The 128,672-nt window shown below is 39.7% G+C and overlaps 4 protein-coding genes across 6 annotated transcripts; 1 reads left to right on the top strand and 3 right to left on the bottom strand.

Annotated features, from left to right (window-relative positions):
- Positions 1 to 21,606: 21,606 nt before the first annotated feature.
- On the bottom strand, positions 21,607 to 33,750 carry LOC103471983 (uncharacterized). Its single transcript, XM_008421317.3, has 7 exons — positions 32,500 to 33,750; positions 26,227 to 26,313; positions 24,613 to 25,985; positions 23,966 to 24,119; positions 23,718 to 23,831; positions 23,044 to 23,118; positions 21,607 to 22,948 (listed from the first exon to the last, which is right to left on the bottom strand). The coding sequence occupies exons 3-7, from the start codon at positions 24,839 to 24,841 to the stop codon at positions 22,861 to 22,863; spliced, it is 660 nt and encodes a 219-aa protein (XP_008419539.3). The 5' UTR covers positions 24,842 to 25,985; positions 26,227 to 26,313; positions 32,500 to 33,750; the 3' UTR covers positions 21,607 to 22,860.
- An 88-nt stretch (positions 33,751 to 33,838) lies between these two features.
- Positions 33,839 to 66,854, bottom strand: hivep3a (HIVEP zinc finger 3a). Of its 2 annotated transcripts, none has more exons than XM_008421527.3 (7): positions 66,759 to 66,854; positions 43,152 to 47,339; positions 42,221 to 42,399; positions 38,103 to 38,239; positions 37,958 to 38,023; positions 36,930 to 37,474; positions 33,839 to 35,037 (listed from the first exon to the last, which is right to left on the bottom strand). In XM_008421527.3, exons 2-7 carry the CDS (start codon positions 47,001 to 47,003, stop codon positions 34,627 to 34,629), a joined length of 5,190 nt encoding a protein of 1,729 aa, XP_008419749.2. In that variant the 5' UTR covers positions 47,004 to 47,339; positions 66,759 to 66,854; the 3' UTR covers positions 33,839 to 34,626. The 2 variants fall into 2 exon arrangements, with proteins under 2 accessions (XP_008419749.2, XP_017163067.2); XM_017307578.2 differs by lacking the exon at positions 66,759 to 66,854 and adding an exon at positions 51,596 to 53,094.
- A 3,318-nt stretch (positions 66,855 to 70,172) lies between these two features.
- On the bottom strand, positions 70,173 to 77,202 carry LOC103471981 (serine incorporator 1-like). Its single transcript, XM_008421316.3, has 10 exons — positions 77,045 to 77,202; positions 75,452 to 75,613; positions 75,164 to 75,336; positions 73,990 to 74,069; positions 73,771 to 73,908; positions 73,517 to 73,686; positions 72,403 to 72,493; positions 72,155 to 72,314; positions 71,644 to 71,862; positions 70,173 to 71,572 (listed from the first exon to the last, which is right to left on the bottom strand). The coding sequence occupies exons 1-10, from the start codon at positions 77,081 to 77,083 to the stop codon at positions 71,434 to 71,436; spliced, it is 1,371 nt and encodes a 456-aa protein (XP_008419538.1). The 5' UTR covers positions 77,084 to 77,202; the 3' UTR covers positions 70,173 to 71,433.
- Positions 77,203 to 79,120: 1,918 nt separating this feature from the next.
- Positions 79,121 to 112,561, top strand: pkib (protein kinase (cAMP-dependent, catalytic) inhibitor beta). Of its 2 annotated transcripts, none has more exons than XM_008421314.3 (3): positions 79,121 to 79,352; positions 109,352 to 109,503; positions 110,401 to 112,561. In XM_008421314.3, exons 2-3 carry the CDS (start codon positions 109,362 to 109,364, stop codon positions 110,481 to 110,483), a joined length of 225 nt encoding a protein of 74 aa, XP_008419536.1. In that variant the 5' UTR covers positions 79,121 to 79,352; positions 109,352 to 109,361; the 3' UTR covers positions 110,484 to 112,561. The 2 variants fall into 2 exon arrangements, with proteins under 2 accessions (XP_008419536.1, XP_008419535.1); XM_008421313.3 differs by lacking the exon at positions 79,121 to 79,352 and adding an exon at positions 95,455 to 95,591.
- The last annotated feature ends 16,111 nt before the right edge of the window (positions 112,562 to 128,672 follow it).

Raw genomic sequence — 128,672 nt, 5'->3', positions numbered from 1 at the left:
GTGGAACAAAACAAAGACAGTTTTTGTTTGTTTGTTTTTTTGTTTTTAAAAAAAATAATATTCAAGTAATAATTTTTTTAAAATGTGGAGGGTTGACTCAGCCAGCATACCTAGGTGGGCCCCATATGGGATAAATGTGGGCAACAAGATAGGTCCCACATGGTTTTGTCTGTGGTTTCCATGGTGACCCTGCATGGGTGTGCCCAGATAGAAAATCTGTCTGGGCATGTTGGGCCACGACGGAAATGCAGACAAAACCATGTAGGACCCATACTGTTTTCCACATTTGTCCCAAATGGGGCCCACCTAGGTATGCAGCTGCACAGCTGCAAGTCTTTTGGGATATTGTGCCAGCTTGTCAATGTAGGGATTAGCATGTTTAACTATCCTCTTTTTTATTTTATTTTTGCACATTATCTCAGGATGACTCATCAATGATTGTCAATTGTTCAAGTTTTGTACCAGATCATATTACATTTAATTAAATTTAGGTCTGGACATTGAACTTTCGTGCAATGAAATGAAATGTTGTTTTTATTGTTTGTTTACTGTGTTGTGTTATTATCATGTAAAACACTTTGAAATGCCTGTGCTAAATAAACTTGATTTGACCGGGCCATTCCCGCTAAAAGGTCAACCTGTGCACCAATTTCACCAGTTTCGTTTCCCACATCTTGGTGCTTCCAAGATTGTTCTGTATTAATCTATTTTTTTCACTAACAGGTCTTCAAGACGTACAATGAGCCTCAGCTAAGTGGTTCCAAAAGTGGCTGAATGATAACAAATCCCATGTCATGTTGTGACCATCACAAAGCCCTGACCTCAAGTGGGAGAACATCTGAAAAAGTGCGACGAATGGGTGGTCCAGCAAAAATATTTTAAGAAGCTTGAGGAAGAAAACTGAAAATATTTGACCCAAATAATGAAGTTCAAAAGCAATTTCAAACACTGAATGTAAATTCCTGATATTGAAATGATCAAAAATGAATCTCAGACATATTGTTTTTCTTCTTATTGTGGAATTTAGCATATAGAAGTAATTTAGGTGATTCTTTCTGACGTAAAACTAGAGAAGTTTGGTCTGATTTAATTTCAGACAGTGAGGACACAAAAGGTAGACGTGTCAATTTATTTGGTGTATGAAGACTTCTGGTTTCAACTATGGAGGCTGGAAAGCGTAAATGTGACCTCCACTGAGATCAGCACCTTTCAACTCATATAAACTACCGTCAAAATAACATAACACAGCTTGAGCAATTCTGCAAAAAAGAATGGGCAAAAAATTGTAATTTAATTTAAGGAAATACAACATTAAAGACTTGCAGATTGTAGTGAGAGCGGTCGAGACAAAGTACTGAAAAGGTAATGTGGATGCAAAGACTAAATAGGGAAATGGGGAGATAAAAGTTTTTTGATTCTTTGTAAACTTATTCCCCCAACCCCTCCCAGTTCATACACATTTTAATGTCAGATAAAAATTGTTTAAGAAAATATAACATGCAGTTTGGAAATTCTGATTATTAAATGGTGACATTTAATAATGCAGGTAAAGTCCCACTTTTTAAGCAGAAATAAACCTTTTGACATAGAGCCGTAATACTCCACTTGTGAAAGTAAATCTTTTGGTTTTCTAGCACTCAGAGAACTGTTCTGAGTGCAACACAGGAAGCATAAAGAGGGGGGAAAGATCCACTTTTGACAATGCACCACTTCAGTGTACTACGTGTGAAAGAAAAAGGAGTGACTTCATGTTTTGAAAAGTATGCAGATTTTAAAATTAAACTGCTGTATAACATTTCTCATCATTAGATAAGATCTACTAAATAAGATAAGAGCTACCATTGCTGTTAAATGTTTTGGATTGGAGTTCAGTTTTCTTAAAATGCTCCATCCAGGTCAGTTTGACCTTCAACTACGTAAAACCTTATGCTACGTATTTATAATTACAACTCCTTTTGTTTTGGACTGAAACACACACAAAAGTTGAACAACTCTGACCTCTTCTGGCCATTCCTACAACTACAGCATCTTAGCAGGACCGCTGTTCATCCCTTTGAACGCTACGTACCTCATGTCAGTGTGATAGTCTGCCACCTAGCGGTCATACTCAGGTCATGCTGCTGATTTACAGGGTAAGGGTCGTTATTGGAGATCAAGGGCACACCATCCAGCAGTTTTGTAGCTCTGAAATAATCATACTGTACTCTAAAATAAGAGCAGAGATGTCTTACTAAATTATCCTCTCTTTGGATTCAAACAACATGGATTTAAATTATCTTGATTAAATTCTTTCCCTCCATTCTTCTTCATTAACCAAAGAACAAGGTATCAAGGTTAGAACTGATAAAGAAAGGTGTGTGTCCTTTGTTTTTCGTCTGTAAACACAAACAGTACTGCTGTAAGCGGTGGGAAATGCAATTGCAGTCATTCCCAGTTTGCAGTTGTTTTGTTTTTTAGTCTGCAAACTCTTGTGAACAGCTGTCTGTGGGAGTCTCTGCTGCTTATGAAGGAACAGTCAGAAGAAAGCGTGCCTGCCTGTGACCTTTCCACTGACCCAGACGTTCAGAGGTCCAGACAGTGTTTCCCACCCTGTTACTGGAGCTATTTATAGGATGACTTTTTTTTTTTAGCTGACCTTACTGGTTTTGGGCAAAAGTGTGGAAATACATTTTATTGTTAAAGGAGGGAGATATTATGATTCAAGGAAAATGGGAAACTTTTTATAGCTACATTGTTCAATTCTATCTGTCAACAGCTGGTTATTTTTTATTTTTCTTTTCATCAGTGGCCTTGGATAAACCAAAGACTTCATGAAATTTTTAAAATTACATTGCATGTAAATAGGTTTTTGGTGGTTGGAGTTGATCACATGCCTAATATATAAATCATTACCCAACTGTACCTACATTGTTGAACTTTCTTATTAGAGGCTGTTTTCATCCAATATTGTATTATGCTCATGTTTATGTTTATTGAGATTCCCCATTAGCATTAGCAGCATGACAAAGTCAGTTCACATAAAAGACAGATAACATTCACAGAAAAAAATACTGACTTTCTGTGATACAAATGAAGTAATAAAATATAGATGACTAAAATAATGTTGCATTTTATATAACTTTTAAAGATAGTTAAGAAAGGAAAATATATATTTTCAGTTATTCACCATAATGTTCTACTGATGGAATTTCTGGCTCTTTCTCAAGGGAACCGAATGATCTGTTCAATTCAAAGAGCCATTCAAGTCAATAATTTTTGAAATTGTATGTAATTTTAATCAAGAACAAGCCATCGTATTCCTAATCTGGCTTCATATTCATTTAGAGAAACCTGGCATGTTTGGGTGAAATTCACAAAAAAGTGTCAAATAATCTGCATTAAATAAACTTCCGAAAAAACAGTGAGCAATGGGCCTGCCCTGTGTATTCTGATACCATAATTTCAAATTAAATATGAATATCTACTGCAGAGCATTACAAACAAGTAAAGTAGCAAAAAACAAAGAGCGGCTCTCATAGCTGAGACTCGAGTCCTATGGTTCAGGGTAAAGAGTCATTCAAAAGAATCGGATCATTAGTGAACTTCTTTGCTCCTTGGAACAGCTATGACAACATTCACTACCTTGGATGAGAAGTGATGCAACACAAAGATCTAGTCTTCAGGCACAGCACAGGGCTCATGGTAACCCGCTTTGGTATCCAAACAATCAGAAGATGATTTATCTAACAAATGCTGCCTCTGTCTTACACTGGGTTGTTACACATAGGATGTGTCAATGCTTTTGATTGACATTCTGCAATAACTTTCCAAGTGCAAGATAGTCTCTCTTGGGTTCCTGAAGGTGTTGATTCAGAGTGTATCATACAAACTTTTACACCACAAAAATGTGTTAAATCTACAGGTCCTTCTCAAAAGATTAGCATATTGTGATAAAGTTCATTATTTTCCATAATGTAATGATAAAAATTAAACTGTCATATATTTTAGATTCATTGCACACCAACTGAAATATTTCAGGTCTTTTATTGTTTTAATACTGATGATTTTGGCATACAGCTCATGAAAACCCAAAATCCCTGTCTCAAAAAATTAGCATATCATGAAAAGGTTCTCTGAATGAGCAGTTAACCTCATCATCTGAATCAACAAAGTAACTCTAAACACCTGCAAAAGATTCCTGAGGCTTTTAAAAACTCCCAGCCTGGTTCATTACTCAAAACCGCAATCATGGGTAAGACTGCTGACCTGACTGCTGTCCAGAAGGTCATCATTGACACCCTCAAGCAAGAGGGTAAGACACAGAAAGACATTTCTGAACGAATAGGCTGTTCCCAGAGTGCTGAATCAAGGCACCTCAGTGGGAAGTTTGTGGGAAGGAAAAAGTGTGGCAGAAAACGCTGCACAACGAGAAGAGGTGACCGGACCCTGAGGAAGATTGTGGAGAAGGGCCGATTCCAGACCTTGGGGGACCTGCGGAAGCAGTGGACTGAGTCTGGAGTAGAAACATCCAGAGCCACTGTGCACAGGCGTGTGCAGGAAATGGGCTACAGGTGCTGCATTCCCCAGGTCAAAGGTCAAGGCATTTTTGAACCAGAAACAGCGGCAGAAGCGCCTGACCTGGGCTACAGAGAAGCAGTACTGAACTGTTGCTCGGTGGTCCAAAGTACTTTTTTCAGATGAAAGCAAATGTTGCATGTCATTTAGAAATCAAGTTGCCAGAGTCTGGAGGAAGACTGGGGAGAAGGAAATGCCAAAATGCCAGAAGTCCAGTGTCAAGTACCCACAGTCAGTGATGGTCTGGGGAGCCATGTCAGCTGCTGGTGTTGGTCCACTGTGTTTTATCAAGGGCAGGTCAATGCAGCAGCTATCAGGAGGTTTTGGAGCACTTCATGCTTCCATCTGCTGAAAAGCTTTATGGAGATGAAGATTTCATTTTTCAACACAACCTGGCACCTGCTCACAGTGCCAAAACCACTGGTATTACTGACCATGGTATTACTGTGCTCAATTGGTCAGCCAACTCTCCTGACCTGAACCCCAAAGAGAATCTGTGGGATATTGTGAAGAGAAAGTTGGGAGACGCATGAACTATGCTAATTTTATGAGACAGGGATTTTGGGTTTTTATGAGCTGTATGCCAAAATCCTCAGTATTAAAACAATAAAAGACCTGAATATTTCAGTTGGTGTGCAATGAATCTAAAATATGACAGTTTAATTTTTATCATTACATTATGGAAAATAATTAACTTTATCACAATATGCTAATTTTTTGAGAAGGACCTATATATATATCTGTCTATAATCTAATATATGGTCCATTGGTCATTGGGCAAGAGGCAGACAACTCACCAGTCCACACAGAAACAAATCCCAAATCACAGACATACCCCACCCCAGTTGTGCAGTCCATAGAGGGGTCCACTGGGACAAAAAGAGTTCCGGTTCATATACGTCACACTTTGAGTACATAACGTCTAAAGAGAATTTCCCAGTCTGCATTGTGATCCGACAATGATCTCCTTTATCTTAAATTTGGAACCAGTGAACAAAAAAAGGAAACCAGACCCGGTGCACGCTCTAAAAGTACTGACTACAAACATGCTGGATGGCACCAGACTGGCAAATGTAAGACCAGCACAATGCAGGAGCTGTTTGACCCGTCCCACCCACTTCTTTAAGGTTATTTTTAGTTAGCTCAATTATTTTTGACTGCTTTGTTCGATGTTGAGTTCCTCTAAAATCCTCCGTAAAGTCAAGGGAGAAACAGAGAGAGAGAGAGAGAGAGAGAGAGAGAGAGAGAGAGAGAGAGAGAGAGAGAGAGAAGCCGCTGACCAGCTGTGACTGTTTCAACCATCAATAAAGAGTCAGGCAGAGCAATTCTGGATTCAGTCTTACTTTAGTTAACTTTAGTTACCTTTATAATTCTTTCTGTACTGGATTATCAAGAGGTAATAGCTCTTTACTTGACAGAAACCTTTAAATAGGACACTGTTCTGTTCAGTTTGTTGTTGGTTCAGCGTGTTAAACTGGCAGGTGTTAATTTAAAAAAAAAACCTAGTAACTTTTATTTGACAATAATGAGGGTGTTCCTGGTGAACTTTGAATACAGAGGTTAATATATTACTACCATATTAGTTAATATATACATAGCTTGTTTTCATCAGAGAACCTGTTTCGTTATGTCATATCTATCCCCGATTGTTCCGCCATCAGGGATTAACTTGTATCTATCAATCATTTTATTTCTCTCTCTCTTTTTTTAAATAAAAAACACATTTTCAATCAATCTTGTGAGAAAAAACCCCTTCCATTCTACTGCTAAAATGTTTACTTTTGGGACTCAGTTAAAATTTTTAACCAAGTTAATAATCACATTTTAGTTGAAAACCACACATCAACAAAAAGAGCATCGTTGTTGATACAGTTTTAATTCAAAACCCCTTTTTGAAGCTAAATTAATCGACAAACAACAAGAACCATATTTATTGTTCTAAATATGTTTTTAGACTCTTCAGCTATCAGATTAGTGAAAAGTCTAATGTCTTCAGTGTTGGAGAATTTGTACTTTACTTGAGTATAGCCACTAAGTTTTGGACCCTGCTGCAAAAAGTGCAGAAGGATTTGGATGTTCCCCAACAGGAAGGACAGACCTCGGTGGCAGTGACAGCCCATCTCTTCACAGCAGGACAGTTCAAGTGGCATTATTTGTTTAGAAAACCAAGTTGTTTCACAAAAAGAAAATGACCTCAAGAATGTCAACTAATTACTCAGTGACCTAATCTTGTACTGGAAAAAGTGAAACAGCAACAGATATGGCGGTTGTTTTAGGTTGCTAGGGTGAAACTACAAGCATGATAATAGACCTGCCTCCACTTTCATTGTGCCACCCTGCAGGAAGCAGGCAGGAAAACAATACACTCATCACTGAGGTTGATTACGCACTGCGCTATCACGGTATCTTCCAAACACTAGATAAGACAATGCCAAGCAATCATATAAAGGAAACTATGAATGACTCAGAACAATAGCTGACCTTGTTAATGACATTCTGAAACCTGCAACCATCAAAGATGACAGTGACTCTAAATTCCTGTTCAAACTGTTCATTTTGTAAAACTGTCTAATAGTGATGGAATACTAGGGCCACCTTAAGAAGATGTAAAAAATAAAATGACAAGAATAAAGTCGTAATGTTGCAATTTTACTCTCAAAATATGGCTTTATTCTCATAGGATTTATTTTTGTAATATGAATTCATTCTTGTATTTCTATAACTTTATTCACATATTCTTTCTTATTATGACCGTAATAATCTCCTGTAATCTTACTGAGCCTTTGCACATGATGTCATGTTCTTCAGGAAGCTGCTCACACTGCCATTTCTGACTTCAAATAATTTTTGATGTAATAATTTCTATGGATTACTGCATGTTTTTTCTTAGTGCTACAGTCTTCATGATTCAATTTGTTTTAGCCCAAAACAAAAACGTTGAAGTTCCCTTTTTCCCTTTTTTTTTTTGCTAAGGGAGCATGTGAGAAAAGAAAAACCCAGACAACACAGTTTCACTTCAAACTGTTTAAAATTTAAAGCAACTCTTTGACTTTTATTGCCTGACTTCTCAAACAGCAGGACGGTGCAAAGTAAACACGGCAAAAACAGCCCAGGAAGTCAAAAAAGAGTAAAGGAAAAGTACAACCAGTTGCTGTTTTTTTTTGTGACGCCTCAAGTTGGAGTTAACAGGTAGAATTTATTGGCAGTACTTTGATGACTCTGTCGATGGTGACACATTGTCTGATCTTGGACTGAAACTCACAGGGTCGCAGTGTTTGTGCTGGACAAACAGCAAAAAAATGTTTATATGATGATCAGTCAGAAAACATGGACACGTTCATTCTGAACTGTAGTTACTGTCAACATGAAAGCAACGCAGTCCAGACTTTACACTTAGGTAAGTTTGCTTTAAACCTGACATGACGCAGCTCACAATGGAAAGAGCCAGAGTTTTGGAGAATTTTGGTTTAATTTGGACACATTATGGTTCATGATGGCGAGATCACAGTTTTATTATCAACTGAAGTGAAGGAAACAACACAAAACCCTCTGAACGCAACTTCTTCCTTCACAAAAAATATAAACTAAAATGGATTTTAGCAGTTATAGGATTTGTCTTTTGTCCTTGGTAAAAGACCATGAGTCACTTCTCCCACTAGCACCAGACTACCATTTGTTTAGGTTGTAATTACCCAAAATGCATTTCACTGTAGTCCACTTCCTGCTTGTGGAGCGTTCTCTGGTCCACTTTCATCCACATGTGCATTCGAACCACACCAGAGTTCAATTTTTCTTTTTATTTGGCAAAAAAATCACCAAAAAAATCACGAAATCCTGGAGGAACTGAAAAGATGTTCAGTATTATTTAATTTTAAGGACTTATTTATATGTTGACGGTTTAACTGATTTTATCAATACATACTAGCACAACTGGCCCTTTAAGAACATTCATGATCTTGATTTGGCCCAAAAGGAAAATGAGTTTGATTCCCATGCCCCAAAGGATAAACCATCAAAAACATTGGTTAGTTTATTCTGGCAGCTGAGCCTAAAAAACGATGTTCATAAAGAGAATCAGATAAGAAATGGAGTCGAGTTGCATTCTCTACAAAAGCTCATTGTTTGTTGTTGTAAGTGTTGGGTTCACAGGGTCACTGCCTCAAAACACAAAGAAGACTTAAAAGATTTATTAAGACAGACAGTCACTTTTTCTCCAGACGGGAGCCTCGCGCTCTGTATTGTGTGGCACAATGTTAGAGACTCAAAACCTGACCCACCCTTCCTACTGTGACCTTCTCCTGTGTCATCATGAATAAAGGTCATCACAATGGGCGTCCCAGGTTGTTAAACGTGAGCATCTGAGCGTGGGCATCATGGAAATAAAACGACTGTTTGTGGCACATGTCTATAATTAGCTGCCCAAAGATCTGCAGAGGGTCCAACAGGCGTCACCGAAACAAAAGCATCTGAACTTGTGGAACTTGTGACAGCGCAGATTGATAGGATGGAGGTTCTGGCCCAGTCGTTGTTTAAAAGATGATAAACGTTCCCAGAAGGAAATTAGATCACCCTGCACCCCCCCTGAGCTGTGTTATGATATGTTAGGGATGAAATTTACCTGCTTAAATTTACATTCCTTTGTGAACACAGTGGTTGTGATTTGTGATGGTTTCATAGTCCATAGTTTAGGTCAGTGTTTTGTTAGTGGAAAAACCCAATGAAGAGACAAAGCAAAAAGAAAAAGGAGGAGCTTTTTTTTTGACCAGATTTATTTTAACCAGATCAGACCAGTTGAGTCTCACTGAAATGTGACATTTTGAACCTTTGGCAGATGTTTTTACTCTATATTTTTCTGTCCTCTGGTCTTAGATGCCATTTGGCCATCATACAGAGGTTGCAGCTATGGGGTGATGTTGACCTATTGACCTCTGCAAACAACAACTGGTATTTGAAGGGGTGTGCATAAGACTGACATGACACTGTCAAAAACATGACATTAACACCTGCCATAAACATAAAGAAGTCTTTATGAATGTTTGACAGTTGTCATGAAGTGTCATTTGGTAAATAATGACACTTTTAATGCAAAGTTGCTTTAAAGGTTGCATTGAAAGTCCATTAAAATGCCAACTTTGCATTAAATTATCATAATTTACAAAATTATGCAAAGTTGGCACTTTTAATGAACTTTTAATGCAACTTTTAGAACAACTTTGCATAAAAAGTGACATTATTTACCGAATGACTCTTCATGACAACCATCATAAACATTCATAAAGACTTCTTTATGTTCATGACAGATGTTATGTCATGTTTTTGACAGTGTCATGTCAGTCTTATGCACACCCCTTCAAATAAAGTGATACCGAAAGTCCAAGCTGATAAGGGTTATGAAATGATAACCACAATGCCAACATTATTTGATGGACTTTGCTTTACAAAATCAATCAAACACATTATTAGTGCTCTGATAGATGGACATCCAGTGTTCATGGGAGTGGCTCACTCTGCTTATGTTCCTTAGTGTTTTCAGTCAGGTTCTTCAGATGTATTGAGCCATCTGTTAATAACACAGCATTTGTTTTCAGATTAATTTGGCAACATAAAAACAGAGCAGCTGTAGTCCAAGCCTTATGCCTAACCGACACATCTCAATGGCCCAATTTCAAGGCATTAAAATACAAAGTAAAAATTTTTTTATGTCATGTTTGATTTATACAGCATTTTTAATTTAATATAGTGAGTTGATAGTACTATAAAAAAAGCACTATGGGCCTAGAAAACACATAATACTGACCATTTAATATTTCTTGTGGTATTGCACATCTCTGTTGTTTGCACAGATTGATATTCATACATTATAAGAGAGCATTTCTTTTTAATGCACAAATATTCATGTACATTTTGTACATTTCTTTTTTAAAAGGATCTTAGTTTAACATTCCTCAGATCAAAGTATGCTATTTTTGATTAACTGAACATTATTTTATGTTTTAATTTTACCCTTACTGTATAGCATATTATTTTTAATTTTGTTTTTCTATCTTATTTATTTATATGTATATGTACTAATCATATGTACTAATCATTTTTTAATCTTTGTGAGAACTGACATGCCTTGACATCCTGTCATTTTACTACTATTACACCTAAAGGGTATTTCTATTCTATTCTATTCTATTCTATTCTATTCTATTCTATTCTATTCTATTCTATTCTATACACTTTTGTTTGCAGCAGCTTTTTGAATCCTGTCTGGACACGTTTAAAAGAAAGTAAAACTTAGGAGGAAAAGACAAAGCCTTCTTGTTTTTGTTTTGGCTTGTAGAGATTTCCTAGATAAGAGTTTCAAAATGTTCCCCAGAAGCTCATAACAAATGTGAATATTGATCCAACCAGATGCACATGGTTCAGATTACAGTGATAGAGTTCTAAATTGTTGTTGTTTTTACTCTCACACGACAATATACTAGTTTTTTTTAAAGACAAATTGTAATTAATTATCTGGTAAATGTGCTGGTCATCAAAATCTAATAATGTCATGATGATGTAAATATGTACGTTTTTAACAAAAGTTTGAAAAAGAAAAAAACAGTTTTGGAATTTGAAATAGTCATTCTGTAACAACATGTCAGAGGGTGAAAAGAACAGGTGGACTGAATAACACTAACGATGGCTGCATTCCATTCCGTACAGCCAGCTCCACGGGGCCACCGCTGCCTCAATGATTTAATATGGGACACCTCATGGAACAAAACTATTTTTCATCCCAACGCTTCGGAACATTCAAACAGAGAAAAGGCCTCACATCATATAAGAGAAGAACCCTGTCTGCACTACTAAATACAACTGAAGAAAGTTAAAGTTTATGGATTAAACTCAGGCTTAGAGATCTACATTTTTCTGAATCTGTACACCTCAGAGGCCGGGCAGTAGGTATCGACATAAAACACTAACGTGAGCAGATGACACTCAGTGTGATTCATCCTGGCTCAGGTGTTACTGTGTGCTGCTGTTCAACATGCTGATTCTCATACTACCACTATAAAAACTATACAGTTCTGACTCATGAGCTCTAGCAACACGCTAGTCATGTTTTAAAATAATATAAATATTTAGAAGGTTGATGTGAATAAAGTTATTTATATACAATACAAAATGTGTGACCCAATTTACCAATATTTGTATTATCATTTATCCATTACAGTTTGGTGATCGTATTGCATTACTACACAATACTTTTTATTTGTTCCATCCTAGCCTTTTACACAAACATAATTTCTTTCACTGCCTCAACCATTTGAACCATTATTGTTAAATAGTCTGATTTAATCCAAGAGTCTATTTCAGCTAAGAATTTCTTCATCCATCACAATCAATTTCTCTTACATGATCTCCATTCTACTCATGTTTCCTTCTAGCACCACCTGGCTGGACCTCTGTTGAATTAGGTCATTCACTAAAATATTTTATGTTAAATATTTTTATTAGTCATTAATTTGTATGAATTGGTTTTCACTTTGACATAAAATGTTTTTGGTTTTTTTATAATTATTTTTGTCAGAAAGCCAAATCTTGTTGATCATGATTGATTTGTAAAAACAATATTAGACTAAAAAGATATCCAAGACTTTTTATGTTCTGTACACAGAAAGCATTTCTAGATGCTTTCCTCCTGTTTGGACTTGTCAGAATCTCTCACACCTGTATTTTGGAGTGAGGCCAGTCTTTGTCTCTTCCCATTTAGAGCGTTTTAGATTATCTTAGATCACTTGCTCTTAAATGTGACAGTTTGTTAAACTATCTAACATCTTCATCAGAACGTCTGTGCAATCACCTGTTAGGAATGACTTCACCATTTTTATCACATTTCAGAAGGTCCACAGATAATGGTGATACACCTGGATTTATCCATGGAAAATCCCTGTTTCATTTGTTTTGTTTTTTTAAGACCTCCAGCATCACTGCAGGTGATATGAATCGTTCTAAGAGCTTATCTGAAACAGAAGGAATTCTTGTCAAACCTTCTCTGACTGGCGTTATTGTTTTTACCCGTCACGTTCGGAGGACAAGGTGGTTTTTTGGATTTACTGTAAGTGTCAGATGCCACGCATCACAGCGCCTGGGGAGAAAGGGAAGAGAAACTATTTGGACAAACAATGTTTCAGTGTGATGAGGTGTGACCCTTTAGTCTTAGAGTTCAGTGAATAACTCACGTGTAAAGTCCTGTTTAGAGTACATCTCAGACAGATGCGGTGCCTTATAAGCGTTTTCAAACCCATCAAGTTTTTTCTTGTTTTGCCGCAATACAAGTCTACAGGCCAACGCAAAGAACCAATAGAAAAATGCATATGTTTCAACATTTTTTACAAATTTATACAGTGGATTAATTCCACACAGACTGATGTTTCTAAGCCATTTTTTTCTGTTAATTATGATAACTACATCCTCACTGACAGAGTGGAAAAATGTGTGGGGCTGTGTGAAGCATTTTGTCGTTTGTCATTGACATTGGGGTTCCTCAAGGATGTATTTTTGGGTCACTTTTGTTCAATGTCTATGTTCCCCCCCGGCTCAAAATATTATCGTCTCTTTCGATGCACATCTGGACATAATCAGTTGGTACCCGTTTGTTAATGACCGGAAAACCTGCAATGGTCACCAAAATAACTTTAAACTGGCAAAAGTAATAATGAATAAAAATTAACTGAAACTCAACCAGTGAAAATCATACATTGCTTTTTAAATTGTGATTAAAATTTAATACAAAATCTTTTTAAAGAACTAAACTAGTAAAACCGGCTTGGACGACAAAAATGGTACTGCCTATTTATAGAGTGAAAAGTACTCACTGTGCTAGTCGGTGATGTGGTGTGAGCAGAGGGAACATCAATCATTACTCTGCTTAAAGTGAATAAAAAATATAACATTTAACATTAGAATTTTATATTAAGCAAATAAAAAGAAAATTTTAGTTAAGAAATTATGGCTTAATGAAGAGTTTGTGTAATATCTACTTTAAACTTTCCATAACTTCAGTCCTGAATGTGCCGCTGTGTTAACTGATTTTTACGATGCCACTCGCCCACCATTGTTCTCTAATAAAGCTACTTTGTTTTCACAGAGTAGCCATAATCATCTAATTAAAGTGTGCTCTGTTCACTAATTTGCTGACTTCCCAATGCAATAGTTTGCTCTGGATTTGATTTAGGGTGAACATATTTCCAAGTATTGTTTCTCACCTAGAAATAAAAGGAGTAACACATAAACTCCTAATGAAATGCTTTAAATGTTGTGATGCATGAACACTCCAAAGCACTTGCACAACATTTTTCTTGGATTTGTAAGATTTTCCACCAAACATCCACATTTAGAACATCAGAGAGGTGAGGAAGCTCCTCTCATGCCAGTAAATTACAGCTGTGGGAGGAATGGATGCAGGAATTCTCCACGCCTGACTTCCTGGCGTTCACCCCGAGAAGCAGGTGCTCACTTCCATTTTTGGAGAGTCTTTGTCAGGGACAGCAATGACAACATAACCAAGACATGAATCAAGCATTGCTCTTTAGTTTTGCACGCTGCACACTGAAGCATGATGTCATTTGTGTGAAGTATCAAACATTAAGCCACAGTACACACATTAATGCAGGTCATGCCTGCTTGCTGCGTCTTGAGGTTTTGTCTGAGATTTAAGGAGAACTGATGTCACTGAATAATAAATACTGAGTTACAGGCAGGTGGATCATTTATCAGCTCAGATTTAGTCTTTGTGACCTTGTTTGGCTGAGAGCAGCTGTGGTGACACTTTCTGTTTCCTCTGACGTTAGCAGGGGAAACTGCACATCAGGGGGTCTGTGGCAGCATCCAATCATGCATCAAATGTGTTTGTAGATCATTGTTAGTCATTCAGTTGGTCTGCTGAGTGAATGTTCTCACCAATTACACAAAACTATGGCAAGAGGGAAAGACTTTTCTATACATGGTGTGAAATGCGTGAGACCAGAAATGATGACATGTTTTTGACTCAGGTGACCGTCCGCTCCTCCTTTCTGCATTTTACTTTTACAGGAAGCTAAACATGGGTAGGTAGAAGAAGCAGACAGAAAACATGAGAGTGAGAAGGACTAAGAGAAGCTTTTCAAAATGGTTGAAAGACATAAGTGAGTTATGTCAGTGCATCAAGAGGAGGACTGTAAATATTCAGGTTGTTACAAAAATTACAGATCAATAGCTGCATTTCCAATGAACATAGAATTGTATAGTTTGACATTTCAAAAATAAATTTGCTTTTCAGCAATTTCGAAAAGACAAATGTTTTGATGAAAAGTTTTACCACTAAGATGAAGTGTGTGTTTTTGTTTTGTTTTTTTTTGGGGGGGGGGGCATATTAAAATGGGTTTATTTCACAAACTGCATTGCAAACACTTTTTCTGCATCACACGAGTCACATGATCAACAACCAGATGTTGCTACTTGTAAAATCCACGAAGAAGAAGATGACAGGAAGTAGTTGGAGGATGTTGGCGTGATGTGTTTTTTGATGACTTCTCGTGTTAACAAAGTTGTTCACGTGTAATTTTCATTGAGTTTCTTATTTAATGTAAACACAGCAACTGCAAAATTCTGTTTTTTCTACATTAGTGGAATAACAACAAGGTTTTGCGTACATTTATATTGGAAAAGCAGCTACTGTTTTCCTGTGACTATGAGCTGTTTTTAAAATAATATAATATATCATGAGAAGAAAAATAAAACAACATATTTGTGGATATTTTGTTGTTCAGACAGTAATTATTTGTTTAATTAGACGGTGAATCATAAAACAGATAAATTATAGAACTTGGAAAGGCAACAGGTCAGTCTAATATTAGATGGACAAGGTGTAGGAAAAGACACTTTTTAAAATATTTACTTTTCAAAAGTGGTGGCTACAATGTGTCTGGATACAAAGTGTGTTGTTGCACCCATAAGAGCTTTACCTGCTTTAGCTATGAGTAGTAACACATGATCTGTTGCCTTGTTATTTGTCATAGTAAAAGTATGAACTAGTTTCTGTTTATCACAGCCGTTTGTAACGTAAGCATCAGATGGAATCACGCTTTGTGTAACCTGGTTGATTCGATCTAAACCAGTAGATGGAAACACGGCTAATCCACATTTTCTCTCTTTTTTTTTTGCTATATTTTAAAAGTAGGCACAAAATCTGCATGCCAATTGTTTGGAAACATAGTTATTGTGGCACAGAAGCACTTTATATAAAATTACATATATATATATATATATATATATATATATATACATATATATATATATATATATATATATATATATATATATATATATATATATATATATATATATATATATATATATATATAGAAAATAGTGATAAAAAAAGATAACTGTGTTTTTAGGAACATCTTGAATGATGCAGCCCACTAGTAGAGTAAAGCTCTGATACGAGGCGGCTCCGATACGCAGTTTAAAGGTGACGAGTTACTTAAAACATGTCCATGTGGTACCAGTGGACGTGCCTGTCAGGACCGTGTCCCTGGCTTTGTTCACACTGTCCGTCCCTCACGTCTTCACATGTCCTGTGTTTTCTTTCTGAAGTCAGAAGATGGACATCGCCAGGTGCCACAAAAGGAAATCAGAGATTTCCATCAGCAGTGTTGCACCGAGGACAGTGAGTGTTTACAGAGCAGTAAAGATTGTTTACACTGTTACAATGTGAGAAAACGATGCCCGTTTAGTGGCTATCGCCTCATCTAGCCTACGTGTGCCCACACACAGCAGAAGAAATAGCAATCTCTACCATCAAGTGAAAAATGTCGTCCAGTGCAGGCCTGCTGAAAATCTTACATTAAGAGAATTAAGATGGATCTTCTCCTTAAGCAGACAGGAATGTCTGGGACTATTACTGGAAGAAACAATGCTGACAGTTCCTTTAGGAAACACTGTCTATATTCATTTTGCTCTGCTAAACATCTCTGTCTTTGAGTGATCACGTCGCTTAATGGATGTCACCTCTGAACTCAACGAGAAAGCATCCAGGAATGCCTGCTATTCCAAACAGCTCAGTGACTGTTTATTCTTGACGCTTAAAGGAAGTTCTCTGAAGTCATGACTCCTGTTCTGGAGCGACTGGAAAGTTCCTCTTCCATGCAGCGAGATGACCATTTTAACTCGCTGTCACTATCTGAGGATGCTTTCCTTCCTGCTGGTCGGAGGCCAGACTTTATGTTTTGGTACCAGTGGTGTTTGGGCCGCCAGTGAAGATGGATCAGTCTGTTCCGCAAGCTAACCGGGTTGACTCAGAAACAAACCCAGGAAGAGAAAGAATGTACCGACAGGCACTAGGTGTGATCACAGTCGGACTTGGACTGGAACTGAGCTGGAAACACGAAAACAGATGAGGTGGCATGATGTTTCTGAGTACAGACAGACTCAAGGGATGTTTTCACACTTCTAACCTGTGCAGAGGCTTTCAAGGTGCCACAGGTTCTTGGATAGTAATGTGCATCAGAAGGGTTTTCAAAGACTTTAGCTTTATGAGTCTTGATCTCCAGAAATTACATGGATCTCAATCAACTTGAAAACTGAAATGCAATTACCTTTGTTGTTGCTAATGAATTCAAGTCCCCGGAAGAAAGGGAATTATTTTCTACTACTTTTATTTTAAAAATCAAACTCTTCTCATTTCTTAATCCCTCTTGACTTGAGAATCCTTGAATCTTAGCTTCACATTATAAAGTGCAGTACAGAACAACATTTTCTGTTGTTTTACCTGGAGTGAGAGACACAGCATATCTACAACTTAACTTGGCAGATCATGTGGAGATGAAGCCATTTTTACTTCCAAAGAAGATACAAAGGTAATGCTGCAAGTGTGTAAACTTGCATGCTGTATACAACATGTAGAGAACCACTTATACAGTTTGCAGCAACAAAGGGAGGTCATTGGTGAAGTTTTTTTTTTAACCTCTCTTGTTTTCAGCTCTTCTTTGCTCTACAAGGTAGATGTAAAGCTTTAGCGTGAATACAGTTCTGGGTAAGGGTAGGGCTAGGAACAGACAAGGCATTCTTGGGTTAGGCATAAATACAGTCACTAAAATTAATGGAAGTCAATACAATGCAATATGTTTGGATACATGTACAAGGATACTTTTGAAAGTTCGTCTTAAAACTCATCTATTTTACTTGGCTTTTAACACCAGCGGGATCTAGTTTTAAATTGTGTGTTTTTGTTTATAAACTGTAAGTTTTAATTTTTTTTATTATGTTGTGTTTTAATGTACAGCACTTTGTATCAGCTGTGGTTGTTTTAAAGTGCTTTATAAATAAAGTTGGTTTTTTTTTGGTTTGGTTTAAGGATGTGTGTGTTTCTCTGGTAGACTGGTGACCAGTCCTAGGTCCAGTTGGAGGACCCACAAGTTGGGGGCCCCCAACTGTGATCCTGCAAGGACCAGCTGGTACAGATGATGGACAGATGGATGGATGTGGGTTTGAGTTCAATATCTCTACATGTGACAGGACTTTCACAAAAATGTAACATGCTTTTGTAAACATGAATTTGAACTGACAAAAGAAAACAAAGACTAGATTACACACATTGTTCAGCAAAAGCACAGTAATTAATCCTGCGCGGTGCCGATGAACTGATTACATTTATTGACATAATCGAGCGATCTCTTCCCCCATCCAGCCCCTATCAACTCTCTGCGTCGGCTATAAACACGCTCTTGTTTTCCTGTCGTTTGTCCTCATCCACCAGCTCTGTCCTGGAATTCAGCAAGAATGCAGAAACAGCATCCTGTTTTCATTTGGTGCTCTGATTCAGCCATTCAGACTCCGTCACACACGTCGGCCCGTTAATTCTAGATGATGTCAGGTTGGATCAGTGATGGGAGACTCCAGGCATCGAGGGCAGGTGTCCTGCAACCTTTAGATGTGTCTCTGCTTCAACACACCGGAGTCAAATAATGAGGTAACTAGCAGAACTTTGGAGAATTTGACAGCACTTAGTAAGTCATTCAGCTATTTAATTGAAGTGTGTTGAACCAGGGAGACATCTAAGAGTTGCAGGACACTGGCCTGGATTGCTTCAGTTGAACTAACTGAACCAGGAGCGTACAGTGGCTGACTGTGTATCAGTGGGTAGAGAACTGAACTTACTCCAGTTCCCTCCTGCTGTACTATAACCTCTGGTAAAAGAGTTTCTCCAAAGGTATCATCTGTGAGTCTGTAACTCCTTTTTCCATTAACCATAGCATTGTGCAAATTGAAATTGCAATAATGAATTTGTGCAATGGAAACATGGCAATTTCAAATAAACTCATGATTTTCCACCAAAGGTTTTTTTGTGCTAGGACAAGGTGGGGATTTGGCCGTATCAAAATAGGTGTATTTCAAAAAACTGCAATGGAAACACCATTTCTCACATCACAGGAGTCACATAATCAACAGCCGGATGTTACTACTGGTGGAAACAACAAAGAAGACGACAGGAAGTGGTAGGAAGATGACGGTTTGTTTTTGTTTTTTCCGGACAATCTGCATCTGTCTCCAGCAGAGCTCTCACAGCATCACAGTTCATAAAAAGTTGTCTGTCATTCCAACGTATTGAATCCATAACTCTTCAGTAAAATCACCAACTACAATTTCCCCCAAAACGGAGCATACATAGCCGCTCCCAAGAAGGCGGGGCTTGTTGCTCCAACGCCTGAACAAGACGCCGACGTCTCCTCTGAGGGATGAAAGATGATGAGTACTAGCACTATGATGAATTATGAATATATCTCATGTAACTGTTTATTTGTTAGAACGTATTGAGTGAATGAGCTCAATAAGTGTGGGATTTTGATTTCATGTCTTAGTTAATGGAAATACTGCAGCTGTGAAATTGTGGTTGTCATCAGCAGAACATCGACAAAAGTTTTCACATATTTGTAATGAAAACGCAGATTGAGAGCATAAAGTGACTCTCCTGTAAAGTGGTTTTTGTGACTATAGAAAAGTCCTACATAAATCCAGTCCATAATATTACTTCGTGGTCATGTTGTGTCCTGACCCCCTACTAAGGCAGTTTAAACCTCCCAGAGCTGAACGAAACGATGCTGTGTGTGACTTTAAATCGAGCCAGTTCCTCAGCCAGTCAATTATCTGTAAGTCTCACAGACTTGACCCATGAGTCCAGGATGTCCTGCAGATAATTTTGGAGAAAAAAAAATGTCTCTCAACATCCTCTGTAATAAACAACTCCTGAGCTCACGTTTGCCCTCCAAGAACAGCCTATCTTAAGTAAACGTTGCCTCACAGGCAGACTGTTTTTTTGACAAGCGACAGTAACACACAAAGAAATGCTGTGTGCGGTAATGACCTGCTGGGTTTTACTCTGCTCCCTTCGGCTCTCAGCAGGTTGAAAGTGTGCCCCCTCACTAGTTAAATGTTAAGCAGACACACCTGCTTTTGTACTGTCAATCTGCAGAGAGGGCTTTAAAGATACCAGAGTTTCTTGGACAGTAATGTACAAACAGATGGTATTTTCAAAGACTCTACATTTACGAGTCTTGATCCTGAAACTATTACTGGATTAGTTGAAAACTAATCCAGTAATGAGAAAGACAATTTAATTGTCTTTCTCATTTTTAATTCGTCCAAGTTCATCTTACCTTTATTTTAAAAGTCAAACTCTTATCATTTCTTAGTTAATCCCACTTGACCTCAGAATCCTTGCACCTTAACGTCACATTATTTCTTTCCAAGCAACGAGGAAGTAAAACCTTAGGCTGCACCCTTGTATGTTGTTGACACATCACAGCTGCTGGTTTAATTCTTCCATTTAGTTCATTTGGTCCAAAGTTCTGGTATGATTCATGTGCACACCTTCTTTTCACAAACAACCAGGAGCTGAAGGATAACGTTCCATACAGTGCAGGTAAAACAGATTTTATTGACCAAAACAGCCAGACTGATCTAACCCTTGTGTTTACAATGGGGTCCAACCGACCCCAGACCCGTATCACTTGTATCATTTGCCTCAGTCCTCGCACGCACAAAGGTTAGAGTCCAAACCAGAGATGTTGAAAATGTGTTCCTCAAGAACTGTTTTTAAACATTTTTATGTGTTTATTTTTTAACCTCTTTTATTAGCTGTTTTTTCTCTTTCATTTTCATATCACCATATATTCCAAGGTGGCAGGAAGGAGAACTCCCATCATCCCATGTGTGATGCAAAGCAGTAACATTTGTATTCATTTTTATTATTATTTTTATTAATTTGTTTTTTACAAATAACATGTTTAGATTTTCTGTATGTTTTTTCTGCTTTGCATACAGTTCATGTTAACTCCAATATGTGATTCTACTTTTGCACTTTGACCTCTCCTCAGGACATGATTTGTTTTGTATTAAGATGCTACTTCAAGAAGGTATTGAAAATGTTATTTGAACTTAAAATATGAACTATATTGAAATGCTTTTTATTAAGGTTATGTGAAGCAATTTCAACTCTCTTGTTAGATCACTTTATGGGAAAAATAAATCTTTAAAAAATTGCAAGTTTTTCAAAAAGGTTGAGCAAAATCTGTAATTTTAGGAAGCAACAAACCCCAAAATCATAGCAACATCCTGGAGGTGCTGGCTGGTAGACCAGAACCAGACCAGAGGACCTCAGGGTCTGCACTACATCACAAAACCAATGAGACAATTTTAAACCAATAAGTAATCTTAAAAACTACAAAAACTATCCTGAGACTTCTGGTCTCTGCTAGCACACGAGCTGCAGAGTTTTGTAACAGCTGGATGATGGACAGATTTTTCTTATGAAAACTAGAAAGCAGGACAATAGAAATAAAATCCTGCACCAAAGTCTCAGCGTTAGCCACACGGAAAACAGAGTGAGCTGTGAATAGATGATAAAATCCTGTTTTGACTTCATGTTTGATATGTGGAATAAAAGTTTAAAAAAACGGCAACATGTACTTCTGCTAAATGTGTTCTCTCATATCCATCCATCAAAAAAAAACAAGATATACAAGATGAATAGTTTCAACATTTTCTTTTATTGTCATACAAAATTCTTAACATTAGTTATAGAAATATAAATACATTTCTCAATAAGTTAGGCAATAAATAAATTCTTCTATTTACAATTACTGTGTTTGTATTAAAAAAGCTTGTAAACTGAACTTGACATTCAGTGCTGAGATGTTTTCTACTTTGCAGTGATCGAAATGGAGCGAATCAACATTCAGTCACAGACTGCTGGCTTCAGTCAGCCTGCAGCGCCAACTACTGTTCCTCTGACCAACTACAGAGGAATAAATGGATACTTAATGGGACTGATGTGTTCTTTTGTTTGTTGTTGTTTTTTTCAGGCAAGCTAAACATCATAGAAACCTTCTGGCTTATCCTCTAATAAAAACAAACACTTGAGTCATCACAATAGACCTGCAGCATCACTGCTGTTCAGCAAACAGGAAGGAGCTGGCAAACCTTGAAAGAACTAATTGTTATTACGTAAAACCCAGAGAGATGACATTCGCTTCACCACGGCCGTGTGGGCCAGGCCTGAGCTAGCTGCCGGTTTCAAGATTTCATCATTTCAAAAGCCATTTGCAGGTTTGTCCTAAAGGTCAAGCAGGACAACAGATTCCAGCTCTGATACAGAGGAGTTTGGAAACAAGGGTCTGCAGGGACGCTTGAAATAATGTAGATGAAATATACATAGGTATATATGTATACCTATGTATATATATATATATATAAAGAGAGAGAGAGAGAAAGAGAGAGAGAGAGAGAGAGAGAGAGAGAGAGAGAGAGAGAGAGAGAGAGAGAAAATCTAGTTGACTCTAGGATATAAATGACACAGTTCTCAATTTCAAGGTCTTTTCAGAGAACCAATGTTGGTGTTTCGTCCATTGAGCCCAAATTCCCAGTCCCTGGGACTTTTGACCTTTCTTGAATATTTGACCCTTCAGTAATATCAACATTTTGGTAACTCTGACTGAGGGAGACTAATTGTTACATATGAACTGTGATTTGGCCCATTATTCTCCATGGAGGAGAAAGAGACGACATACTCTTGTTCCTTCATTTAGGGTTCCTCATTTAGAACTAAAGAGTCTCCCAAAGTTTGAAACACGTCTTCATTTTCCTCCTTCCGCTTTCATGTCTCCACACCTGTTTCCACATGATGGGGAATCCTTTTGAGCTCCAGAGTCAGTAGGAGTCTCACAGGGTCTCTGGTACCCCACTGGGAGGTAGGATCAATTAAGTCAGAGCGTTGTTTGGATCTTCTCTCCTTTATCTTCTTGTTTTGGTCTTCTTGGCTCCTGAAGAGTTCGATGACTGAATATCTTTTGCGATTGCCATGTTGAGCTTGACCACAGATCTGAGGCATGAAACAAGAGTCCTGGTTAGAAACTCCTTGTTGTTGATCAAAAACAACCACAAAAACCCAACAAAAATGTGAGTTTTGCCATTTACCTTAAAACTGTGAGAAATCTGTGGCTGTTTGTGGCGGTAACTTTTTGCAAGGCCTCTGTTCTGCCGTCTTCAGGACTGTGGAGAGAAACAGGCCGTCATTAAAATTAGGAATGAAACTAAACCACAAATATTGATGTTTTACAACTTGATCTCACAGAAAAAGTGATCTATAACCTGACCCTACTGTGGGTGCAACTGTTCTGGACCAAGTCGGCAATTCCAAGAGATTCCTAATGTAAATATTTTTATGGCTGAAAAGCAGGACGTGTCTTACAAAACATCTTCAAGGACAACATCAAGAGACAATGAATAATCCATTGTGGTGCTTTTGTGACCACAGCATGCCAAAGACGCAACACAAACTCCGTTGAGCCACAACAGAAATGTAAACTTTCCTAAAAATAGCCGCGTTTTTAATAAACCATAGTCACTCCAGAGAAATGCATGTCTTGCTATCTGCCACCGCCCTCATACCACAGGGCCACTATCACACGTCCGATCATTGAATCTTCTCTCTGGATCTGTGGCAACATGCTTTCTGGATGTATCACTTAAGACTAAGGAAGATGTAGAAGCTACTCTGATACTATCTTGCAAACCCAGATTATGTCATGAGGGGGGAAATACTGAGTTTCCTGTCGGGTAGGCATACAGAAAAAAAAGGCATCGCTCACTTTTTATGGCAAAAGCCACGGCAGGTTTTATCTGCAGGATCGTGGCATTCACATCGGCTGGCTGACCGGCGACGGCGAGACGCGGAACTTCCCATGCCATAAGGAAGGATTTTGCTGTCAAGGACAAATGAAACATTTTTAGATGGAGATAGCTCATCGAAGCACCTCTGGGCTTTTATTAGACATCTGGCTTTTTGCACACAAAACCAACCAGCAGCATCTCTGTCTGAAGCCGTGAGGAACCTCACCTCGGTGTGTTGACCCAGATGATGTCCAGGTGGCAGAAGTAGATGCACTCTCTGTCTTCCCAGTTGCTACAAGAGCAGCGCTTGGTCCTGATGTGGCGCTGATGCGGCTCTGAGACGAGCGCTTCCTGCTGGTCTGATAAAGGGAGTCCACAGCCTGGCAGGTGCCAGAGATCCACAGATTAGACAGCATTACAAATGTGTGCATATGTGATTACAAATCACACATGCACATAAAGAGACATTCAATATGTGTAATGTGGACTCATTGCTCCACAAATACTATCAATTATTTAACTTATTCCAATTAAGACGATACACTATCTTGACCAGAAGTGCCTGGATCAGCAGTGCTACGCTGATATTGTGTTTAATCTTTAATAAAAGGTGTGTTTCTTATTGAGGTCAAGTATTCCATGGAAGTCTGCACTCGTTCTATTTATGCTCTCCGTTTACTGGTCAAAGTCTGGTCAAATTAAACAGCAGCATCTCCATTTTTAATCCATCATTAAAAAAATAAAATAAAATAAACTTCCAGGTTTTAGAACCTTACTCAGTCTTGAAATCTTTAACAAGTGTCCAGCTTCCAAGAGTTTTAATGCTACAAGCAAAAATAATAATAAAAATAATGACAATAAAAACCAACTTACCATCTTGTAGAGACATGCAGATAATGAATAAACCCAGCATCTTGCTCCTGAAGGGGTCCATTGTGGTTCTTTGTGGCGTTGGATGAAAGCAGCGGCAGTCAGCAGACACGTTCAGGTCGGTGGACAGGCTTAACGTCTGAACTCTGTGCAGCAGCAGCAGCAACAGGTGCTTTGTGTTCAGCTGCAGCCAGGAGCATCTGCTTATATATCCCACAGGCTCCTCCCACATCTGTGAGCTTGGTTGTTGTTATACAACTCGGCCGAGACGCCACCTGAAACCCCCACACTCCCGCTCCATCATGGTGACACACAGCATTCCAGTCACCGGAGTGAAGCCGCCGTCTCCTCATGGAATGTCATTCAGACTGGAAACTCAAAATAACAGAATATTTCTAAACAGCTCATAACGACCACATCTCTACAGATAACATGTTTATCATCTTCTGTCATTCTCTTTTATCTCTTTTATCTGTAGTTTTGCTTATATTAGTCAAATATGCAGAGTTGGGTAGTAACTATAGTTACATTTCCTAGAGTAACTTTTTTGAAAAAGAGGTACCTTTAGGATCATTTTTACTAAAGCTGTACTTTTGACTTTTACTTGAGTAATTTTACCATGAAGTATTTCTACTCTTACGTGAGTAAAATTTCTGAATTTTCTACCTACTGAATGAAAAACAAACATGTTTTAACCAGAAATTCACCAGACACACACCTGCAGCTTTATGTTAAAGTTCATAGGTTTTTTTATTGAAAGAAACTGATTTGGAAAATTTTTATTTTACCTTATTTTATTTTTTGTTACTTACATGAATGATCGGATTTTCGTCCTTAAAGTATGAACATTTCCACTTAACTTTAGATTTGATGATGTAATTTTTAAATATTAAATGATTGATCACTTGATCAGTTACTCAGTACTTGAGTAGACTTTTTACCAAATACATTTTTACTCTTAAATTACTCATTTAACTTGAGTAAAAATATATTGAAGTAGTGCTACTCTTGCTTGAGTACAATGTTTTGGTACTCTGTACTGAATTAGGGTTTGGATTGTGGTCGAACAAGGTGGTTTAAAAGGTGGTTGCCTTTTATTTTTTGACAAATAAAATGATTTCTTTGGAAAATCAGGAGCATGCAGCGGCCGAGAGGGGCTGCGTCAGTCTGCGGGGAGCCTTGTTTGTTTTTCCTCATTCCACAGATGACAGACGTGGAACGAGATGGAACCGGAGCGCCAGAGGAAGAGGTGAGCGGCAGCTGAAGGTTTGCATGCGCCCCGCCGCTGATAGGGGGATGAAAAGAAGGGCTGTCAGCACCACCCGCAGGAAGGTGAGGTCATAGCAGAGTCTCCACGGTGAGCATCACGGTTTGACCTTCGTAGAGAGATACGAAGCAGTCTGCCGGATCAGCTCTCTGCAGCCCACGCACACACACACACACACACACACACACACACACACACACACACACACACACACACACACACACACACGCACACACACACACACACACGTATGTACACGCACACCACCAAGTGAACACACTACAGTAAAACTGCACTGACACACACACTCTTCAATTTCCACATACACAGATATTGAAATGTGTACCCACAGAGCCTAAGGAGTTAAAGTCGTTCAGACTTCCCAGGTATTCCTTCGTGTTGTCGTGTTGTGATCTTCAGAGCCACAGGCTGGTGAACTTAAGACAAAGAGAGCATGAGATACCGGAACAAGTGGGAGAAATGAAGGAAAATCAAATCTAAGTGTTAGTAGTGACAGCTCCAACACAACAAGGTCCGACAAACCGAGGCTGTTTTTCTTCTGGTTTTTTTGTTCTGATTTTGTCCAACTTTCCTCTTCACAGAACAGCAGGACGTCTGCTGAGTTTAAATGACCAACACTTAGAGTGACGGTCCTCACACTGAACTTTTGCATGCTACACTTTTCAGATTTTCATTTGTACACTGTTTGAAAGCCATCTATGTCTGTTGTGTTGGTCTGTCACAGAATATTTCACTAACAGATTGAATTTTGTTGGTTTAACGCAAAAAAATTGTATAAAACTTCTAGGGGTTTGAATACTTTTGCAAGGACTTGTATTTCCTCACGAGTGTGTGTGTTAAAAACACATAACTCATGATTAAATCATGATTGTGATTAGACAAAATCTTTTTGTCAGATTTACATGCTGTTTTACATACTTGCTTATCAAAATGCAATCTGTATTACAAGTTTCTTTTACAAAGGCTCCAAATTTAATTTAAATTTTAAATGATTGGAAACATCTGACTTCTATTGATCTGTTAGTGTCACAATATGCTCATATAAACAATGTTATGTTATTAAAGCAGGAGTTTATATTCAGTGCTGCCTCATGCTGCAGTATGCTAGCTAAGGTGTTGTTCTTCCTGGATGATCACAGGCGCATCTGCTCCCAAAATAAAATCAAAGTAGCATCAACGTATTTGTTTGACACATTATTTACCATAAATGGTTTCAGATTGTGCACCAGACGGCCAAATTTAAAAACAGGAAGGAGTGCAATTGTTTAGTTAATGCTGGATGGAAAGTCTGGTGGAGGAATTTTTTTACATCAGCGCTGCGGTGGAAACGTGATAGATAGAAGGTGCTTAGAGAAACAACAGGAGGAAAAAACACGGCTGGAGCATTGTGTGCTGGTTTTGGAGGGTGAAGGTTAAAAGGAAATGCCACAAGGATGTCAAAATGTGCGCAGACTGATATTGGACCAATCACAGGTTTACAGTGAGGTGGAAAAAAAAAACAGATCTTGAGTAAATATTTGTCTAATGGAAAAATGGAGTCAATCTGAAGGTAACCTTTGGCCCTCGCTTCCTTTCCTCCTGCTGCTTGGCAGGGTGGCAGGGTGAAAAATGTGCTCTTATCTGCCCGTCACTTCCGCCTGCTGCTGAGGGACGAAGAGGAATGCGAGGCGGTGTGGTGACAAACTAAAAGCTGAGCTGCGATTGCAGAATCATTAAAAATTCCTAAAGGATGAGGGGAAACGTTTGATCTGCTGAGGCAGCTATGCAGCCTGCCACGACATCAGCGCATCCTTTAAAGCGTTTAAAAGTCTTAAATTCATGTCTCTAAAATTAAGTCTTTAAAATGTATTAAATTCTTAAAACAAGATGTAACTTGGCCTTAAATATATATTACATTTTGTCATGGCAGGACCATTTAATCTTGTATATTCAATATAAGATGCAAAGATGGGAAAGACGTTTGCGGCTCGCCGTCTGCAGCAGTCAGCTTTGTTGTTTTGATGTCCTTATAGTAGCCATTATGTTGTACTTCAAATATTTTTATGTATTCTGTACAGCACTTTGGTGCTTTTGGTCATTTTAATTTAAATCTGAATTGAATTGGATGTAGTTTTTTTCTGACGTCTTCATTGCGTTCTGTGACAGGAAGTGGTTGAGGCAACTCTGGACAAATACTCTAACCTTGCTAGTTTCTTGCATTCATCATGGGTAAGTGAAAACATATCGACAGTCGGCTGGATTTCATTCGACTTTGCCGTTACCAGACTTCTATTACCGACCCTTTAGAGGGTACTTGCATTCCGCGCCCCAGATTTGTCACAGTTTTGCTCCCTGACGTGGCTAAAACTCCATAGAAAATGGTCGCCACTGTGATTAGCACACAGTTCCTTTACACTGTGGTCAAGCAACTGTTTGACCTTTTGAAGAATTTTCAACAAAGTTGTTACTATGTTGGGATATACACTGAGATTTGGGTGATGCAGGTCTTAAATTTCCTTTGTAACAGTCTTAAAAAGGTTTCAAAAAGTCTTGAATTTGAGTTGGTGAACTCAAATGATGAACACAAATTCAGGAACCATCATGGTTTCTGATGGTTTTCATCAGAAACCATGATGAAACTACAGTAATACCTTCTAGCACTGTCTCTTTAGCAGAATCGTCTATGTCAGCTAACACACTAGCATAGACCTTTCAAGGCAACTGTTAGAAGCTAACTTGATCAACGCAAGTTAGCATCTCCACCCTACTCATCTGGTTCAGGTCAAGTATTAAATCATGGACAGAAAACTGTTTGATGTTAGCTTTAAATACTAAATAGAAACATTTTAATATCAAAGGCTCAGGAGTTTGGATGATGTCCAGCAGATTTTAGTCAGAGCAGAAGAAGCAACAGCATTCCTCGTGTAGAGAGTTGAAATCTAGTGTTTATGTGAGCGGAGTACATTTCCTTAAATCTAATCTGAACAATCCCAGTGACAGAAAGACCTTCTGTAACCTTTATGCTATGAGGAGACGGTTTGTTCATCAGGCCTGGGAGTCTTTGTGATCCTGGCCAGGGTGGAAGAGATAGCAGGGGTCTCTGGCATTCCAGCCAGACTTGACATTTCCCTGACATTAGGCTATGTTTGTTACATTTTTCCGTTCTAAATCCAGGATATTTCCATTGTCCTGGGTTTAGTTTAAAGATCTCTGTTGTAAAGCTGCTCTGGAGATTGTCCCTGCTTTGAGTTGATTCGTATAGAAAAGCTGCTGAACCAATCACAGCCTGGTCTGGTTTGGGGCAATGAGATTTAAAATAAGTAGGAGCAAGAACTTAATTTGTCTCTACTTTTAGGGTTATAAGTAACCATCCTCCACTACAAAGAGAGAAATGCTGAGCCTAATGAGTCGAATGTTAGTGTTAATTTAATATTTGGAGGCGTGACCAACACAGACTGAACGGCTTCCTTCACTTCCTCTGCTGCCAACACTAAAACTACAGGCAGCCTACAATTCTAAAAAAACAGCAGAAAATCAACTTCTCACTCCACTTGACTGATTGACCCAGTAGAAATTCTACGAGAAGAATCCAAGTGGGGCTGCACAGTGGCGCAGTTGGTAGAGCTGTTGCCTTGCAGCTGGAAGGCTCTGGGTTCGATTCCCAGCCCCGGTCTTTCTGCATGGAGTTTGCATGTTCTCCCTGTGCATGCGTGGGTTTTCTCCAGGTACTCCGGTTTCCTCTCACAGTCCAAAAACATGACGGTCAGGTTAATTGGCCTCTCCAAATTGCCCCAAGGTGTGAGTGTGTGTGTGCATGGTTGTGTGTCCTGTGTGTCTCTGTGTTGCCCTGCGACAGACTGGCGACCTGTCCAGGGTGAACCCCGCCTCTCACCCGGAACGTTAGCTGGAGATGGGCACCAGCAACCCTCCCGACCCCACTGAGGGACAAGGGTGTCAAGAAAATGGATGGATGGATGGATGGAATCCAAGCGAATGGGAATAAGCCCTGATGAAACACTAAAGAAAGATGAGAATCAAGCAAAACTGCATAAAATGGGTGAGGACTGAGGATTGATTGTGCAACTGTCTCTGATCAGTGGGGAAGGATCCACTGTTACAGAGTAACAGTGTAGATGCGTAAGGTGTTGGTGTGTCAGCCCATCATGCAGCTCATCTACCCAATCTGTTCAAGATCAGATTCCATTACAACACTTTCGCAGTGATGCAGGCTCTCTTGTTTTTTTAAGATAAAGCAGCAAATCTGAAACCGCATCATGGAGCAACCACGCCCTGATGACAACACAAAGAGAAACGGAGAACAGGAACCAAACTTGGTAACCGTTGGTGGTTTTCGAACATTGGTGACTCACACAGATAGCACCGCGAGGTGAACTTAAAAGAAATATGGGCCAAGCGTCTGCAGGAGCAGATCAAAGATTTGATTGCAGCAGCGTACCTGCCAACACGCCGGACACACAAAGGTAAAGTGTAAGTGATGAGGGTATCTGCCACACCTGTCTGCCATGACTATGTGAAGATGAGGGTTAGCCGGAGTTGCAAGAGGAGACAAGTGATGCTCGCATAAAAAAATGTGAAACATTTACTGTATAACAGGTAAACATGGAAAATGATTAAGAAAGATTTTGGTGGGGTGTTTCTCAGCAACCAAGTATTTTCGTGACTACACAGGGAAAATATTTTAAAGCATTTTTAATGAAACACTTTCAGACCCACGTAAAGGTATTATACCTTAAATGGGAAAACAGAGCAGCGGACCTCCACCTATTTTTAGTTCCTTCGCAGGTGCTTCTTTGGGTCTTTTCACACCTGATGGTCCATTTTCAGCTGCTGCGGTTCTCTACACTGTCAAAAGAACCAAACATTTTATAAAACCTGTTCCCCTCCTCGCCTGTGGAGGCGCTGCACCAAGAACCGCTGAAGGACACAACATGAAAATATCTGAAGAAAACTCTGAGCCAAACCTGGAGTGGCATCAGATGGTTGGAGGATTTGTTTTTTGTCTTTGGTGAAAGACCCTGAGTCATCTCTTCTGTTTGCACTAGACCTGTGTGTTTGTTTTAGTTGTATTTAACTGAACTGAGACTAAGGTTTTCTGATTCTCTGGTCTGCAGCAGAGTTTGATTGTGCATTCACACCTCCCCAACCGAACCAGACTGCCAAGGCAAATGAACCAGAGTTTGATTAAAACGGACTAAATGAATACGACGTGAATGAACCCTTACTTATTTATAAAATATTTGTGGAAAATCTGCCTTTTTGTGGATTCAAAAGAGAATGGACCATAGGAAGTTGAAACACCTGAGTGCAATCCTTGACAAGTTATTGGCTAGCTTTTGGAAAGCAGCTAATCCAAGGACATCCTGCATTTAAAACCCAAGGTGTATCAACAAAGTTTAGGTTAAAGGTTATGCAGCCAGGTTATATTAGCTTTAGTAAGTAGAATAGGTCATCTCAAAGTTTAAGCTCATCTTTCATTTTCAATCCAGAACAAAGGTAGCATTGAAATAAGCCTCCTATTTCTAAACAATCATCCTGAAAATTGAACAGTTTTTATGAGGAAATGCTGAACATTTTTGTGGGTTTGTGTCACACGTCTCCTGTCTCCCCATCTGCCCTCATCGTCACATACCTGCTGCAGACACCCGCATCACTTAAACCGGCACGCTGACAGTTAGCTTTCACATCCACGCTGCTTGTTTATGCTGTGTAATGACAAACTGAAATTACCGACATGAACAAGCTGCCATGGTATGTTTCCAAAAGTAGGGAGGATGTTCAAGCCAACGGTTTTCATAAATCACGATGGTAGATTTTTGTGAGTATTTTTTTTTTCATTCTGTTTTTTTCTGAGAAACACCAATAAACCCAGCACAAGCCGTTAGGACGGCTTTACCAAAAATTGAGAATAGAGGTGGAATTGCTCCTGAAATAGCAATGAATACCAGGAACTAAACTATCTACTTTTCTAATAAACTCAAACGTAAAAGAAAATATTTGCTCCAAGATAAATTTCTTGAACAATTTCTATTCACCAAAAGAACATCATATCTGACAAAGTTAAAGTGAGTAAATGCTAAATTAATTAAGGCATATTTGATATATTCACCATTTTTAACAACTGAAGGTAACATAGTTACTTGATTGTGCTGTATAAATGTATTATGTACCTGGAAAACACATAATACTGCCTCTTTAATATTAAGTAAGGCACACTGCACTCAGACGTTCTCCATTCCATTCATTGTTAGACTCCTGGCACCATTTGGTTGGAGCTCTGTTGAATTAGGTCAGTCACTTTAAAGTGGGTGAATACTTATGCAATCACTTATTTCCTATTAGTGTACATATATTTGTCATTAGTTTTTAGAAATCAGTTTTACACTGATTTTTGCTTCTTTTATTGCCCTTGTGTTGGGCAAGTAATCAAAGGGCTAAATACTTTTCATATGCACTACAAACTGTAAATGCGTGGCTATAAATCACAGCCACAAATTTAGATTGTTCTGGTTTTCCCTGCTTCCTTCCCATTTACTCATGCTTTATAGGAAATTCAGAAGAACTGTTTATGTAACTCTTATCTCTCCTTTAACAAAAGTAATTACCTTCAGACTGTATATCACTGCAAGCTTCCATAAACGTGGGGTGTTGTTATGCCTGTTGCTATAGAAACTCAAACTGCTTTCTAGGGAACCTTATCAGTGGATTACTTTATAAAGAGGAAAGACCCAAACAGGACATCAGTCTTTGTCAACATCTACTTCTCTGCTAAACCTGAGTTTTGTCTTAAAACGTTCAACATATTCGGGTCCGATTATAAGAAACAACAATAATCCCCCTGAACCGACCCTAAGGTATGATTGAAGTATGTGGATGATGTCATAATGCCTGTAAGCGGTAGGCAGCTCTCTGCTGCCATCCAGTGGATACAGTAGGCTCCTGCTCCTCAACGTCGACCTACTTCAGCTGGCATTTCACAGCAGAGAAAACGACTTAGACAGAGGGAAGAGTGAACTCTGTCATAACTATAAACTTTAAACAAACCAAGAATTGATTTATTGGTTAAAAACATTAACCCAAGCAACTGTCACTGATAGCCGCTGGGGGGAGCCACACTAGCATGAAGTGAGTGGTGGTGGTTTGTACACAAAAGATTATTTTTATGTCAATGTACCATTTGTAGTCCTGTAATCATCAATTAATTTAGTCATGGATTTATGGTTAACTGGAGTTCATGGGGTCAAAAAAGGAAGAAAAAACAGCTAAACATTCGTCAACAAGTTCCAGTGTTTCTCTGTCTAAACCGGAAAACCGGATTTCCAACCAGAAGCATTTGTTACGCAATACGGCAACATGATTTTTAATATATTTATTTTTTTACAAAAACTATTTTGAGACATTCAATGAGATTTACATCTTCTGTGCAAACAGTTCATGCTAAACTAATAATAATATAACTTGAATGACCAATATGGAATTCTTTTGCACTTTGACGTCTGAGGACAGGATTAGATTAGATTTTATTTGTACTTTAAATATGAACTGTTAAAATCCTGTTTTTGGGAAGGCTATGGGCAGCAATTTCAGCTTTATTGTTAAACCACATAATGGCAAAAAGTTAAAGCTTTTTTTTTTAAGTTTTACTTAATTTAAAAAGAAAAATCTGTCATTTTAGGCAGCAACAGTCACAAAAAAACCAAAACATTGCAACATCTTGGAGGAACTGAATAATTTATCTGGGTAGTGATGCTGTACTGCTATTATCTAGCAATTTAAAGAAATGTTTACATTCATATTGATATCATTGGGAGGAGTAGTGGAATTATTATTATTTTTTAAAAAGGGAAACCTCACAAGATGCTTGAAGTTCCAATCAGTTGTTTTTATAACAGGAAACTTTGTTTTACCTGAAAAAAAATGGAAAGAACGACTTTAGAGACCAGCCATGTGTCACAGTTTTAATATAAATCTGTAAAAATGAGACGTTTAATGGTAAACATGAAAATGAGTGATTGTATCATTTAGAAAAGGCAAAAAAACAAACAAAAAAACACACACATCCGTTTATGACAATTGAAAGCCAACAGTACCAGAGTCACTGAGTACATGAAACATCTCCATCAGATCATCTCTCAGTGCTCTTCCTACACTTGGAGCTGAAGCTGGTTTCCTACAGGAAAGGCTGATCCCAGCTCTGCTTCTCACTCCACAACACCAACAACAAAACAAAAAATCTGACAAATCAGAAAAGTCACAGCTTTAAGAATGACGCTTCAAACCACAATCCTGACATCAAATTGCACTTTAAATACTGGTCTGAGTGAATAAATATCTGTTCTGATAATACAGTACAATAACATAGCAATAGTTGAATTAGAGCTGTCTCAATGGGGCTAACAGGAAAACTCAATTCATTCCAGCTGCTGTTGCATAACGTACAGAATTTGCATAATAGCACATAAATAAATTAACACGGATGACGTCAAACGAAAGGGTAAAAAAGATTTACAAAACGTACTGCATATCTAACATAGTGCTTATTTATATATTTAGATATATTATTCAGATAATTACATAACAGCGTCATTCAGAAGCGGTGCTCAAGTGCTTTCATCTTGTTGAGCTTTGGAATATTTCACCCTCACATGGACTCTGTTTCTTTTCTTTTCTTCTTCTTTTTGCACTGTCCCTTTATATATATATATATATATATATATAGAATCTTCCTCCTATCAGAGATGCTTCTGAGAGGAGTTCTGACCTTCAGTGTAAACATGCGTGCCGCTTCTGGAAGTGGAGGGCTGCTGGACGGGGAGGTCTTTGTCTCCTGCGGGTGTTTGCTCTGCAGCTCGGGGGCGCTGTGGAGCGCTGCTGGCCACTGTCTCTTTGTGGGCATCCTGGTACGGTGGGGCAGCCATCTTTCCGGTCGGGATGCGGGAGGCCGCTGGGCTGGCCACCAGGCGGTAGAGCGGGAGGGTGGACCTGGGCTGGACCATGTGGATCCCCCCGATGGGGATCAGGAGGCTGGGCGTTCTGCCGGGCTGCTGGGAGTGAAGCGGGAGGTGGCTCAGGAGTCGGTTGGTTCCTCGAGGTCGGGCGGGATGAGGGCTGATGATGGGGACCAGACTGCTCTCCTCACCCGACTGCAAGAGACAAAAATGGGCAATGAAAGAGGGATGATTGTGATGTAGCAGGAGATTCAGGAAGGAGAGTTCAGAAAAGGAATAAAGGAACAAAACAAGCAAATTACACACTAATAGACTCTGAAGGCCGTTGATTTAATTGGATTACCATAATTCTCGGACTATTGAGTGCACCTGAATATAAGTTGCACCTAATAAAGTTTTTTTTTTTTTTTTGGAACTCTATACACAACTCAAAACAGGAGATTCTCCGACTGAGGACATTATACAAAAAAACAAACAAACAAAAAGCCCATTACCAAAGCTTTCCTGTGTACTTCAAAGACAGACGGAAACTTTATTCTCATTCTGTCTCTGGCTGAAAACGTCCAGTTTCATTTGTTAACATTCAGTCATTTCTTAGTCTCCGTTTCCATTCAGTTATAGTTCAGCTATAGACTTCAGGTTCTTCCAATTAACAGTTAGAATTTCCTTTACATCCACTAACTTTGAAAAGTAAAAATTCCTGCCACAGGCAGCACTTTGAGGTTACCCTGAGTTTTTAAAAATGTTTTATTATCATTTTACTTTTTTTTCACCTTTATTCTTAAGAAAAGTTGTGTGGGAGAGAACTTAAAAATGGTGTTTTGCCTAAAAACGTTCTGATTAGTTTACCAGCTGGCTGTTGCTTTTTCCATAAGCTCAAAGTTGGAATTGATTGCAAGATGGCTCCTCTCCCCACTGAGCCACGGTCGCATCAGAGTAAAGAGAAATGTGAAACACAGGTATCCCTTTCCTTCCACTTCACAACTGAGCCCTACATTGTGTTGCTATGTGGCATTAAACCCCAATCAACACATTGCAGTTTGATATTGTGACATGACAACAGAGGGAGAGATTTAAAGGGGTAGGAAGTCTTTTTTTACTGTTTGAGGAGCTTCCACCACATTTTCATGATATCCCTGTTTTTTGTGGCTCCAATCTTTCACCTGCTTCCCAGTTTTCCGGCCAGCTGCCCACAGAAAACATGTTGACTCTATTTCGAGGCTCTCCTGGTTTATTCTGAGCTCAGGAGTTACAGGTTGATAGGAAGCATGAGAGTTGCCTTTCCTTCCTGTTCCAATAAATGAGACTTTAAACAAGCTGAGATGTAGCAGCCGATCTATATTTGCTCTTTGTGTTGACCGACTGGGATTAAACTGAGCCACACAACATTGGCTGTTTGAGTCTGAAGGGCGTTTATTTTAGGCTGAGCTAAACTAACATGGATGGAGTCACAGGTGAAAGAAGGCTTTAGCTTATTCCTAGGCTGTTTTCACACCTGATGGTCCGATAGACTCGGTCTGATTGGGAACCAAATTTGCAACATTTGTTCCGTTTTCAGCTGCTACGGTTCTCTTTCACTCTGCACTCTGTCAAATCAACCAGACACTTTGAAAAATCCCCCTCTTCACCTGTGGGGGCGCTGCACCAAGAATCACTGAAGGCCATGACACAAAAACATCTGAAAGCAACTGCCTTCTTCACAAAGTCTAAGCAAAAATGGAGTGGCACCTGACTGTAGAGGTTGTAGGATTTCTCTTTAGTCTTTGGTAAAAGACCACGAGCCATTTTTCCCGTTAGCACTAGACCCTCATGGTAGCTTGGGTCGTATCTACCCAGAATGCACTGTGCTGTAGTTCACTTCCTGCTATTGGAGTGGTCTCCAGTCCACTTGGTGTTCTCATATTAATTTGAAGAGCACCAGAGTTCATATCACCTGAACCAGGACCGAGGTTAGTAGGTGGACCAGAGTTTGTCTTATTAATCTGCATCAGAGTTCCATTACGCATTCACACCTTCCCAACTAACCGGACCTTCTAGGCAAATGAACTGAGGTTTGATTAAATTATAAATTTATTCAACAGACTCACCAGAGCTGCAGCAGGCCGTAGCTCCTTCGGTGGAAGGCAGGTTTGACACGGAGCAGATCCACCAGCTGGGGAGCCAGGAAACCCGGCGGAGTGGGACCCCTCGTCCGGGCCCCTGACTGGAGATGCTGCTGTCTTCAGAACTGAGGAGACGGGACGAGAGGACGGAGACAGGGACGAGGTTGGCGCAGGAGACGGGTGTGGGCCGGGCGATGCGCTGCGAGGTGGAGATGGCTCCCTTTCTGGACCTGGAGACTGGGTGTGTGGAGAGTGGGAGGCCCCAGAGGACGAAGCACTGAGGCGCCTGCGGGCGAACAGGGCCCTCCTGGTGCTGGCGGAGCTCCTCATGGTGGGAGGTGGGGGGGGCGAGCTGCACGTGTTCCCCACCAGCCGGCCCTCCACTCCAGCTTTTTCCCCACTAGTGTGTGAACCAACAGGTACTGTGGACCCGCTGCCTTCATCATGTGTGCCGTCATCATCCTCGTGAGCAGCGTCTTGGCGGTCAGACTCCTTGAGTTGGTCTGGATCGGCTGCTTGGTCCTTCGATTCTAATGGAGCAGAAAGAAAAATTGATTTAATACTTTTCTGTTATTTTTTAATTTATGAAAGTTTATGACTTGTCATGAAGTATCATTTGCTAAATAATGTCACTTTTAATGCAAAGTTACTTTAAAAGTTGCATTAAAGTCCATTAAAAGTTCCAACTTTGAATTATTTGGTAAATACTGACACTTTAATGGAAGGTTTGCACTTTTAATGGACTTTAATGCAACTTTTAAAGCAACTTTGCATTAAAAGTGTCATTATTTACCAAATGACACACAGTCATAAACATTCATAAAGACTCCTTTATGATCTTAACGGGTGTTATGTCATATTTATGACGGCGTCATGTCATTCTTATGCACACCCCTTCAAATAAAGGGTTAACAAATGAGCAGTTATGAGAATGAAGAAGGACCAAAGTAAAGTTTCTTTATGACAAAGTAATATTTAACAGGACCATATCATCAACACAGAATAGAACAAACCTCCAGGTGTGTCGTCCTGGTGACCTCTGCCCTCTGCTCCAGGAGTCAGGTGTTCACAAAGTCCCACTGAAAATAAACAGCAGCTCTGTGGAAAGGAGCTCGGACCAGAGAAGAAGAACAGCAGCTTCACTGGTTCTTATCTCACCTGGAGCGTCTAGCGAGCCGCTGCACACCTCGCACACAGATGTCTGGGATTCTTCTGGGAGTGCGGTGGGATTCCCGAACTCACCCGGGCACTTCCTGTCACACTCACCACACACCACTCCTGGCTGGGCCTGGGATCTGGACGAGTGGGAGATCAAGAAGGTTTAGTTTGTCCAGCATCTACATCAGTCAGCTGTTAGCACATTAGCCGTCTGGTTTTCACTGTGTGCCCAGTTCAGCTTCAACAGACCAGCTTTCAGAAGTCTTAATGGTCCACTGCTATGCAAAATTCACCTTTTGCATGTTTCTGTCCTTCGTTTGGTTATCTACTGCTTCTAGAAAAAGAACACCCAATGGTTCTTTGGGAATAAGTCAATATTCTCTGAAGTCTGCAAAACAACCCATTTCAAAAACATCTACATTTTTGCATCACATTTTTTTAACCTAGCAACCCCAAGCCAAGCAGAGTTCCTCCCCTGGAAACCGAAGCGGAGAGCCACCCACTTTATTACAACACGATGCTAAGTTTGTTGTGCTGGATTTATGCTGCACAATGGCTGCTGGAAAAGGTAAATATTTTGTTCTTAGCTGTAACACAGAGCATGTGTCCGTGCATTTTCTCCCAGGCACAGAGAACAGAGCTCTATGGCTTCATCTACAGTTTTGCTCTCAATGTTCCTGGGATGTTGCTAAAGAAAGTTGCAGTTTGAACAAATCAGTTTAGAAAGAATTTCTCTGAAAACTACCAACAGGATCCACCAAATGACTTGGTTCCTACTGTCCGTCACAAATCTGCAGATGATGGCTGTGTAAATACATAATGCTGTCTTGTTGTTCAGCATGAACGTGATTTGTTAGTTAGCACAAGCTAGCACCAAATGGGTTTGGTTCGTTTGACACAGTGCAGTGTGAAAGCGAACTGAAGCAGCTGAAACTGGGAAAAAAAACTATATACAGTAACTTTGGTCCCTGATCAAACTGAGTCCACCAGCTTTTCATCAGCTGTGGAAACATCCTGAGGAAACCTCCAGGTAAATAAAGACACTTCAGTGAAAGGACCCTGCACACACACACAGCGCTCACACTCCACACCCGTTAAGAGTCGATGCTCTTAGCGTTCCCTGTACTGGGTGACATTTGGAGTCCTTGCTGCCTCAGTTTTGTCTTTTTGCACCTCAGACAGACTGAACAGATGGAGAAAAGCAGGTTTGCAGATGAGTCATGTCTTTAGGAAGGCTGCGCTGCCGCGGCAACATGAGTCACAACATGGCTTTATGCACAAGCGCTCACATCACATCCCAAGATGTGCAGATGGCACCTCTCTTCCCTCCCTAGTGTGTTCATTCCTGACAGGTATTATGACACATAAAGTCAGATATATGGTCCAACATAAAAAAGAAAACATGGTGAGACAGTGGTAGAACTCCTGTTCATGGAACCAGAAAATAAAAGACATCTGTTATTGCTAATTAATATCTTGCAGATATCTTAAAAGGTGCTCACCGCAAAAAATTACTGGCTAGCCTCAAAGCTTAAAAAAAAAAAAAGAACATCCACGTGTTTCTTAGAAAATCTTTCCTGGGTGTGTCAGGGCTGGTTGTTGATTAATGTTCAGAACCAGAACATTAACTTCTGAAAGCCATCCGTGTCTCTGTCTCTACACAGTTTAGGGTTAGGGTCTAATTATTTTAGAACGGAACCAAAATCGGGGCAATATTTTAAATTGCTTTTAAAAAAGCTTTTCAAAGTCATCCTTACTTTGGCTTGATGCTGTTTGAAATACAGTAGTGAAGAGTTTTACTGTAAAGCATGCACAAGATGAGTAGTGCAGCTTCTAACAGCTGCAGTCTTTCCAATTAATGCCAGTCTTGGTGAAAGGTGAACCTCCCATTTGTTAAAGAACCATAGGCAACAAATGTAGTTTCAATACGATTTGATTGACATTAACATCAATTCAATTTATGAGTCAACAGAACAACACTTGATTTGGTTTGGTGAGAACAGAACAGGAGAGCAATGGTAATAAGAGTTAACATATTAGAACCAACCTTTTCTCTAGTAGTTCTTGCAGCTTTATTTCAGTACATTTTAAAACATCTGCTCTGAAACGGTGAGCAGCGCGTTGGGAACAATCTACCAAGCAACAGATGTGCTTCAGAGGCCTCTCAGTAAGTCTGAAGGTGTATTTTTACACAATTAAAATGAAGTGGGCCGTCTTTATAACTGTACATAATTGCAACCCCCCCCCAAAAAAAACTTATTCACACACGATTTACTGTTGCAAACATGTAAAAAGTGATGCTACATCTAGGTTTCATTCCAAAATCTGTGAGTACCAACTGCTGTGCAGATGCTCTCCCATCCTACATGGGTCTGCCAATGAATCACAATGAACTGATTCATCTTAAAAAGACACGCTGATGCTGGAAGGGCAGATGGAGGTTTTACCTTGATGCACATTCAGGTTGTCCCAGGAAGTCAAAGCTTGGAGCTGAAATTTTCCAACTGCTAATTACTGTTAGCAAGCAGGATTGTCAAAATAATCAAATTTGACAATCCTATAATAATCAATGTTTCTAATCAATACTGAAATCATACATTCTGTAAAGACACTAATTAACCAAGCTTTTTTTTCCTTCTCAAACTGGAATTTGGACATTTAGCCCCTTCCCTCCATGCAGAGGAACACAAACAATATTTAAATAATTGATTGTTTTGAAGAATGATCGATTAGTCAGATTAAAAGTTAGGCAAATCTTTCATTGAAACACTTAAGTTTATAGTATGCACTTTTATATGTATAGTGTATTGTATACATTAAAAATGCAAATAAAGACTTCAATTCATTTTTAAAATATGGTAAATATACATTTCTTGTCTAACATGCAGTAACAGCATTCCTTCAGTGAACGTCTGATTGTTTGTAGTAAGTACAGTGAAGAAATACTTCTAACATCGACATGTGGAAAACTCAACCCTTTCTGCTCCACTTTACATTAGAACAGTGTCGGGTTTATTTGTTGACTATTTCTTCAAATAATCAATTAATAATTGCATAGAAAATTATTGTTCTTTTTTTAAGAATTTGAACTATGTGAAGGTAAAATTACCACTTGAGTTCTTGTCTTTTTTCTTTCTCTTAAATGCAAAATGTACATATTATATATACAACTTTGACTTAATCATTGCTCTGAATATGTTGTTCTTTTAGCAAATGGCCGTTTTTTAATTGATACTACAGTTAAAAATTTATTAATTTTTTTTATAAATTAGCCAAATCTGTAATAAAAAAACAAAGAATCCTCAATGTTATAAGAAGGTATTTGTATGTAGAATTCTGAGAAGAGTTAATTCAATTTGGAAAAAGGCTGGAACATAAACAAATGTGTAAAAATGTGTAAAAATGTGCTGTGAATACTGTAGTTTCATGGTCCAGTATGCGGTCAGCACTGACCAGAAGAAAACCTCCCACCTTCCTCTGACTGGCTCTGTTCTTGTTCTTTTTTGAACATGAACAGAAGCCAATGACAAGAATGGCACGGGGCTGAAATTCAATTTTAAGACACAACAAGAATGAAAATGGCCACCCCATAGATATGTGTGGTTGCATATGCAGTTACATTCTGGAGTTCTTCCCATATATTTTTATCCATTTATTTAGTGTCAGTGTGACACCACCAACACACACACACACACGCACACCCACGCACACACACACACACACACACACACACACACACACACACACACCCCCGCACACACACACACACACACACACACACACACACACACGCACGCACGCACGCACGCACGCACGCACGCACGCACGCACGCACGCACGCACACACACACGCACACGCACACACACTGCTCTGCTATTGGATGAGAATGGCAGCAATTGCTGGTGTAAATGAATCTCTGCAGGAGCGGAGGAAGCTCAGGTAGTTTTCTGGCTTTGGCTCTTCAACAGACGGACTCTGTTGGTGCACACAGCCAACCCTGAGCCTCTCCATCATGAAGGAAAGAAACATGAATAAACTGGTTGATGAAAGCTTCGATTACAACTGGTGTTTAATCCAGCTAGTGTTTATGGCTCTTTGTGAAGACGTTTATGCTCACCTTCTTTCAGATATCCGGACTTCAAGTGGCTGTTTGTTCCTGAAGCATAAACTGACTTCCTGCTTTCGTCTTTTCTTCTCTTTCTGCTCGTTGGCTTTTCTATTCGCAATGTCATCTGTCGGCAGCTGAACCTTTAACATCCGCTCATGGTCTATGCAGTAGAGGGGAGTGCTGTAGACCTGAACTCGGAAAAAAAGAAAAATAAATGAACCAATTCTGCCTCTTGCATGGCAAGGGAAACCAAACCTAGGAACTCACTATGAACAAAGTGTTATATACCATTTGTTACAGACTTACATGTCAATAGTTTGTCTTTGATGACCATAACTATAAATGTTTTTATAAGTTGCAAAATATTTTTGAGAATCACAAGTTCCAAAACCACATTTTTTCAAAGCAACAGGTTATTTGTTTCTTGAATGCACTTCTGATTTGTTTGAAAAATCTATGTAGTTTATTTCTAGGAAAAACATAGACAGAACAATAACTAAAAATCGCTTACACTTCAGATCAGATGAAGCTAACTTCATCTGATCTTACTAGTTTAAAAAGTCATTTTAAAATATCTCTCATCGTCACAAGAGATGTTTTAATCTCCATCCAAACAACCGGCCAAGCAACCAGGGCTTGACCACCCCCTGGTGTGGTCTTAATCTCTTATATTAATAGGAGGGTCCAAAAGTTATCAAAGTAATCTTAACAATTCAAAAAGGAACAATTAAATACAGATTTTGGTTCAAAATTATCTTACGTATAAGTTAGAAATTAATAGAACTCATGATTTGCAAAAATTCAACATAAATGGTCACAACAATGATCAACAAACTTTTGATGCTTCCAGAATTGAAGTTCTATTGTATGTAATGATCTGTCTTCTCAATCTGAAGATTTCTTAGACAAAAAAACTCTCACAGGTCAGTGCAGTATCTACCTCAGTAGAGCAGAGACGTTTGCAGTCCTCATCCTCCAGGGATTCGGTTATCCTGACAGTCATGGATGATGTAGTATAAATGGAGGAAGTGAGCCTCTGCTTACAGTGCAGTAGCGAGAGTACAGTCTTGCTACAGAGCCCAGGTGGGTTGGGGTCATAGCCACTGGTAGACCACGATGAATACACCGAGGGCTCCTGTTCATCCAGAGTCGATGGATTTGGCTTTATATAGTTCAAATAGCACCAGCTGTTGCAAGTGCTTGAGAGCAGGCTGGGGTAAGAGGGTTCAGCACATGAGGCTGGAGAAGAAACATCTGGTAAGCATGACAGAGTTTCCTGTTTGAGTTCTTGACTCGATGTATTAAGTGCTGATATGTTGGCACATCCAACCTCCTTCTCCTCTTCTTCTTTTATTCTTTTCTGCTGCTGTTGTGACTCAGGGATGAGCTCTATACTGTTTGAAGGGGAAAGCATACGCTTGTTGCTACTGGATCCTGGACACCTTGGGCCATCCTCAGACCATGATTGCAAGTCTAAACTTGTATTTGGGTGGTTTCTGAGTTCGGCTGTTGAAAGACATACTTTAGGTGAGATGCCGTTGAATGCATTGTGTGGCCTCTGGGAGATGGTCTGAGATAGAGTAGTGTATATGGCACATGCTGGGGTGAGAGTGTCTGTCTGGAGACGAACAGCTACTGCTGGAGATGTAAATGGCCTCAGTTCTTCTAAATTGTATGTGATATGAGGGGTACGTTGGTGAATGTGGGAGTTACTGGTAGGCCCCTCGGTGTATGTTTGATGTTGTGGAGGAATCTCTAGTTTCAGCCCAGTAGACACAGGAAGATAGTGGGCTCGGGCTGCCCCCGAGGGTCCATATGAAGGATTAGTCTGCGGTACTCGAGGAGGAACCTGCTCTGGATGGATGTAAGAAGCCTCCTTTATCACATCTACTGAAGGTTCGTAGCTTTTTGACAGTTCTGTGCTTCCTTTTAAGTGAATATTTTGACTGAGTTTCCACTTGGTGAGAATCTCTTTGCACTGCGATCCCTCTGGAATACCCAAGACTCTGACACTTGATAATGGGGGAGAGGAGGACCTGCTGCCATAAACAGTAGTCTGACTTCCTTGAGAACATCTGTCAGAGCTTACATGTTCTGGACTATGGCTCAGGACAGTAGCATGCCCTTCCTCATCATCTTGATCTCGGATTGCTGCATGTCTCATGAGGAGACATCTTCGTCTCTCTTTCCATCCAACTGCAGAGCGTTCAGGCGAAAGACTACTATAGTCAAATGATTTACTGCGGGTCTCGGCCATTTCAACACCAGGTTGTGGGTCATGAGGGGCTTGCTCAGATGCTGAGCGCCTCATCTCTCTTTGATGATGAACCCCAGGCACAGTCAACATGTGAGGGGCTCTTGATCTCCTCAGCGCTGTTGATGTCATTACCTCCATGTCTGGTCTGCTTGGTTCCTCAAAAGATGTAGAGCGGCTGGACGCGTATGATGCACTGCTGTCCTGACTGGGGCTACGGGGCAGAGACATGGAATCAAAGCTAGAGTCACCTGAGGACTGGGCAGCCTCAGCTAAACGCAAGCGCTTCTTCTTTGGGGGAAGCTTTTCAATGGGAAGCTGTGCTAACGAGGGGCTCCTCTGTGGCCAATGAAAATCATCAAGCTTCTCCAATTTTTTCTCTGCCAAGTTTGGTTCTTTTGAGTTATCTGGGCAAATATTTAAGTCTTCTGTTACAAGTATTTCTGGAACCTGCACATTATTTTGACGGACCAGCTTTCGGCTGGTAGGTTTAACTGATTGATATTGTGGTTGGGTTTTAGAGATAGGACAATTTTCTTTATGAGGTGGAGAGCTGTTTGTTATTTTCAGGCTTTGATATTCATGACATGAAGATTCTTGTTTTTCAAATAAACTAGTGTGCTGAATAACAGAGCAGGTCTGCAGTGCTGGCCGTCTAGGGCCCTCAACAGCTACAATAACCTCATCTTTGCACCGTCCTGATGAAAGAGCCGAAGGGGACAATGAGAGGTCATCAGAATCAAAACTATCCTCTTTTCTTCTCTTACGCATTGTTGAGACTCCGGCTCTGACTACATGGTTACTTAGCTGTGAGCTCTCCATTGGACTCATTACCATTTCATTTTGCGGATAATGTGCATGGCATAGGTTTTGCTTGTGTTTCTTATATCCTTCCCAATCCTTGCAACCAGTGCCACAGGCCTCACATTCATATGGCTGTGGTTGACGTTGCCTCTGACCAGATACTGTGGTTACACTGTTGCAGGAAAATGTATGCGATATCTCTTGTTCTTGTTTCGTAGGCTCAGAACCTATAGGGATTTCGATGGCTGGTTGCCTTCTTAGTGTTCCAAAACGGCGCGGCGTTTGAGTTTCAGAAGGTTTTTCATCAAAGGACTGAGTTTGATGAAATTTACAGGGAACAGTACTTGAAGTGTCTAATGAACTTGATGCAGATGGCATTGAAAGACTTCTAACCATGGAGGCAGAAGATATTTGGCAAGAAGGCTGCTCCACTTTTAGGGATGCATGATGAAATTTTTCGCAGGGAACTCCCATACTGATGGAGCCTGTTGTTTTATACCCAAGATTTCCAGATTTAGGGCTATGAATAATGGGTTCTTTGATGCTAGGACTCTTTTGGGCCTCTGAACTATTCTTTCTAGTCAGTGAAAATCTCCTTGGTTTTACACTGTCGATTTTACTGGTATCCACCACTGCCTCGTTGATAGTGATGAGTTTTGTGATATGATCAATGACTTGCTTTTTGGGGACACTGAATGAGATGTTTTTTTCCTCATGACCAGGGAGATTCTGGTCATGATGACGGGACATTCTCTGTAGTTGTCCAAGGCGTCCATATTTACCAAGGATGATCTCCGCATAGCTTTTGGCACTTGTGTTTGTGGGACTGTCTTGTGGTTGCTCTGTACTTTCAGAACGGGAGAAGTAGCCAGATTCTGTACTGCCTCTGCTACCTAAAATGAGAGAGGAGGTCTTTTCATCAGAAGAGTCCTGAGAGCAATGTTTCCCTCTACTTAGACGAAGGGCCAGTCTCTTTTTCACTGCAAAGGAGTCATTGCTGAGTCCAGTTCTGTCCTTTGCCACATCAACTTCAGGATTCTTAACCGAGGCCACGCTGTTTTGTCTACTTGTAAGGGCTGAAGCAGAGGATAGATGTCGTGTTTCATCCTCTGATTCAGTGACCTGCTCTTCTAAAGATTTTGGCTCCCCAATTGCCAAGCCTGCCTTTACCTTGTGGGTATGTGATTTGCGGTGTTTGTACAGGTTGCTCTTTGTCTTAAAAGAGAACCCACAAGGGGCACAAGGATAGGGTCTTTCGCCTGTATGGGAGCGAATATGTTTCTGTAGAACACTGGGCTTTGCACATGCACGGCCACAGTAAGTGCAAACATATTTGCCTGGTTTCTGAGGTTTGCGTTCACGTTTCTGTTTGGGATTGTCCTCTTGCGTTTCTGATGCAGACTGGATAGTAGCGTCTTGAGTGCAAGGTAAGCCTCCTAGAGACGAACAGGAAACTGTAGCTTCTTCTGTTGCTGCCTCTTGTTTGTGTTCCAGCTCTGTATCAGAGGCAATGCTCTGACGCTGGTGCCTAAGACGTTTACGTTCAGGGTTATGTCTTCTGGACAGCTTGGGCACCTGTGCTGTACATTGAGACTTTGGGCAAGCAGTTGGTTGTTGTTGAGATGTCTGGAATGGAGACTTGCACCGCAGACCTTGCTGAAGAGATTTTGATTGATGTTGTTCTTGACCTCCAGTCTGCTCCCCAGTTGTTTTCTGACAATGCAAGGCCTCCATAAACAAGAAGGAAATCCCCAGGTAGACACTTGATTTGCGTCTGCCTCAACCAGGCCACAGAATCAAAGGCAAATCTTTAACTAGGTTTCACATAAGGTGGTTTGGTCAACTTGCCTACCTGATGTAAGTGGCAGGCTTCATGATTCTTGCTTTATTGACTCAATCTTGATTGCTTCATAGCAAACAATATCAACTACAGAGCAGTGACATCAAATAATCCAGTTGTTTGGGGAAGGAATTCCTATGCAGTGCTGATCCAGTAAAGGTAACATGGAGCATTTATCCAGTTTTCAGACTCATTTGAATGTATGACTCCTGTCTTCTGAACATTATGATCTGTGAACACAAAAAATGATAAGTTCATTTATAATTGTAGTTGACAGATTATCATATTGTTTATTTCAAATTATTCCAAATTAAACAGAATCGTAATTTCTTCTATTGTCATTGTGCACAAAGAAAGCACAACAAAATTTAAAAACTGTTATACATGTATATTTTTAACATTATCCTGCTTTCTGAAGATTTTAAATAAAAATCCTTTCTGTAACTTTTGTAGAAAACTTTATGTCGATGACACATGAATAGCCAAGCTTTTCCTGCATCACTTTCCTAAAATAATGACCAAAGTTATTTTTTGCCCTAACATGAGGTGGTGATTTTTTTCTCTTTTTGTGCAAAAATCAGTTTTGGTAAAAAAAAAAACAATTTAGGTCATTATTTTAAGAAGGTGGCGATATGCAGCCCTCTGCTCTAAAGCTAGCATTTCTAGAAACAAACTGTCACACACACCCTAAGTTCTACTTGAGGACCAACACACACAATCATAATAAAAAGCAACTCAATTTTACTTTGACTCTGGCCTTTTATGTCAGGAGATTTTTAAAAATGACCATCTTTACTACAATCTGTCCCCAGATACGCAAAAATGCATAACAGAAACCAAGTGGTCATTATTTATTAACAGTTTAAAAAATATATAGAGAACTTGTGTATTGGACTCTTGCTATCTCTTTTAGATTTAAAAGAAAAACTATTGTCAGGTGTTACCAAACTTCAATCAAATTCACCTAAATAACCGACCAAGCAGGTGTGACTACCAGCATACCAGCAGAAGGAGAGAAGGTCTGGATCACACATGTAAGGAAATACATCAGTAATATTCTTTCAGAACTACTTGTTGTTTCCTCTGCCATCAATCTGAAGTCCATATTTGTACAGTGAGAAACATAAGTGACAAGACTGTAGCTTTCTATGACTGGACACTTAAGCAAATTCACCACACTAGCTGCATTTTTATTAGCCATAATACTGCAAATTTTGGTGCATTTCCATTAAGCGAATATAGTTCTGTAATTTCAATCTATCCACTATAAACCTGTACTGCAGCGCAGTACAGTGTAGCGTCGCAAAGACGCATGTAGTCTGGGCTTACTGGTGCTTAAAAAACCTATTTAAAATAAAAATAAGCAGTGCTTACCAGGGGTTGTGGGGAGGCTTTTACTTGTTTAACATATTACCAAGCTTTGGATTCTAACATTTGTTTCTTCTACAAAGTGTAAACCTTTAAGAGCCACATTAGATCTAATATTTGATAAATATAAGCCATGTTTTTAGATTGTTCAAAGATCCCACCAAATGCAGTGGATGAATGGTCATTAACTATCAGTTCCTCCATGAATAAATTTCCCACTGCTATTATGTGCCAGCACACTGAAACAGTAAACAAGGCATCCCACGCACAGACCAGCTGGTTTCTACACCCACATTCTGGTGGAAGACGGCGAAGCTGCTGGATAATATCCAAATGACTGATAACAGGTTGATCCATCTTTGAATTAACTTGTGGGAGAACTATACATGTGAAATTTGAACCTTCAACAAAACCATTTATGCTATAATAGGGTGTGTGTATAGAGTTTGTGCAAGTTATCTGGAACCAACATTACAAACTATGCAACATGCTTTCTTTAACTGAGAACAGAAAAAATAACTGTAGACAGTAAGGTGGTTACATATGTACAAAAAGGTTCTGAGTCTAATTTCAGTCTTGAGGATGACAGCACATAAATGCTGAAATACAAAAAAAAACAATTGAAAATACATTTTTAACAGGATCTTGTCCATTAGAAATGTGTCTTATTTAACATCATGCAATTTGCTAATCTCCGTCTCGTATACTGCAGGTTAGAGACATATCTTGGTGAAATTCGTGTGACATCAACAAGTGAGCTAACAAAGCAAAGGAATATAAATTTAGTTTGAACTAAATAACATTATCCTCCAACATTCCACTAAAATAAGATTTTAAAAACACTTTTGTATCTAAAAGTGTTTTTAAAATCTTTTAAATACCAACAATTTCCAAAGTTATTTTTCGCTTTTTCAGCTCCACTTCCAAAATCATGACTTTAACTCAGCCTGTAGTCGGGCTGTTGCAAGTTTGAGTTGAGACTGATGTGAGCGCATACATCTTTGGAAATAAAGAATACCATGTGGTAAGTGTGTTTACATCTCACACACACTCACTCAACGTGTGTTCCGGCAGCACTTGGCCCTGTGTCTCCGCTGTAACTTGATAATGTCGATGTAAATTAACTACACCACTAGCCAATCACAGACAACTCTTTCATCTAGGATTCCTTGCAAATCCTGCATTCACCCAGATAAACAACAACCAATCACAAACAGAAAGTTAAAATATTGCCCCAAGCAGCAGCCAGTGCTACACAAATATTAATTATTACTTAATCTTGGTCACCCAGGAGGGACTCAGAGAAAAGTCACTGCTTCTGCACATCAAGACAAGCCAGTGCAGGTGCATTGGGTATCTGGTCAGGACGCCTCCTGGGCTGCTCTTTGATGAGACACAACCCACCAGGAGGCCCAGAGGAAGACCCTGGACACACTCGTAGGGATGATGTTTCTTTGCTTGGGATTCCCCCAGAGGAGCTGGACCAAGTGGCTGAAGAGAAGGGAGGTCTGGTGCTCTCTGCTATAGGCTGCTACCCCATGGCCCGATCCCAGATAAATGGAAAACAATGGACGAGTGGATGTTAGAATACTGTAGTATATATAGTGAGTAAGTCTAGTTTAACAGAGCAAACAGAGCAAAGCTGTATAAAATATTGTAACAGAGAACAGAAATTCCATAAAAAGTAGTTTGACATTCATGAAACCTTTATTCTATTTGGCTTTTAGAACTAGCTTAAATAAAGGCGATCATAAAATTGCAGCACATAGACAAGTTAAACCTAGATACAATGACTACATTATTGTAGCTAGTTTCATCATAAAGGTCAAAACATTGTATTCTCTCGCTGTCGTGATCGTCTCGTCTGCCACCTATGTCGTTGAGACCCGATTGAAAAATACCTCTCTTGTTTTTGTCAAATGGCTTGAATGCAGAGCCGACGACACAACTGGAGTTACCATGCTGCATGGAAAATGCAACAACTAAATGTAATATGTTTGACAAAACAGAACCCCCACCCCCAAACAAAAAAATTAATCTGGAATACACACATACTGGGTTGCTTAAAAAAAGCTTTTTTTAAAAATCTTGACAATTTCCTCTTCTCACTCTAATGGGCACCCAGCAGTGGTTCCTATGGTAACGGCCCTAAACCATGTGGTAGCAGATGGAAGGAGAGCTGGAGGGCTAAATTTATCTTCTAGCATCCTCACGGACAAAAGAGAGAGAGAGGAAGAGAGAGAGAGATTGGAAGGCAGGGTAAGGTGCCTCCCCCTCAGGAGCTGCTTCTTTTTGGGAGAGAGTACATTGCTAAAAATCAATAGTTTAGAAGCCTTGAATTTGTACAGCTATGATTCTGCATCCTTTTAGACGGTTTTAGGAAGAACAATATCTCAAATGTAATGACTAGTACTGAGTTTTCCAATGAAGAAAAAAATGGAACCCTTCCTTTGCTACATTTTACCTATTAGGTTTGACCAGCGAACACATTTACTGATTATTCAAGGATGCAAAATTCAACTTATTTCATCTTAAAAACAGCGTTTAGCTCCCTTATCTGTGTTCCCATCATGATGTCAGCTGAGGAGTTCATCAGCACCTTTCCAGGGTCCTCTCAGCTGTACACCACCTTCCCCTTTGTGTGTGTGTGTGTGTGTGTGTGTGAGAGTACGCAGCGTTAAGGACTGCTCCCACAGGTCCACGCGAGGAGACTGGCTGCACAACACAGGCAACTCATTCACTCCCAATGTGAGCTGCAGGCTGTAATACACACACATCCCACAGACTCCACACTGCATGCATCATCCTCTGCTCCATTCACACACACACGCACACGCACACACACACACACACACACACACATGCTTCTTACAGAAGATGCACCGTCTGCACACCTATAAAATTGGCACAAAATGTTCAGCTCCCCTCCGAATCTCCCAGAGTACGACGGCGCAACAATCCTTGTGTTTGTTTTTTTTCCTCTGCCGATGCAGTGCCCGCTTGCAGCAACAAAGGCATGAATGGAGCAAACTCACGCAGTCACGTCACACACTTAAAATGGTCAGAATGAACGTGGATGACGGAAAAAAAAGAGGGATGAGCATGAGGGCTGATTTACCTGGCTGCAGGTGGGGATGTCCTCGGCTTGTGAATGACGGGAAGCAGAGAGGAGGAAGGAGAGGCAGGAAAAGGATGAATGAGAGTGACGGTGACGAGAGGTACACGAGTCTCCACTCTACGTGTGCTGCACTGACAAACAGGTAGCTGAGTATGTTACGCGTATGAATGAGGAGGAGGGGACACTATGTATACCCCACACACACCCCCGCCTCATCTCCCTCTCGTTGGGGTCAAAGTTAGGCAGCAGCTCCGTATTTGGAAGTTGACGTAAGCTCGTGTTTCTTTTGGCAGGCATCTTGGTCTGCACAGCTGGCAGGTATGCAGTGCGAGTGGGTCGCCGTTTGATGCAAGTCGAGGAAAAGACTTAAGAAACACACATTCAGGTCGTCTTTACATCGACGGGTGTGACGAGCTTTGCTCTCAGAAAACTCTGGAAAGGATGAGGACATGTAAGGATCGAAGAATGGAGAATGTCCACAGTGTTCCTGCCAAGATCTGGCCGAGAAGAGTTCAGGCAAACCTGACATCATCGCTTCAATATGCTACTCTAAATGACTGAATGTTCATGCACACATGTGGGGCATCGAGAGGGCACCAGCTAAGGATCACATGAAGGCAAGGAGTGAGCTAATCTGGCTGTTAAAGAGGGGAACGGAGGAAGGCCAGATGCGTCCTTCCTTTAGCAGGCAACAAGTTCTTGTGAATCAGATTGGAGAGATAGTCCGGTTTGCGGCCAAAGCTCTGGGTTCTAAGTGAAATCTTTATATTAGGTCATTTGGAACAAAAAGTTCCTGCTGCAAAACTTTTTACATTCACAAAGATCAAAACTAATCCTACATCATTTCATCTGTTTCTTTTTATGTCTCTTCTCTGTCTTCTGATATTGCCCGGTCGCGGCAGATGGCCGTTCGTACTGAGCCAGGTTCTGGTTCTGCTGGAGGCCCCTTTAAAGGGGAGATTTTCCTCCTCTCTACTCCACGGTATGAGGGATTACTGTAAAACCAACAACACAACACAATGCAAGTCATTGTCAACTGTCACTATGTGCTCATCATGAAGGAGTTAATGCCGCAAGTCAGTAGCTGCATTGCTATTATAAATGTGCCCAAAACTACGTTGATATCATGCTAATGGCTAAAAAAAAAAACAATGTCAGAATTGTGGTGTTTCCACTAAATAAGAAACAATTAAAATCACACATTAATAACTGTTTATGCAATAAGTCATTAAAAATCATGCCGCCATAATCCTTCAACTACTTCCTGTGTTCATGGTTTGATCCAGTGGAAACATTCTGTTGTTGATCGTGACTCATGTGACGTAAAAAATGTGTTTCCATTCCAGTTTTCCAAAATAAACACCTCATCCTCGCGCCAAAACTATTTATCAAAGATTTTCAAAGTTGACCTGCTTCCATTAAGCAAATCAATTTTAGAAATGTCAGATAGTGTGAGTATATGGTCAATGGAAACATACCTTGAAGCAACCTGCTGGGCTTCCTTTGATAGAAACAGTTTAAACTATTTTGAATAATAAACTAAGTGTACTGTGATTAGTACACTTAGTTTATTAGGTACCAAATCCTTTTGTAACTAGAATTAATAGAAATGATTGAATTGAAATAATTTTTTGTAAAGTGCTTCAACAAGTGTGGCCACAACGGTGGCCACACTTGTTGTGAATTGGCACTAAGAAAATAAACTTGATAGAAATTGAAAATTTCTTAACAGTCACTTTGTAACTTTGCCAAAACGACGTCAGACTCTCTAATTTTCTCTGAAACCGTCTCTGATGTCACCAGTGACGACATCAACTGTGGTTTAAATTAGTGGCCCCCAACCCTGGTCCTCAGGGCCCCTGTCCTTTATATGAGTCTCTGTTTCAATACACCTGATATCCGTCCATCAGGGTCTCCATGAAAACATCCCAGTCCTGCCCATAAGAACATAAAATAATGTATCAAATTATTAAATATTAAATTATTAAATTATTATATATTTACTAAATTATTTCTGTATTTACATCCAGTTTTAATGAACTGACTTATTTAAATAATGGTTTCTTTGTGTGCTTTTAGGTCTCTTTTTCAACAAGAGTATTTCCACCGCCTTGTGGTTCCCATGAAGCATTGCAGGCAGTTGAGACTAGCAGAGTTCAGTGAACGCCTTGAATGTTCCTGGCTGTTTGCAGGAAATGGAACATTAGCTTAAATCCTCAGGATTTAAGTTCCACTGCAAAAAGACATTTTGGTTATTTTAAGTTTATGACAAGATATACTAAACACTTTCCACGCCGTTTTTGACAAATGTTTACTGAGGTTAGGATCTGCTGAAAATAAAAGTGATTGCGACCTTCAACATTTTGGTTTGTTTATTCTTATATTATTTGTGCATGACACAAAAACCAATATTGGTTTTAAATCTACAAGTCTGCCTTCTTGGATGCGACAGAGCTGACAGTGTTAGACTTTTCCGTGGATGATGCTCAGACTGGAGCTGGGGCTTATCTGCTTGGAGTATCACAGTGTGAACATCCTGCTACATGACACATTTCTACAACACTTTTTTTCTTAGCTTTGTAGGACGGTGGCCATTGTGCAAAAGACAGGTCCATTTTGGACCACGTACTCAAAAGAAAGCACAGTTTAGTGAGACTGAATAAGCCAACAGTCATGTTTTTGGACTGTGGAAGGAAGCTGGAATACCTGGAGAGAACACACACATCCATGGGGAAAGCAAGCAAATGCCAACCAATAGCATTGCCCCAAGATATTTCAGCTTCCCATGCTGCATTTTGTTTCCGATATTTTACATATGTAGTAGGAAAAATTCCACACATTTTTAATTTGGAGTTGTTTCATGAAAAAAATCTGCCAATAGGTTAATCCACAATCCTGAACCATAAACAGGCTGCCTACTACCACAAGTCTCCTCCTCAGAGCTGTGGACTCTAACCAGGCTTCCGTCTCACATAGCACCCCACGCCTCCGCCACGCAGCTCCTCCAGACTAGCGGCAGCAACAGTTAGCAAACACCAGGTGGAACTGTGAGTGTTTAGCTTATCATACAAACTACTCTTAAGAACGGTTGTGAACGGCATAATGGAGGAGTATTGTAGTGATGACGTACTGAAGCCTGAGTGTTGGAAAGAGTAGGAGTTTCTTAAAATGACAGAGGCCAATTTCAAAGCATCAAACTGCAAAGTCAAATTTCTTTTAAGTTATGTCTGACACATACTGGTGGTGGGACTTCATTGAAATTTTTAACCGAATTAATTGCATGGTTTGTAATGAATTAATCTCAAGAGGATTTTAATCGGAAGCCACATAGACAAAATAAGCAATGTTTTTAATGAAAAAGCCTTTTGCTGATAAATTGAGTCAACATATATACAAGCTAAACAAGTACAATATTTATTGTTTCTAATCTGTTATTTATGTTATTCAACCTTCAGATTGGTGCTAAGCGCTATCATACCCATTTAAATTTTAAGGGTTTCAAGAACCTTATTCATGGGGAAAAAATGCTTCAGAAATGTGGACTGTGGGCGCTGACATTAGCGTTAGCATGCTGCTACAACATGTTTAGCATTGAGCAACTTTTAGGCTGTAGCTTTGCTCATAAGCTAACGCCTTTTAGCACAACTTGACCACAACAATAGTCTTTGCCAACATCCAATCAGATACATTTTTGAAGCTAAAATTAATTTATTTTTGGCTGAGAGAAGCGGCTTTGTCTATCGTTGTTGTTAGCGGATGTCGCTTGTGCGTCAGATTTCTAGGCGTTCCAGAAACACAATACAAAAGTTCCAGATTGGGGCTTTGCATAGTAAAAAAGAAATTCAAATAAAAATCTTTAACCCGTTCAAATCTGTGGAGTTACTTAATCAAAATGAACATGTGAGAAATAGACAGCATTTGTAAAACAACTCAAGGTAACATAGTTACTTAATTATGCTATAAAACAACAAAAGTGTGCCTGTAAAAAAACATAATTCTATCCGTTTAAAAGGCCATTAAATGCCACTAACAACAAACTGTTCCTCTAACACTCTTTACTGCAGTCCAGGTTGGTCTGAACTGCTTTACAACCTCTGAAATGCATTAGTACTCACTATTTAGAATCAGCCACAGCATGTCTGAAGTGAAATGTTGTTGTTCAAACTGTTTAGATTGAGCTCAACATAAAAACCAAGGATGAAGAAAGTCTTTTTCTGGTCAAGACTTCCCAGCAATAAATAAAACTGTCTGGATCTACAAAGCAGGAGTGTGCCTTTTACTACAGTTTGTGTGTGCGAAGGTGTACCCAACCAATAAATCGAGCAGTAGAACCACAACCACAAGGTCCTGTTGCCTTCCTGCAGACACCAAGCCACAGATTGACCAAAGACCCCCACCCTTCATGGCACAGCCACAAGCCATAACAGAACAGATGCGCGTCTCAACCCTAACCTGCCTTGATGGCCACAGAAAACAGCAGCGTGACCAAAGCAGAGCAGGCTACGCTGTCTCCATTTAAACAGTCCTCAGAGATAAATAGTTGCCTAGACTACAGAAACCTTTGCAAATGTGTTCTGTGTTGACAGATGTTTAACAGAACCCAGCTATGGTGGACACTGCTGGTTTAGATTCTCTAACTCAATTCTATGCATGTACTTCTATAAGGTGGCCCTTCATAGAAGCCATGTTGTCTTCTGCTAGCTATTTACATTTGCTGGTGAACGCATCCATGACTGATTTTGACACTAATTAAGTGAGAAATATCAATCCAAAAAGTATAGTATCGTCAAAACGATCCATGATTTTAATGTGACTTTTGGTGTTTATTCAGCTTCCCTTCTGCATTACAGCACAAAACAATACAAAGAGCTGTGGAAACATTTAAAGACTGGGTAATGTTACATGTTAATTGATTAATTAAAATTAACTTAATTAATAGTAAAGCTGTTAAAACATTAATTGTGATTATTCACTTTCAAGGAAACTCACTTTACAAAAGAGACTTTTATGGCTTTGTTTTTACTCAGACAGTCTTTAAAAGTGTTGAAATAAATTTTGCATAAAACAATCACAATATCCCTCAACTAAATTACATGACAAACATATTTTTAGAGCATTCACTGTTTTAAAAGTGTTATCAATTAGTGCAAACTGCAGTTTGGTACCTCACAGAACATTTCATCGATTCCTCCTCTCCCTGAATCCTCCATCCTCAACAAGTCCAGAGTCTCAGCAATGTCAATCACAATCTCGTGATGCTGCTCACACCCTACCCATCCTCTCCTTACTCTCTGCTACACTTCAACTAGCAGAGCCTGCCATCAATGCAGAGGCTGGTTAGCATATATATATATATATATATATATATATATATATATATATATATATATATATATATGTTTTTTTTTTAAAGTTACATACTGCAAAGTTGTAAAGTTTCCATTATTTTCCCTGATGCTTTTTAAATTTGTGATCTGTTGGTTTTGACGTTTTCTTATTTAATAAAGGAAGCAGCTCACATGCACAGTTAACAGTTTAAACCATTCTGTGCTCCACCACAGCTGTAACTTTAATGCAGCTCCTCAGCTGCTGAATCCTGGGCCAGATACTGTTGCTGCAGTTCTTTGGACGGCAACACGCGGATAAAACTGTCAATACTTTGTGGTCTTAAATTACAGAGCAGCAGAGCTGGCCATGTGCTGTACCAGCTCACTGGGCTATTGACCTCCTGTGTGTTACAGATAATTAAGTTATCATAATATTCACAGAGAATCAGTAACATGTTCATGTAAAGAAGTGTGAAAACTGCTTTTACAGTTGGGGTAAACTATAAAGAAGGATAAAGAATGAGGGCTTTGTACATGGTTAGAAAAAAGAAAAAAAAATCCTTATTATAGAAAAAAATGACCAGCAGATTGCTATGTTTGACTCCATGTCTAATTCAGGATGTCTGTGTCAGTGTTTGTGCTTTTTGAGAGAGTGGGTTTCTGTTTAACCTCTGACTAAAACTGAGCATACAGTTCGGGGTTTCCCCCAGAAAACTTGCGAGGCCCGGTGATGGGGGCGCTGGACACCAGGTTTACTTAGTTTTAAAAAATGGCTAAAAGTTTGAAAATATCATTAGGTGTTATCAGAAGACACTGTTTACAATACCTGAACACAAACTATAAAGTTTTAAAAAAGGCAAATAAAAAAAAGAAAATAAAAGGAAAACATAAAATCAACAAACAAAGCTTAGCCTGGTGGGCGTGAAGGTAAAGCCTGGTGGCCCCCCGGGGTTACCAGGGAAACCCTGCAATTATTACCTCCATGATGACAATCTGTGCTGCTGAACCCTTGGCTTCCTCTCACTCCACTGGCTTCCTCTCAGAATCGGTAGATCAGAAAAAATCTTAACATTAATCTTATTAATGTCTGTTTGAGGGATTTAAAATAAAGTTTGGGTATTTTTCAGCACTTAAGTCCTAGAATATAAACGTAGGCAATTGTTGATCAGTCACAGATTTTGAAAAAGTGCTGCAGCCGATGTGAGTGTGGATACTGTTCTCACAAGACACACTGCATGCTCTAATTATTAAAAGGTCTATGGATTATGTCAACCTTCTTCTGGGTTAAAAGTGACTTTAATTAGGAATGCATTGATCCATTATTCTAGCTCTGAGGAGGAGCTGCGTCTGGAAGGCGGGGCTAGGTCCAAACAGGAGTTTTGGTTTCCATGGAGATTAAGAAAATTCTGAAACATGCATGAAAGAATCAAGGCATCACTTCAAGTATGATTTTGATGCATAAATAACATTGTAACATGATGGAAGGCACAACAAATTTAGATTTAACGAACCCTGAAGACCTTTACAGAGCTGCTGGAATTGCTATTAAGTTTCTTTAAGGAAAACTTTGCAAGCTGTACATAAATTTCATTCCACTTCACAATCATGTCCTACATTATGTTCATTGACACATAAAATCTCAATAAACTACATTGCAGTTTGAAGAAGTAATGCGACAAAATGAATTATGGACACTTTTGAAACAAACTTACGGCCACCAATAAAGTTCAAAGGAACAGACGTCTCTGTCTGACTGAAGTCATCAATCAGTTCTTCACTGAACATACCGTTCTCCAGTCAGCTGTCGCATCATGCTAATTAGCCCCCACTGAATTGCAGCAAACAGTGGATGTGGCTTGTTAAAAAAAAGTTGCTCGTCAGTTTGCTTAGTGCTTTGTTGGGGGAAAAAAAAAGAAAAAAAAGTTGCTAGAGAGAACACTCTAGAACACTGGTCTACTTCATCAAATTGTGTGACCTTGTGCCTGTAGGCCAACAACAGAAACCAGGAGTTGTGTTTTCTCAGAAACTTTGAAGACCTCTGATCTGATTTTTGAAATCTGGTTTCAAGTCTTCAATCTGGTTTCAAAATCCTGAAAAGTTCTGTATGTTTGAAAGTGTCCTGTTTGCATTGTTTTCAGGTCAAAGGAATAAATCATAAAATGACAAATTCTTGTCTACTAAACCTTGCAGATAATAAATATGTTGTTTCCACAGCCAGTGAGAAAAACTGCTCCTGCATTAAAAGACAGAGAGAGAAGCTAAATCAGAGAGCTAATGGAAAACTAGTGAATAGCTGATAAAAACCACATGCAAAGCCAGGATGCTCACAGCCGGCAGTAGGTCTGCATGATGTGATATAACTCATATAGATCAATACTAATACAGTTGGGCCTCATGCATCTAGCTGTGCTGGGTGCTCGGCTTAAGCAGATTGCAGATTACAATAAATAGTGGATCACAAGCTGCTGGTATTTTTTTCAAAAGAAAGAAAAAGTTGACCTTTCTTTGCCCCCACTTCATTAAGAAGCAAATTTACTTGGAGAATACATGCCGAGTTTATACCCTGTACAAACAAATTTACAAAAAAAAGAGCGTTAGAGTTAGGAGTAAATTTCCGTCAAAGAAATCTCAGAAATCTTCTTGAAAAAAAACATTACAATTTTCAAAAGAAAAATCCCAAGTTTTTTTTTTTTTTTTTTTTAAATCTCGAGATATTTCCACAATTTTTCTAGAAAATTTCTGACAATCTCAAAAGTTCATAATTTTTTTTCTGTTTTTGACCAGAAATCTATTATTACTTTTTTTTCTATCCAAACAAACTCACATAAACACAAAGCTTACTTAAATTTCAAGGTGATGTAATGCAAACAGGGAGAAAGAGAGAGAGAGAGAGAGAGAGAGAGAGAGAGAGAGAGAGAGAGAGAGAGAGAGAGAGAGCCATATGTTCTCCTATTTCACCAACAGAGAATCAACAGACAGCGACGCAGCAGCCTGCCAGAGAAGCCTGGTTATTCAGGAATCCATACAGCCACACACACAAACGCGTATCGCTGCTGTAACTCTACACAGAGCGAATGCTTTGACATCCACTTATGATGCAGACCAGTAATTGGGACAAGGCTGGCAGAGATACCGTGGTTCACCTGTAGGAGCTGCTGCAGCTGAGTCAGCAGCAGCTCTGTGGGAAATCAGGCTACCAGCGCCGCAGTCTCCATCACACAGAGATCACTGACCACAGACCCACAGAGGGGCCGGTCCACACAAACCCACAACTGCTGTTACATAACACTAAATCCTGCAGTCTGCTTCCTGCGCTCTGGAATCGTCCCAAGCTTTAAGGACGGCGGGGTAAACATGGAGATGACACCCAACAAACTCAAGATAATAGCAATAAAAAAAAACAGCTCCAGTTCTGTTCTGTTCTGCCTGCCTGTGAAGCCAGGGAGTCCAAAGTCAGTTTTTATCTGGCTCGACTCGCCTGGATCAAACTATGTTTTTTTTTTATTTTCAGAAATCCAATGCTGCACGTCTTTCTAAAACCCCCCATGTGGTCTGGACTTCTCTGGACCAGTCCGACACTTTCTTTTCCAAACTTTTGTTTCTTTATTAGAGTTCAACGCACTTGGAAATCTGTAACAGTTCAAACGTTACTGTGTGAAAGGATGTGTGTGAAACTGGCCCAGAGGACAGTAAACGATGACTGGGATTAATCGTGACAAATCGATTTTTTTTTTTAATTGCCAACTAATTTAGTAATCAGTTAATTGTTAACTGCAGTTTACAGACTCAGAAAAGGCCATTTGCTGAAAGAGGTGATTAAGCCAAAACTACACAAAATATAAAGAAATAAAATACTTTTTGTCTCTAAATATGTTCTACCAAGAGCTCCTCATGTGGCATATTGAAATTCTGTTTAAAAAAAATCCTATTAAACGGTTTTACCCTAATCCATAAAATAATCAGCAGGTCAGTCCTTCAGTGTATTGATGTTCAGTCCAACAGAAAGGCTGGAGCTTCTCACATGTTGCTGTTAGAAATGTTTTTTTAGCTGCGGATGCCTCCTTTGTTACAAATGATCACGTGTTCACTAAAGGAATGATGCTACCGCATATAAGGCAATAAAATGATAATTTTCTAAATTAAAAAAAAAAAAAGATTTGTATATTTTAATGTATTTCTAAGATTGTATGAAAAGACCTAAATAAAAAAAACAATCAGCATGATATCCCATTTTTAAAAATCTGATTAGATTGATTAATCGTCAGAAGAATGTTTTTATCGTCAGAATAATCGATTAGTAAAATAATCGCTAGCTGCGTTCCTAAATGAAAGCTGTGATGTTTGCCGAGCGGCCGGCTGACTCCAGGCATGAATGCAGCTTCATGTCGTGGCTTCTCTTCGTGAGTTCACGAGGTGATTTGTGAATGAGCGCTGCAGCTGATGGACCTTCTGCCTGACAGGCTGCTCTCTCTGCAGGGGCCCCGCAAAGCAGAGGCCCTTCCACCTCGCGGAGCAACCCAAGCTGGGTCCATACGCTCATGCCTGTAGGGTCACTGATGGCATCCTCTTCCTCCTCCTCCTGGCAGAGGACTGCTGCTCAGTCGGGGGAGCGACACATGCTCCCGTTCCCATGCTTCCCTCCACACACACGCCGTCCCTGGAGACACAACATCGGAGGGCGCACGGTGCACCTGTGCAAACTTTCTTTCCACTGAGCTTCCAAAAATCACCGTCGAAGAAATGTGCAGCCAACACACTTGGACATAAAAGAGAGTGTGTCCTTTCGCTAACAATGGAGGGAGTGGGTTTGTTGTGTAGGGCTGGCTGCCAGCGAGGAGGGAATCTGTTTGCACACTGGTGAGCTGGTGTGTCAGCAGCCGGGGGAAGACCGGGGTCACCTCCACCCTCCAGCACACACACGCACGCACACACACACACACACACACACACACACACGCACGCACACACACAGCTGTGCTTGCCCTGGAGATCCTCACACACCTCGGAGCTCGTTGCTTATGCTACGTCTTTAATCCTGCGTTCTTAAATGATAAATGTGTGATCCACGACAAGGGATTTGTTTAACCCCAGAGTATATCACAAGCAGATGTATTCCTCTCTCATAAGCCAAACGCTAGCTCAGCAGTCTCCGCCGCAGCACCAAGCATCGTTTTCATTGTTTCTGGATGTAGATTTGATGTGTTCACCTGCAGCCGAGGCATCAGAGTACACCGAGGTTTTAAAACGGTGCAGTTCCAAACCTGCTACAATATTTCCTTTGATTTAAAGTCATTTTTGTGAAGTGCCTGAGAAAGCGGACTCTTCTCCAGCTGGTTGGAACAGAAGCAACATCATGATGTCACTCCCAACCTGTGACTTCTGCTCTTGGAAATAAAGATTTTCCAGTCATGAAGCAGAAACTAAAGGAGCGTCACCCATTGATCTGGTGACGGTAACGCTTTTAAAAGCACACGGGGCAACTTGGAGTATGTAATCATGTTCTGCACAATAATCACTTGAAAGTACACTGGTGTTTATCACAGCACTTTACTTTTTTAAATTTCAACTTTTTTTCAAATTAAAACAAACTCATCTCAATAATCAAAATTTAACACAAATACTTTATTATGACGATGTAGAAATTGTTGTTTTGAGTGTTTTGCTAATTTATTAAAAATTAAAAAAACAAGAAATTACATTTACTAGTGATGCACCAGCATAAAAATTTGGCTCAACATTGTTATTATCAATTATTGATGTGATGGCCAATAACTGATATATACCAATATTATGCATATATCTTACAACTTTTTCAATTTGCTGAAATAAATGACCCCACCGCTGACTTCACCACTCTGCTTCAGCTAAACTCCCCACAATCCTTTGCTGCTTCACTATCACTGTCACATGACCAAACAAACAGCAAATAATGGCCTCCAGAAACAAACGGCAATAAGATGGAAATAAATATTGATTGTTAATATCGGCCCAGTTTTGTTTATCGGACCGATAGTGATTATATATATATATATATATATATATATATATATATATATATATATATATATATATATATAAAGACAAACATCTGTTTCCCATTATTTTGTTTGTATTGTATGTTTAAAATGTTTTCCAGTTCCAGTGTTAAATGTTCTTCAAAAATTATATTATCATTTTTTGTCTTTAGCAGACATACTTCTACTATTTTATTAGTTGAAATGGTCTCAGAATACCAATATTATGGTTTATTGCAGTCATTTTTGGGACAATTTATCATCCAGCAAAATTTGTTATCGTGCCAGGCCTGGACGAGACTCCCGATGGTTACTCCATAAGACCGACGCCCCTGAATATCAATGCTGTCCTCTCCGGCTCTGCTGCACTCAGCTCAACAGAGGGACCTTTGACAGAGCCATTGGAAAAACTCAGACTGTAGCATTTCATAATTCTGCAGGTTTCAAGACACACTCAGAGTCTCTGCAGGCAGCAGAAATGTTTACCATCCCACCACTGCGTGTGTGTGTGTGTGTGGAGCTGGGTGAGGCCGGTGCTCAGACTGAGGGTTTTTCAGTCCTGACTCATGTCCTATATCAAGAAACACTCTAACATGAAGCGAGAGTCATCTGATTGAGCGTAACAATATGGTCATTATACTTCACTAACACATCAAGCTTGATGAGAGGAACTCTGAACACTGATGAAGCGGGAACAGCAGGGGATACGCGCTTAATGGGCTTGGCGATAAAACAATAACAATAGCTATCGCGACCGACACCTGATCAATATCAATAGAAAATGCGTCTGGTAGAAGTTTGATCATTTCACTGAATGTTAGCAAGTGAAATTATCAACCAGTGACCTGGTTTACTTAGCTGCTTAACCTCTCATGGTAAACTAAGCTAGGTTGGTGACATCGACTCACGCGCTCATTGGTTACCTAGCAACAACTTGTTGTGTAACAGGTGCAGTAGTGGTTTCATGTCGTCCCCAACATGGTGGGACGTTCTTCAATCCTAGAATGTCCCCATGTAGGCCGCAAAGCGGACGTCCGCCAAACAAAAGTCTAATCAATAATTATCAACACTGACCCATGTGGCACAGTTTCCCCCTTATTTTTAAGATTTCAAATTACAAAAAAATGTGTGCACAAACTAATGCCAATAATAATAACTTAAAATATATATGTACATGATAAAACAGTCATAAATATTTTAATGGGATAAAAAAGACATTTTATTTCAATTATCACCTGTGAGCTTGAGCGGTGCATGCATGGCTCTGTGTTTACATTTGGACCATCTGTAGTGTATACCACTTTAAGACTGACACTGACATCACTCACCTCTTACTGCGGGGTTTCCCCCCCTCCTCTCCCTACTTCCAGTATATCTGCTTATGATTAAAAATGTTCTTTTCTCTCTCCATCAGTTTTAGAACCCAGGTGTCCTCAGCTGCCCTCTGATCCAGCAGCACAAGCATTTACCTGTCCACTAAATTATTTTCTTGCACCACCCTTGTACCACTACATTTTATATCCCCTAGAATACAAAAAATGCCTTCAACGTTATAGGATTCCATTAGTGCCAAAAATATATTTAAGTGTTTATGTAAGATGTGTGTAGAGCCTAAGTGCATATGTAAAAAAGAGATATGCAAATGTAGACTGGGGCAAAAATACTTTCATAGCCACTCAGTTTTCAAGTGTTTCAGGAACTCCTGATCAAATCCAACTTTAGAAATGTGGGCTATGGAAGCGGACAGTGATGGGGACGTCTGTGCTGCTGCTACATGTTTAGCACTGGGATGCCACTTTTGGTTTGAAGAGATTTGCTGATAGGCTAACTCCTTTTAGCATTGTTTTTGAAGAAAAAAATGAGACCCCAGTGGGCTAAGAGAATCAGCTTTGTCATTCATCGCTTTGCTTGCGGATCTGTCCGTTTGATTTACAGGTGCACCAGAAACTTGCAACAGAGGTTCTGGCTCGGGACGTTTGTAAGTTAAAAAAAAAGAAAAAAAGAAACGATTAATTCCATTAATATTTCGCTAATTAATGAAAATTAAGACGTTAAAAGTCCCAGACCTAATATATATTTATAAAAAAAAATTTTCCTTTTCCAATATTCTTAGTTAAACAAAATAATCAAATTTGTTTTTGTAATTATATCAAGTATCTCAATAGAGTTTGTCACAACTAGATTTTTCTGGAAGGTAAACTCAATATTTTCTCTGTTTTTATTTCTTTCCAGAGTTCACCATATTGCCTGGAATATTTCTTATACACTATTGTTACATAAATAAATATCCCATGGCGTTTGGCATTTTGAATTTATCAGACTTGTTTTTAACAACAACAACAAAAAATTCCAGTTGTATAGATATGAAAGGTATGCACAACATATCACTTAACATATCATATGCACCTTACTCATACATGGATGTCAGTCGTTCAAATGAACATAAACATGATACATTACATAAGGCTGCCACATAAACATCTTAAATAGACATATTCCTGGCACTAATGGAATCCCATATAATGTTGCCAAAATAATCAGACCCAGTGAAGGCTTATCCACTTGCTCCTCGCACTAACATCCAAATCAGTGCAGCATTTTAAGCTGAGCAGTGATTATGTAACATTATCGGTGATTTGATCCCAGCGCGGGACCGTTTCTCATGCATGATGTCATGTTGGATTCCTTGCAAGCCTGATGTGCTGAACCGGGGCAGCAGCAGTAGGAAGGCACAATGAAAGCGCTGGGTTCGATTTGATTTTACTCCAGCAAATCTCAGACATGTTAGTCTGCGAACCGTTGGGGATGTCACCTCCAAACACACGAGCGACATTAAAGAGTAGAAAAACAAATTGTATAAAAATAGGGTATGAAAGCATCTCCGAGCATGCTCTCCTCGGGCATGCGCACTCGGAGCCGTTTTATTAAATAGGAACTTTGCAGATTTTTTTTTTTTCTTGAATGGAGGCTTGTTTGCTCCAGACGATGCGCAGAGAGCTCCTGTCGCCAACAGCAACGCCGCGTAAGGCGGACAACCAGCGGCCAATAACCGCAGCCGTGACCGATGACACACCTGTCCTACAACCTCATTTTTTACTATTTTTTTTTTATGACTACAGGTACTCTTATCGTTTTCAAAATCCTTCAAATACGCGTTTTTAACAGACCAGCAGCGTATTAAATTGTGATCTAAATTAAATGAGCATATTACCACCGCCTGAACTGCGCTGAGCCATTTCACCATCAAGTCAGAAGAATTTACAAGCCAAAGAAAATTAGCTTTCAAAATAAGACGTCCATGACTGAAGAAAGCCTGCTACCGTGTTCGCGTTTCCGTCACACATTCTTTTTAAGCAAAACAATGTGTAAAGCAAAGACTCACTGCTGCGCGTGCCTTATTCATTCAATGTAACTAAAATAAAATAAAAAAACACCAAAGGGTTTGTTTTGAAGCCCAACAGCTCCAACTTCCGGCCTGTCTGTGCTCGACTTGCCGCAGCTCGCCGCCGCCTCCTTCTCCTCAGCCTCAGCAGACAATGAATGAAATCAGTTTTTTGAGGGTTAACGGTCCAGTTTGGGTTAAAACAACGCGGTTAGAAGCAAAGGAAACAGAGAATCTCCCAACCGTTCCTGTCAGCCTCCTCCTGCAACAATTGTTTAGCTGCCTTTTATTTCCCCCCGTTTGAAACAAGATGATGGAAACCATGTTCAGTTGTCGAAATATAGCATAGATAATATTTCAATTATGTAGGCGACGCAGTAGATGGAGCGTTTGAAGCCATGGCCGGCTGACCCCTCAGTGTACAGCCTAATGTGGCTTACCTGCTGGATGCTGAAGTTCACTTCTCTGCGGTGCTTCCACGGCTTCTCAGGATCCGTCAAGCCGCGCGATGTGAACTGGGACAAGGCCGGACGTGCTTCAAAGGAATTTCAAAGTAAAACCCCGGAGGCAAATCTTAACGTTTAAGAACTTAAAAACTAAGTAAATGTCTACTTTTGTTAAATATTCAAAGTCTTCCAAGCCAAAACAAAACAAAAAATAAAACCCATCTTTGTTGATTATTCCTTGCTTCACTACTAATGCAGGTAATGTATCACCAGGGCAGGGGTACCGTCTTTGAAAGTTGATGCAACAATTTTGCCAAAGAAACTGTTAAATATCAAACTTTGTTTGTTTTTTATTTATTTTATTTTTTGACAATCAGTTCAGTAATGATGGGGCATTTTAAAATAAGTCAAAGGTAACTTGAGTAAATACAAAGTGTACTTTCCAAATGATTTCATTTATCAGTCACACCAACTTTATTTATAAAGCACTTTGAAAACAGCAGAAACTGAGCAAAATGCTTTAAAAAAAAACCATTTTAAAAAAGTTTTTATTTAATTAATCTAAAAGAAATAAAATTCTAAAATGTAGAATCAAAATACAAGTAGTGTCAACAAATAAATATGACATAGACATGAACATAATCAGAAAAGGAACAACTTATGCATGGTTGAAAATCCAAGGAGAAGAGGTGGAGCCTTTATGCACATTTATAGTTTGTACTTGCAAATTTTTTCATAATGCCTGATCTCCCCTGAACTTACAGCATGTCTTTGGCACTTTTGGCAACTGATGGTCTATCCAAAGACTTTCAAAAAAATATACACGCCAAAGGAAAGTATTCAAACCAATCTGGTCCTGTGTAAAAAAAGTGTGCCATCCTTGGCAGCATTTTGACTTGTAGATGTACCACCTCCAGTGAGGAGTGTTGGGTTTTGGCATCACGTATGCTGAATACCAGATAAGGGTGTAGCCCTGGTATGTCATTTCGTTGGGGAACAACCTAGTTTTGGGAACATTAAGCATTACTTCTGTGGTTGATAAGGACCAAGTTCTGATGTGTGAGATTAATTCATTCCAGATGTGGTTGGACTGCGATGGACTGGCGACCTGCCCAGCGTGTTACCCTGTCTCTCGCCCATTGACTGCTGAAGATGGGCACGAGCACCCCTCGTATCCCCACTAGGATTCACTCAGAGCTCCTGAACACAACTCCTGGAGATTGACTGGACGTCCTCCTACCCCACAGAGAGGCATCAGGCAGCTGTTGGGGTGGTCTCCAGCCCCCAACTGAGTGGCTTTAGGGGCTGACTTCTTTGGGACTTCAAGGGACTTCTGGTTTGGTAAAGTTCTAACCGAAATACAACATTCAAATTGCTTAGTTCTGATTTTGGATTTGTATTTATTTATTTATTTTTATCTCTGATCCTTTCAATTTATAAATGCAATCTCTTTTAATAAATAATTTTTGTAAACATGCAATGGCTAGATATATTAAACACAACTTGCAGAATATAATAAGTCATGTAACTTTATTATTTTGAAGTTGAAGAACAATGGATTTGTTGGGGTTTTGTAGTGTTTACCGTATAAAATTCAAACAGCTTTTTTTTTTTTTTTTCTTTTGCAAAATAAGAATGTAATTTGTATGATTTACAGGTATTTTCCCAAACTTCTACACAACAGGTCAAATAGGGAACAATCAGTGAATTACATAATAACAATCCTTCATCATTCACTTTACATAACAATGCAATTTTCCTTGATATGTTTATCTTTAAATTGCAGGTGAGTGGTTTCCAGTTTCCATTCGCTGTAATCCTCAGACCTGTTTGAAGTGATTTCTCCTCTCCGGTGGCTTTGAATTCATTCCTTCATGAGGGACTGATACGTTTGACTCATGATTCTAGAGAATTGGAGCCCAGATTCAAGTAGAGAAACTTTAATAATAATTACATTAACAATAAATTATTAATAACTACTTAGGCCAATTTTGATTCCCAACACTGTCTATCCACTCTTTATTCCATCATGTATGTGCTTGTGTACCTGTTGTAGACGTGCCAGCGGTCTACTTCAGCTCCAAACTCCATGTCAGTCAGGCCGTCCTCCTGGGAACTTAGCTCAGTGTTTACCTGTTCTGTACCTGAAGACTCCACCGTATCTCCTCCTGAAGGCCTTTCCTTACTATCATGCACTATAGAACATGCACTGGGAATTCTTGCAACATTTATACATTTTTCTTCTCTCCCCTCCTACACTGTCCCACTTTGCTGTGGAGTCCAATAAGACTGGAAGCCCCCCAGCCCAGCTGTGAGCAGCAGGCAAACCTCATGTTGTTACATAAGCCAGATGAGGCTCTGATCAGTTGCATAAGCCAGTTATAGAATCAGGCTCCGCTTGGGGAGACTCTCCTCTTGCCTTTTTGTGATTTCATATGCTCATCTCTTTCCCAAGAGGATCATCTGTCGACCGCGCCCGCCTAGCATCCTGGAGGACTCCAAGCACCAGGCAACCCAGGTGGAGAAAATACACGCTGAAGCAGCCAAGTGGGGGATGCACTTCTTTAAAATAGCTGGCCCCAGTAGTATTCATTAGACTGCTGTGTGGGGCTCATTTTTAAACTTGTTGTCACTGGGCAAGGTGGGAAAAGAACAAAATGTTGTCACTGTGTGCAAAAAGAGGGCGATGGGCTGGAGAAGATAAAGCACTATACAAGTACAGGCCTTTCATATTGAACATTATATATGTGATTGCATTAATATTCACCCCATTGCAGTCAGTATTTAGCAGAAGCACCTTTGGCTGTTATTCCACTCACCAATTGTGGGAAGCATCTGCATAGCAGATGCAGCTGCCTTGGGCAGTCTGACACCATAACCAATGCTAAGGCTAGTTAGCATGACCACCAATTACAGCAGATAAGCAGTTTTCCAAGTTGCTTATCTGCCATTAGCACTTTGAGTAGCATGTGCACAAGCTTGATTGACAGCACTAAGACCCTCCTCCTAGTTCTGATTGGTGGTTTCCGACTGGACCTGGTGGATTTCTGCAGATAGCAGTAGGACCACATGAAGGAGGTGGAAGATCTGGATGTTTTTCACAAATTATGTCTCATGTTCTACCGTCGATGTCTTGACAGTTTTAACAGATACGAAAATAAAAAAACACGTTTACGTAACACATCCTCTTTAGAGTATATATTTGCATTTGCAATTAATTTATAGAAATCAGTTTTGTGATTTTTTTTTTAATCATGATTGATTTGTAAAAATCAATAAAGAGAATAAAATGTCCAAGGGATTGAATACTTAGGCTCTGGAAATTCATTTAATTTACAGCTGCTGAAAATGAAACGAGCCAGTTTGATTCAAACAACGAAGATTGAAACCAAGGGGACAGCTGAGGCGTTTGTTTGAAAATAGTTTAATAAAATTTATAAAAAGAAAGACAGTTAACCAGACTCAGATTTAATCAGTGGGAATAATACAACCCTCCCGACCCCTCTAAGGGAAAAGGGTGTAAAGAAAATGGATGGATGGAATAATACAACCTAATATTCTGTACTAAGAAAATATCTTTGGCAGATTTAATTTAAAAAAAGCACCTAGTGTGCAGAGATTAAATTTTGGTTGTTTCATTCAGAAATCTAAACACAAAATAATGAAAAACAGGCAGAGGAAGTCAAAGATTGTCCCTCTGGATGACAGAAGATGTTGGAGCATCAGTGCAGATCTGCAGAGCCTTAGAAAGATATTAGGATTCACAAGCAGCATAACTAAACCTGGAGGAAATATGCTTGAGGAAGCAGCTAAAGCTAATCTTGTGATTGCATGTTGTTTATCAGTGTTTCACCAGGAGAATCATATGATCAATGAAGAAAGTGCAGCAGGACTTCTAGGAATCCCCACTAGCCTGACAGGGTGGTTTTGTGAGGAACCAGGGTTAAAAACAGAAAGATAAGGAAATCTAAGTAAGCCAGAACATTAAATCAAAAGGACAACAACGCCACCTGGAGGACAGCATATGATCTTCACTCTGCTGTAACATAGTAATTGAACATTACAAAGGCAGAAACCAACAATAAGGTACTTCTGTTGTGACTGGGGACAACAAACCCATCAAAACACACTAATTAGAGCAAGGGTGTAAAAAGTGTGGCCCGGGGGCCCATTTGTGGCTCTTGAAATTATTTTGTTTGGCCCCTGACCACAAGTCAAGAGTGGTAAAAAATTTGAAAAACATAATAGAAAACAGCTGACTCGAAATTTGAAAATGTTTTTTCTTTTTATAAGGCAACAGTTTATGTTTAATATTTATAATAATATACAGACTTGTTACAAATGTTTTGTTGAGTAGGTAAAGCTGAAAATCACCAACTCATTTTTAATTTTACAAATTTTGTGGAATGCCAGTTTTGGCCCACAGGGCAAAAAAAAAAAAGTCTGGACCCCAGTGAACCAGGGGGATCTGTCCTGATTTCTTCAGCATGTAATGCTCTCAGTAACTATGTCTAACAGGGAAGGACCTGAGCGGAAAACTGGAATGTGATTAAAGCTCAAACTTCTCCATTCGACATCCAATAACTACACACACACAGTAACGTCAGTATATTAGCGTTGGACTGGACAGCTAGGAGGAAACAGCGGTACGTGCAGCGTGCCGAGACTTCTAGCTGAAGTCTCGGTCAGAAAGCACCACAGGAGCCACCAGGGTCCACAGGTAGAGGGCCAACCCGATCCAGCTGGAGCTGATCTTCACCCACACGGCCGGCATGGCCGTCTGCATGGTCTTGTTGTCGGTGCCGGGTCTGGGGATTCACAGGACAATTAGCTCAGCAGCAGGGAGTTAAGGATTCTGGGTGGGGGGTGGGATACTTACTGGTACCAGTTGGTGAGGGTCATCATGATGTAGAGAGAGGCCAGGAAGAGGCTGAAGTGGAAGAAGGAGTAGCTGTAGGTGACTCCTTCCTCTTCGTTGTCCACGGCCCGGTGGACTCCGTCCTCCCCGGCTGAGACGTCCTGGTCGGCGGCGGTCAGACCCTGGCCCTCCTCCGTCTGCATCAGCTTGTTCACCTGGGAGTTGTTGGAGGAGCGGATGCTGCGGGGAGAGAGAAGGCAGCCGGTCCAACAGCAGCACACTGCAAAGCGGGGTGAGGAGCCCTGGAACCGTCTGAGACTCTGCAGCCGACTCACCCAGAACCAGAGAGCTTAAAGGCTCACAGAACCCTTGCAGGCGTTTGAAGTTAATTAGCCAGTTAGGGTATGATGCCAGTTTTTTTATATGACCTTTTTCACAGTATTCCTGTTTTCTAAGACACTAAATTTAGAGTTTTCATTATCTGTAAACCATAAACACCAAAATTACAACAAAGGCAATAACAATAGAGTACCTGGCATAGAGTGTGCAGAACAAGAAGATGAGGAGTCCCACAATGCTCTGTGCATCCCACCACTGCACGTTGCCTGGAGGGGGTGTAGGAGAGGGGCCCACAGGTGACACAGTAGGCTTGGACTGGACCAAACTCAACAGGCTGGGGTTACATTGCTTGTCTGAGGTGAGGAGAATATGTATATATGATTACCGACTGATTTTCCTCTATTTGTGAAACAAAGCAGGATGATGTCTGCCTGGACTTACTGGGGTTGTTGGTCATGGCTGACCAGGTGAGGTACATGGTATAGAGGGAGATGATGGAAGCCTGGAGCAGGCCTGAGGTGGGCTGAGCCTCCTGTCAGCAAACAGAGCAGAAAGGCGCTTTAACAGGGCCGAGCCCACTGGACACGCTCCAATCAGTCTCCCTAAAAAGCTTTGATCACAACTACTAACACAAATTCAGTCATCATTAAAATATTTTGCAATTTTCCCCAGACTTTACCACTTTACCACAACTCTGGCCAATCACCTTACCGTTTTCTGTATTTCCTTATTCTTCTTCTGTGGACTTTTAAAGGCAGCTTACATCCGTAAAGGTGTATTAGCGCCACCTAACAGTTCCACATCCTATCACTTCTTAAATCGACAGAAAAGACACCTAATATTTGCGTCCACATATTCTGGATCGTCAGTCCAATACGCTCTACATAGAAACAATGCGTGATACTTGAGTTGCCATTTGGTCCAGCAGATGTTTCCTTTCATCTGAGTCTTTACAACAGTTGAAGACAACATGCTTCACAGTTTTGATACTCTGACAAAAGTCACAACATCCAATATAAAAGGAAAAAAGAAAGAAGAAAAAATAAGAAAGAATCATCCTAACCCACATTTATTAAACAATTCCATTTTTGTTGTGTCACCACTTGGTTATGTTCTGTCTCAAGTCTCTCCATTTTAATTTTTTTCTTCTTTCACGCCTTTGTTCTTTTTTTTGTGGATATTATCTTTGCGCTTTTTGCTTAATATACGCTATAGATTAATACCTCTGTTTGCTACTCTGTAATGTTTGTTTTGTGAATCCACTGGCATGGAGGGAATACTCTACTAAACAGGAGTGCTCTTTCAAGAAGATACATTAGAATGTTATTTGTACTTTAAATTTTAACTGTGCTAAAACCCTGTCTATCCAGTGGAATGAGTACTTGTTTTTAATCAATATTAAGAAATGACTGGCTTAAAACAAGCTTCTACATTTTGCGCAAAAGTTACTTATAAGTAAGTTTTGTCTCATTTCAAGTGTACCAAAAAACTTTCACTAGAAACCAGACAAAAAAAATACTCGATCAGATTCTGTGTTTTTGCAGTGCAACGTTACCTGAACTTTGGGCAGAATGGCCACGATGGACACAGCGATGCAGAAGAGGAAGTTGAGGCTGATGAAGACCTTGTGCTCGGTGCAGTCGGCAGATTGGGCGTAAAACACGTAGAAGAGGACGACGGCGGTAAAGGCCAGGGCATAAAAGCCGAGGGTGAACGACAGCAGGGCTGGAGAGGAAACGACAGTCACAAAGTCAGAGAGCGGCTCCGCTGGCCGGTCCTACGACACGTCGACACGGGAGAGCTTTCTACCTGCAAACCAGCACTTTGTGTTTCCGTTCTCGGCCTTCTCCAGCCACGACTGGTTCCAGGAATGGGCAAAGTCGACCAGCAGGATGAGCTGGATGATGATGAAGACGAAGGAGCCCACCACGCCGAAGTAGTACCACACTGACAACACAGAGGAGGCAACTAAGTGACACTTGTGACCTGACGCAGATGCTTGTTTGCTGTGTACAACTGGCAACATACCGGTGTTAAAGGTGCCATCCGGGATGTAGAATGCTCCTACGGCCAGACCGACCAAGGCCAGAAACTTGAAAAACCAGAACCTAGAAAGGGCCAAAGGCCACCGTTAGGCCTGTCACAATGACACATTTTGCTAGATAAAATATGTTTAGCGCAATCAAAAATGATTGCGATAAATGGGAATATTGTCATTTTGAGACTGCTATATAATAAAGACATGATAATACAAGTTCACCTTCTCAAACACTGATGAAGTGTTTGAGAACACTTTATCAGCGTGGAGAACCCTCCACACTGGAACTGGAAGACATTTTAAATAAACAAAATAAAAAACACACAACAACCAAAAACTATAAATACCCCCGAAATAAAAACCACCCATAAACCATGAATTAAATGGTTTATGATGTCTGGATCAACAAAAAAATATATTAATCATCAGAATGGAAACTCATTTCAGTTTATCACACAAATAATTGATTAATTGATTATTGCGACAGACTTTGTTACAGTCTTGATTCTCACATGTCGTTTTGCTATTTACATCTGTCTTTTTCTGCAGCATATACATTTTTAATTTTCTCTTCAATTTTATGAAGTTACTGAGAACTGGTTTGAAGTTCAGCAAACAGTTAGGGTTTGCAACGTTTACTAACACCTTTAAAAAAATCTGATGTAACATAGCCTTCCCATGTCACTAATCAAATATCTGCTGTGTGCAATTTTGTCTCAGCTTCAGAAGTTTAGAAGAAAATATCAGAACAAACAGTTTCCTGAAGACAGCAAACAGGTCAAGGGCCAAGTTGTGGAGAAGCACAAAACAAGATTTAGATGATACTTTCAGAATATGTAGGCACAAAAAATAATGGTTCATCCATAACATATACACCAATGTCAGTTTGAGGTTGCAACAAAACAAAATGTCATCACCTTTCTAATACAATGGCCTAACTAATTTTTTTGCTCTCAGTGTTAGGAAAGAAAAAAGAAAAAAAATCTGCACATTTTTTTTCTCAGAAGATGATATTGGAAAAAAGATCAATATTGATAAAAAATGAATTAGACCATTATTTTTTAGAAAGGTGAGGATGTGGAAAAAAGCCAGTTTACAAAATTTTTTTGCAATGCACACATTTGGACACCAGAGGTCAGTGTGGCGCCTCAGTGCTGTACCAACCCGTTTTGGATGTGAGCTCGGGGGTCCTTGCTACTGCGCACTCGGATCATGATGATGGAGAACAGGAAGAAGAAGCAGGCCATGGCGAAGCACATGCGGTACACAGACTTGTAGCCCACGAAGATGTCACAGTTCACACCAGAGATGATAGAGCCACTACAGAAACCTGGAATCTGGGGTGTCACAGCACGTCCACAAAAACACGGGACCAGGTTAACAACACTGCTCATCCTCATCTACTGCAACACATCCCTGTTGTCCAATCAGATTTTATTTCCTGTCAAGTACCTTTTTCAAATGTTCCTCCATGCTCGGAAGAATCATAATGCCAGACACCAGAGTTCCCAGCAGCAGCAGGAGAGAGAAGGCCAGCCGGGTGATGGTGGAGTTGTAAGTGGAAGGGCAGCATGACGACAAGAGGCAGGAGGCCGAGCCGCACAAGCAGGACGCCTGGAGGAGGGATGGAGTGGGGATATTAGGACTGTGGACAGCTACAGTTACAGGAGGTACAAGAGTGTTTAGGATGGGGTGCATGTGTTGGTCAGGCATGTGGGGAGCTCATGTTTGCTCCTGGAACCCACAGGAGACAAGAACCAAACAGCTACTTCACAGGTTTTAATCAGGTTAGGACAAATACAATCAATCCTCCTCGGCAGAGCACTGCAAACTGGATCACAAGGGAGGTCCAGCACGAGTCACGAGAAATACACCAAGACAAATGCATTGGCTGAGATCATCCATCCTCTGTACACCATCAGCGTGCATCACCTCACACTAGTAGATTTAATAATAATAATAATAATAATAGATTTTGACTACAATGCCCTTTATGTCTTGTGATCTTAAAGGGATCCTTAGGAGTGATCACAGCAGCTGACAACACCAGAACAAGGTTCATAAAGCTGTTTTCACGCCTGATAGTCAGGTAAACTAGGTCGATTTAGATTAAGAGTTGCAACATTTTTTTTTTTCCATTTTCAGCTGCTGCTGTTCTCCTTCACACTGTACTGTGTCAAAAAAACCCAAACACTTTGAAAAACCTGTTCCCAAAAAGTTCAGTAATGTTAGTGAAAGCTTGATCATTTATAGCAAAAGATGCATCTGTAGCTAAAAGAATACTTCTAACATCAACATGTGAAAAGCTCAGTCCTTTCTGCTGGACTCCGCATCAATACACCATTTTTATTTTTTTACAATTTACCGATTAATATTTGGATAGCAAAAGGTGCTTAAAATGAGGTTGTTTTTTTTCTACAGAACTTGAGCCAGGTGGCGCTAAAACTTTGGCACATGAAGAGTTCTGGGTAGAACACATGCAGACAAAGAAGGGTTTTTACATTTGACCACAAAGTTGAGTCACGGAAGAAACTTTAGCATTGATAGAAATTTCGTCCAGTCCTGTTTGGTACAAACAGAAACAGTGACGTCATGTGCCAAACAAAACACGGAAATGACGCTGCAACCGTTTAACTCGCAGTTTCTGAAAGGAGCCTGTGTGCTCTGTTGACAGTCAATAAAGTTATAAGGTCCACCACAGAGGCCACTGCTCGAAACGTAACTACGAGTCAAATATTTAAAAATTGTACTTTAGCATAATTTTGCTTTATTAAGCGTAACGAGAGTTGACAAATCATACAGCTTGAAGACAAAAATTCAAACACAGGTTGAACTACGTAGCCACTTGTTTAGAGCAATTGTGCTAAAAAAAAAAAAAGTACGCTAATTTTTTTTTTTCTTTTTGTGGCGTAGTTTCACGTGAAGCCGTGTTGCTATCCAGACAGGCGTGTCTGGTCGAACAACGTAAAAAACTTGACCAATTGATCAGAAATAACCAGAGAACAACTCCTTATATTCTACAACGGAAGCAGAGTTGGTACTCACGCAGCTGGCCAAAGAACCAACAGCCAAACAAGCTCCCATTATGGGTTATTTTTCCGTTCGGTCTACAACTGTATCAGCTCAAAAAGTTCAGGAAGAAACTCAAAGAAAAACGGCGACGTCAAGTTGCTGTAAAATAGGAGACATGAATCTGTCGATTTCTTTCAAAATAAAGGCGTGTGAACCGTCTGACTGCGCTGAAACTATTGTTACGGATCACTTGGTTTTATTTTGTTACTTGTTCAATTTCCGGTAGTGTTCGGTTAAATTCATACAAATCTCAGCTCAAGAGTTGGTTGTTCTGGGCGTTATTTCTATCAGAAACCCACTCGTGACCTCATTAGTCCCGCTCTGCTCTTATTCACGGAGCTTGTCAACAATGTTCCTTCTCAAACAGTTAAAGCGCGATTAGTATTGGTTTGTGCCCATATTTCAAAACAATGTAAATTATATTAATAAAAATGTCCTAAAGAAGCAAACCTTTTTCGTATGTAACGGCGTGAAATCTGCTGTCTGCAGATTTTGTACACTTGAAGTAAGAACTAAATCACTTTAGAGCCCTTAAAAGGTCAGGCCACCGTTGGCTTTACGTTTAATACATTGTGGATACGTTTAACATCAAGCCACAGAAGATGTGCACAGCGACATCTTGAGGGACAGTAGCAACCATGGTCTGACAGCAGGTGGCGTGAACACCTTAAAAATATATATCTATTTTTTTTAAGCTGAAGAAGCTCTTATCGTCCTGAAAGAAGCATGTAGATGAACCTGGTTGGGTGAATAAGTTGGAATTTGGAAAATGTATGGCCTGTAGGACCACCTGTAGCAGAATGTATTTCTAAACACATGAACAAACTGTCAAAAATATTAATAAATAACTGTCTTTGCATTCAATGTGTACATTTAATAATATTGAATTTCATAATTATATAATTTGGCACTATACGGATTTATTTGCTTTGATTGAATTGATAAAAAAAAAATACATTTAAGCACACAACTGTTACTTTGAAATGTTTTGTGGTCCTCTAGAGAAGGGGCCATAGTGGCAGGGTTAAATTAGAATCAATTCAATACAGTTATGTAAAGATACATTCCTCAAATTTGAAATATGAATTTGGCTGAATATAATAACCCTTTGGAATTAACTATGAAAGAAACAATATGATTCCTGTTTAGGTTATGCAGATTACAGGTACAGACTGAGATATCCTAAACAACTATGTGGGGTATTATAATAAAGGGATTATGTTATTTCTATTCTGCTCTAGTTTTTCCCCATTGTTTTAGTTAAAACATGTGTGGTTTGCCTGAAATCATTTATCATGATCATTATCAGGGAAGTGAAGTGGAATCACCAAATTATCCAGTGATAATGACAATAACCCCCCCAACAATATCGGTATTTGTATCAGCGACACTAGCTCTGTAATTACTTGATATTTAATCAATAGCAAAAATTCCCAGTATTGCACGTGCACGCTCATGGTGCATTTAAGCACGGCTCGGAAAAACTTGTCACCACATAGCATTGAATCAAGCAGTTGTAACGGTTGAAAAAAGTGCAGGGGACAGAGGGTAAATGACGCGTACCCCCCGTCCGTTCCGGCCATGGCTGTTCTCACAGAAAACTATGCAACCAATCAAGGGTCCAGCAATCTGGCCTGATCTAACCCCACACAGTATTCTAAGGGAACCTAAAACCCGTCATAGGAACCCCGACCTAATATTTAGTACATACTGTTAAGGACATGATCATGCTATTCAGACTAAAACTACTAATTTACTGAAATTTTATAGTTTAGTTTTTAAGGAAAAATGAAATTTGTTTCCACTTAGCTACAACATAATTAAAATGAACAGAAATAAATAGCTATGTGATATAGAATTCTGTTTGCATAGAATTTGTATATTAAACGAGCTTCTTTTTATTTGAGTCACTGAAAAAACTCTATGATGATCCTGTCATCCATTAGAACAATTCATTTTTTTCAATTTGCTTTTATTTTGAAGAATCCTCCTCCTCGTGTTCGCGCGTTGAGCGCGCTCATCTTCAAGCTCTTCTGCGTTGCTAAGCGCGCGGCTGAGCGCTCGAGCGTCAGTCGGGCAGTCTCCGCCGCCTCTCCTAGCGCGCGCAGGCCCATCGGAGAAGGCTTTGAGCCGCGGTGATGAGCCGTACCGGACGGACTCGCTGACACGGCGCACTTTCTCATCGCCCCCTCCCTCTATCTTGCATGCTGAAGATGGTGGCAGTCGGTTAATTCCAACTTCGGACTGCTTTGTTTTTCCTTCTGCGAAGCGCACTTCATTGGTGAGTGTTTTTGTCTCGCGCACGTATCGCGGTCACCTGTTCTGCTCCACAGGTAGGACAAGCTGGTCTCAGCCAGAGACCCAGCTGCTGCTGCGTTAAATGACAGAGCCGCTTTACCGAGGAGTCAGTAAAGCGACTTACCTTCACAGAAAGTATCGTCTTTATTTAAAACTAACCAATAACAGAAGCTTTAACAAGAACTTCTTATTTAGTCAACATGTCCGCAGTTATTAGTTGTAGGTGTGTATTGAAATGTGAACTCTAGCGGCTAACCTGTCACCTTCTTATGAGCTGCTACTGTGTGCATCAGCTGTTCCCATTAAAATGCCACCAGGCGCCCAGCAGTGAGCCCTGGGGCAGTAGGATTATCTGCTGTGGTTTATTTAAATGTATGCTGACCGTGACCTTCATCACACACTGAAAAGGAAAAAAAAAATGCCCGTATTCATTTTTGTATTTTTATATGTATTTCATGTAAAAGTGTTGGATCTGGGAAGTCATTTACAACTTGCACCATGTTGAGTCAAACTGACCGCTTTCATATCAGGTCATAACCTCGTTTGTCTTCATGTCCTCATCCCTGGCTCAGCAGGCATGCTCCCTGCAAAGAGCCTCAAACACGCCTGAATCTTTCTGCTTTGGTGAATGTGGAGCTAAAAATATTCCCCTCTGAATTTTACACCCAGTCATGCTGTCTGCCTTTGTCATGTCTCCTCGTCTGAGCTGCTTAGCAGATCATGAGTTGTGCAATGCGAGGTGTAGAGAAATGAACTCGGTGTTGGTCTCTTCATATTCATTTTAGCTCCAGGGCAGTTGCTTTAATTTTGTGCTATGAGGGTTTAATTGATTCTGTTTAAGGGTGAATGTCAAAAATAAAACAAAACAAAATAAACCCCAGTTTTCATTTTATAGTCTTAGTTCAGTGGCAATGAACTGAGACTATAAAATCTCTTATATGGCGGAAGTTTAAATTCTGCCATTTAAACTTCCGCGGAAGTTTATGATTTCTTTTGAAATCATAAGAACAACTCATTTAAGGGTGAATGTCAAAAATAAAACAAAACAAAATAAACACCAGTCTTCATTTTATAGTCTTAGTTCAGTGGCAATGAACTAAGACTATAAAATCTCTTATGAAATCCAGTTTCATAAGAGAAATGAAACTGGATTTTAGAAGCGTCACATTTCTGATGGCAGCCCAGGAGGGTCAACAAAATGCAAAAGCTACAACACAAAAGCAAAAGGACATAACTAAATATATACTAAAATGGAAGTTTTGTTAAGTTATGCTAACAAGTTTCTCACAACGTCTGTTTTAGGATAAATTCTCATCTCCCTTCAGTGTTCCCCCAGGGCTTTCTTCTTTATATTTTATGAATTATTAGGGGCTATTGCTGATATTCTTGCATTATTTTGGTGTGGAGTACTTCAGATAATATGTTCATCTTCTACTTATCTCTCAATGTTTCAAAAAGAAATATTTGTATACCAGTAAGGGCAGTTTGTTCTCAACATTAAATCCTGAGTTATGCAATGTAGATTAATTTTTTTAATTGTCTGACAATAAGGCGATGGTCTGCTCTGGTCCCAGTGTCTTCAAGCTAATCTTGCTGTCATTGATTGCTTTGGGCAAAGAACATCTGGATTTGTCCTTTGCCCAATACAGAGATATCATGAGGTCTGAACATAAGCAGTGTTATTCTATCAGTGGTCATAATTCTGATTTATGGATGTAAAATTAGACACACTCATTTAAAGTTCAAAGTTCACCTGCAGGAACACATGATGTTCCTGCAGGCTGTCTGTCCTTTGAACAATATGTCAAAGGACAGACAGTGAGTTGCAAGTGTTCAGAGACTTTAAGCTTCCTGAAAATGTTTTTCTACTTCAGGAATAAACCTGCAGATTCAGCATATCTGCTTCTGTCTGCTATTTAGTGTTGGCCTCCTTTCATGTATTCTTGTACGTCTAAATTGGAGTTGGCTGTAACTTGTAGCAACAGGTCAAAGCTTTACCTCGACCAGCCTTGACGATTTCTCCAGTTTTTGCTTTCTTTGCCAAACTATTTTTTTTTAGATCAGAGATAATCAGAGTAAATGTAAAATGCAGAGTTCAATTATGATTAAATTTTTTAAGGGGAAAATGCTATTCAAAGCAAGTATGATGAATAAGTAATCACCTCCCTTGAATCAGGATTTATCTTTGAGTCACGTAAACAGTTGGCAAAAAGGTTTTAACAAAAAATGTCAATTTTAAGTTGTTGTTGTAGCTCATTTTGTTATTTTGATCAAATAAAAAAAAAAACTCATTTCATCACATTTCTTTTCAAACTTTTCCCTCTCTTCCTCTGTCAGCTCTGTCCACCAGTGTGCCTGACCTTGTACGCTACTTCTACTGGGTTGAACAGGCAGCTAATTGACTAGCTTGAGTACTGATGTCACCTAGTGTTTGGAGACTTGTTTATTGTTCAAGCATAAATAAATACACTAATATGAAAAATACTCCTGCCTCTATCAAATAGAAGAAGTCCTCCACAGTAACATGTAAGTTAAATGACTATTTATCAGAAACACTTGATATTAGTTTTTAGATTTTTTTTTAAATACTCAATTGTGACAAAAAAAAAGCAAAAAAAAAAAAAAAAAAAAAAGTTTGTAAGTAAGTAAAGTGAACCAGGGTGTTTTTCCCACCTCAGGTAGACTCGGTTCGATTGGGGACCAAAATTGCAACATGTGTGTTTGTTTCACACTGCGTCAAACAAACAAACAACCTCCTCGCCTGTGGTGGCGCTACACCAAGAACCATTGAAGAAAAAGACATGAAAACCTCTGAGCAAGAGACTGAGCGCAACTTCCCTCCTCACCAAATAGAAAGAAAAATGGAGTGGCATCAGATTTTAGTGGTTGTAGGATTTTTCTTTTTATCTTTGGTAAAAGACCAAGAGCCATTTCTCCCTCTAGCGCTGGACTAGCGTGTTTGTTTTGGTTGTATTTACCCAGAATCAGAATTCAATTGTGCATTCACTCCTCCCCAATTGAACCAGACTTTTTAGATAGATGAACTAGAGTTCAATTAAATTGGATTATACAGGGCTGGTGTGAAGGTACCTTTAATACACTTGAAATAAGACAAAACAAACTTACATATAACTTTTTAGCATGCTGTAGGAGATTGGTTTAAGTCAGTCATTTTTCAATATTCACATAAAGTACTGTTTCTGTTTTCTGACTCTTTTCACTCATGGGAAAAACGTCTTGTTTTTTTATATTTAATCTTGGTTTTTAAAGGATTTCTTGCAGTGTAACTATTTGAGCACTTCTTTGGTCTCTAACCTATGTGAATGCTGAGATCCTCTGCATTTTTTATTATATAGCTCCTTTTATGGTTAAATTAAGCATAAATATTAAGAATACAATATATATTTTTAAAGAAATAGACCATCTTCAGGTGCTTTCCTAAATGATTAAAGATTGAAGACAACATAAAAGCAAAAAAAAAACAAAAAAACAAAAACGTGCTCCATATACTTTTCCACATCTGTGAATGAACAAACAAGTTAGTGATGATGTAAATAGAAGCAAAGCTGGCACACAGAGAACCACAGGAACAGGGAAGAAGTGATGGATATAAATGTTTATGGTCAGTCAGGTTTATGGTCCCATCCAGATCCAGGTTAATATTTGGTTGTACAGATGGAGGCCGTGTCGGCCACACAGCCCGCTGTCTGCTGTCACTCTGGGTGATTCATGTGGCTTCCTCTCACTCTGCATCCTGCTCTTTCTGAGAAATCAGACCACATGTCACCTCGCGTTACCACAGAAGAGGACTGACAGAACCATGGCCTCGCCTGGCATGAACCTCCCCAGCAGCAGTAGCCAGAGAGTGGTTGCTCAGCTGTTTTTCACCCAGCACCTCACCAGTCCCTCTCATATAGTCTCTACGTACAAAGGCCAAAGGTCGCCGCTGTTGTCAGTGCCCTATCTGTTGATGTAGTTCTATCCTGTTAAGCTTTTGTTCTGGTTTAGCAGCTTATCTTCATCCTCTATCTGACAGTTTCTCATTATGGACCAAAGAAGACCAGATAAAGTGTATAAATAGTTCTTCATATCTGAGCAGGACATACTATAGATGTAGGTTAACTAATTGAACGTCAGAGACTGATATAAACTGTTGATCATTGATCATTGTGACATGTGGGGAAATCATCGAGATTTGTTTATAGCCAATTCACTTTTCATATGGTAGTTATGAGGGATATTTCATATGGCTTTGTTTATGGTGATATTTTCATATCCTTGTGTTTCATAAACACACAATGGAGTTACTAAGTTACTAGCCTGGTAAAAACCATCTCCTTGTTCTACTCTGCTTCGTCCAGAGGGTCTGGACCCTCAGCTATTGAGAAGCGAGTGGTTTCTGGAGGCGTGGCCTCTGTTGAAATTTTAAAATTTAACCAATTGCTAAAGTTTGGCTGTGACGTATGTAATATATCATACGTCTTATAAGAAGCTTACAGGTGAGGCTTACTTCTGGTAAAAGTGTAAACTGCCTGCGCTGTAAACAACCATCCTCCACTGCGAAGTGCAGAGGCGAACGAGACGACTGTTAATGCTAATGCAGTATTTGGAAGCGTGACTTTAATGTGTCAAAGAAAATATAGAACAGATAAATAAATATAAATGCAAACTAATTCTGGCCAACAAAAACAGTCTGAAATCAGCTACTGACTACTGAGTGTAAATAAAATACTTAAAGACACAAATAAAACATGCTTCTGTGGTTCAGCAGGACATTAGTTTTACAATATGCTAAAAAGTGATCCGCCTCATGTTTTCTTAAGATCTCAAACATTATGTTATCAAAACTAACAAACATTATTAAAACTAAGAATCTTGTTTTAATATACAAGAAAATCATTTTAAAAAATGCTCAACACCAATGTCACAACACATAAGTTACATAAAAACCCCTCAAAAAGTAAAAGCTTGTTCTGCTATTTCCTACATCTTGGTGGCCCTGAACTTTGCACTAAGCATCTAGTTATTTATTTACTTTTTGGGAAGACATCAGAAAGTTTTTCACGGTGGCTGATCGGTTTATATATCCCGTGTTGAGACTGTGGAGCAGCTGACCAGCTTCTCCTTTGTTTTAACGGCTGTTGGCAAACAGCTATAGGAAGCATCACCACATAGTGCCTCGTGCTGCACAGGTCAGGCTCAGCTAAATGATGTCATCATTTGATTAAGGAAAATACTTTTTTTTTAAAGATCCAAAGTCAGCCTTCTATCACCTGAAGAATATTTCCAGGATTAGACAACTAACGCCTCAGCAAGATCTAGAGAAACTCATCCATGCATTTATCTATAGTCATATCGATTACTGCAACAGCATCTTAACAGGTCTGACTAAAAAAATCATTCCTCCAGCTGCAGCTGATCCAGAACGCTGCTGCTCATGTTCTCACTAAAACCAAGAAGATGGAGCACATAACACCAGTTTTAAAGTCCCTAAACTGACTTCCTGTAGCTCAGAGAATAGACTTTAAAGTAGTGCTAGTTTATAAATCACTGATTGGTTTAGCACCACAATACATTAAAGATCTGCTGTTGTCAACCTCCCAGACCTCTCAGGTCGTCTGGGTTTGGTTCTGCTCTGCATCAGCACCAGAGAAGCAGCATTCAGCTTCTATGCATCACAAATTTGGAACAAACTTCCAGAAAACTGCGAAACAGCTGAAACATTGAGTTCCTTTGAATCTACACTAAAAAATGTAATGTTGTTGGCTGTCGGCAAGAAGGCACTTTGAAATGCCTTCTTGCCAAAAGGTGCTACATAAATAAAATTTGATTGATTTGATTGATCCACTGTTATTACTGTAAGTGAGACAATATGACACACCCCTAATATGTGTATAGATGTGCATCTTAGTGCTAATCACACCCCAGTGCTGTGATTATTGATGATTAATTACAATGTTTTATTTTGTAAGCTTGAAATGTAAAAAATTAAACATTTAAAACAATGTTTAAGAAAATATTTTATTATCTCAAGCAAAACATCTCACCTGTTTTCCAGATTTTCATATTCAAGAAGGCTTAAATAAGTCATTTTGCTTCAAATTTAAAAATCTGAATTATATGTGCTTTGGTGGAAGGATCATCATTGCAATACCTTCTTGGTTTTATCCAAACATCCATCTCTGTGCTTTTCAAAGTAAAATTTGACATTGAGCTCACCAGTCTGACTCTCTCGCTCGTTTTTTCACTCCCGTTTGTGATGCTGCATTCTTGACCGCAGTACAAGATCGTGTACCGAGATGCTTTAAACTATGTAACCCTCCACAAGAGACAGACTTTTAGGTCAAAATATTTAATGTGATTAATCTGTAATGTAATATTAACGTGTTAATTTTCTTAGATTGCATGCATTATTATCATCAAATCACTTCTGAAGGTGACCTGAAATAAATTCATGGTACTTTTGCTATTTTGATGAAGGAAACAGTCTAATCTGAGCTTTAAATTCTTATTTTTTGTTATTTGACCATATTGATGAGTGATTTATAAAAATGTAGGCCAAAGCTTTTGCTTCTGTAAAGCCCATTGACCTTTCATTGTGACCTTTTTTCGCTGGCTGCCATTTGGGTACAGCTGCTTTTATCTTTCCGCCATTAAAATGTGCCAGTCCATCCTTTCCCCACCTGGCTCTGAGAGGCATGAAAGACAGAATGTGTTACACAGAGATGCAGGGGAGGACAATAATAGCAACAGAGGACACCTTTTTCCTCTAAGAAATTGTGTTAGACTGTTCCGACCCTGACCTTTCCATGCCCGTTTTCCCAGCAGCTCAACTTGACGACAGTCAGTGTGGTTCCTTTGTGAAACAATAGGCTGCCGGACCCCTCCACCGCACTCAATGTGAAAAGATTGGAGTTTGTCAAAGTCGACAATTCTGCTGCCAGCTTCCACATACTGATTAGATGGTAGGTGACGAGAGTTGTTTTTTTTGGGGGGGAGTAGGGTGTTGACAAAGGCAATGGTCTGTTGTTCCACCATGTAAAGGACTCATTCTGCTGATTGGCAGGTGGAGAGTTTGGAAGAGGGGCACTTGCTGTTCAAACTGCATTGGAGCAGGCATTATCAAGCTAAAGGGGTTATTCGAGGTAAACCGCTGCGGCTCTTTGAAAACTGTTGGACATCATCTGTTAGAAATTCAAATAATTTCACCCTTATTCCTTGTTAGTGTAGATATGGCAAAATTACAAAAAGAAGAGTGCTTTTTGAGGGTATGAGGTAGGTGGGGTGGTGCTTACTAGAGCTGGGTGATATGGCTGAAAAACAATACAAGTATTTCATGACCCATTGTTGCACCCACTTTTCCTTTCACTCCACCCTGATCTTTCTTCACTTTTAAGCAGTTATGGGGCAAAACATGAAGCTGCTCCTACATACTCAGGCATATTGTGTCTACTCTGTGGTCCATGCAGGATCTGCAGGCAGTTGATATTTCATATCGAAGCGAACAAATTGCCTACATTTCTTGTGAAATTTTTCATTTCCCACAATCCCAATGGATACTAGCAAGTTTGATGAGGTAGTTTGGTGTCTAGCTTGTTTATTCTGCACCAGGACAGCCACCGCTCACCTGGTGGAAGAGATAAAACACTTCAATGTGAACACTGTTTCCTGTCAAGTAGTTTCCTGTGCGAGTCAGTGCATCACTGAGTATGCGCTGGTTGTCGTAAAACTGTACTTTTGGTATGTATCTGGCAGACGTCCACACTGAGTTTGCCTCGAGAACATGCAGACCTCTGTGTATTAAATACACCTGAATATGTTGGGGGCAACCTGAAACTGCTACTGCACATGTTACTCAACAGGTTGTTGCTGGCTAGCCAACGACTGAGTGAGTTAGCTGATCCGGAGAACTGATAATACCATATCAAAAAGATAAAGAACAAAGAAAATACTATTAACAATTTAAACCAGATGTTTACATACACCTGGTTTCCCCTCCCTACCTGATATTAAATCAGACCAATCTTCTCTTGTTTCTTGTTAGCTGGAATCACCAAGATCATTTCCGTTTGCCAAAAACCTCTGTAATAAAAGAGAGAATATGTCAGAGATTTATTTATTATTAATGTCTTCAGATGCATTTCATCAGCAAGGAACAAATTCAGGAAGCTTTCTTGCACTTCTTGTTTAATCCCACATCACACACTCATAAATTAAGCCCAAGACCTCGACTCTTCTGCTGACAAAGCCTGGGAGTGTGTGTGTGTGTGTGTGTGCGTGTGTGTGTCCCCTCACAGAATCAACTGTGTGTCAGCCATTGCCCCATTTGTCCTGATTGTGGTCGGTGTGTGCCAGAGGCCCATTTGTGGCGGCCAGTGTGCCGGGGCGGCACGTGCAGCAGCATCTCTGTCGACACCATGGTCTACTTCGCAGAGCGCCTGGGGTACAGGACGGCCTTGGCCACGCTTGTCCAAACAAACAGCTTACATCCTGAAATATGGATGTGACGGAGGCGCATATTATGCTGTTGTTGTCATCCATGCATTGGATACAGCAGATTTATGCTCAGGGTCTTGTCGCTGCTACAAGGATCCTAAGAAAGCTGATAATTGTAGCTTGGACTGAAAGACATTGCTGCAACACTTTGTTTTATTTTTATCTTGCATTTTAATAGCAGATGTGTTTAGGAAGAGAGGAGGAGGAGGAGATGTCACCTTGGACTGAACAGCGGGATCATCAGCGTGTACGCTGCATTAGCTATTCACTTCACAGGTGTCGCTGCTGACAGATGAAGCTAACTGAGGTCAGGACGTTCAACCTGTGGTCAGGAAGCACAGTTTATATATATATATATATATATATATATATATATATATATATATATATATATATATATATATATTTTTTTTTTTAAAAAATGACCTGTCATTACCCTGCGATCATTCATTCCAGTTTCACTTTTATTTGTCATGTTAAGTTAACATAATTGTAAATTGATTATTGACTAAAACAATAAGTTACAATTTAGGAAACATTTCCTGAAGTCTCAGCATCCTGTGTGAGCAGAAAGGTTTGACTTTTATCCTTTCATGTCTTGGTCTTTTAGGGATTTTGAAATGAAAGCTCCAGACTAAATGGTTGATGGCAGATATGAAGAACAATGGAGTGCATTTTTATATATTTCCTTTATATTTTTCCACTGAGCTGACATCTAGCACTGTTATTTGTTTAGCTTCTGTATTTTGTGCGATCCCAAACACGAGGATACATCACATAAAACAAACTGTTTACAGAAAGATTGAACATTTCAACGATTTTCAGTGTGTGTGTTAAGCAACCTTGGCTGATTCACTGCACACAGCAAAGGCTGAGCTCTCTGCCAGCAGCTCAAAAAAGACTTCAGGAATCTAAAAAATGTATTACTCAACATTTTTTCTCCTTCTTTTTTGTTTTATATGGAGTTTAAACAGATTAGTGTTACCTACTTCACACCATTAAAGACAATTTAATTTACAGTCACAGTTCAGTCATATGAACTAGAATTCAGAATTTATCCATTATGTTTTAACACCTCAGTTCATAATGTTGTCACTCGCATAATGTAAAGACATCTGTGATTTTATTTCGGCTGTATTTAATGCTACAATGGTCAGAGAGCAAAGTTGAGCTGACGTCTCTCTAAAACAGACTCCAGCTGTTTAGACAGTAAGATAATAATCCTTCAATTAATACTGTTAGATTTAAAACAAGGACAAAGGCATGTAGAAAATTATGAAGTTATACATTATCGATAACTGGTCCCCATGGATACAAATGGAAAGCAGCCATAACCTCATGCAGACACTCAATCAGACACATAAACAGAGCAGTCACCTCTCTCTTACCTTCAAGTGAAAGTTTATTGGCTGTTTCTTGTGTAGTGAAGCTGAAATCTGTTCTTATAGTTTCACAATTTAGATCTTACTGTAAAATAAAACAGTAAGACCTACTTACTGTTTTATTTTACAGTAATAAAACAGTATTATTACTGTTTTATTACTCTGGAGAGTTGTTCTCAGTTCAGTTCGAATTTGTCATGTAAAAAAAATTTTAGCTAAAAAATTGTCCTTCAAAAATGACAATATCACAAATGTTCCTGTGTGACTAGTGCTGCTGCTCCGTCTCAGTGGTTTATAAAGATGCACTGCCTGAGGTAAGCTCTGCTTTGGATTTTACATAGTTTGATCCAGGGGTGGGCATTTATTGCATCATATATCATTTATTACAAAAAAATTCTCATCATGATAGGAATTTTGATTTATTGGTGTCTCAATAAATTTCAATTAATGACGTTAAATAAAAAACAAAACTGACAGTATTATTGTAAATCTTGTTTTCTTCACTACTTGTTTCTCATCAACAAATATCAGTAAATCAGAAAATATAATCAAATGCAGTTACAGTGTGCAGTTTGGCAATATCACTCTCACTCCTTTAAGTGAGTGGTGTCCTGAACGTGCCTGTTTCAAAGGGGAATGATTTTCCAGGGCAGTATTTGTGTTTGTGGCGCTATGAATCCTGTGCCATGCAGTCACATACAGTTACATAAAAATCAAGTAATTGTTTTTAAATCATAATTTTTAATCATTATGACAATAGTACCACAAAATATCACAACATTTTAAATCCATATCCCCCCTGCCCTCCTAGCTTGACCTGAGGACAGTCCACTCGTCTGTATGCATGTGATTCAGATAATAATAATTTCACTGCTCTGAAGCAATCATAGAGTGAAATATTTTTTGAAAAGAAGCAGTGATGAAGTCTGGAACCTCATCCCAGTACGCATGCACTCCAGGCAACAGGAGCATGTCATAAGTGACACGACAGGAGCTGATGTCACACAAAATATATTTTGTTTCCTTATGCTTAAATTCAAATTGTAAAATGTGTTTTTAGACACACCGGCATATGTAGCAACAAATCACTTACATTAAAGTTGCTTTTAAATGTGCTTAACTTACATGTAGCTGTAAATATTCACAGAAAACACATGAATAATACGGTGAATAATTATATATTAATTCTTTTTGTTAAATCAATTCTAGATCCAAGTGAAGACAAGTTGTTGTTACGTTTCAGTTGCCTTTTAGGGAAATAGGACAGTGGGTAGTCTGTCACAGATAACTAGGACCATAAGTTGCTCACAATGTTTGCTGACAAAGGATCACCAACTGATGTAAAACTGCAACACTTAGTAGTCTCAGTTCCCAAATTATTGAAAAACGTGTTTAAAAAGAGGAGATTACGCAATACAATATTTTACACCCATTTTTAGAGTGCTCTCTTGGTATTAGTGTCTTTATTAGCAGTCGGTACAATTCAAAGAATTTTAGGATTAGATTTTATCTGTGTCGCAGAGTAAAAGTTCTATGAAGAAGTTTTAGATTCAGTGTAGACAGCTCATTTTACAAAATCAGTGCAGCTTCCTGAAACAAATGAGGCTTATTTGTCTTCCTTCCATGAAACGTAGCTGCAAAGGTCCACACACTGATCAAACTCAACAGGTAGTGATTGGTATTAAAGGCCACCGTCCATATTTGCTTTTCCTCTCTCTAATTAGACTAAGTAATCAATACCACACAAGCAGGAAATTCTGTGGGGTCAGGACAGGTCTCTAATTTTCCCATTTGACCTTTACCAGGTAGGAGCAGTATCTGTGAACTCATTCATAACCTGAGCTCATTTAGAACATGATGCTATAAAAAAGAGCCATACATCTTCTAACAGCGTGTGTTGCTGCTTGTCCTGTCCTGTTCTGCTCTCCTCTTGCTGGGGCCGCTGCCAGGGCTGCTCACCTGCCATTCTTTACAGCTTTCTGTTGAGCCTGCTAATTGCTGTGAACAGCTGAGTGCTCTGTTGTTTGGATTTGACCCTTATGAAAAGCTGCTCAATCTGCTTCGCATTTCCCTGCGTTTGGCAGTTTGTGTGCCTCTTCTCATTTAATGATTAGTTGTTATTATTGCATATTAAACTCATTACAGCGAGGGGCAGTTAGCTTTTAGGCTTTAATGGAGGGGTATTGGGTTAATAATAATAGGAAAAACTTATTAGGATTAATAATTAGCAGCTTTGCGTGCTATTTTTGTGTTAATTTTTAGAAGTCTGAACTTGTTTTGTTTTGCAACAGGAATTCTGAATGACCTGTTGGAGTAACAAAATTACATTTTGTTCCATCCCCAGCTGCTGTGGTTCTCTCTCACTGCACTGTGTCAAAGCAACCAAACCCTTTGAAAAGCCTGTTCACCTCCTGCCCTGTGGGGGCGCTGCACCAAAATCCACAAAAGAAAACACAAAAAGAGCAACTTCTTTCTTTACAAAATGTAAACAAATGGATTGGCATCAGATTTCTAGCAACCGCTAAACCGCTTTTACCAAAGATTCTGTCTTTGGTAAAAGACCACACATTCGTTTTGGCTGTAATTACCCAGAATTGCCCTGCTCTTCTTTTCCTATTTAATTAATTGTGTCTCTCATGTTTATTTGGATGATTTTGACTCAAAACTATGAAAATCCAAAATTCAGTTTTTCATAAAAAGAAAATAAAAAGTTTTTTACGGCTGTACAATATTAGAATTTTAGGCAGTAATATTCTGCCTAAAATAATTTTAGAAATACATTCCAACCATTGGAATATATTGTTGACAAATATATTCCAGTGGTTGGAATATATTTGTCAACAGTTACTACATTCCAATTCTTGAGTACAAAAATATTTTACAAACTTATGCTGGGATATCCACATTGTATTCTTATAGAATACTTAGATAAACCCCAACTTTTTCAGTACAAAAACGTCAATCTACTCAGAAGTACATGTACTATGCAGCTCATGCATGGAATACCTGGTCAGGTTTCCATTTCTACCACACTTTCTTCTTCCACTCAACTTCCCATTGAGAAGCTTATTAACAGACAACTTCTTTAGTAACTGTTACCAACTTGCTTTCTCTGTAGAAGGTGTCAATTCGTTTTAATTACAACTTTTGCTTTTTAAACTGAGGTACAGTATTGTAAGCCGATGTCTTGTGTATCTACTGTTGAGTTGTGCCAAATCATTCTTGTCTAGTTAATACTGAACTCCTGCAAACGTCTTTTGTCTGGAGCCAATCTGGAGGCGGCAGACCTTGAAATGTCTCTCTGAAAGCATTTGTCCCCCAAAAGCCAAAGAATCTAGAAGGTGTGGATGTTAGTCTGGCTTCTGAAACGTTAAAGGAGGAGAAAAGGCTGTGATCTCTCCCTCTCATTAGATCAGACTCGCCTCTCTGTTCCTCCATCACACTCTAGAGAGAGAAAAAAAGATTTTTACGTTTCCTTTTTAACCAGTCACTAATGTCGCAGTTGAACTTCACCTTCCCACACATATGCAGGACCCTCTGGTCTTCTTTTTTTTTCTTAGATTTCTCACTCGTCCACTGCCTACATTACATGCCATTTTATCATCGATCCTACATCAGTTATGTTTTGAACTGATTTAAATAACCATGACATAATTCCTCGAAACGATCAGGTTTGTCTGTGTTGCTCCTATGTTTTCCTGCCGACCTCTTTCTCCCCAGACATAAAATGACTGTTTGTAAGAAAGACTTCCACTGCAAGCTGAGGAAATAACAATATAAATGCCACAGAAAATAGTCTTCTTCTTCCAATGTTGGCTCCCCTCCTCCACTATTTAACTGTCTTTGTACCAACGGTGCCGTTTCCATGGCAGCTAGAGCATGTTGAGCTTTAGGATAACAGTGAAAAAAGTGGGGAGAAGGATGGGGAGTGATCACTGGCTAAGAGGGACTAAAAATAGTGAAGTACCTAATCCAGGGCATTATTTATTCATCCGAAACTTCTCACGTCTGTGTAAACATTTCTTGTGCAGTTCCCTGTCGAGCGAGCCTCAGCCCCCTCTGTCTTAGCGGCTAACGCCCCGGCTACAGGAGGGCCGTTAGCCACCCTCATGGTTGTCTTCAGCAACACGGAGACAAGGCATCACCAGCAGTCACTGTTTTGGTCAGAAATGAGTAACTGTTACCAGACAAAGTTTTTGATTCGTAGGAGAATATGTGTGCTGTAGAGTTAAGCGACTCCTTAAATGCAGCAAAAAAAACTGAGCTAGTCTAATTTGAGCATTGTAGGGAACTGTAGCCTGAGTGGTCTGGAACTATCACTCCGTGGGTGTTAGATTGATGAGCAGCAGAACAGAGGTCAGCCTCGGGCGGCAGGCTGAGCTGGGCTGTTTGATTCCTGGAACTGATAGCTAACGTTGCTCCTGGTTTCTCACAGCTGCAGTTAATTAGCAGAACTAAAGACCAGTAAGGATTTTATATTCAAGAAGAGACTGAGGCATGTCAAAAGATCAAAGTGGTTATACATTATAAAAGACATTTTTCTTACCCTCCTTCTGCTTAGTAAATGAACATTAATTTGAAAATAAAAAAATAGACTATCATCAGCAGTCAGAGTCTCTTTCACAGCTGCAGCAATACAGACTGCTACAGGAGATCTTTCCTGCCCACAGCCATCATCATCTACTGTAACTCTTTGAAGAATCTTGAATTGATGAGTTACAGCAACATTTCACTTTCCCTTAAAAATAAAGTATTTTTAAACTTAAAACAAGTTACTTAGAATGAAGCATTGCAAAACACAACATGTAACCAATCAGATAACTTATTTATTTAGTTAGTTCTCTTCGAATATGTAAAAATTTGAACAGTATTGTACAGAAAGATGGAAAATAAAAAAACACAAACATACACATATACATTTTAAGTTTTTACACATATTCAAGGGATGAGATTAAGTATAACTAACGATGTTACGTCCCTAACTAATCATATAATTACTTTATTCTGCTTCCAATGTCAAAAGTCCCATGCAAGTTATGATTCCTATTGCTCTTTTACACAATTCACATATTTACCATTTATATCTCATGCAATAATAATCAAACGCTATGGAGTAATAGAAATAATGATAGCTACACCAATAATGATGATGATTTTAGTCTGTTATTCATTTATAACCATATTTGTGTGCTGGGATCTGAACCATTTCATGGCTGGACATTGCTTTGAGCTCCACATTCAAAGCTTCATCCCACAAACAGAAACGCAGATGGAACTGTTTCTTGTTGTGATAGTTTGCGTTTGATATTGATGTACAAGATATCATCTTGAATTAAAAAAAATAATAATTCAAACAATATGCCTCATAGTTACATCGCACCATTATGTACCCATGTTTAGTTTCTAGAATAAGTTAAGTAACAGATTAAAAAAATAAAATAATTCTGCTCTTAAAACTGGAGACTTGACTTGAGTCATATATAAAATCTTCATCTCTTGTAATCTGGAGTGAAAGTAAGCTGGTATGTGAGGCGCAGACTGCAGTCTGATAGCTGCATATTTTCCTGGGAAAGCTTGAATTACTAGTCCAGTAAATTAGAACAATTATTGGTAATGATTTATAACAATATTATAATGCTGATGATAGTGATCATGCAGATGTCTTTCCAACTGTATTATACCAGGTCATTTTAGTGTAAACTAAACTTCTGACATCCTCCCACTGCTAAGCTAGCTGTTTCAGTACAAATTCACTTTCAACCTATCACAATAAAAGTACCTCCTGTTATGCTCATGCTGAAAATTGACATTACTCACCACACTGTACATCACTTATACTATCATTTAAAAGTTTTTTTGTTTACTGTTTAGACTTGTCAACAAACATTCGTATTATGCATATTATCTGCCTTGTGTTTTTCGGGGATATAAAGATCCCCGAAAGCAGTTGTACCCCTGCCTTTTTGCAGCAGAGCTTTAAAACATGGAATTCTGTGTTCCATAGCTTTTGCCATTGAGAGATGTAGTATGCACCACATATTTGGCACTGCTGTGAAAATTAATGTAGTAACTATGGCTGGGTTATAAAACAACAACGATATGTATCGCGATATCTATCGCTGATCAATATCAGCCTCTCACAGCCCAGCTAAAAAATGTTGGTGGCATCAACTGACTCACTCACTTTTTGGTTACCTAGCAACAAGTTGTTGTGGAACAAGAATAGCAGTTCCATGTAGCCCCCAACATACTGGGGTGTCCTTCACTCCTCGGACGTCTGCAGGTTCTCGAAGGGGCTCAATGCACACCCAAAATGGACATCCACCAGACAAGTCCAAAGAAAGGTAAATCTTTACGTGGCGCAGGAAACAGCAATCGCTGCAAACTGTTTTGTATGCAACACCGAATCAGCACAATCAGTCACAAGAACACGCTGCTCTGTTCAAAACTAACAGGTGAGCAGTGGCTGCCCTGGTTTAGAAGAAACAGGGCTGGGTGCCTAACCTAGCTCCTCAAACTAGCTAATATCCATTTGGATTGTGGGAAATGAAGGACTTTGTCAAGAGAAATATTGGCAGTACGCTCCACAATCTCAGCCATCCACAGACAGTTTGCGGTCCACAGAATAGAGGCAATCTGTCTGAGTATGTGGGAACACTTTCATGATTTGCAACCGTGCCCCATAACTAAACGTGTACCAATCCAATATTAATATCTATATTGGTCCTGATATTGAATTCTAGTCTGCATATGGGTGACAATGTTCTCGATCCATAAGGGCAGATCTACTCAAACTAATTCTATGCATTGTGCTCTGAGTGACGTCATGCTTTATTATTTATTATTGGCTGTTTTACTCCTGATTGCACTGACTGAACAAATTAACGTTGTGTTGTTTTTACATGTTTGACCAAGCTTGTGAAGTTACTGGTATATTTAAATGTGCTGCTGCAGAGTTATCAGGTAAATATGTGATTCAGTACATTTATGTCTGTTTAAAAAAAAAAGATCTATTTTAAGTTATTTCAGCTGTTTTTCTGTATTGGATCGGTATTGTACGATACTAATCTAGGTATGGGTATCAGAAGTGAAAAAAGGGGATGGGTGCATTCATACTTATAAATGCTTAAAAATCAAAACAATCTTGAGCTTTCTGGAGCTTTTGTACTCATGAAAGGAAAAAAATGAGTACAAAAGCTCAAGAGGAAATTGTGCATAAAAGCAGAAAACCTCAGAGGAGCTGGTTTGACTGTCATAAAATATAAACCCTTTTTTGTAATGTATTTATTTGCTGATTATATAAATTTAATGCTAAATTTAATCAAAGTAACATTAGCTGTTGATGTGTGTGCAGAGCATCATAAGCAAGCAAAGTCATAAAAACAAACAACGACTCACTAGTCCAGTCCTATCATTCAGGGTAAAGAGCCGTTCAAACTGTAAGCTGAAGATGATAACAATACAACATGTTAGATGATGGGGACTTTTAGCCCAAAGAAAACTGGATGTGAATAATTATTGTAATATAGGATGCAGTTCGTCAGCACAACTTGCGAGTCTGTTAAACTCATGTACAATGGCAATACTTTCAAAATCCTGAATAAATACAGATATCGTCATAATTAATTTAGTGGCTGTAAAAAAACAAATTACTGCTATACTAACTGATTTGGAACATGGATTTTGCAGCCCTTTGTCTTGATTTATTCTTAAACACAGCACTGTTTCTTCTGCAATCACTTGAGGAGATGAGACTGAAGAAAACATGTAATTTATTCTGACATGATAACTGATTGTATAATGGAGATGACATTTTCCAGGGTCCTGCTGCATGCATCTGATTCACAGCTGGTTCAATCCACCAAAGCCTGTTAAGAAGCAACCACATGTGTTAGCTTCTATTTTGGTTTTGTTACTGATCACAGATTATTGATCAACCCAGATACAAATCAGTTTTTATTTTTTTCTTTATCAACCAGTAATAACTAGTAATACCCCAATCAAATACTGACCACAGTAACTTGGGATTAGGCACATATACAGTCTCATTATTGAGAGCAGTAACTTATGATACACGTATGATACAATAACATGTCATCAGTATTACCTGATGTGTAGGCCTCTAGAGTAAACTCATCCATGAGCTTGTTCTTCATGGATCACTCAAAGCTAATGACCACAGCTGAGGGTAGGAACATAGATCCACTGTTAAATCGAGAGCTTTGCCTTTTGACTCTACTCTCTCTCCACCACGACAGAACAGTACAGCTCTTGCTTCACTGCAGATGCTGCTCCAATCTACCTATTGATCTACTGCCTTCATTCATGAACAAGAACTCGAGATACTTAAATTCCTGCACTTGAGGTAGGTCGTCTTCCCTGACCTGGAGAAGGTGCTCTACCCTTTTCCAGCTCAAGACGATGTACTTGGATTTGGAGACACTGATCCTCATCAGTTCACACTGAGCTGTGAACCGCTCCAGTGAAGTTGTATTTCACAATCTGATGAAGCCAACAGAACCACATTATCAGCAAAGAGTAGAGACACAATCCTGAGACCACCAAAAGGGATCCCCTCAAGACTTTGGTTGTGCCTAGAATTTCTGTCCATAAAGGTTATGGACACAATCGGTGACTAAGGGCAACCTTGGTGGAGTCTAACTCTCACTTTAAACAAGCCCGACTTACAATGTGGACCAACTTCTGACACCGGTCATACTAGGGCCTCACATCCCTGATATTATATATTGAAATGTATATTACTTTAAATTAATTCAGCTGGTGCGGTTGTATTTTTCAACAATTTTAAGGACATGATAGGGTTGTTTTCATAATTAAAAAATATTTAATGTCTGAAATTGGGTCTAAACATAGACTATTTTGTACTTTAATGTGTTTTGAGTCTTTTTGTGGCTATTTGCAGAAAAAAATTAATATAACATGCTAGATTGATGGAAAAAAATATTGTTAGTGGTCAGCCTTTCACACAAACACTGCCATTTTCTTATGGAAAACTCAGACTCATTGGATTAATAGAAAAATGTTCACACAGCTTATAATTGTTTCATTCTATGTACAATTGTATGTGATTTTGATTGAATTGGCCTCACAGTTACTGATATTCATCTGACTGGGAGTGCAGACAAATTCTTAGACTGTACCCCAACAACAGGCATAAAGATTAGACCTTTTATTTCCTTCTTACACCTTTTCAGGTAAACTAATATGGTATTCAATCCCAGTTACACTGCTGGAGTCTTCAACTTCATACTAAACCTTTTGTTTGGATAAAAGTTCTCCATCTAAACCTGAGTCACATTCAGGGTTCCTGCACAGTCCTTATAAAGTGGATTTGTATGGAAGGTGAGTATATAATAGTCAAAGTCTGGATAAGTGTGCAAAAAAAGTTTGAAAAATGTAATTTTTCGAGAGTTTCCTCCCCCCCCCCCTTTTCGGGGTAAAGTTCTATTCAGGTGATGTTTTTTTTTATCTTTGTTTTGGGTTAGTGGTGATCACCAAATAGGGAAATTTTTATCTAAGCATGAGGTTAAAGATTAAGGAGTTTGAACAAAGTTGATGATCCATCCATCTATCCATTTTCTGCCACTTATCCGGGGTCGGGTTGCGGGGGCAGCAGCTTCAGAAGGGAGGCCCAGACTTCCCTCTCCCCAGCCACTTCTTCCAGCTCCTCCGGGGGAACCCCAAGGCGTTCCCAGCCGAGAGACATAGTCCCTCCAGCGTGTCCTGGGTCTTCCCCGAGGCCTCCTCCCAGTGGGACGTGCCGAAACACCTCACCAGGGAGGCGTCCAGGAGGCATCCTGACCAGATGCCCGAGCCACCTCAACTGGCTCCTCTCGACGTGGAGGAGCAGCGGCTCTACTCTGAGTCCGTCCCGGATGACCGAGCTTCTCACCCTATCTCTAAGGGAGAGCCCAGCCACCCTGCGGAGGAAACCCATTTCGGCCGCTTGTACCCGTGATCTCGTTCTTTCGTCATCTATGGTCATGAATGGCTCATGACCATAGATGAGGGTGGGAACGTAGATCGAAAATTTTCATTGGTACATTTTTAAATTTAAACGTTTATCCAACTGCCAAGAAAGAGAAAAGGCCTTTTGCCACCATAGCTTATCATAAACCAACTTCAGCATTGTGATTTTTTTTATGATTTATGTAACATACAGGTAATAAAACCCAACCAGGTAAAAGTCTGGTGCTAATTTATCCAGCATATTATGAAAATGGTTGAATAATATAGAAGATTAAGTTTCTACAATGTAATTTTGAAATGTAAACTAAACTGTAGCAGCTATTTTAAAATGGCTGCTACTGTAGGAATCCTGAGCAGCGGCCACTAACACAACCAAAGGTCTCTCAGTATTGTGGCTTTCATTGCCAGATTGCCACATTTCCAATAAAGTGAAGCCCCAGGGGATGGTGGTCACGTCTAAATCTTGATTATAATCATGACTATTGCTACTTTTGTCTATTTCTATACAATTAAGTAATACAAATGTCACAGAATATCTGTTCACATTAAAACAGTTATCTTTTGTAAGAAACACTTAAACTCCAGCAATAGGAAGCTTTCAGTGCACTACGTCGTTGCGTAACATACCTGCAGTCTGGTCGTCTCACTGGGATAGGAAGGACTTTGTAGTATGTGGGTCAATTTATTTGACAAGATAATCCCCTCTAACCTGTTGTTGGATTACAATCTAAAATAAACCTGTTCACATGATAGGTTGGTGCCTATTTAATGTTTAATCCTCCAGCTTAATGAAAGTTACCAGATGTTCTCATTAGAGCAAGACCGGCAGTGGTTTTCCCAAGGCTTATGCTGCTAAATATAACAGGCCTGACGCCGCTAAGATGGTACTGTTGTTCAGTTTCTATGGCAACAGTTTACAGCAGGATAAACAGTTGACCCGTCTGCCATAGCTGCATTTTTACAGTCTTAAAGTTGAACTGTACCAAGAAAGTCCATCACATTGCAGATATTGGGCAGCACAGTGGACCCACGGAATTGCAAGAGCGAGGGACTAGAGCTGCCAGTGAACAGCTATAGTTCACAAATGTTTTGGACTCCTAACTCGCTTTTAACAGCCTTAGAAATTCAAACACCAAATATGCCTTCTTATGCATTAATAAAGACAGTGGAAACTGTCACAGAAGCTACCGGGTGCAGTGGTCCTTACCTTCAATCTTAGGGAGTACAGCCAATCAGCACCAAGGAAAATGAATGGTGCTCCTGGAATGACTGTTTTACAAACAGTAGCCAATAGAGTGTTAAATACCATTTCCAATCTGCATTTTCTGAAGAATATTTCTATAAAATATCTGCAAATAATTTGGAGTTGGGCTCTACAGAAAAATCTGCAAAATCTAAATCACTGATACATGGGGTCCACTGTACCAGCTTTTTCTTGCATGGATTTGATGCTTAATAATGCTTGATACCAGCCAAAGTCACCTTTAAGAGACCTACTGGTGTTTTTCACCAGTAGGTAATCAGTTTGATGAGCCAGCCTCACCAAAGCTGGACCCAAAATGGACCCAACTCAATTTCACACCCTTTTATGCAGCAGAAAGAGCAGATTCAGCACTTGAGTTGATAGGGAAATTTGAAATAACATTAATTCCCTGGACACCCACAGCACTCTACTACTGATGGACCTAAAATAGATGAGTAGTCAGAGACTGGAGAGCACTTCATTCCAGACCTGAATGGAGTGGTAATCAAGGAGGGAGCATAGCCTCTGTATGTTTCTGTTAACTCATGTTGAGTAACCGAGATTGTCACGGCCCACATATTAACTGGGTTTCCAATGAAATGGAGCTAATTTATTAATCAGCATTTCAGTAATTGAGGAAAGAGACAAACGTGCATTTATTATGGATCTAAACGTTAAGATTAGAAATAAACTCGGGCATACTGTGTGTATTCTATTGACTTTGAATAGTCAGTCGACATACCAATGCCTTCATTTCTTGTGACAAATTCCTTCATTTCCCACAATCCTAATTGCTAGCCAGTTTATTGAGCTAGTTGGGACCCTGGCACTGTTTCTTCTCCACCAGGGCAGCAACTGCACACCTGTCAGCTCTGCACAGAGATGTGACTGGTTGTGGAACATGAAACTGCTGCTGAGCATGTTACACTACAAGCTGTTGCGCTACGTTATACATGCTAGCTAACCAAAGAGCGAGTGAATTAGTTGAGGCCATCAACCTAGTTTAGCTGGTCATAAGGCGTTGAGGCTTTCCTCTGCCTACACCTCCCAGAATGCCATGCACTTCTGGACTCTAGTGAAATTATCAAAATGTTACCAGACATGTTTTCTATTGATATTGGACAAAGACAGTCACAGTTGTGGTGGTAACGTGACAAATTGTGAAAAACTTTAAAAACACTTCCCACAAAGCAGTTTGCATGTTTTTGGGCTGTAAGAGAAAACTCGAACACCCAGAGAAAAATTTAACACAGCCGGGTTATTATACATTTCACCACCTAAATATTGTTTTACATTAGTCTATTTATAGTGTAAGTTCTTTGTGAGTTTTTTTTTTTTTGAACTTTTTATTTTCAATCCACATTAAAGACATCAAGAATACAAAGACCAGGAACATAATAATAATATTACAAACCAAATTTAAAAAGTACATGAGAGGGAAAAGAGAAAAAAAAAAAAAAAAAAAAAAAAAAAAGGAAGTAGGTGTCGAGGTTACATTATGAGTTTAGATATAGTCATCCATCTTGTTTCAAAAGGTCTCCATCTTAAGTTGTAGTCGTGATGTTGTTTTTTCCATTATATAGACTTGTTTAATCCTCTCTCGCCACTGTGTAATGGTGGGAGGCTTTGGCCTTAACCAATTATACGTTATACACTTTTTAGCAATCAGAAGCAAAACTCTGATCAGGTACTTTTTCTCTTTATTGATCATGTCAGGGGGTATTATTCCTAATATATAGACAGATATATCCAGATCCAGTTGAATGCCCACAATACTTTTTATATCTGTTTGGACATTTTTCCAGAACTCGACCACCTTCGGGCAATCCCAGAATATATGAGTAAAATCCCCCACCTTTCCACAGTTTCTCCAACAAAGCTGGGATGTTTTAGCATATTTAGATGTGATGATTGGAGAGTTAAAGAAACGCATCTTAACCTTCCAATCAAACTCCCTCCATGTCGGACTATTAGTTAATTTGTGTCCAGAGCTAAATGTTTCTTCCCAATCCTCGTCTGCTATTATTATGTTAGCCTCCAATTCCCATTTCTCCTTAATTTCTTTGTTGTTTACATTAGATTCATATTGCAGGCCTTTGTATATTTTTGATATGAGACCTTTTTTAGAATCACCTTTTGCTATTGATAATAGAATCTCTTCCGTCTTTGTCATGTCTGCTGAAAGTTTCTGCCATTCACTATGATTCTGGATATAATGTCTAATTTGTAGAAATCTATAAAAATCAGTTTTTTGTAGACTAAATTCCTTTCGAATTTGTTCAAAAGATTTCATTGTTGACCCTTTAAAGAGCTGTGCCATAAATACCAGTCCTCCTTTTGTCCATTTTTCAAACCCTGCATCCATAGAAGCTGGGGTAAAATCTGGAATCTTAGCTATTTTTAAAATTTTTGATATAGAGTCAGGAAGGTTAAATTTCTTTGTTATTCCTGACCAGATTTTAATTGTTTCCTTAACCCAATAGTTTTTAATCTTAAGATTTCTTTGAACCATCTTTGTTGTAAAGGGCAGTGTATCTAGGGACATTTTTGGGCAGGCTCTTTGCTCCATATCTACCCATATTGTCTCATGATCCTTTGCTAACCATAGAGCTATGGCTCTCAAATGAGCAGCCCAGTAATAGTTCTTTAATTCAGGTAAACCCAACCCTCCATTACTCTTTGAGGACTTAAGTATTTTAAGTTTAATTCTTACCTTTTTATTTTGCCATACAAACCTTGATATTCTTTTATCCAACTCTTTGAAAAAGGAGTTGGGAATGGAGACTGGGAGTGACTGGAATACAAATAGTAGTCTTGGTAAGATATTCATCCTGATTGTTTCTACCCTTCCCCCAAGGGTTAGTGGTAGAATCTCCCATCTTTCTAGGTCTGTTATAATCTCGCTCTTCAGTTTCTCATAGTTTGCTTTGAATAATTGTGAAATTTGAGGTGTGATAATTATACCTAAGTATCTAAATCCTTTATTGGTCCATTTGAACTTTACTTTTTCTTTTAGCTGCATTGGGCATTCACCTGATAACATCATTGCTACCGACTTACTTTCATTAGTTTTATATCCGGAAATATTCCCATACTCTTTGAGGCTCTCTAGTAGAGCTGGCACTGATTGGAGTGGTTCTGTTAAGAGTACTAATATATCATCAGCAAACAATGATATTTTATGTTCCACCCCTCCTTCATCTTTTATTCCCTGTATTTGTTTATTCTGTCTTATTGTTTCTGCTATTGGTTCAATATTAACCGCGAATAGTAGAGGACTCAGACAGTCTCCCTGTCTGACTCCTCTCTTAAGATCGAAGAATTCTGAACAATAGCCATTAATTCGAATTTGGGATTTTGGATTTTTATAAATTATTTTCACCCAATCAACAAATTGTTGTGAAAATCCAAATCTTAGTAGTGTCTGATATAGAAAGCTCCATTTTACCCTGTCGAAAGCCTTTTGGGCATCCAAGCTAATCAAGAGGGAGGGTTGTACTCTAAATTTTGTATATGATATTACGTTTAGTGTCCTTCTAATGTTGTTTGCTCCCTGTCTGCTCGGAATAAATCCTGTTTGGTCTGGGTTGATCAATTTAGCTATATGTTTTTGCATTCTTTCTGCCATTATACTTGATAATATTTTTAGATCATTGCATAATAAACTCACGGGTCTATATCCTTCACACATAGTTGGGTCTTTGCCCTCTTTATAGATTACGGATATAATGGCTTCAGACCATGTTTTGGGGGGGTCGCCTGTCATTAGTGCATAGTTAAACACCTTACATAATACTGGTGTTAGTTCTTCTTTAAATGTTTTGTAAAACTCCCCTGGCAGTCCGTCTGTCCCCGGGGATTTATTGTTTTTGAGTTTCTTAATAACGTTCAGAATTTCCTGTGAGGTTATAGGTCGGGTCATTTCTAGCGACTCTTCTTGTGACAAAGTTGGGAGGCTAATTCTTTCAAAAAAAGAGGATGTTTCATCATCCTGAGTATTTCTGTCCGAATCATCATATAGCTTTTTATAATAGTCTGCGAATGCTTCAGCTATTTCTTTGGGTTGTGTTTTAGTCTGCATATTTGATGGGTGTTTTATTTTGGGGACGTGTCTATTTGCTTGGGCTTTCCTAAGTTGAAATGCCAAGAGGCGACTCGCCCTGTTGCCCATTTCATAATATCTTTGATTTGTAAAGCGTAGAGCACCTTCTGCTTTAACCGTTAGTATCTCCTCTAGCTTGTCTTTTGTCTTTTTAAGCTCTCCTATTACATTTTTATTTCCTAGTTTGTGCTCCCTTTCCAGATCTTTGATCTTATTTTCCAACTCTTTTTGTTCTTTCATTCTAGCTTTTTTCATTCTGGATGATATTTCTATCATTTTCCCTCTTATCACTGCTTTTCCTCCTTCCCATAATATTGTTGGTGAAACTTCCCCATTGTCATTTATTTCAAAGTATTCCTTAAGTGACTCCTTGATTTCTTTGACCGTATTTTCATTGGACATGACTGAAACATTCAATCTCCAATATCTGAAACAGGGTTCCTTATTTATGTTTAAAGTTAACCATATAGGTGCATGGTCACTTATAGTTATATTTTCTATATTACATTTTAAGATCTTGTGTATATGTAGCTGAGATATATATAGATAATCAATTCGGGAATAGCTTTTGTGTGGGTTTGAGTAAAAAGTGTAATCTCTTTTTTGGGGGTTGATATTTCTCCAAGCATCAACAAGACCAAGCTCTTTAGTAATATTATTCCACATTCTAGATTTTGTTGCTTGTGGCCCGTAATCAGAGGGATATCTATCTAGTATATTGTTTTGAACCATATTAAAGTCTCCCCCCATCAGTATTATTCCATTTGCGTCATTAGTTATTATATTGACTAGTTGTTTCAGAAAACCATCTTTCTCCTCATTTGGGAAATATACATTTATTAATGAAATTGTCATATCACCGATTCGTCCTACAATCATTACATATCTTCCTTCTTTATCCTTGATTTCTTTTTCAACTTCAAATAATATCCCTTTTTTGATTAAAATTGCTACCCCCCTCCTTTTTCCAAATGAAGCATAGAATACCTGACCCACCCAATCCCTTTTCAACTTTTTGTGTTCGTGCTCAGTTAGGTGCGTCTCCTGTAATAAAGCTATTGAGCCCTGTAAGTTTTTTAGTTGAGTCAGAATCTTCTTTCGTTTAATAGGGTGGTTTAGGCCATGAACATTATAAGATACTATATTTAGCCCATTCATATTACTACCATATCTGGGGCTGTGCTGTACCTGACACCTCTTTGACAAGAAAAACATGCTACACAGGACAAAACCTTAACCAAAAATGAAAAACGGAAACATAATATAAACACACTTATTGGAACAAGAACCCAAAAACACTGACTGGAACATGAACAAACGTCTTCCAAGAATCCCCCCATCAGAGAGCTGTGGCCTTCTCTCCGATGAACAAGCACTATGTGCATCCACAACTTTCTAGTAGTTGTCTAAAGCCCTAAAGACTAAAACTCCTCAGTCTTACACTCTAGTGAACACGATTTTCTCGTAATCTAATGTTGTTTTGTAACTAGCGTTTTTTTTTTTTTTTTTTTTTATGTTTACGAAAACTGATATCACACTCAATTCTTTGCAAATTATGACAATTACTCTCTCTATAGAGATGCATATATCTACTTACTTATTTTCACCATTGTCACAGTCTCTACTGATTTCTCACTCCAGGAGTGCCCTCAGATCCGCCTCTGTGATCTCCGACTGTCTCTTTTTGCCCCCGTGTCTGGTCCCCTTTGCCGTCTCCGTCATCACGTGGTGGATTCTCTCCATTCTGTCCTCCTTCACCTTGATGCCCATCTCCTTCAGCATAGGCGCCGCTTCTTCCACTGAGTTGAATATCTTTGTTCCCGTGTCCAGAAACACTTTGAGTTGGGCCGGATAGGGGGACTGCGCCTTCACATTCCTCTCCTTAAGCTGTTTGATGACTTCTCTCACCTGCTTCCTTTTCTTTTGGACCTCTGTTGTGTAGTCTTGGTTGAAATAGACAGTTTGTCCTTCGTAGCAGATCTTCTGTTTCCAGGCCTGCTTTATCACTTGTTCCTTCGTTTTATAGTCCAAGAAGCGTACGATGATCGCTCTCGGGGGGGCCGAGCTGTCCTTTGGTTTAGTCACCAGTGAGCGGTGAGCTCTTTCAATACACAAGTCCATCCCGGCTGCGATTTGAATCTGAGATTTAATAAATTGTGTAATGAAGTCGATGGTGTCGTTTTTTTCTGCTCCCTCGGGAATGCCATGGATTCTTATGTTATTGCGCCTCATCCTCGACTCCAGGTCATTGCATTTCTCTGATAGCTTAGTAGTTTCCCGAAGCAAAAATGTCGCCGCCCGCTCCATCCGCGTCATCCTGTCTTCGTTGTTTCCCAATCTCTCCTCCATGTCATTTACCTTCTGTTCCAGGGACGTTGTCCTGACCATAAGCTCCCCAATGCTCCCCTCGAGTCGAGTTAGTGCTTTCTTGTTGTCCGATACCGCTTCCGCGTGTTCTCTTCGCAGCCCTCGTAGCTCGAAAAGTATGGCCGAGTCACGGTCCTCTTTCGGCGGGTCTGAGTACTCCGCTTCATGGCTCTGTGCTTTCGCCATTCCGGTACTCTTCTCTTTTGCGCTTTTCTCTTCTGTATTTTTTCCTTTCTTAACCATATTTTCCATGAGTGTTCTATATTACTTTAAGAGCGAATTTTCTTTATGTTTTATCGTTTTTACCTTGTTTAAACGCTAGTTTTAATCGTGTTCTGTAGAGCAATCTTTTCTCCTGCCTTTTACAACATGGCGCCACCCGGAACACTCTTTGTGAGTTTTTAACGTAACCAAACAGAAATTCTGGAGGAAGTCATTCTGTTCTGCTTTAGGCTAGCAGCCTGCGACCATTTTTGTTTTTCATGGACTTCAAGATTGCTTGTGTGACAATGTGTGAGCTCATGGCTGTAAATATACATAAACTCACATGGTGTTCATTTGTTTTAAAAGTAAAATGTGTTTTTCCCACAGAATGATGTAGTTATTTAAACACAAATAACTACATCAAAGACAGTGATGGGAGAAGTGAAAAGTGTGATAGCAGAAAACGGATTTGAGTCATGTGTTTACCTGCCAGTGGTCCTTTTTTCCGTATTGTTGCCATAGCAACAGCAGATTCTTGTGTTTGTGTGTGCTCCTCTGGGCTCCAGTGTGAGTGTGTTTGAGACAGGGGATGTAATTCTGCCTGTCACCAGAGCAGCCCAGAGCCGACTCCTCAACTGCTGGTTGCCAAGAGACCAGACAGACACATCCTCCGCCTCTTCAATGAGAAACCCGTTTTCACTAGATTCCTAAAACCTCAAACAGACTAGGGTTTTATTTATTTTCAGGCAAATTTCTACATGAATATGTCTGTTTGAATCTCATGAATATGGGCCAGGTCAGAATCTCTGACATGAAAGAAAGTAGCTCTGCTAGCTAGATCAGATAAAATGTACTTTAAATAAACTTTTTACAGCCATATTAATCCTTAGGTGTTTTTGTTTTTACATTGCATAGCTATAGGAACGTGATGGACAGGCTTTTTTAACCTTTCCCTCCCTGTCAGCCTGTTATAGCTCTGGCTGAAGTGAATGTTATAATTATTAAACACAGATAGCTCTTATGCTGTTAATAGAGAAGTACTGTTCTAGCTGCTGATACTCGTTGGTTAAGCAAAGCTAACAATGTCATGTGTGCTATAAAAGAGTTGAACCCAAAATTATTCAGACCTCTGACAGATTTTGGATTTTTGTTGATGCAAGACATTTGTCTTTGATACAGATGTGTATCAAAATATGATAAAATATGCAACATAAGTTCTTTTTTTCTATCTGATTTTATTTACGTTTTATTCAAAATGTTTTGTCCAAAATTATTTATAACATTCTCAACAATCAACTGGAAATTCTTTTTTGATATTATATTGACAGAACCACCTCATGTGTGTGTTTCCATTGGTAATATGAGGATTTATCTTTGAGACTGGAACACCAGCTTGCCATCACCCTAATCTCTAACTCCCTCCACAAATTCACCATATTCACATTGGGATTGTGTCTGGCCTACTTCAAAATAATACGAACGAGTCAGAAAAACTCGTTTCAGTGTAAACTTTATGTTTCAGTGAAAGGATTTTTTGAAACATAAATCTGTGGATACTGTTGTTTCATTTACATTGATACATATTACGGGACTGGGCAGTGCCTATCAGACACTGTAGTGAGGTGCACTTGCAGGTGCTATTACTATGCATTCTGTTGCAAAAATGTCTGTAGCACTGTTAATTTTTAGCCCATTTCTATAAAATATATCTTACTTTAAAACTGAGAAAAGTGTGGATGTTTCAATATGTGAAATACATCTTCTTCTACCTAGACATAAATCTATAAACAGTTTGTTTTCTGTCAGTTCTGTTAAGATGTAAGAGAAGACTAAACAAATTTCACCTTTGTATTAGGCAATTAGTTTAATTTTACACAACTGCCACTGTAGTAGCCACAGTTTGTAACATACTTTATTAGTCTACATTAGTCTACACCTTTTGTTACTACAGAAGGTGGAAAGTACAGAAAAAGAGCAGCAGAAATGCAAAACAAGAGAGTAAAAACTTTAATTATTTCTTATGTGCAGCCAGTTCATAATCGTTTCATCTGAAGACGGTTCTTGGTCTTTACATTTAGAAAGAGTAATTTATTAGTAATTTAGCTTTTACTTTATAACATATCAGTTCTGCTTGCTTTTCAAATGACAATCTGTGCTGTGGTGTAACATTGCAGTGTGTGTTTCTTTTTCTCATACAGTGAGCCTGTGATGACGGAGGTGGAGCCTGTACTGGACTTTGCCTCCTCAGGGCGCTCTGGGAGGAGAAATGCTCTTCCGGACATCCTCGGATCTCCAGCAGGAGTGAACCCCGGCGACCTGCCTCTGAAACTGGCCGAGCTCTCTCTCGAAGGTTTAAAAACTTTCTTTTGCCTTCCTGGTTTATTTTCTTCAATTCAACTCTAAAACTTTCTGCAGATTTTGAAAATGTTTGGTTTTAATAATCTCCTCCTAATGAATCAGGAAAACAAAATCTATGATTACATGAGTCAGTTCCCTCCACAAAGTCAGACATTTTTCGTGTCTTTTCGGGGTTTGCAGCAAACAAATGCATGTGAAAACAGTCTGATTCTAACAGCACTTTCAAGAGTTCAGAGTCACACTCCCTAACGCTGAGTGTCACTCATTATACTTCATCTCCTCATTTTCATCCCACTTAAAATCTGTTGTCTCTGTGAGCCTTAATTTCCCAAAATTAAGAGAAACACATTGAACTATTGTTTATTAGGAACGGCACCACAAGGCATTTGAGTTTAGCAGACCCTAATGACTGGCACAGGGTCTGTATACCTTTATATATCTATACCTGCTTATTGGTGATACGACTGATATATTAAAATAGACGACCACATAAAAACGCCTATGATGTCATGTACTCTTAAAAAGCCTCTTTAGACCTTTGGAAGAGAAGCAGGCAGACAGCATCACAACTGCACCACCATACCTGACAGGGGCGAGTGACTAAACGTAGTGGGAAATGGGTCGTGTCATATTTATACCCCAGGAAAACAGAAACTCTCTAATTAGAAGCTCCTCGTAACCCTGATCAGTTCAATAAAGTCAGAGAATTATGTCTGTTAAATTGATTTCCTGAGAGCTATCAGTTGTCTAGCTACCATTAACTTTGGTAAGATGGCTATTTCTTGTCACGTATTATTAACAGTGCTCATTTTAATGTACACGTTAACACTGGAATTTGTCAGGTATCTATGTTTTTCCTCGTAAAGTCCAGTTTTCACTGTGTTCGCAGATGGCCCGGGAGGAGCTCAGTCACCCACGGCGGAGGAGACCCCCGCGCCACCGGAGGGCTCGGAGGAGAAAAACGGATCGTAGTCGCTTGTTCATTAACTTCCCTGAGGACGATGCAGAGGTCAGCTGAGCGGAGCGAGGCGAGGAGCGACCTGTGGAAGAGCGAGCGACGATCCGCGGAGAGTTTGCCTGTGTTGCGGAGCAGCAGAACCACAGGGGGGGAGGGAGACAGAGGGACTCCCGAGAGGACCGATGCCTGGAGCTTTGTGCTGGTTAACACTTCGCACTATATGAAAAGGTTCAGATGACACTCGGCTGGTGTTTATCTGTTCAAAGGTGACTCGTACAAACCGCTGAGAACACAACCCGGAGAATCAAAGGGACAGTAAAAGATTGCACACTGTACAGGACTATTTTTGTATGATTTATTTAAAACTAAGGAACCTGTTGCTGTAATTTCTCCTGATTTACTGATTTAATTTGTTGTCATGCTGTGAGTTTTTCCAGCTTTCACAGGATTTGGAGTTTGACAGATTTGAACCTTTGTCACCCATTTGAGTACAACCTGATGGTAACTAACCAGAGTGAAATAAGGAACTATTTTGGTTGTTTCACAAAGATATGCTGTAACATTTAGGGTATTTTCACACCTAATAGTCCTGTAGACTCAGTTTGACTGCAACATTTGTTTCAATTGTAGCTGCTGTACTTCTCTTTCACACAGCACTGTGTAAAACCAACCAAATACTTTGAAAAACTTGTTCCTCTCCTCGCCTGCGGGGGCGCTGCACCAAGAGCAACTGAAGGAAATGACACAAAACCCACTGAGTGCAGCTTCCTTCTTAAGGAAATGTAAACATAAATGGAGTGGCATCAGATTCTAGCGGTTGTGGAATTTCTCTTTTGTCTTTGTAAAAGACCACAAACCGTTTCTCCTGTTAGAGCTACACTCATGCGTTTCTTTTAGTTGTATTTACCCAAAATACCCTGCGCTGTAGTCCACTTCCAGTCTCTGGTCCGCTTGGTGCTTGCACCAGAATTCGCTTCAACCGAACCCAGACCAAGGTTTTTGTAGGCGGGCCAGAGTTCACTTTTTAGTTTGGTTACACATTCACACATCCCCAACTGAACTGGAGTTGGATTAAAGAGGACTGAACATTTCTGGTGTGAATGCACCCTAAATAGGGATAATCTGCTGTATGTATTCAGACCTGAAGCTGGGCTGCAATTGTACAGTTTCTACCTGTTAGACTGTTTCAAGTCAGAAACAATTTAGCTGACCATGCAATGAGGTGTGAGTGCTTTGGGGGTAAAAATCCAGTGTGGTTCCACATCTTGAGACATTCCTCTAGAGAACTGTGTTCTACTGCCACTGATGCCCCAAACTCTTTTATAGCACTGCTGATATAATAGTTATTTCAAATTTCTTCAGAATTTTGACGAAGGCTGCTGAATTTTCCAAATGTATAAAAGTTTGTGCCTAGTGGCAACTTCGCTGTAAAGTACTGTTATCTAATTACTTTGGGCTACTGATATTTCCTCAGATTTAATTGGCGGTCCATGTTTACTACTGTGGGACGTGTGGACCTGTTAGCTGTTTCTTCATCCAGACTCCGGCATATGCCCGCTGCAAACAACGTGTTGTCCCCGCAGGGAGAGCGCTGGCCGTCTGCCTCTCCAACCAGAGGAAAGTCTGTTCGCGGTTATCAACACATGAGCGCGAGCTGTGAATTGGCCGCGGGACTGAGCGCCACAAACAGACACGGAGTCCCGCCTCGTGAGCTAGCAGCTAGGCTACTGTATATAAACCGTACTGTAGTGTAACACGTCATACGTCGCTGCGTGTGTGTGCTTACCAGACCGTACCCACAAAGAAACGCTGTTGTGTAATTGTGTCTATTGGGGCGTGTGTTACCGGTGGCTGTGTGTGTGTGTGTGTGTGTGTGTGTCTGAGTGGACGTTTTCTCACTAATGCAACAAGGTAAGCCCTGTGCTCCCATTCAGATGCTGAGTTCGACTGAGATGGTTCCCACTGGAACCGTCTCAAGGAACCAGACGTGTATGTTGTTTAGTGGTGCATATGTCTGACTTAGCTGGACTGAATCCATGTTGATTCTATCTGGTGGTGAAAATTGCCATAATAAACCCACAGGCTTTATGTATTCCTTTGTGTGTGTAATATTTCTCTGGTGGGATTTAGTTTTTTCTTTCTTTGCTTTACTTTACTGATCCAGATTCGAAAATTCAATATTTATCCCAAAGGGGAATTAACTCCTGTCATTCAAGTATCTTCAGAGAGTTGTTGTGGACAGGAAGGAACTCCAGTAGCAGTCAGTCTTTCAACGAATTTGAATAAGCCTCAGACTCTTGTTGTCTCATGACCATCATGACATTGTAAAGGCTCATGTGGGCAGCAAGGGCCATGTTTTACAGTAATATGTCTGGGATATAGGTCTGTCATGGTAATAAAGTTTACTGGACACTGAATTCTCCAGTAATTGATAAATGAGAATATTGTTGTTTTGAGGCCATCCATCCGTCTTCTTTACACCCTTGTCCCTTAATTCGGTCGGGAGGGTTTCTGGTGCCCATCTCCAGCTAACGTTCCGGGCAAGAGGCGGGGTCACCCTGGACAGGTCGCAAGTCTGTCACAGGGCAACGCAGTACAAACAATCATGCACACACACTCACACCTAGGGACAATTTGGAGAGGCCAGTTAACCTGACAGTCATGTTTTTGGACTGTGGGAGGAAACCGGAGTACCCGGAGAAAACCCACGCATGCACAGGGAGAACATGCAAACTCCATGCAGAAAGACCGGGCCGGGAATCGAACCCAGAACCTTCCTGCAAGGCAACAGCTCTACCAACTGCGCCACTGTGCAGCCCTGTTTTGAGGCCATTTACAATAAATATATTAATAATCGAGTTAAATGTATTTGCATGGCCCATTTCAACAACGTGTTTTAATTAATAATTAATGGAATTATAATGTAAGTTTGTCCTCTCAAAGACAAACATTAATTTTGTAAAGAGACAACACTGAACTGGAAGATATTTTAAATATCCAAAATAAAAACAATGAAGTAAATGGAATTGTGGGATATGGAGAAACTTGTCAAAGATAAAACTAAATAAGGCCTCAGGATGTCAATGTCAAGTTTGAACATAATTACAACTGTTTCAATCTAATGTTCCAGTTAGGGAAATTTTTAAATAGATCAGTTAAAGTCCTCCAGATCTCTCTTCAACTTCTAGGTTTTCTCAGTAGACTTGTAGATACTTTAACTACCAATAAGAAAATGGAATTCACATTGCTGCACTTTCAAAGTTTATTTTGGAACAATCCGTAATGACAAGAATCGTGCCTTTAGTTATCAAAAAATTTTAATTTGCTACATTTTGTTTGTAGAACGTTGTAAACGTAGGGGCTTGGGGTCACTCATTTTCTTAATTTGCTTCTCCGGTTTCAGAGGACGTTGACATTTTTTAAATGTTCCACAGCGGCAGCAGCGCCTCCTGCTGCTGTGGAACATGACTGCAGGCTGCCCACACAATGAGGACAAACTGAAAAGATCCACCGGGCAGAGAGTTTAACTGTAGATTAGGATGAGGAGGTGGAAAGTAATCCAGACTTTCCCATGTTAGGTGTCATAAAAACAGGATAGCATTTCAAGGATGGCATGACGACTGCACCGCTCTGCACCTGCCCGTTACATAATGCTGCAGTTCGTGCTGCCGTGCAGCAGATGGCGGCATTCCCCGCATCATCCTTCAGCCTGATGCCTCCACAAAGATGGGAGGATTTCTTCTATCTGTGGAGCAAACAAAATGACGGAAATTCTATTTCGGCTCTAATTTGGGCAAAAAATTAATAATTTTTTTTTTTAAAAAGCAGAGTTTTGGATGGATGGTTTTGGATGGACATGTAAAAGCTCATCTTCAGACAGCGGTTTGAAGGTGTCAGGTTGACACTTCTGCTCAAGTCCTTTATGTCCTTCTAGTCAGTGAGGAGGCAGAGTCGGACACACCCAGACTGGTTATTTTTCATAGGTCAGCCTCAACCTGTGGAGGAGGTCTGTGTTTGTGTGTGTTTGTGTGTGTTTCGATTGTGCATCCAGAGCCCTTCTGCTTCTTTGCAGTCAGAGACACAGGGCTCAGATGTTTTAGACACTGATGCTCTACTACTCATTAAATATGTAACAAATGTTCCTCCTGCACATGGCAGCATGATCTTAATAACTCTGGCATCCAGATTTTGTTCTTGCTTAAATATCTTCCTTTGTCTGCAGCCTCAGACATCCTCCTCCCTGTAGCTCTGAGGTGGCTCCCTACACCCTCCTGCTACGACGTAACTTGTTGCCAGGGCAACCTGGCCTTGTGAGAAGCTCGGACCTTGTTTCATTACACTGTCACAAGGAATCGGTTTAAGGACTTTTGCCTGCAAAAAAAAAAAAGAGTGCTTTAAGTATTTGCATTTCATGCTAGCTCGTAGTTCGCAAAGCTTCCACCCTGCAGCTTTTCACCATGAGAGACGATAAGGAGATGACAACATGTCAGGCTTGATCTTCCAACCAGAACCTAAAAATAGCTGTAAACAGTTAGGCTTTTGCTATTCATACATGACTTTGCAAAAAGTTCTCAATAATGCAGCAGAGCAGACAGCTGCCTCTTGCTACATAATTGAAGAACACAACATCAGCGGTCAGCTGTTGGCTTTCCTCAAGGAAATCTCTAATTGCCTGTGGTTCCTCTCACAAGCAGATTAGAGCCAAACCCTTCCTCATCAATCGAAGCTAAATGAATGAAGAGCAGGAATGGCCTTAGAGCCTCTCACGTATCGCTCTCTCCGTTCAACTGAGCTGAAGAGCAATGATGGTTCTGTGGAGGAGACAAAGAGTTGCAAAGACAGAAAGAAAGACAAAGATGAGACAGGCACTGAGGCCATGCAGACACAGGACACAGGCAGGCGGCCCAGCCAACGAAGGATTTCACGTGGAAGCCAACGTGCCGAATCTAACATGAGAAAACCAGGCAGCAGAAAAAAATAGATGCCAGACATGAGAGGGAGAAAATAGGAGGGAATGTGGAGGGTGGAGCATGGTATGGCCACACTTCTTATCGAGGCAACATTCTGTGTTTCTTTGTCATTCATCAAAATGGGAAAAATGGAGCGACACATCAATAGTCGGGTTGGTGCTGCGTCTGCAGTGACGTGAAATGATGTGTCTGAAAGTGAAAAGAGAGCTGAGTTAAAAGACAAAGCTCTTGATTTACCAGTTGATTTACTTTCCTAGCCTCATCTATGGTCATGAGCTTTGGGTCATGACCAAAAGAATGAGATCTTAGGTACTAGCGGCCAAAACAAGTTTCATCACCAGGGTGTCTGAGCTCTCCCTTAGACATAAGGTGAGAAGCTCAGACTCGGAGTAGAGCCAATGCTTTTCCATATTGAAAGGAGCCAGTTGAGGTGGCTTGGGAATCTGGTGAGGTGTTCCAGACACATCCCTTTGGGAGGAGGTACTACGGAGGGACTACGTCTTTCTGCTGGCCTGGGAACGCCTGGGGATTCCCCAGAGGAGCTGGACCAAGTGGCTGGGGAGAAGGAGGACCAAAAGATTTTTATTGAAGACATGTTTGATGTCATGTTCAATAAATCACTGAAAGCTCCACACTAAACAAAGGAAAAATAAAAATATTCATGGCTGGGAATAAATGTTCGCAATATCACTGGATTAAAAATCAATTTCCAACTTTTCCGATTTGCCAAAAAAACAAATATTGAAATAGAAGGCTTTGTCCTAGACTGGTAAAAACCACCCCCTTGTTATATGCTTTGCTTTGCACAGAGTGTCTGGACTCGCATTTATTGAGAAACGATTACTTCCTGGAAGCATAGAGTCTGGAGAAGTTTAAAACTTTACCCGGTCGCTAACGATTGGATATGACGGTACCACTGCGAAGAAGGAAGTGCTGAGCTGAACGTGTCTGATAATGTTAATTCAATATTTGGAAGCATGGCCAATATGGACAAAACGACTTTGTTCACTTCCTCCGCTGTCATTGTTCAAATACAGGCAGAGTATAATTTTAAAACAGTGCAGAAAATCAACGTCATCATTCTTCTGTTCGCTCATTGGCCTGATAGATATTCTAACTACCAGAGAAGATCCAGGTCAAATGGAGAAATCTCTGACGGAGCATCTAAGGGAGATGAGTATTGAGCGGAATTATGGAGGAAGCCAATGGCCAGGCAGGTTTTAGAGAAGGAATGCTAAAAGTTAGCCAGCTGTCCTCACTGTCATCTCTGCTGAGAGGAGAATCTCTGTACAGCAGCTGTTGGAACCCACCTAATGGGAGTTCTATGGAAGGGAGGAAGCACCTGGCTAATCTGGCCCAGCTTGTTGGATGATTCTCCACTTTGAATCACTGTGAATCTAACTGGACCCAAACAACAAGAGCAATACTGCAATACTTAGCAGATCCTGCAAAGGAAAAACTGGAGATCCCAACAAAAACTGCATCTAAAAGCAAAGCAGAGAGAACACAAAAACAGCTTCACACCTGACTCATCAGGCCTGCTTCCAGTTGGCAGAACTTCTTGGTTCAGTATGAAGGAGATTGCGAGCATCGCTCTGCATCCTGCAAATTGGCTTAGGATTGGAAAAATGCACCAAGATAAGACAGAATGGTGGCCTCTTTTATAATCTTGCAATCATGTTCTTGAACAGAGTGGGTCTGAACACAAATAGGGTATGTCAGGAACAGTGTGAGTAGTTTGATACAACATAGACATGGCTGCTTTTAAGTTGGGTTCAGCTGCTAACAGCTTTACAGAAACATCTTCATCCTCCAGTCACAGATGGAGTCTGGGAAGCGTTTGGCCATGTGGCAGCAAGCAGCCAATTAGACAAGTGGAATTGTTTTGTTGTATTTTCTCTACATCATCCCTTAAAGTCACAGCAAGAGGAGAAGCAAGTGTAAACAAGGTGTAGATAATAATATCCCCCTGGCTAAGGGCTGCATTCCCAATCAAGGGTACCAATACATCATCGTCTCAGTTAATAAAAATGTGAAGAAGGTAATATCCAAAATATAATTGCTCCCCTTGTTAGATTGCAAATTAACTATTATGAACCACCAGTGGACACATACAGGTCTGATCACTTACAAAGTCTACTTCCTGACTGCAGGAAGTAGACTGAAAGATCTCAGTCTCAATCTTACCACGCTAGTATCGATCAGATACTGATACAGACTTGTTACAGATATTATCGATATCTTAGATCGATGCGCCCACCTCTAAAATGCATCATAGAGAATAGATGGAGGAGAATGTCTAACTTGTGAAAGAACAAAACAACAAGTGTTTACATTTAAAAAATGTAAACTTCTCACTTATGTAATAAACTGAATTCTGACATTAGTGACAAGTTTGATTGATTTACTTATATTTTACTTTGATTTAGAAACTGAGAAAAAGTTATTTTTTATTTTGTGAAATAATATATATGGATGTAAAATTTGGCCAAAATTGAAGTGAACAGCATACCTTGGTATTTATAATGACACCATGCTACCAAAATAAATTAACTTTAAATCAAAGTTAAATCAATTAATTTTGATTTAATTGGTTGCTGCAACTAATTAAATCCTGCCTCACAACTTAATTGATAATTTCATGTCATCTATTTACCAATGATTGTCATAAGATACTCAGCTATCCTTGTTCTGATTGTGTTTCATCATGATCAGAGCTGCAGGACCACAAGGACTAGATGGGTCCAGTTTCAGCTCAGGAAACCTTTTTAACTCCATTCTCTCATGCAGACAATAACCTGATTATTATAGCTGATAGCTTAATGGTTTATATGGGAGTGATGAAAGTCAGGCTAAAGCTGATGCTGGAGGTCCCAAAACCTCCTAGGTATAGAAAATATGCGGACTGTGGCAAGGCTATGGAAACAATCCAGTGCAGATTACTGCTGGCTGTGTGGTAATCTATGAGCAGACTGGTGATCAGTGACCCCTCTTGAGTAGAGTTAAGTAAGTAGAACCAAAGCATCATTCTAATCTCCTGTATTCAAAGGAGGAAGGAGACTGAGACTATAAGCAGTAAGTGGACTGGAACTAATGTTGTCAGGTTTTTCCTCCTCGTTTCTCTCTCTTTAGCGCGTTCCCTTCCTTTCTCCTGATTTCATTCTTTGTCCGGGCCTGGATCACAAGGCTGCCAACGCACACATGCTCCCACAACCAAACGTATGACATCATCTGAGCAGCAGTGGGGTGGAGACTGGCAGAGTAAGCCTTGCATCCCAAATGCACGCGCATACACACAGTGTGTCGTTCTATCTTCAAAAGAATTGCGTTGCCTTCCATTCATTTTTCATCATTTTTACAGCCTAACCCTAACTTTTACCTTAGACCTTAACCCATTACCATTCCACGCTAACTCTTAATCTAACCTAAACTCTATTCACACCTTAGTCCAAAATTGAACCCCTAACCCAAAACAACACTTCTTAGGGCCCGGGCTTTGGGACCATTGAGGGGTAGTTTGTTAGGAAAGTGAACCGTGCACTTTATCAAAAGTGAAGACCACACATACACACACATATTCTTGCACTTTCATCCAACTGAGGACTTTGAATTGACTTCCATTAATTTTAGTAACTGCATTTACACCTAACCCAGACATTTTACCTAACCCTAGCCCATAATTAGTCTATTCCTAACCTCAACTAAAACTTTATTCACACCATAACTCTAAGTCTAACTAGTAGACCAGTAGAACTGCAAATAAGGTGAGGACCAAGAGAAGGTCCCCACTTTCTACAAATGGCCTCAGTTTGTTGGTAGATGCTGTGAAACGGTCCTCTATGTGTAACATACACAAGTACATGTACATACACACACATGCACACACATAGACAGTGTGTCTTTCTATCTTCACAAGAACTTTGCATTGACTTCCATTCATTTTTCATTATTTCTACAGCCTAAACCTGACCCTAACCTCTTCGTATGGGCCCATATTTGGTCCCATTAGCAGCAGAGGGTCCTCACAATGTAGCAGTTATTCAGAAAATGATCCATTTCTGCTCAAGCTATTTACTGATCTGTCAGGTTTCCAATATGCGTCCCCCCCAATGACAGACTCGTTCCTACGCCCTTGCTCTTTAGTAAAGCCCCAGTCTCTCCTCATCTTCAGTCATTTCACCAGAATAGACTGAGACCTTCTTAATTGGTTTTTGTCAACAGCAAACTGCTCTGTAGCATTGTAGCATTGCCCCAGGCCCTGCTGCATCTCATAAATCTTTAACTGCTTAAAGGTCAGTGAGTTCATTGGCAGCCATGGTCCTCTATGTGTAACATATACAAGTCAGCCATGGTAAACACAGAGTCTGTCTTTTACAGCAGAGGAGAGACTATGATTAAGCATATTATTATTAAGTCCAAGGGGGAAGAGTACCCAGAAATTGTACCCCTACAATTTCTGCATTACTTCAAGCAAAAAGTAACTGTGTAAGATAATATTCAAGCAAGAGTAAAAAAAATACAGATGAGGGACTATGATGTAAAAACATGTTTGAAGGCAAGATTTGACAAAGGAACAGTCCCAACTCCTACTGAGTGGCAGTCCCCTTTGATGGTTTTACTTTCATTTGGCACTTAAATGTTTCAGACCATTAAAAAGTGACATCAGACAAAGATAATCCAAGGTAAAAATATAATTATATATTTTAAAGGACAATATTATGTAAAATTGACTTTTTAAAGTTTTACATCATGTTATTATGTTATTCCCTCATCAAAATCATACCTGTAGTGTTGCTTTGATTCTTTCATGCATGTTTGAGAAATCCTTTAATCTCCATGGCAACCATTCAGCTGTCCAAAACACCTGAGTGGAACTAGCTCCGCCTTCCAGGCACAGCTCCTCCTCTGAGCTGCTGTTGATGCCATACATCACCCCTCTCCCCTCAACTCTCTCAGACTAGCCAGCAGCAATTAGCAAAACACCTGATGGAACTGCTCATTCGCTGAGCTCATTATAGGAGCTACTTCTCAGAGCATTGCTGGTAAAAGCACCGATAAAGGGATAATAGAGAAGCTATTTTATGATGATTTCCTGAAGGTGGAGTTTCAGAAAGAAAATGAGTTTCAATCTAAAGGCAAGTAATGCAAGTTCACCTCATACTTGTAAATAAGGGAAAACATGATATACATCTTCTGTAAATTTACCATGCTAACGTGAGGCCTTGTTTAATTAAATTATGAAACCTTCATTTTATTTCTTGAGTCTCTCACAGGAATCTCAAATTTTACTTCTCAGTCAGGTAAAAAACGAAGTGAACAGTATTTCAGAAATAAATATCACATGCAGACTAAATAAATATCATCAGAGCTGGCCAGCATGAGATTACATTGATAAATAAACTGCGCTGAGCTTTGCAGGCAGACATCTGGCTTGTTTGACTGGATGTTGATATGATGAAATGATTCCAACACTAATCTCCTAGATTGGGATTATGAATATTACACACCAACAAACGTCCATAGCAGTGGTTTTTACACACATCTACTTCTCAGGTTTTTACACACATCTACTTCTCAGCCTAATGAGATGCGTTCATTTTTCAGAGGCCATCTGGAGGTAATCTGCAAATCTTTGTTCTATTCCCTTTAGATTTCCATTATCACCAGCCACTCCCTCTCATCCCTTTGTTTGTTGCACTTCTTCTGTCTGCCTTGGGACTGACATCAGACTCCCTCAGGACTCCAGTGATGGTAACAAGCCCTGATTCAACAACAACCAGCTCCATTGCTGATTTATCTCTCTGTCACTTTGTAGGCAGTGGCATCTCAGTATCCTATCCATCCTTACCTTCCTTCTAACATGGTTGAGACCACACATGCCCAAACAGTGGAGGAAGCATTTCTTAAAGGCAGGAGTGTCGGCTCATGTTTCTGATCCACCATTTGTTGACCTAAAGAGATTTGATTATTTTTTTGCACCTTTCCCACCCCCAAGTTTGCAAAGTCTGTGTTACTTATCTCTGTACTTTTTTAAAGGTGACTTATTCTGCTTCCTTGAAGAGGTTAGGATAGGTCTACGGGTTACAAAACATGTTCATTACATTGTTTTTGTGCAAAATATTTCATAGATGCTGAGATATAGTCTGCTCGATTCTGGCTATTTTAAGCTCCTTTCAGAATGAGCTGTCACTTTAAATCTAAACAAGCTGCTGCTAGCCATGCCGCCCATTCAACATTTACACTCGTATGTGAAATGGCTGTAAACATATGCACAGTTATGCAGCCGTACATCTTAGAAAAGCAAAAGTGGAACCTGCTGGACAGCCAACCAGAATGCGATAAGCAGTTTCTGGATGGTAAGTCAACAACAAAACACTTATCTTTTCCAGCGACTGTTGCAGAGCTCATACAGCATTAAAACCAGCTGAAAAACTGTGCAGGAGTTCGGGTTGAGCTTAGGTTGCTAGGTGATGGGTTGGACTTTGCTGAGGTTGCTAGGTAACAGGGCAGTGCCTGCTGATTTGTGACATTACACAATCGGCAGATACTGGAATGGCTCATTTTTCAGACACGGAAAACATGAATTACATGCCAGAAAACAAACTGAGTGACAAAGCAAACAGAAAGATGATTGAGAGCCACTCTAAACCCAAACCTTGAGGTCAAAATGCTGCTCTGTGGCTGGAAACATCATCCTTTACCTCTTCAGAAAACACTGTAGACTTTGTGTGAGGAGGCTTACAGTGTATTAGTGGAAACATCAATGCAACATTAAAATTAAATATTTATCATAAGTGTGAATGCCTTCAAACACTCAAATACAGTGGGCTCTGGTATTTGCAGGGGTTAGGGACAACAATTGGCTAAAATGCACAAATATTTGAGACCTCCCTCTATTTATTGTCTATTTAAGTACTTCAAGCATCACATATACCTCAAAATACAATAACACGCACAGTGGTAACCATCATTGCACCACTGCAGAAGCTGACATCTACAGCAGGGGTGTGTAAAGTGTGAACAGTTGCAGAATAACTTTATGTGGCTCCCAACTGCAGTTTAGGAATGGTACAAATTTGACCCTCCAGTAAATAGTAGAGGTGGATGGATCAATCCAAAATATCAATATTAACGATACCAAGTCAGTATCAATATTGGATACTAGTGTGCATTAGTTTTAGATTCTCTTGAAATTAAATTTTTTTTAATGTTTGTTTATGTTTCGTTTCGATTTGCTCTCAAATTAGAATTTTTTGCACTTTATTTAGGAATGGACTCCACACATTTTTCACATTCACATTTATTTTTATTAATTCAAAGGAAAAATCACGAACCGACATCTAGGTCAGAGGTGTGATGACGTATCAAATCTACATAATGAAAAGTATCAGGAGTTGCAATACTGGCACTCTATTTACTTGGTATCAGATCAATACCAAAATGCAGAGTTTCACACACCTTTACTCACTGACTCTTTTTGGAGACAGTGGAAAGGGACTGATCAGTCGAAAAATATTGATAATATTAGTACCTGGTCAATATCAGCATCAGAACGATACTACTGTGGGAAAGTCGATTATAAAGTTTCAGATTCCATCTTGAAATACTATTTTTATTGTATTTTTTTGTATTGTAATTTCTCAACTCTACCTCAAAAAAAATAAAAAATAAAATAAAAAAGAAATTTGATTAAGCTTTTCTTTATTTTGGTTTATTTTCTTATTTTTTTGTTTATATATTTTTTTTCTGACTAATATTAGCAACTGATAGTTATCTATATCAGTGCCATAATAAAATAATACAAAGAATTGGAAACATTAACTGCACCCTTATTTTTCAGTGAGTGCTGCGGTCCATTTTGCACGTGTGCAGCCATTTCTCAGTCACGTATGCAGACTGTACACACATCCAGAGGAGGTGGGGGCAGGGATGCTGGAACCTCTTCCAGACGGCCTGCAGCCTCCCAGAAAGAGAGGGAGAGAAGCAGCTGAGCTGGTGATGATGTAACCCACCGTTACATAAAGTTATCACAACTAAAACACAAGAGCAGCATCTGGTTAACATGAGACAGACAGCGTCCTTTTCCAATGCATTACTGGGCGGGTCGGCTGGAAGGTTCAGCACCCTGCTACAGCTAGCATCCTAATAATGTGCTGCAAGTGGGATCTGTGTATCTGCTGCAACTAGGCTAGCTGGAGATTAACCTAGCTAACATGCTAACTCCTGAGGGTCCCTATCATGCTTCTTATCGTCATGACAATCAGATCAAGCTCCCTCTCTATCAGCTCTCTGCTCCATCCTACCAGCTTTGCTGATGGGAGAGGCAGAAGGGGTGGGGGGGAGCGGTGGTCCGCTCTCTGTTTGTGTGTGCTGAAAAATGGGTCAGCGACCAACATGCTAGAGCGCATCTGAGAGCAGAATGCTGCTCCTGTGCTGTGTGCTCCAGTCAATCAGCTCCTGCTGCATTAGAAACATCATAGGTGAAGCACAGCACCGGTTGATCACATTCCCGCCATGTGTCCCCATTGTGCAGAGACCTTTACTCATCTTTCACAAGACTTGAAATCTCAGCGTCCCTAAAGCCAGAAAAATGATTCTCATTAAATAAAACTACATTTGAAAGAAGAGATTCTTGATCAAATCCCAAATGTGATACTCACTGGCCAACTTTGACACTCACTGGCACATAAACACAAAGTCTAAAAGTATTTCTCTCCAGTCCAAAGATCCAATCCTCTTCAGTGGCGCTCACACAGTTCTGCCGGACCCTGCTGTCTCCATTGGCCTCCTGCTCACTCCCTCCTTTTCTCATTTGATCCAATAAGGCATCATAGATCCAGCCAAAGGAGAAAGGCTGATGCTGTAAGCAGAGGCGGATCTACTGGGGTGGCATGGGGTGGCAGTTGCCACCCCAAATGAGAGCCTTGCCACCCCTGTTGCCACCCCAGCTGGCGACTATGAATTCAATAGTTATGGGAAATCGGACATTAAGCGCATGAATCTTTTTTTCCGACAACATTGAATGCAACACAATGTAACCTGACATCTACTGCTGAGTAGCGGGAAGTGCGAGAGAAGGACAGCGCGCGAGGCAGCAGCATTGATATGAATGGATATAAATTACTGGACTGGACATTACGTGACTTATTGTGCGCCACACACGCGCCATTGCTGTCCATTGAGTCAACATTATGGGTGGTCAGGAAAATACCACAGTCACGCAAAGAATCTGAAAAATGGACGCAATATTTAGCGGTTAATTCAACCCTATGAATTAGATAACAAGGGCTTCAGATTTAACAGGTGAGGAAAAAGTTTTAACTTAAAGAAAACATGAGGAAAAAGGTTTAACTTAAAGAAAACAGTGAACAAGTGAGCAGTGGGTCAGGTATTCTAGCCTAACTGTTGCTAGCCTGCTATTGCCTTTGATAACCTTAACATGTGCTGGACTGGACATGACGTGCAGTCCAGCACATGTTATGCACATGCGCATTTCGGTGTGTTTTGGTGCCATTAGCACTAAAACAGGTCAACCTGCCCACCAAGTCATCAGTAGAGCAGCTGTTTAAATCAGCTAATCAACCACCGCTGTGCTCAGGCGAAAACTTATTAATAATGACAACATAGACATCAAGCCTGACAGCATAATATAACAGACCCAATGTTATGTTTTGGTGTTTTTGCTACTTTTTTGTGTGGGAAATGTTTGTTTTTTGGTGTTGATTCCCCTGATTGGTAATCTCTGCTGTCTGCTCGTTGAGCTGTTGTCTGTCGGTTGCCATGGCAACGGGTCTGTGTAAAGTCGACACAGAGCGAGAAAAGGCAGAATAGAAGTGGTGTTTGGTTCTTCACCTGTTTATCAGCTTTATTGTACTTTATTGTGGCGCACTGTCTGCAGCTGCTGCAATTCCTAAAAGTTAAATAAGCGACAAAAACTGAACTAATCATCAAACCACAGCTCCTACAGCATATTTAAAATGAAACGATTGACCAATATAAGAGAAATTTTCCCCTTCTTGCATCTTGACAGAACTAACAAAAACAAAATTGTTTATAGATTTATATCACGGAGAATTTATCAAACATCAGTTTTCTCCTCTTTATTTTAAGTCGTATTTAATATATCTGATAACAAATGATGGCGCTACAAATATTTTTGTGACAGATTTCTGCTCGTACTGCATTGGGATAAAATGGTTTTCTGGACATAACTCAATGAATCACATAGTGACTAATAGGCGCTGTTCAATCCAGTAATACATATCACTTAGCGGGAGTATGAAAGACATAAAAAAATTAACTATACTATATTAAGAAATTATATTTAATCCTCATGAAGCTCATCTGGCTATTCTGCTGCCACCCCTGAAGAAATCCCTGCTCCCCTCTTGCCAGCCCATAAATCTTTTTCTAGATCCGCCCCTGGCTGTAAGGCTTGAATCTGCTGTCTGACTGGAGCAGCAGAGCACCCCGTCATACACAGCTCCTCAGACATAGGGACCAAACACAGGTTGAGGACCAGGCATTGCTTCAGTCACGCACTCCAGACTCATTAACATAATAAAATAAATAATTAAAAGCCAATTCCACTGACAAAAAAACTCTTTTGTCTTTGGTAAAAGACCACAAGCCATTTGTCTCGCTAATGCCATACTAGCACATTTATTTGGTTGTATATTGCAGAATGCCTTGCAATGTAGTCTGCTTCCTGCTTTTGGAGTGGTCTCCAGTCCACTGATATTCACTTTTGCATTTGAGCTGCACCAGAGTTCACTTCAACCAAACGCAGATCGAGGTTTGTAGGTGAACCAGAGTTCACTTTTTTAATCAGCATCAGAATTTGATTACGCATTCACACCTCCCCAAATGAACCAGACTGTCTAGGCAGACTGCAGTTGGATTAAAGCAGACTAAGCAGAAAAGCCTTGAATGCACCCTAAGTGTTTGAGGAATTTGACAAATGCCTTGGAAGAGCATCTTCAAAAAGTGCAGCTCTCAGCAGCAGTTGCTGGTCTGGTGTAGTCAGTATTTTTTAAAAGAAGGTCCAAAGAGAGTGAAGGCTGACTTGTCTTGTACAATTGAAATTGCTGAAGAAGTCAATGGAAAGGCAGTAGGATGATGCCCAACGTTTCTCACTGCTTTAGTATTTCATGTTATCTTCTTCTCAGTCATATATTCTGTTAACTACTTCACACGTTACTCCTGTATTTTTATTTGCAAGCACAACATATAACCCCACACACCCATGTGGAATATCTGTGCTTCATACAGTCTGCATGTAAGTACATGAACAACATCATGGAAACATTTCATTAAAAAAAAAAGCTATAAATATGAGAATACCCTCTCATCAAAACATGATGGATTTTAACCAGTAAACAGCATTTAGGTCTCGAAATACAGATTAAAGTCATCACCACTGCCCAGGATCACTCAGTCCTGTCATCAGACACATCACAAAGGTTTAATGATTCAATTTTTTTAGATTATTACAAACGTCATCTGAATTAGAGATTCAGTTTCATGATTAAATTAACACCGATGTTGTGGAATCCACTGCGGTGGGTGGATACGTGAGTCTCCAGATAACAGCACCATTCTGAGCAGAGGATGATCTGCTCTGCATCAGAGGTGTCGTCTGCATGAACAGCCCAGCTTTCACACACCACAATGCAAATCCTCACAAAAAGAAGACTATAGGTATTCAAAGATCCCAGGAAAGGTGATGACTCACCTGGTCAGGATGTTTCATTCCACCCCCATCTGTGTTGTGATTTATAAGTGTGCAATTTGCCATTTAAAAAATAAATGTGCTTAACACAAATATGCCAATTAAAAAAAAAACTCAAAATAAAAAGTTTCGGTGCAAAGATGAGATGTTTTTTTTTTTTGTTTTTTTTTACCATATCAAAATTGTTTTTGCAAAACTGCAATGTAAACACTGTTTTTGCATCACGCGAGTCACATGATCAGCAACCGGATGTTGCCACTGGTGCAAACCATGAAGAAGACGACAGGAAGTAGTGTAATTTGCAATGTATATGCAGCTTTATTGATGGGCCTGTGTATTATAAAGTTTTCTCTTTCACTTGTCTTTTTCCAGAAGTGTGGAAAAAGATGGAAGAACCTAGTCAGACACGAGTCACAGATTTAATGACAAAACTTGTTGAAATCATAGGATTTTGGACTTGATTTGGATTTTCACACCAATGACTCATGACTTCACTTTGACTCTGTTGTGTTTTTGTAGAACCTAAGTGATTAGCTTATTGTCAAAAGCAGTGCTTAACTTTTACCCCAAACAAAATTTCTGAAGAATACTTTTCAGATGTCTTTCATTAAGGCAGAAAGACTGCATTTCCATTGACAATATACTTTTGACATTCCAAAAATAAACTTAAACACCAATTTAGAAAAACCTCTAGCTTTTTGATAAAAAGTTCTGCCTCTAGGATTAAGTGCTTTTTTGGCCGTATCAAAATTGGATTCTTTGGCAAAACTGCAATGGAAGCATTTTTTTTTGCATCACACGAGTCACATAATCAGCAAACGGATGTTGTCCCTCATACAAATTACAAAGTAGAAGATGACAGGAAGTGGTCGGAGGATGACGGCATGGGATGTTTTTTTTAAAGACTTATCACTCAAACAAACTAATTTATGTGTGATTTCTAACTTAATTTTTTATTTAATGGAAACATTGCAAATGCAAAATTTTGTTTTTTGATGTTAGCGGAAAATATACAAAGTTTTTTGTAATGGACAGCTGCTGTCATAATCAGACCTTTAGTTTACAGACATTTACAACTAAAAAGTAAATAAAAAAATAAAAATTGCTTAAATTATTTGGACTTTCAAGACAAACAGACGTAAACATAAGTCGAACATCTGGACCTGGTGGAGAAGTGAATGCTCCACATGCATCCAGGCAACATCACTGAAAATGATTTCTACTCTGATAGCAATCACAGAGCCAACCCACAAAATGAAATGATATTCACACAAGGCAGAGGTAAAAATAGATCTAAATGTTCTCACATCAAATACTTTTAGTGCAGCGTCTCTGTGACAGAACAAACTCTGATCGCCTTCTGCTGTCATCAGAATAATGGCAAGATAAAAATAGCTGATAACAAAAGAATCCAGGGAGTGCTTGCTGTTCTAAAGTTTGGCATGTCCAAAAAGAGCAATGGTTTAATCAGAAGGTTTTATCTGAGAATGTCACGTCTGTTT

This window comes from Poecilia reticulata, chromosome 11 (assembly GCF_904066995.2).
Source record: "Poecilia reticulata chromosome 11, P_reticulata-male-v2, whole genome shotgun sequence".
NCBI classification, from domain to species: domain Eukaryota; kingdom Metazoa; phylum Chordata; class Actinopteri; order Cyprinodontiformes; family Poeciliidae; genus Poecilia; species Poecilia reticulata.
Note: the sequence above shows the minus strand (reverse complement) of the source record. Positions and strands in the feature narration are given on the sequence as shown.

Coding starts and splice junctions, on each gene's coding strand:
- LOC103471983 (XM_008421317.3), bottom strand. CDS start 24,841: ATGTGGGAGGAGCCTGTGGGATATATAAGCAGATGCTCCTGGCTGCAG. Junction 24,120..24,612: donor CTGCATGTCTCTACAAGATG/GTAAGTTGGTTT, acceptor GGCACCTGCCAG/GCTGTGGACTCCCTTTATCA. Junction 23,832..23,965: donor ATCTGGGTCAACACACCGAG/GTGAGGTTCCTC, acceptor TGTCCTTGACAG/CAAAATCCTTCCTTATGGCA.
- hivep3a (XM_008421527.3), bottom strand. CDS start 47,003: ATGGAGGCCTTGCATTGTCAGAAAACAACTGGGGAGCAGACTGGAGGT. Junction 38,024..38,102: donor CGGCTCGCTAGACGCTCCAG/GTGAGATAAGAA, acceptor GTTTATTTTCAG/TGGGACTTTGTGAACACCTG. Junction 35,038..36,929: donor TACGGCCTGCTGCAGCTCTG/GTGAGTCTGTTG, acceptor TGTCTCTTGCAG/TCGGGTGAGGAGAGCAGTCT.
- LOC103471981 (XM_008421316.3), bottom strand. CDS start 77,083: ATGGGAGCTTGTTTGGCTGTTGGTTCTTTGGCCAGCTGC. Junction 74,070..75,163: donor CGAGCTCACATCCAAAACGG/GTTGGTACAGCA, acceptor GGCCCTTTCTAG/GTTCTGGTTTTTCAAGTTTC. Junction 73,687..73,770: donor CACAAAGTGCTGGTTTGCAG/GTAGAAAGCTCT, acceptor TTTCCTCTCCAG/CCCTGCTGTCGTTCACCCTC.
- pkib (XM_008421313.3), top strand. CDS start 95,548: ATGCACACCCAAAATGGACATCCACCAGACAAGTCCAAAGAAAG. Junction 95,592..109,351: donor CCAGACAAGTCCAAAGAAAG/GTAAATCTTTAC, acceptor TTTCTCATACAG/TGAGCCTGTGATGACGGAGG. Junction 109,504..110,400: donor GGCCGAGCTCTCTCTCGAAG/GTTTAAAAACTT, acceptor CTGTGTTCGCAG/ATGGCCCGGGAGGAGCTCAG.